We start from the raw sequence: 144,179 nt of genomic DNA on the forward strand, positions 1-144,179 counted from the left end.
ATGGGGATTATGACTGTGAGCCCCACGTGGGACAACCAGATTACCTTGTATCTACCCCAGGGCTTAGAACAGTACTTGGCACATAGTAAGCACTTAACAAATACCATCATTATTATTATTATTATTCCCCATCTTACGCATCTCCCAAAGTAACCTTCTCCCTACACCTCATCCTTGCTTCTTCCGCCTCTCGACCCCTTACTCGTGCTGGTCCCCCATCCCCTCCCACTAAGTCCACAGCTCACAATGCTCCCCATATTAAAAACCTAGCCCCTTTGCAAAACCTACCCCAAATAATCCACAGCAACTGTTCTTCCTGTTCTTCCCACACCAGACTCTTCCTTCCCGCCCCACCCCGCACCCCATCCCCAACCATCCCAGCCCCTACTACAGGGCTCTTTGCATATGGCTGACAAAAATTACTGATTAAAATGAGAAATTGTACAAGAAGGGAACATGTAAATGTCTGTATTCCTAGATGTGAGGAAAATGTGTGGAGGGATATGTGAAATGCATTCAGTTAAAATCTGCAATAATTTTAAGATGCATTGAATTTATAAAGGAAAGTTTTATTTTCATCTGTTATAAGGTGATTACAAACTCCTCTAAAAAAAGCAAAGATGACTTAAAAATATCGATATACATATTATTTATCTAAAAAGCGAAACAGAAAAGAAACTGCAAAGTACAAACATAAGATCATATCATAAAACATTTATACACAAAGCTTGTTTACTGTAAATCTGAATTACACTCCAAGAATCTGAATCTTGTTCAAATACAAATGCTCCTTCTCTGAACAACCTTCCATTTAAAAAAAAGCACACACATGTAAAATGTCTTAAAAATATTTCTAAAGTTTTAAAAAAGTTCCAATTACCTAGACAATTTCTGAAAGGAGGAAATATGAACATCCCCACTTTTCTATGTGCTAATTACATAGTCACAGTTGCAATGAATTAAATTTTAAAAATAAAAGCCCACAATTTTTTTAAGCCAAATAGCTAAACAAGATGTCACGGCAGACACTGTGAAGCTCTGGAACCACCTGTGGCAACATTCACAATATAACAATGAAAATTAGCTTTCTATTGCAAGTTTGAGCTTTAGGAGCAGTACTGAGGCCTCCTGTGCTAAGAGAGAACTTCCCCAGCATTTTAGAGCATCTTGGATCTGTGTTTCTCTCTTTCCCCGTCAGTCTTTGCTTTGATACCTCTGTTTGGCCCCAACACTCTTCCCAAGCTGTGGCTATTCTTTTTCAGGCATGAAATTATTTACATCACCATTACAGAAACAGAAATTGCAGATTCTAAACACCAGGTTACATGCTTAAAAATACAGCTCTCACGTCAGTTAAGCTTCTATTTCTGGTTTCCCTCGCCCCAGTCTGGGGATCCCATCCCACACCTGATCCTTGAGGAATGAAAAGTTTTGCGGGATCAAGATGTGTGTTCCCCCAATCCTGCCCATGGAGTGTGCTTCACTTCCTCAACTCTAGAGTTTAAACCAAACCCAAAGAAGTTTGGGTTTATCCTAACAAGCTCTGCCTTTTCAGCTCATGTTTGTCTTTTCTGATTCTTCCAAGAGCAAATTATCTCCCATAGGTGCTTTGGGGATGTTTGAATGATGAATGCTTTTGGAAGTGGGAGGTGGAATGTCAGAAGCAGGGGAGTTCCACCTCCTCCCAAGCCACTTTAGGTACTGCCCCAAGTAGCTCAGAAGTGAAAACTAGAGTCTTGTGACCAGGACAGTAAAAGCTAATAAGAACACTTTTCTGTTAGGATTTTGGGCCCCTAGAAGGCCGGGGAGAGGTGTGGCGAACAGCCATCTCTGTAAGGGAAGGAAGCTGATGTTGGGACCCCTTTGAGGTGGAAGAGACAGCAGAGACTAGGAAGTCCCTGGAATGGGCCAAAAAAAAAATGTGCTAGAGGGAAGGGGCAGGAGATTGGAGAGGCAGGATTGGGTCTTGCGAAATATGGCATGGTTGCTAAAGCTTTCTATTGAAATTAAACTGGTTCTCTAGGTGAATCTGCACAATGAAGAGGCGTCTCCAGCACAATAAGCAGCTCGTATTAAGATAGATTTGTGTGAAAGAGTTGAGGGAAGCATATCGCCCGAGCTCTTCTTCTCTGGCAGTTATACTACCCTGCCTTGCAGAATTCAGGGCTCTACCTTCCAATGGTCAGCTCCTGTCTTCCCAATGGCTAACTGAGAATAGGGCCCAAACATCTGGGACCTTCATGGATGAGCAGGTCTGCTTAATGTCTTCTTAACGCTAGGGCTCTCTTAAACTTCTCCGATCTTTCTCCAACTGATCATTTTAAACACTGTGCTGTCTGACTACTAAACATGTCCTTTTCTGCTCACTTGCAGACATATTTATGGCAGGTTTTCACTTCAATCAAGGGTTTGTTGTCAATTACTATCTGGGCAAAGTGGGGGTACTCAATATTTCATGGGAACGTGTCTTTCTCCATTTCTTCCAAGATCAACTAAATGCAATCATTTTACTTGACAAAGGTTAACTCTACTCAACATGCAGCCCATTACCCCCTATTTACAGCTAGGTCAAAGACCTGGAGTCAAATAAGACCAAATAAGACAGTGGGGGAGAGACTAATGATTCAATTTCAAATTCTTATGGTAGAAAAACTGTCCAAATGTTTCTTTCAATATGATGGTGATCTGACCAACATACTTTTCTAACTACCATTGGTGGCAAAGAAGAATAAAGCTCGGATTTGCAAAATACAACCGAAACAGAAAAAGCATATTCATCCGAAGAGAACCAAGTCCAGGTTTCTGATCAACCACAAATTACACAATCACACACTGACAGAAATTGTTTGTTTTCCCCAGGTTGTTAAGACATTAAGAAGGCTGGAGGTTCCATTTTATCACATGCACCAGTTTGGTTTAGACCCATAGATTCTCCCCCCTCCCTGCAACCCTCCCAATCCCGACTCCCATTTCCTACCTCCCCTTCAAAGTCTGGTCTTCTGCTCCAGTTGGGCTGTCCATAGGTTGCCCTTTAGGGCAACCACAAAGCTTGCCGTTAGCTCTTGCTCCATTAGAACTGCTTTTCAAATCTAGGTCTAGCTCCTCAACCTTTAGAGAGGAAAATTCTCAGCTCTTTAAAAACAGTGGGACCAGACTCATCAAATACTAATAAAAATTTTGATTTAAATATAAAAAGTCAATAATCATACACATTATATTCATGGAACTGTGTTCTATAAATACAGGATAGTCATCCGATTATAACAAAAGTGATCATGATGGGTGATGGGTGAAACACAAGGGTTTTGAGGATTTACCAGGACTAAGTCCACCCTTGGGAGTGACAGATAGGATCTCTTTGGCCTGGGAATGGGGCTGAGAGTCTTGAACAAATAGATTGTTCTCGGGGTCTTGTCAGAGAGTTCAAATGGGTAGTGGGAGCCCAACACTGTCATCTCTCATCTGCTATTTCTATTTTCTTGGTTTTCATGAATTTTTGAAAACTGAAGGTGGGTAAAATTACCATTGATCCTACCCATAGGTGCAGATCAGGGACAAGCATTGAGCTTGGTCCTCCCTCTTATGGTTTCAGCCATCCCTAATCATGACTTATGATTAGTTCACTAAGTTACATAAGACATATCCAACAGGTCACATTTCTACAAAGTAAATTAGAAAAATTAGACACTTTTGCACTCATAAATACATAGAAAAATATAAACATGGTAGAAGTGTTTACAGTTTGGAATCTGAATTACATTTGGCAGAGTAAATTGTTGGGATTCATGACTTTCCAACGGTTAAAATTTAGAAAGACAAAAACATCGGAAAAATCTTCCCTCACCTCCACCACATAAACAGGGGCTTGATGGACCATTTAGAACCCCTGGGAGAATGGGCAGAGTATTTTTGAGATTGCTTTGCAGAAACAGCGCTTTGAAAATCTGGCCCCTCTTACTAGTCAGGTTGAATTCCACCTCAGGACTAGGGTACCTTTAGCCAGAAAAACCTCCTGTGAGGTCATTGCATATGTGTGTGACGCTCTTTAAAAATATTTTTTTTTACTCTGAACATGGAAGCGACTGATTTGAATGGCACAGTTCAAGTTAGAATGGGGCTGGGTTCTCATTAATGGTGATTTTAAAGGTGTGGTACCATCCCCTTGAGTTTCCCATCTGAACTCCATGACCACCAGCAAGCATTGCCGAAGTATCATCTTGGGCATACAGGTGCCTTTCAAGTTCTCAATCCATAACCTTTTATTTATCTTTCCAGTGTCTCTTGCTACGTAGTGTATGCTTAGCATGAACACACCCAGCACATCCAGCATTTTATATTAGAGTCTTAGTACTATAGCTTAAATCTATGACAGTCAAAAAGTCCAGTAGGTGACTGAGAAGGGGACTGTCAATCGTACAATCAAGCCTAAGTTCTGCAGAGATTTTTTTGTTTCTACAGAAGATCCAGCAGAATGGTCAAGGAGAGTGGCAACCAGAAAGGAGTTGCTTAAACGTCTGTTATGTGAAGGCGAAATTCCCATTTTCTTTGCCACAGTTTGTATCGTTAGGTCTGGGATGTAATCGACTACTTCAACCACTTGAGGGCATTCAGTTGCTCAACAGCCCTTCTCTCAGCTCATAGATGGGATATTTATGAACACAAATGGTGAGAGGAGCCATTTCCCCTTCTTTTAATAAAAAAAATTGGAGGCAAGGGTGAGGTAAGGGGGAGAGAATTGATAAAACCCCATTTTGTGGGCTTAATGTGATGCTAGAGCTACACAGCCCTGCTGGGAAATAAAGGGTGGGTCAAAACCATTTTTGATGCATTTTCTTTGGTCCATTTGCAACTCTGATTCCCTCTTCCTCACCCCTGTTTCAGCAGGACTTACTGGCTGGCATGTTTCTGCTTCAGAAGGCTAGTCCCTAGTTCCGTGCTGCTCTTTACTTTGTGCATGCTCAAGAAACATTTGTTGGCAATTCTGCTCTGTGATGATGAGTGAAGATACCTGTTTTTGTTTGTTTTGTTTTGTTTTGTTTTAGGAATGTCAAGAACCAGATAGGTTTCTGATCAGAATGCAAAACTCTTCTTTGTTTGGCTAAAGCTTCATTGTCAAAGCCAATAATATGGAAACAATCCTGAACCCTGTAGCTGAGTCAAGCCCCATTTCATTTACAGCTCAGTCCAACAGTAGCCACCAAAAAATCCTTTGGGAGCCCTGTTCCTCAATAAATGAGCCTATCCATCCTGATTATTCCCTATCCTGCCTTGGAATGCACAGGGTGGCTGCCATCCTGGCCCCAGTTCTTCTGCTCTGGGAGGAAGGAGAAACAGTCCCTAGTCAACTATCACACCCAACTCATTTTCTTCAGGTCTCCTCTTAGCTCAAGGGAGGGCATGCTTTTATTCTGGTAAGGCTTCGCAACTCTGGAGAAATATCTGAAATGTTTTCTTCTGAAATGAAAAAATCTCTCTACTAAGTTCAATTCAGTTTCTTGACTTCAAAGAGACAAGCTGCTTCTCATATTCTTTCCTAGTTTGTGATACGATTGATCTTTTCTCCTTCATTCCTTAATTAATTCATGAAAAATTAGCCCAAACAAAGGGTACATTCAACAGCTCAGGTAGGGAGTTCTAATCCTAAAGTAATGGCTAAGAAACGGTCGTCAGAGCATCCTATTTCTGCTGCTATCAAGACAGATGATATTTCTACCTTTCCCTCCAAAGCCCACAGAGCCGAAGGAGAAACAGTTCATAAGGTCAAACTGTCAGCAACCAGGTGTCATCTGGTGTTCTCCCAACTCATAAAATCCAAGGAGTGAAAATTCTCCCCCAAACTGCTTGCTCCACTTCTCCCCCAGATGCTTCAACTCTTTTGGACCTGGACCTAGACAATGTTCAGGGCCAACTATACCCCCACAAGTCTGTCATTTTGTTTCCCTCAAATCAAGAATGGAAGGTACTACACCTTTGAAATGAAACCTCTCAGAGCAGTGTCGATTTTCACACTCCCGGCAGAACTTGCCCTCGAGTTCTCAGTTGACCCTGTTCCCAACCACACCAGCACCTAAAAATTGCTTTTGAAACTGAATATATTGCTGGCAAGAAAATCAATTCAAGTGGTAAGGTGTATAATAGTAACTAGGTATAAAAAATAATAAAGTCCTGTAATACATGTAATTTAATATGAAAGCCCTGCCTCTCTAGAGACTTCTGCCTGTGGTTACCTTACAAAATATATATAAAAAAATACACAGAACACATACACACGTACATACACACATACACACATGAAAAATAACTTTCTCTGTGAGAAATTAAAAAAAAAACAAAAAACAAAACCCTAGTGCAAAATATAAAGCTCTGTAAACCTGGTCCTATGAGAATCTATGGTTAGTAAACGGCAGTTAAAGCAGATTTCTCCTCTCACAGAGAGAGCTCACATCATTGTCTCCACGATGATATGTGTTGGTTTTATAAGTCCGCCATTAGGCGTTCCATTAGAGCAGAATGGGGTGGCTCCTTCACTCTCCTTGGACCATCGATTGAGTTCCTTGGGGGCTGCCACGGATTTTATCCTCTGTAATAAGAGCCAATAAGAGCATGTTAGAAAAAAGGCCGAGCAGTCCTGCAGGACTACTTGAAAAGTCAAGGAGGCTTTCAATTAACTTCATCCTCAAAGCGAAGCGGAATCTACAGTTGTCAACGGTAGCCATGACAACCATGGGACCAGGAAGGAATCAGCGAATGGGGTTTCCCGAAGCAGGAGTTATCATGCTCCCATTCAGACCATTTCAATGTTGGCCTAGTGATGTGCCTTCTTGGCCAAAACTTGGCAGGCAAATGATGTTGCTTTCTAATTATAAAGGCATGATTGTTTATTTGTAAAGCCTCCAGGGATGACACTGAAGTCTTTGCAAATAATCTACTGCACCTGTGCAAAAAGCCCTCCCTCCATTCTCTGGTTCACTTGCAAAAAAAGAAACTTTGTTCACCAGGGTGGAAACACCTAGAAATTGCATCTGGGCCCAGCAAGGCAGAAAGGCTGTCATTCTTCCTTTACAACTTCAGAAGTTCAGAAGTTCCAGAAATGGCCTGGCCTGGGCTCTGGACCCAATGTGGCCTGGGGTTGCCCTCAGCTCAGAATATCCGGGTTGGTGGTGGGGGGGGGGGGGGGCTCTGGAGGAGGCCAGAGGAGGACCCTGACTGGCTTCCAAGGGTGACTTACTCTAGGTCTTCCACCTACCTGTAACTTATGATAGTGTCTATCTCTCCAGCAAGGTTGCAGGTTCCTTGAGGGCAGAGACCCCTTGGACTAATTCTATTACACTCTCCCAAGCACTTACTACAGTGCTCTGTATACAGTAAGCATTCAATAAAAACCACTGATTGATTGACTGATTGATAGAAAAATGAAAAACATCAGAGGGAGAGGAACCTCTGCCTAGCCATGATTTCATCAGTTAGCATCCTATTGCTATTAAAACAGATAAGGATTTAGGTGAAGAAGCTATTATTATACAGGCTTGCTCAACAAAGGCTTTGCTCTGAATGGTCCTTTAAAAAAATACAGAAAGCCCCCAAAACTTTCCATGTGAAATGCACTTTCAATTGGCAAAGGATTGACAGGGTCCAGAAGTCACTACCAAAGTCAAAGGAGGCCTAGACAGCACCAGAGGTAGCTCAAAAGCTACCCAAATGGTCTCTGAGAACTTAAGTGAAGGTGTCAGGTTTCTGGAATCTTATCTAGATGAAAGTGAGGAAGAGATACCCAGGCAGACACAGAGAAAGAATAGTGGCAGGCACACAAACAGAGGAGGATGCAGAGACAGAGATCGATCCAGAAACACGTCAGAGTAGCTGGAAAGGTCTACAGTGTATGGACTGCTGAATGTGAGGAGGAAAGGGTGACTGATGAGCAAAGCAACCACAGGAACTTGCAGTAATGATTTCTTAGAAGCTAGAGTAACATTTGGGGTTGCTTAAATAATAATGGGAGGTTCTAACTGCAGGAAAGGATGTAGCAAAGTGGTAATATACAGTTCCAGTGGATTCCTTCTAACTTTACTGAGAAACAGAATGGCCTAGGGGGTAGAACACGGGACTGGGAGTCAAAAGGGCCTGGGTTCTAATCCCGGCTCTGCCACTTGTCTGCTGTACGACCTTGGGCAAGTCACTTAGCTTCTCTGTGCCTCAGTTATCTCTTCTGTAAAGTGGGGATTAAGATTGTGAGCCCCATGAGGGACATGGACTGTATCCAACCTGATTAGCCTATATCTGCCCCAGCCTTAGTACAGTGCCTGACACATGGGAAGTGCTTAACAAATGCCATGCTTCTAGTTTTATTTCTAACTTCTTCAGTTGCTTTTGGGACCTCTGCCTCAGTATCTCCAGCTGAAAAACAGGGTTAAGCATGCATTTCCCCTCCCTATCACAAGGGTTTCTGGGGATTATGTTACAGCATAATGGGCTCCCCGGTTATCGCTGCAAATGGGCTCCTCAGTTAAAGGTTCTCTGTTAGAACAAAGCAATTTATAATTCTGTGAGGAAGCTCAGGAAATCCATAAATAGGTCAGGCTAAATGTAATGCTAGGCTTGCATGGCCCCATCGGGCTACTACTCAAATCTCCCATCTTGTTTCACTCCCCACTTCCCTTCCCCCCTCCTCCTTCCTCCCTCTTCTGAAAACAATTCTGCCTTTAGACAAGAGTGATTGGCTGACAAATGACCAACTTTTCTCCAGGACTCAGCAGACCACGATGGAACTAGAACATAACACACTATCTAATGCTCCCTCACCCCTTCCTCTCCACAACCCTGTAAACTGCCACACCAGCGAGTTTCAAGCCTCTAATTAGATAGAGGCTTCCTATAGGCAGGAAAATGAGTGCTGAAGGAAATGTCTTGGCTAAGACTGTAAAAAAAACAACTATAAAAGCTTGGAAGTTGACCAAATCAAAGTGTTTAATGAGGTTCTGGGAAATTACTTGTTATGTTTTCTCCAGAAGTGTCCCACTTTCTCCGTGATTGGAGACGGGACTATTGTTGAAACCTCTCAGGAAAAAAACATCAAAAAGAAGACAGCAAGAAATGCTGAACTGAATGCTGGCAGTGAGAGAGGCCATGTCTTTTACTCCAGGGACCACCAGCAGGAATTTGGAGAGGAAGAGCAGAAGAAAGAAAAGTCACTGCAGGTGTGACAACTGTTGGTGGATGATTACTAGGCTTCCCATTTAACATCTAAGTGAGCTTTTCCCTCATGGGTCTTCGGTTATCCCTTGGATCCTGATTCAGGCCTCCTGGGAATATGCCAGCTTGGGAGGGCTGAGGCTGTAGGGACAATTCATTTCCGGGCCAGATTGGCCTGTCTCCATTTTTAGGGTATTAAGAAGTAATCAAGAAGACGGTTTGCCCGGCAGGAAGGTCTTATTTGTCATTAGAAATGAACATATAAATATAGGGAGACTCTACTTCATGACTGGCAGGCAGAAGTCAGGAAACTGGAGCGGGATGTGCCATATTTCATCTGTGATCTTTTATCTTTGTTTGTTTTTGGCAAATTTGATAGCCTTCTGTGCTTCATTTACTCAAACTGTGAAATCTCAACTTTGCCCCCAGGCAAGGACCTGACTCATTTCCCAGAAGGTCATACTTCTAATGTCTGTAAAATGAGAGAAGACCGTGACTGGACTACTCTCTAATTGGGAGGGTTGGCCCATGAGCACAGAAGGTCTTAGCAAGTGGTGTTCCAGGAGTAGTCCTTCAACTAGCTCAAGACAGAGCCTCACACTCGAGTAATCTGCAGAGTATGTCTTCTATCCCCAAGACGAAGACAGCGGCAGGTCACAGCCAACAGCATAAAGTGGCCCAGGAGAGCCAAAGTCTGGCCAGGAATCAGGAACTGAGAATTCAAGTCCAGGCTCCATCAGAAAACCAGCAGTTAGGCCTGCTGTTCCTTACAGAAGAACTGGCTTCTGTAATTGGCCACACAAAGCCCTGTTTAAATGCTGTCATTATTCTTCCTCTGATGGCACGAAGACCCAACACTCATGTTGGGACTCCTGTTCCCGGGAGATTTTTCTACAGCCAAACTTCCAAAGACCCAGGGTTGGCCTTGAAGTTCAAAGACTTAGGTCCTGCCCAGTGTCCCTTAACCCTCTTTCCCACCCCTCAAACTCTCCAGGTTTCAGCTCCCTGAGCAAGAACACCAAGATCAGAGCCTGGTACCTTTCAGGGGTGCCAACATTTCATTTTAAGGGCAAGGCAAAAAAGAGGGGGAGCAAGTAAGATGAAGCTTGGGAGTGGCAGGCAGGCTTCAAATTGCAATCGGGGCAGAAAGATCCAATTTGGGGATATCTTCAGCCCTGCTCAGAAGCTTTTGGGTCTCACTGGAGACCTAGGATAAGCAAGCCAGGTGGGTATCCAGCCCAAAAGGCTGACATGGCATGGTGGGGAGGGGCACAGCAAAAAAAAAGGTTTTGCACCAAGATCTGGGGTCCCCATTGCCCCATGGAGCTGACACCTATGCCTCCTTACCTTCCTCCCTGGAAAGAAGGGAGAGATGAAGTCACATCTATCAAGTGCTTTGTGCTTTCTGAGGAAAAGTGTTCTGTAAATACAACACAAGTCTCCTTCCTGTTGAGATAATCCCCGTGGATCTTACCTCAATGAAGGATCCGTCTGACCGTACAACGCGGACGACCATCACCATGGGGATGCAGATCATGGAGGAGAGAGCAAGGACCCATCCCAGGCCAATTGCCCATTCAGGGTAGGTATAGACCTTGTTGTAGGTCAGCGGCGTATATTTGACCAAAGAAAAGATAAAGCACCCCTGAGGACGACAAAGTACGAATGTTAAAGAGCCGTGCCAGAATCACTGGACTTCGTTGCTTTCCCCGAGGAGTTGAAATAGGGTTCTCCACAGCAGATAAGCCTGCTTATCCTGCGGGCTCTACTGCTTCTCTTTAAAAGAAAGAGCAGCTACTTAGTTCTGCCAGAGACCAACTAGAGCATAGGCTGCTGCTAAACCCACAGCCTCGCTCCCTGGCTGCATTTTCCAAATAAGCATATTATTTGTTCTCCTCACAGTGCAGCTGATGGTCTCAAATAAGAGGTTGGCTTCTTTCAGAAACAAATGTTTGTTTCGATCATTGCTGTGAAACCAGCACTGGTTGAAAGAGGATAATGGGGTTTCCTCTGGTCCAGGGCCTCTTGGCCGGGGGGGGGGGGGGGGGGGGAGGGGGAGGACGGGCATATTATCTGTCTCAACTGTCCCTTCAAGACCTAACATCAGTGCTCATAAAACATGACAATGAGCCGATCTGCTCAGCTGATTCCATTATTTCATCTTTCTTGGATGGTCCAGAAAGGAATCTCTCCTCTTTCCAGGGTTCTTTATTTTTGGGGTAGGAAAGTCACTTCATACAAACAAGAGAAGAACGTGTTGGCTAAAACCAATCTCCTCCTGATGTTGATAAGCAGTTTCCTCAGCTTGGTCTGGCAAATTGGTCAGTCTTCCAATCACAGCCATTTACACAACTGCCTTGTGTAAACATCACTTCTTATGGGGTTTCATTTGGGGGGTTGGGGAGAGGGGGATTAAACCCTGGAGACCTTACAACCTTTAGCAATAGCCCTTCTACTACTAGAGGCATGAATATCCGAAGCAGAAGTGGGAGAACAGCTTAGGTATTAGAAAATAGTAAACTCACTACGCAAAGAACTGGTGTGATTACGGTCCAGCTCCATTTCATCCAGGGACCAGGTCTGTATCCAATCATATCCTCAATAGCATCATAAAAATTATCAGCGCCTGAAAAATATGAAGCAGCAGCCATGTATCGCAGCAAAGGACATCAGGGTATATTTCAGCTCAGGGAAATTTCTGCTATGAAAGTCTAAGTCCACATCATGCCCCAAATCCCGACAAATGTCCCTTCCATCTGACCCTGAGGTGTGAGGCAGCCTCTGCAAAAAGAACTCCCAGGTCCTGAAACCTGAGGCCCGGTAGCAGCAATGCCCTAATAAGAAGGAGTATCAAGAGAGAGACTACCTCTGAAGAAGGGTTAGGATCCACTGTTTCTATTGCTAAGTGCTTGGAAAATGAAAAGGGGGATTGAATAGGCAAGGAGTGTTTTACCTCCTTTCAGTTGTGCCAAAATGAAAGCTACCACCAGTGAGAGGGCTAGTGTTTATTGAGCACTTACTGTGTGCAGAGCACTGTACTAAGCGCTTGGGAGAGTTGGTAGAAATGTTCCTGCCCACAGTGAGGCAGGTCTAGACTTGATGATGATGGTGTTTGTTAAGCATTTACTAGGTGCCAAGCGCTGTACTAAGTGCTGGGGTAGGCACAAACTAATCAGGTCAGATGCTGTCCCTGTGCCACATGGGACTCACAATCTGAGGGACCTGGATGGAAAGGAGAATACAGTGGGGGAAGGGCATGGGATCTGTTGCCAAATTGTACATTCCAAGTGCTTAGTACAGTGCTCTGCACACAGTAAGTGCTCAATAAATACGATTGAATGAATGAATGAATGAATGAGGTGTCTCAAACTGCCAAGAGGATTCTTATCCTTCCTACAAAGGCCAGGTTCAAGTTCAGTGGTAAAGGAAGAGCAGAAAGAAGGCAATGAGCAGAACAACTGCCTTGGATAAGATGGAACAAGTCCAGGTTAATGGTCATGGCTCTTTAATTTGTAGTTTCCCTTAGCAGTGGAGTGGAGACTCTGAGATCATATTCTGTCATTAGTGGAAATCATTCATGCATTTCAATGGATGCAAAGCCCTCTTAATTTGTATTTTCAGACTCTGGAAATGATTTCTCCCTATTTTCTACCCCTTTATTGTCTCCCCCTTCTAAAAGAACACCATGACTCAGGGGCATCTCCCTTTCCTTCTTGGTCACGCCTTTCCCTCAGCCTCCTAAACACTCCTACAACCTCATCCAAATACTTATTTGTCATTGATTGTTCATTCACCCGTGTTTACCATTCATATCTAATTGATTATTTCGACTCTTTCGACTATTGTGTTTTGCACCAATTTCGGTCTCTTTGATTTTCCCCATTTGATTTGTAAGCTGCTCACAGACAGGAATAGTGTCTTATACTTCTTTAATATGTCTCCCAAACTCCTACTACACAGCTCTGCACAGAGTGGATACTCCATGATAATGACAGTGATGATGATGCAAAAATTCCATGGATTTACACGGTGGGTGTGGGAAGAAGAGAGGGAAAGGATGAATCAAGTCCTCCCTGCTCCCTGGACAGGGAAGCTTACTAGCATTTCTGCTCAGGTCCTGCATTCACTCACCCCTGGTAGTGGCCAGTGCCATTTGAGGGCTGGGGTGGGTGCGGAGTAGCTTGCCTCCAGTTTAGTAGCTACTCAAATATAGCTTTGTGCATGGCTTAGTGGAAAGAGCCCAGGCTTTGGAGTCAGAGGTCATGGGTTCGAATCCCGGCTCTGCCACTTGTCAGCTGTGTGACTGTGGGCAAGTCATTTAACTTCTTGGTGCCTCAGTTACCTCATCTGTAAAATGGGGATTAACTGTGAGCCTCATGTGGGACAACCTGATGATCCTGTATCTACCCCAGTGCTTAGAACAGTGCTCTGCACATAGTAAATCACCAACAATGCAGGTTTTCTAGTTTGCCCAGAGTCCCTACGCCTTGAGACTCTGAGATTCAGGTCAGCCGTACCGGGTATTTGTTTCATTCTGGCCCAGACTGGACTCTAGTTTTAGGCTTCCTTGTGGTGGTACTGGGATTTTTTTTTTTTAAAGAATCAGAGAATATGGGTGGGGACACGTGGAATGAAGACATGTGTCTTCTGTGACTCCAGAGTGCATGTTATTGCACCCCAGAAAGCACCCCTACCAAGACAAGAAAATGACAGACTGCAACTTAGCTCAGGCAATAATTTCTGAAAATTCTGATTTTAATGCAGTGAAGCTCTATGAAAATAATTTTAAAGAAAACTAATCCCGGCTGTATTGCTATGCTTGCAAAGGGTCTAATCATATCATGAAATAAAGTGTGGCCCAAGTAGGAAAAAGTGGAGTAATATTTGGATAGGATATGGCAAAGTGTGTACTTACCATAAACCCAGGCAACAGCAATACATTCAAAGAATGCAACCCACAAAAGGCATACACCACTAGCTGCATAGTAGTCAAAGAGTTGAAACACATACATGCCACCCTGTGGAAATAAAAAGTTATAAGAAACAGTGAGTTGGTCATGGGTCAGAGCATGTTAACATAAACACAAGAGGAAATCTAATGGACAAGGAGCAGGTCAGCATCTTGGTAAAGTAGGACCCAATATTTTGTTATGCAAAATATTTCCAATTTATATATGTAGTTGTCCTTTGTATTCCAAAAAACTTTCTCAGCTATTAAACAGTTATTCTCAACTGGAAGATTTTCTTCCTCAGAATGTAAATTTGTCCAGCACAGAAACATTGACCTGTAGCAAAATTAAATTGCCCAGCTGACTAATGGGTCATTTTTGTGCTTTTGAAAAATATAGCCTCTCTAGACTCTAAAGTCATTGTGTGCAGGTAACGTCTGCCAATTTTGTTGCAGTGTACTCTCCCAAGCACTTAGTATGGTGCTCCACACTCAGTAAGGGATCAATAAATATGATCGATTGATAGATTTTGCAAACATTTCTTGGAGAAGAACCCATTCCTGACTATTGTTTGTTTGGGTGGGTGGTGGCAGGGGGAAGCTGCTAAACAAAATTGCTTTAAGGGGCTCAGGAGAAGGCTAGGTTTAGCAGGCAGAGGAACCACTCAATCAATCTAGGCAAGAAGGATTTCTCAGCATGAATAATATTTTCATTCTTCTTGTCTTGGACAACTATTTAGCTTTTACTGGCCACACTGACACTACACAGGATGAAACATGTTCTCTGTCAGGAAAGAAAAAAATTGCCTCATTCAGTTGGGTCCTTTTATCATTCATTTTGTAGGGAAGGGCTGTTGGTGCACACAGTTTTAGAAAGAGATATTTCCCACTATTTTAAGAAATGTCAGAATGTGATTCTTATTCCTTAAATGTAGAGTGAGGCAAGTTCAGAGTAACAGAATCTATCTTCATCTAGTTTGGACAATTTCTGCTTGGTTTGAAGTTATTATTGTAGCTCACCTTCACAACAGGCATTGAATCAGCCTGCAAAGAGGAGCTCCAGAATTCCCTTGCTCACTGACATGCACCCATCTTTGGTGGGCAAGGTCAGATTAACTCATGAGGCTGCTCTCCCTGGACCCAGTGATCCTCAGAGAAAAGCATTTAAAATAGACCTTCCCAATATGGCCACAGAGCATGGACAATGCCAGAAGGCGTGGGGCTGAAGTCATTACTGCCCAGAGATACCTCTCTGCTAATAACTGTGCTGTGGGGTGGGTGAGGATGGGAGGGGAGTGAGGGGTCTGGGAAGCAACACCTTATTGTTTAGAGACAGCTGCCACTGCCTGAGTTTGCCCCACTCCCTCCTCGACTCCAAGTGAGGCACCCTGGTGATTTGCACAGTGTCTGACTGCAAACACACAGAAATCTGAGACTTCCCTCAGTTCCCACAACCATTCTGGCCAGAGGGGCACATTTTATGAGATGGGCTTCCCAAGAAGGGACCCTTGCTTCAGTTGAACCAGCCCTGCTCGCAGGACACATTTTTTACTAGAAATAATCCTTCATATGTTAGGACAGGACAAAAAGTACAGTTAGTCAAGGGAGCTACAGAGTCATGTCATCCTATGGCTACAAGTTTCTCTAGATCTCTCCCCACCCCCACCCCCACCTCCCATTCCAGGATATCAAACAGCTTTTAAATTGTAGAAATTCAGGAAAATTCACATATACTGAAAATAACACCATCCATGACCACGGCTACTTACTTCGGTCACCATAGTAAGCCCCAGAAGATAGCTAAGGAAACACACTATAGCGATGAAGATTTCCCGGCGGTAACCCTTCCTTAGGAAGGATGGGTGCAGATCAACCAAGGATGTGATCTGTCCTTCAACTTCAACAAACTAAAGAAAAAACAACAGAAAGACACTATTTGCATTTCATTCTATTATGTCCCAATTTCCTTAAGAAGGAATAATAATAATGATGGTATTTGTTAAGCACTTACTAAGTGCCAGGCAATGTGCTAAGTCCCGGGGTGTGTGTGTGTTGGGTGTGGGGGTGGGGGGAGATACAAGCAAATCGGGTTAAACACAGTCCCTGTCCCATATGGGGGTCACAGTCTCAATCCCCATTTTACAGATGAGATAACTGAGGCCAAGAGAAGTGAAATGACTTGCCCAAGATCACACAGCAGACAAGTGCTGGAGCTGGGATTAGAGCCCCTGACCTTCCGACTCCCAAGCCCAGGCTCTCTCCACTACTCCATGCTATAGAAGAGTAGAATAGTCTACTAATGCCACCTGTGAGGTCAGTTATCAGTCTGATCAACTAATCGCAAGCCAGTTCCTATTAAAAGTCAGTCACAGCTCAAGAGTGAGCATCATTTAATTTGGCACCTACTTCTGTGATCTGTATCTATGCTGGCAGTGCATAAAGGATGATGGACCATCCTTTGACAGTGTACAGTAAAACATTAGGGATCAAAGAAATAGATACAAGAGGGGAAAAATTCTTGGGTGACTTTCATGCCCAGAAAGCTTCAGGCAAATGAGAACACTTGTGAGAAACACTGGAAAACGATGATTCCAAAGCTACTTCAAAGGAAAGCATAGCTATGGCATCTCTCATTTTTCATGTATTGAAGCTTGACAATAAATAGCATGTAAAGTAACAGTAAAGCTGGAGTTGGCATTTTTCAATCCAGTACTTCAAAGAATCTTTGGAAGAATGTTGTTCCAATTTGGGAGAAGGGGACTGGGTTTGAGGTTTAAATGATTTGCCTGAGTGGCAGGAGGGGAGTAAACAAAATGCCAAGGAGACTTAACCTGGGGAACTACACTTCTACTGCAGTCCAGCAGGCTTCTTATGCCTCTACAGAGTAGAATGTATGATAACCCTGGCAGTCAGAGGAGCTGGGTTCTAATCCCAGCTCTGCCACTTGCCTGCTGTGTGATCTTGGACAAATCATTTAACTTCTCTTTGCTTCAGTTTCTTCATCTGAGAAATGGAGATTCCATACCCGTTCTCCCTTCTTAGATTGTGAGCTCCTCATGGGCCAGGAAACTGTATTGACCTGATTAACTTGTACCAACCCCAGAACTTAGAACAGTGCTTTGACACTTGGTAAGTGCTAACAAATTCTATTACTATTATTGTTTAGGAGATCGCAATGCTTTCTGATCCTTCAAGTTATGTAATGAAGGTTATGCAGATTTGTCAGAAAGGGTACATTTCTTATGAAATGTTACCTGGGGTGTTAATTCTAGTTGCATCAGCATGCAAAAATCCCTTAACAAGAGGACTGTAACGATACTGAAATTTTCTACAGTATGAAACTGCTTTATACTGGCTGAAGCCAGCAGACCTAGTTAGAAGGAAAACAAATTGAGCTTGAGAACTGGAGGTTCTAGGGAGAGAAAAACTTGTCAGAATGAGCATTTATGGTTATTATGACAGTTATCTTCAAAATGAAAGGTCAATAATAAGGGAAGAATCTAATCACAACTAGGAAGTCACCTCTGTTTTGGAAAAGGCTTAGCCTGTGCTATTCTATTAGGAGTTGGTTAGACAGCACTGGTTGAAGGATTACAAATTCTCTACGTGTTGTCTGGGCACAAGAATAATCGATACTTTCTCTGATGCTACTTTTGTTATCCCCCATGAGACAGGCAGCATAATGTGTCTTGTTCTGAACTGATAATTTACTTAGTATATTTGGTGTCTTAGATAACTCCTGGGGTACATCTTCTCTCTCAACATATTTTAACCTTCAGGTAGGTGTGATGGATTTTGTTCTGCTTCAGTGCTCCCAAATCCCGCTTGACAAACCGCCCCCCACTCCCCTCAAAAAAAAAAAGACTCCACTTACTTGTAATCACCTCTACTCCTACCCCCATCATCATTCTCCCCCCTCCAGGAGCAATTTAAGATTCCTACAGGGTTTCCCATTTGCATAAACAATTGATTGTAGAGCCTTGGTGCTGGGTATTTAAATTTCAATTGGGAAGTGATTTGAAAGTCACTTGCAGGCTGTACAAGATTAAGTACGTAGGAAGCAATTCAGAACAAATGGAAAAAGACTCCATAAATGTCAGAGATCAAGTGGCACACCACTGTGAAAAATCTACTTATAGATTTACCCTCAAATTGCAGTGTTTGGCTTCTCAGCACTATTCCACATCTCTCAAAGGACTTGACTTGGAAGCAGCTTTAATATTCATTGCTGTAGTGGGGTATGAAAAGAGGCTTCCATCTAGACTCCTAGGCAATATATGATATTGTGTTGATTTCTGCTTATTAGTCATTTGTCAAACACTTGTTTTTGACTATTGCCTTAAAGTATTTGAGGAAAATATTGGAAGCTATTTGATTTGCCAAAAGATTGTTAAAAATCACTGAAAATGATTAGCTAAAAGATTTGTCCAATTGACTAATAGATTCCGGTGGCTTGTTCATACTCCTTTACTCTAAAAGCAAGCACGGAAATACAAAAATTCTTAGGTGTATGTGGTTGGTTCTTTGTTTGCTTCTAATTAATCCATTGTAAACAAATGGCACTGGGACTGCATTCTCTTTGCATCTCACGATACAACCCAGTTCTCGCTTTTCTTCCACTGTATGCTCTGATTCATTCATTTATTCAATCGTATTTATTGAGCGCTTACTATGTGCAGAGCACTGTATTAAGCGCTTGGAATGTACAATGCCACACTTTGCCTCAATCTTGCTTTGTACGGATTAGTTGTCCCCTAAATGAAGTCTCGAAGGTGTCCAACTACCCAAAGGTGAGAGAGTGGGAGGTTGGAGCTGGAAACTAGAAGTAAATTAGGCCATCGCTTGGCCTCTGTAAACATCTGATATCAAAATCTCCCTTGACGAAAGGTGGTTTGTGACTCTAAAGCACTTTATGAGAGTATTTAAGGCCTAGCTACTTCAAACCCAGGAGTTCTAATGTGGTAATTGTGGGATTTGTTAAGCCCTTACAATGTGCCAAGCGCTGTACTAAGATAATCAGGTTGGACACAATCCCGATCTCACATGGAGTTCACAGTCTAAGGTCTGGGTTTTACTCATGGCTCCTCCAAAGACCCTCTGAGAACCCTCATCCCTCTGCCTCTCAGTTTTCCTGTTTGAGCAAAGAGGTCATTATGCTTGTGCTCTGGGAGATGGTGGGGAAGAATTAGACTTTGCATGTCACCTACTCTGAGCTCCTTGGATAAACCCACAAACACAATGTAAAGCTAACAGTACACATATTTTTAATAACTCATTTCCCCTGGTAGAAATTGCAATGACACCCCCTTTCCCACCCCCAAACTGGATCACTAACCTGGCTATCCAGTCCAAGCAACAGAAGCATAATAAAAAAAAGAATGGCCCAAAACGTGGGCAGTGGCATCATGGACACTGCTTTGGGGTAGGCAATGAAGGCCAAGCCAGGACCTAGAGGGATGGAAAGAGAAAATGGGAAGGGGGGAGAGGGGAGAAAGATAGTCAGTAACGATGCATTTGGTAAATTTAAGTTACATTTAAATGTGGGGATGCTTGGGTCTGCAGATATACCCAAGCCCAAAAGGAACCAGAGAAAAGGAACCGGTCTGAACTCTTTCCCTTAGAAAAGACCAGGTTTACTTTCAACAGATCAGCTCAAGCAAATTTGGAATCCTGACCAACTCCCTGCCAGTTTTAACATCTGTCTCAAACATGCCAATGCTAGGACTGTATGTATCATTAGTTGATATGAACTGGAGTATAAACCATTGCCCTGGAATAATAGGGGAATGTAACTTTTGCAGAGGTTGGTCTTAGCTTATGAGGCCCATTTAGCCATGAGTTTCTTTAAAGACACCTATGCACCTATCTTCCAGGTGGAGGGTGGGGAGGGATGGCTACTTGTATTTTCCTGTTAACTGGGCCAATCCTCCACCCAGCTTCGGCAGCTTCGGCATTGGCTTTTACCTCCTCTGAGTAAAGTGAAGGGCTAAAATTTCCCAACATATAGGAGAGCCTCTCACGCCTTCCACACTATAGAGGGTGTTTTAGATGGGATAGCCCTCTTGCTGCTGCTCTCTGGCCTTGTCCTGGGCTCTGCACAGTACAGGCTCAGCTCAAACTCTAGTTTGGTTGACCATTGTTAATAAGCAAGGAGAACTGTGGAGTAGAGAATTGAGATCTCAATCTCAGGAGAAGAGAGAGTGAGAGAGCGAGCAAGAGAGAGAGGGAGAGAGATGGAGAGAGAGATGGTGGGGGAAGAAAGCAAAGTCTCTCCGTAACAATCCAACTGAGGAGGAGAGTGGAAATAATGACACAGGTAATTCAAGGAAAAAATAGATTTCTTACTTAGCCATAGGAAAAATGTTTGAAGGCTGATTATAGATAATCTGAGAGGGACACAAAGCTTGCTTTTTTAAAAAGCTATTATTTTGGGGATTGTTTATTTTCCTTCATTACTGGAAGGATACAGGACAATTAATTTAGTTCCCACTCATTCCTCAAGCACTTTGTGTTTTGGAGAGTTTACCACAACATGAGAACATATATGCGGGTCTATTCGGTATGCATGCAAGCATGGCAATTCGGGAATAAGAGTTGTGGAAGAGTGATGTGGGGATGTAGAAGAACTTTCTGTGTCCCAGTTTCTCTTTTCAACAACAACAAAAAGGTGAAGAAGAAGAAGAAAGGAGGAAAATTAGACAAAGGATAAAGGTGGAAAAGAAAAAAAGGAGAGAAAAATGCAAATTTATGAGCAAAGTCAATTTAAAGAGACATCAAGGCAGAAAAGTTATACTGTAAGCTCCTTGAGAGCCAGGATCAAGCACTCAAGTGCTTAGTGCAGAGCACAAAGTAAGTTCTCAATAAATACCACTGATTGACTGATTAATAGAAAAGCTGATCCTCAAGATCATCCTTACATAGGCAGCCCAAAATGCTAAAAAGTCTGAAAGAAGGAAAACAACTAGAGAAATGGAACAAAATCTAAACAAAAAATCAGGAAGATAAAACAAAGACTGACAAAAAAGGGTGGCAAATGCCACATGTTCCATTTCCAGAGGCAAGTAAAGCCAATTTTATTTTTATCTTCTCCATTAGAATTTGGCCTGAATAAGGACAGGCAGAAAGCTGGGGGCAACAGAATTATGACTACAAAAGCTGGGAAATGGTCACCTTTTCAGGCAAACTAGCCTAATTGATCATTTCTAGGGGTCTTCTAGTCCACGGGGTTTCTGGAGATGACTCGAGCCTAACTAAACAGCAACTTCTGACTTGTACTGTGGGGCCACTGAATTGCACATGTAATCAGTTAAAGCAAATTATGAGACAGATGTAAAACATGTAGGCTTTCTGAAACCCATTCAGGACCTGGGTAAATGATTAATTCAGTTGTTTCTGTATTTCAGTTTTGCAGTAACTAATAATAAACCTCTGCAATCTGAGTGCTTTCTCTAAAAACAAATGTTGAACTATAAAGAGAAGTCCATTTGAAAGAACATAATACATTTCTGGCACCTTTGGAAGACTAATGTGATTAGCATAAATCAGTCCACGCTACATTAAATTTGAACTCCATTCAGCTAAATAATTATCTTGTTCAAATCCACTATTCTCAATATGGTGCTTGTTAAAAGCTTATTAGAGAAATAATCATACTCCATTTGTCGGCCATTCGTGGATCACTGAGGGGAATAAATGATAAAGTCATAGCTTGACGTCTTGGCTAATGAAGGGCAGAAAAAACTTAGGTTGACACTCTTTATATCAAACATATCTATATATACACACACAGAAGATATATGTATATATACACACACAGCAAATCAGCTCCACGATCTAGGAGATGGTACAGTCAGACCTGATTAATCTGAATTAGTTGGTGAACCTTGTTTTCAAGAATCGCCACCTTCATATTACTCAGTCAATGGTACAAACTGTACAAGCTGTAAATCTTGCTGACAGCCAAACCCACAGACAAACCAAGCACAGATTATTCTGGCATCACTGTACTGTCTTTGTTCCTGCCCTGCTTTATTGGGGTGCAAGAAAGGGGGGAGACCAAATGAACTTGAAAATATGTTCTGCATAAGGTAGGGGTTTTAGCTTGAGATTTAAAATGAGGAAGAAAAACAATTTGCATAGAAACCAGCAAGCTTTGCCCCACCAAGCACCCAGTGGTACACATAGACACAGCTCAGGAAAGTCAGCAGTTCACATTTAAAGCTGACTTAGGGATGGGAGATTAGGGTCAAGTGCCTCAAACTCAAGGACAGATTGGAGCCTCAGAGCTGTGCGGTCATTGAGGAGTAAATAGTTTCGCTATGTGTCCACCTGGGCACATGAGTTGGCAAAGAGGCAACAAAAGGCACCTGCTCCATAAAACCTGATGTCACGTATTTATCCTCCCCAAAGTAGAGTATGGAATGCCACAGGGTTCGATCCTATCCTGTTCCCTGAAAACCTGCCTCAGCCTAGCCTCTCAGGGAGCCCAAGCTTTTTTTGCTTGGGACCCTGGCTATGGAGAAAACTTAGTGGAAACTTGGCTTGTGGAGAAGACAATGTTTTCTTAGGACCAGCTTCAAAATGGACTCATCACCGATATTATCCTCCTCTCCTTGGAACTGCTCTAAAACGTACAGTCGCCACACAAATGACTTTCTCCCTGTGATCCTATCGCAGTTACTACACCAAGAGCAAAGTGCAAAATACAGAAACCGAGACTGAGAAAGTTGAAATCCAAGTACAAAATGTGGGGAGTTTTTTTTGGGTTTTTTTTGAGTTCCAAAATAAATTCGCTTTAATGACTGGCAGCCATCTGGGTGGCCTCTTTTTGATCCAATCCTGCCCCTGAATTCCCACCACTGACTTCAGAAAAGAAAAGACAGCAAAACAAAACCAAAAACTCAGGAGCAAAACAAGTGCTAACCAAGGAAATTGAGCAATGCATTATCCATCCATGTCTTAGAGGAAACCAAAAAGCAATATAGCCATTCAGGATTTAGCAGTAACAATCTTATGCTTCTGGGAAGTTTAGGGGTTGCATTTTGGAAACCTTATTTCCCCCCAACCACTTTCTGGCTAATTGCCTGCAGAACTTTGCTTGCACACTAGGTGGCAGTGCCCACCACCACTGCCACCAATACCACCGTACCTGACTCTGCCACATCAGCAATGTCCACCCCTTGCTCTTGTGCCATGAAGCCCAGGACGGAAAAAATTGCGAAGCCAGACACAAAACTGGTACCACTGTTCAGGCATCCCAGCAGCAAACAGTCCCTAAGTCACACATATGTCATGGAGCAAGTTAATTAAAAAAAGACTGAACCCACGGACCCTACTTATTTTACATCATTTAGCTAAGACACTACACCCCCTTGGATGGAAACTTGCCTATAGCAGTTGTATTTGTATTTGTTGTAGCTCCCAAGTGAAGTCATCGCTCCTAAGCAGATTGCATATGAAAAGAAGATTTGTGTCCCTGCGTCTATCCAGACCTAGAAAGAGGGAGGAAGCAAAAGACACAAACGTTATAGGTGAGCTCCTGGTGGAATTTAAACCCAAATCCACCTGCAAATTCCAACCACGTACTCAATCTTTCAGTTCAGTTAGACCCACTGGGTGGGAAAGAGAGAGAGGATTTCATTTTAAAATGACCCTTTGTCCTTCCAAAAAAACCAACCGATAACTGCAAAGGCTGGGTCTCCAGGGCTTTCCAGGATCCCAAACAAAATAACAACCCAAACCCAAATTGATATGTCTGAACATGGTGCCTTTTTCATGCTTTCCCAGATACTTTCTGAGACCATCTCTGCTGGGGGCAAGTCCTTTTCCTAGCACTTTCTCTCCCCAGAGAACCTGCTCAGATGAGTTCTTGAAGTATTTCCCACCATAAGCAGCAGACAGTGAAACAGAGCCTACTCAGGAAAATGTTGCATTTCTCTCCTGCCCTTCCCAAGGCCTCCTCCCACATGCAGAGAAGAATGTACTGTGGAGAGTATTTATGTCTTTTCCATCTATGGAAGTGATGGAATGCCTACTGCGTGCAGAGCCCTGCTCTAAGCGCTTGGGAGGGTGCAATGAATTAGTAGACGTGAACCCTGCCCTCGCAGAGCTTACCATACTGTCCACACTCCTGATTTGCCAAATCACCACTTCTAGCATTAATAGAATATAATCTGCAAAGGCAAGAGCCACCTGTTGGGAGGTCAAAGACCAAGCTGGAGGAAAGGAGAAGTTGCCGGAATGCGGCGAGGACTTTTGGAGACTCCACCTCTTTGATTCCTTCCTATGACATTTTGGCATCATTAGCGTGAGTGAACATCTCACAGATCAGAGTTGAAACCAGGGGATTTGAACTCATTACATCTGGATGATCTTCGAATTAAAAAGAACTCCCGCTGCAAAAGTGTGAGGTGGTTGTGTTTGTGACTGGGACAGTTTTGTTGAGGCTTTTTGGCTTCCCAGGAAAAACAATAATAATAAAAAAGCTGCATGAAATTAGTGGAACCACTACAGCCTGAGCACCCACTGGCAAGCAGTTCACACGAGAGAAAGCAGACAAGTGTTGTTCTAGGAGAGAAGGAACAGGATTTTCCCAAGGACGGTTCATTAAAAAACAAAGAGATAACCCAAAGTGGTTGCCTTCCTGGATCTCTCCCCTGGGCTTTCTGGGGAACTGCTTACAATCCTGTTTTGATTTTAAGGGAGGAAACCTAAATCCTTTTCATTTTGCTTTATGATTTCTTTTTGGATTTTCCCTTACTTAAGCATCTCTTCTGGAAGCCTCGTTTAACCCAGCAGTAGGAAATGGTCAAAACCCACAACTGTCCTCCTTGAAATTCCCTATTGTAGGCTTGGTTTTCAAGCACTCTTTGCTCCTCTTTTCAGTTCTAGTTGGGATGGATGAGGAGGGAAGAGGAAAAGACTAACCTCATAAAAAAATGTTATCTCCCTTACCTTGTCCAGAGCCTAATACAGTATCAACAAGAAAGCTGACAGTCTATAATTGGACAGAGCCTACAGCCTCAGAATCCTTTGACACAAAAAGATATACACACATGGAAAGATACATTAACATTTTTAACAATGACCTTTTCAACAAGACACAGTGGAAAAATTCACCCCAGTGTTACTATTCATTACCCCTAAGAGTAATGGAAAATATATGCAAGCCAGTTGGGGCCATGGCTTCTCCTTCCCCTCCTCCCTCCATCATTGCCCCAACATTTATGATCAGGAGACTTTCTGCCACTTTACCTGAGGATCTTTCAGCCGTGAGATATCAGGATACAGATAAAACTTGATGCCCTCTGCAGCTCCAGGCAGGGTGACTCCACGGATTAAGAGCACAAGGAGCATGATGAATGGGAATGTTGCTGTGAAGTACACAACCTTAAAATAGAAAGCAGCAAAACAGCAATCAAACCATTATGAGCTGGGTTTTTTTTCCTCGAAACAAGTATACTGATTTTTCATATTTCCTTCTCTGTTAATATCACATTTTCGATCACACACGTACAAACATGTGTACACACACTCACACATACATGCAAAGAGATGAATTTTATATATAGCTTACCATCTGCCATGGATTCTAGGTCCATACGCTTCAATCTGTGCAAATATACGTCCTTGAACAAAGCAAGGACAGCAAATGACCAGGAATCTTTAGCCTCCATGGAGCGTCTGTTTTAGTCTAAGGGGGTATAAGGCTATCCTTCTGGCCACAACTTGAGCTCCCCAATAAAATGCTAATAATGACTTCATGATGATACTTTCATGTCCATCCCTCTAAGAATATGAGCCTTTCCCATCCTTCAGGCTCTGGGGAATCACTGCAGACTCTGAACATTTATAAGAACTAAAATTCCTGTTCACACACTGGAAAATTCCTTCTTGCATGCTGCCCTGCCCTGGGCCAATCAACCAGTCAATCAATCAGAGGTATTTATTGAGCATATATTCTATATAGAGCACTGTACTAAATGCTTGAGAGAGTACGGTAGAATAAGTAGACATCATCCCTGCTGTCAAAGAGCTGACAGTCTAATTTTGGAGGGATGGGGGACTGTCTATAAAACAAATTGAAGGTAGGAGAAGCTGAGTATAAAGAGATATACATAAATGCCGTGGGGAGAAGAGGTGGGGTGAGTATCTAAGTGCTTATGGGGTATGGACATAAGTGCCTAGATGACAGAATGGAGAGGGAAATAGGGTGGTGAGATGAGAGATGGGAGATGAGAGATGACTTCATGGAGAAAATATGATTTAAGTAGGGCTTTGAAGATGGATGCTTCATTCTCAGGACACAAGCGGTGTACAGGTACCAGCATTACATTCCTCGGGAGTCGGTTTGGATGATCAACAGGGTCATATTCAAGGCTACAGTAAAATGAGACCAGGAGATTCGTCTTGTGTCCTGATCAATCACTTCTTGTGGTATTGCAGCTCAGTTGAGAGGTCCAAATGTGAGCCATAGCCAAAGTTGTAGGGGTTAACACTAAATTGACAGAAGCCTCGATAGAGCTGAGACCTAGCCTATGGACTCACCATTAACTAGAAGCAGTGACGTCATTTTGAATATGTAGGGGACTCTCATAAATTTGAACTCTTTTAGAATGTATCTTCTAAGGGAAAAGGACATGTTCATAAAGCAAGCAAACGAGCATCATTCAGCATGTCAGAACATGGTGAGATGGGAAAGGAGGGGACAGAGAACTAGAATGCCCAGGTCTGCCACCAACCACGCGGTTGGTTGTGTGGAGAGAAACCCCATATACATAGGCTTTATCACTACTCAGGCTGTAGTAATGAATCCCCTCTCCTTCCCCATTGTGCATATAACACACTCCTGGGGTGGGGTTGGAGGGGTAGGGAGAGGTGGGGGCGGGGGGGGGGGGGGGGGGGGGGGGGGAGGGGAGCTAAGTAAGAAATGCTGGAAAAAAATAAAACCTTTCCCTCCCTTCCTGAGAACAGGCTTCTCCATTTACATCAGTATACATCTCCAGCCTAGGGCCATGTCCCACTGAACCCTGGAGACACAGAGACGCCCCTAAACAATAGCAAACAAAAAAAGAATGAACTCCTCAAACCCTGTGGGCAGTCACTTCAAAGCCTGCAAGGGCTGAAAATGCTCACACTATTGTGCCAGGCCATCTCCGCTTTTTTTTTAGCCAAAGATTTTTTTTTTCTTCCTTTGGGGTGGAGGGTGTGTGTGTATGTGTGTGTGTTTCAGCTGGAGTCAGGCAGACTCCACCTTTCAATTATATCTTGCTGCCTCATTTAAAATATATTTTTGTTTGGCAAAATTTGCTGATCCAAGGGAAAGCTCCTGAAATCCATTCTCTTGCCTTTTAAAAATGTCCTAGGAGAGTTAAACAAGGAGGAACTGATGCCAGAAGTGCATGATAACTCCAATATACAATATTCCAAGTCCTTTCAAATGGAAGGTTGTATTTCCTGTCACTTAATCAATGGCTCGCCAGCATTTCAAGTCCAACTTCAGATTTTATCACAAAGATGAAACACAATTAACTTGGAATCTAGAAAGGGATGGTTTTCCCCATGTTCCTCCTGGATGAGGTTGGAATGCACTTATTTATTTATGTATGCATTTATTGGTTCATTTATTTATTTGCTGGAGAAGAGGAAAGAGTGGAGGCAATGATTTTTGGAAGCTTTCTCCATCTCACAGGTTTAAATGTTCCCTGAAGATTCACAGACACCAATCAAGGTTTCCCTGTCCTGGTTGATTAAAAAGGAAAAGATGATTCTGTATTATTTACAGTGCAACCCAACAAATTCTTTATTAGAAACACCTTCAGGGAATCTAAGGGCAATTTTTGACAAGCATCTCAATAACCTTAAAAGTAAGGGCTTCATTTTCTTCTTTGGGTTATTTGCAGGATTTCACTAGAATGTCATTTCTTAGAGGTTTCAATACTGTAATATTGACAGGTATGTGCAGCTGGAAAGGCAATTGATCCTGTCTTGATTTCCACGTAAATGAATAGTCATTGTAATCAAAAAATGTATTTAGAAAACTATGATTTCCATCTCTCAAGGCTGCAAACATGAATCAACTTTCCCTCTTTCCCTCTCTCTTTCTCTCTCCCTCTTTTTCTTGTTAAGCTGAGGAAGACTCTGCTTATGCTGAGAGGTGTGAGGGTTCCTCTTTGGGAACAAACACTGGCAAATGCCCCCAGAATTAAGAGATTCCAGCATCACTGTAACAAGACTTAGCAATCTGGGTTTTAGCTCTATGGCTGGTTTACTGGAAAGTAAAACGTTTGACTGAAGGCCTTTAAATGAGTTAATAATACCAAATGATTGCAGTGGAGAGTTTGGATGATCTGATTTTGTGGCCACAAGTTCATCTGTATGAATTGGGCATAGACTTTGACTGAACATTCAGTGAAAAGTAGCCTACCCTACTGGAGCCTGGGAGTCAGGGGCCAGGCTTCTATTCCCGGCTCTGTCACTTGTCTGCTGTGTGATCTTGAGCAAGTCACTTCAAATTTCTGTGTCTCACCTACCTCATCTGTAAAATGGGGATTAAGACTGTGAGTCCTGTGTGAGTACAGGGACTGTGTTCAACCTGATTATCTTGTCCCTACCCTGGTGCTTATTACAGTGTCAGTTACAGAGGAAGTTCTTTAAAAATACCATTTAAAAATAGATTAAGTAAAAGAAGTAATCTTAATGGGAATTTTGGAGGTGTTAAGGAGCAATGTGGCCTAGTGGAAAGAGCACAGACCTAGGAGTCAGAGGACCTGGGTTCTAATCCTCGCTCCACCACTTGCCTGTTGTATGACCTTGAGCAAGTCACTTGACTTCTCTTTGCTTCAGCTTCCTTATCTGTAAAATGGAGATTCAATACTGGATCTGTCTCCTACTTAAGACTGTAAGCTTGATGGGAGACAGGGACTGTGTCTGATCTAGTTAATTTGTATCTATCCCAGTGCTTAGACAGTGCTTGACACGCAGTAAGCACGTAACACATACCGTAATTTAAAAAAATAGTAATTACCATGAGCTCCTGACTACAAACATCAGATGTGTGGGGGAGTGAGATGTAAAGAAACACCCTGTCCTTATTTCTGCTAGTGACTTACTGAGATGAATTCCATCTCCTATTGAGGGAATTCCATCTCAATTTCCCTAACCATAAGATGGGGTATTACTACATATTCTCAATTTACTGCAGAAGAAAGTTGATAAGATTAATAAGAAAAGGTTTATAGATGGTTGGTGGCCAGTGGAGACCAATGAGTCTCTTAGTCTCTTACTAAAGACTTGTGTACAAGAATTTCATTGTTGGCCACTGTGGAGGGTTTTGATTCTTTCCTCGATCCAGGCATTAATCTAGCTCAGGTGGAAATAATGGAGGGGCCAGAGAGTGAGTGTTCTCCTACTTATTACATTGGCGAGTGTGTTATTGTACCCGATAGAATGAAAAGAGGAGGTAGACACTGAACATCATGGCTACAATTCCTCTGTTTAACATGAGAGAATCTATACCAACTTCCACTGTGAATTTAGGGAGATGGAGAACAATTTATATCCAGAAGGATGGAAAAGCGCCAATGTATGGCTATCGATTCTGGAGAGAAAATGTATTTTAGAGACCTCTTGGTGAAGCAAGATTCACTGAAACTAGTCTGCAGATCTACTAAGAGCAACAAAGACAGCTTTATTATCATTTAGCATGCCTCCCTCTCATCAATAAATGGGGCTCATATGTCCTTATACAAAGAGCAGAAGGAGAGTAACTTCCTTGTCTCCATTCAGAAATGGACACACATATTACAGGGAATCATTCTGCTCTGTATCCGGTACCAGGAGCTCAATCCCAGAAAGAGGGTATGTACTGGGATAACGCAGAGATTGTGGTGGTTCTCTCATGGTGTTTGCTCTGTTGTTTGAAAGAGTGCTAAAGAGATGGCCTCTGCTGGGGCTGAATAGTAAGGGCACAGCTCCTGTAGCTGGCCAGTGCTGGGCAAACACCAGAGCAAAAGGGAACTTCCCTATTAGGGGACAAATGATCCCAGAGTGAATCTGAGAATCAAATGCATTCATTATTCTCACCAATCAGTATTTATTAAGAACTATTTGAGCACAGGATACTAAACACACAAATACTCTTTGAAGCAGCATAGCATAGTGGATGGAGCACAGGCCTGGGAGTCAGAAGGTCTCCCTCTGTAGGTCTGGCTCTAATCCTGACTCTGCCACTCATCTGCTGTGTAACCTTGGGGGAAAGTCACTTAACTTCTCTGGGCCTCAGTTACCTAATCTGTAAAATGGGGATCGAGACCGTGAGCGCCATGTGGAACACAGATTGTGTCCAACCCAATTTGCTTGTATCCAGCCCAGCGCTTAGTACAGTGCTTGGCACATAGTAAGCCCTTAACAAATACCATAATTAATATTTGAGCATACATAAGCCCTGCCCTGCCTGTTTTCGCCACCCTGCACCTTGCACTACACCTCACTTCATCTTTCCAGAACAACCCTATATTTTGTTAACTCCTATAACTGAACCTGAGTACCAGTCATATTCTAAAATACCTCCTCTACCTGAGGATATGGGCTGTCATCTCTTGTTTCCTCCTCAAAGAAGAAGGTCAGATTGATTTTTTTTTAAAAGAAGATGGATGTATAAGGAGAGGGAAATGTTCCAGGATTGATTCTGGAAAGGGGTATATAAATGTACTAAGGAAAGCAAGTAAGGAATTTACTAGGGAATCACTAGAAATGGGTGATGACCCCAGCGGCATGCATTCAACTATAATGCAGGAGCTTTATTCTTGCAGGACTCCATCTCAAGGAAAACTCCCTATTGTGGTACTCATCCGGAATCTAACACCATGCACGTACACATGACTGTTTCTTCTGACACTTGATTGTGCTGTTTCCAGAGACATTCATGCTGTTGGAAAAACTTTCCTTAATCTAGCTATAGTGTTCTAGGTAAATCACCTACTAAAAAATTGCATCTGCACCTGCGTGTAATGCAAGTTGGCGTTGGTCTTAGCCCATTTTGAATTTTTTTATGGTATTTGTTAAGTGTTTACTCTGTGCCAGGCACTGTGTTAAGTGGTGGGGTGGGTACCAGCTAATCAAGTTGGACACAGGCCATGTCCCACATAGGGCTCACAGCCTTAATCCCCATTTTACACATGAGGTAACTGAGGCACAGAGCAGTGAAGTGACTTGCCCAAGGTCACACAGCAGACAACTGATAGAGCTAGGATGTGGACTAGCTCTTTTTGACTCTCAGCCCCATGCTCTATCTACTAGCTCATGCAGCTCCTCTAGACCACACTGCGAATTCAAATTGCACTCTTCTCTGAACATGCCTACCTATCATCTGAAACCCTATGTGTAGGGAAAAGAAAGGTAAGCCCTGTGACTTTGATTCATTTACACTCACTCAGCTCATCAAAAACTTCTTTTGCAAGAGCCACTCTGCTGTAGAAGACGCTTGGCAAGCCCTTGCTCCGCCTTTTTCTTTGAGCCCAGATTTCAGGTTTGCCAAAGATCAGAGTCTTGAATTGCAGAAGGGCCAGGTTTGATTCCAAAATGGATCAGGACACATTCTTTCAGCTATTCATGAGTCTGCTGGGAGCTGAGACACACTGTGAGGTGATGCTTATAGGCAAGTAGACTTACTAGGGTATCCAGGTGGTTGAGCGACTGCTGAGGAGGTGATGATTTGTGATTCCTGCTCATGCAGGGAAGTTTGCAGCTATGGTTGTATTTGGATTGGCTTCATTCACTCTACGTGAGCAGAAGCTCAGCTATTGTTCTGCTCTATGCACAGGGACCACACCTTACTTCTGAGAATTCAGCCATTTAAAGAACAGCATCTCAGCAATTGACTGAAAATGCATTTATTTATATGAATGCATATAATTATCATTTTGAACCTTAATTCCCATCACACATATTGAAAATGCTGACTCCTTATGTATGAGATGTGATATGCCCCAAAAAAACAGACATGAAAGACTTCTTAAGCAAAGGCTGTGAAAACTGAACTATAAGCCACTTAGAGACTCATGTCGTTTGAGGCACGAAACATTTTTAAACCTGATTTACAGGGGATTATGTGGAGGATTGCTGATATCAAGCCCCAAATTACAGAATTTCAATTTAATAGGAAGTCTGAATGTTTGAGGTTTAAAGTCTTATTCTGGCAAAGAAATCCCTGGCCCTTTTTGGAGTGGGTGAAAATTCAAGGAGAGAAACCAGGGGTCAGTGGAGAGAAATCTGGGAGTTTTCCATTGTATTAGAAGTTAGAGCTTCTTTTTTTCCTGGTAGGAAACTTGTCCTAGTTTTCAGAGGCTCAAAGAAGCAAAGGGATCTAAGAAATTTTACAGAGGCATACCCCCAGTTCCAGACAACGGAAACATATAAAATATGGAGATGCATCATACTCTAATTGCTGATATAGACCAGGACCCAAAAGCCCCACCCAACACTACCTCCAAACACTGCAGGAAACTCCCTTCCCTCCCCCCTTCCCTGTCCCAACAGAGACTTGAAGCCCAGCTTCTCCACTTCCACTGGGGTCTCAGGATGGAAGCAGCACAGTTGGGGCAGGATAGAATGGCCAGAGCTTTTACGTGAATATAGGCAATTCCATTTCTCCCACCTTGATTCTGTGCTGCTTTCTCCTCATTTAGCCGCTCCCTTACCCCTGCTGGAACCCAAACTGGAGGCCAGCTTCTCCACTTCATTCCAAAGTAGCACAGAATTGTGGCAAGGTAGAAGAGGTTTGTGTGTGTCTACCTTAAATCTCTGTCCCTTCCACTTCACCCTGATTCGGTGCTCCTAAGAAAGCTCCAATCCTCGGCAGCACAGGAAGAGATTGTCATGGCTGGCCACTAAAGTTAGAATCTTATCTCCACCACCCAGTCAAATTTTTGGATTAAAAGTTTTGCATCAGTTTTCATGAAAGCAGTTGAACTTTTAAAAATGATCCAAGAATATAAAACCCTCACAGCAGACAAGTTCAAAGGTGTACAGAGATGTTTAAAAGGACTTAACCAGGTTCAAGATGCTTTATGAAGAAAAAAAGATGGCTGGGGGAGAGAAGACTCCATTAGATTGTAAATGCCTCCACTAGATTGTAAACTCTGTAAAGTAAATTGTAGGACAGGGACTGCATCTACCAACTTGTACTTTCCTAAGCAGTTAGTACAGTGCTCTGCATATGGTAAGCCTTCAATAAATACCACTGAATGATTAAATATCATTAATGGGCTGTTGTTCAACCCACAATTTTCACTAAAGTTGAAAAACCACTATCACAGTAAACAGAGTAAATTTCTACTTTTGCAGCCTCATTCAAAGACTCATTATTATATTATAACTCCTTATTTGGTTAATGTTGTGATATTATGCTTTGAATGACTTTAAAAGAGAATAAATAATAGTTCGGTGATGTTTGTAAGCCTGTCAATGGGCAGGGATTGTCTCTATCTATTGCCGAATTCTACATTCCAAGCACCTAGTACAGTGCTCTGCACATAGTAAGCGCTCAATAAATACTTCGAATGTATAGCAATTTAGAATTTTTTTCCAGAGGTTTTTGAACTGATCCCAGTTCATAACAAACACTTAGTACAGTGCTCTGCACACAGTATGTGCTCAATAAATATGAATGAATGAATGAATGAATAGCATGTAAGTATATGATGGCATCTGCCAAGCACTGTACTAAGCGCTGGGATACATAACCAGATAATTAGGTCAGGCACAGACCCTTTCCCACACAGGGCTCATGTCTAAGTAGGAGGGAGACCAGGTATTGAATCCCCATTTTACAGATGAGAAAACTGAAGCAGCTTGGCCTAGTGGATACAACATGGGCATGGGAGTCAGAAGGATCTAGGTTCTAATCCTGGCTCCGCCACTTGTCTGCTGTGTGCCTTTGGACAAGTCACTTAACTTCTCTGTGTCTCAGTTACCACAGCTGTAAAATGGGGAATTAAGATTGTGAGCCCCATGTGGGTCAGGGACTGACTTAGAACAGTGCCTGACACACAGTAAGCATTTGAGAAATGTCACAAAAACTGGGGCACAGAGAAGTTATAAGTGACTTGCTCAAGATAACAAAGCAGGCAAGTCTCAGAGCTGGGATGAGAACCCAGTTCCTCTGACTCCTAGGTCCATACTCCTTTCTTTATGCCATGATCATTCTTTGGTAAAAACATACCTCATGATACAGCCATCCATGAGTCACCCACGTTTTTCGAGGAACCTCTGACAGCTGTATCATAGGGATGCCCATAATATTAAAATCCCCGAGATTTATATAAGTAACTTTCATCCTAGAGACTCAAAATGCATCCAAAGTAGAACTGTGTCATTAGCTCTCAGTTTTAAGAGTTGAATTCAACATCTCTATGTGACACAGCAGGAGCATCAATAGATAGGGATAGGGAGCGTGAAAATGATTTGCCAAGGGCACACAGAAAGTCAACAACAGAATCAAAAACAGGACTCAGGTTTCCGCTCGGTGCAATACGCCAGTTACTGACAAAGCCACCACTTACTGGCCTTCTTGCCACAGTTTACAGTTCCCCATCTTCCTAAACCAAGAAGTCCCAAATAACTGCCTGCAGCATTTAGACTCACTTTGTTCCCATGCACAGGTTCGCAAGAAAATGGAACAAAAAGCCAAATGAGAAAACGGGCAGCGGACGTGATTTCTGTAAGGGCAGCAGCCTGGTTTCCATTACTGGATTTCTTTTAGGACATGGGCACTTGAGCCGATCTTTATTTCAGAAGAAGGATATCAACCTCAGGAACAGGCATATTCATCAAACACCACAATAAATAAAGCCCAGTGTTTAGAGGTAGGAATTTCAAAGGGATAAGGCCACTGAGAGCAGAGACTGTGGGATTGGCTCTCGATGCACTCTCAAAAATGTGTGGTACAGAGCTCTACACACAGGCGCTAAATAAGTACCATTGGTTAACTGAGAGAATAGGAAGGGTAGCACTTTAATTCCACCTCTTCATGCTGGAGTGTGGCTTTGATGGAACAAGAGATCCAGGGAGGCACTTTTCCCACATATTCTTAGCAGGGCTCTTGGTTTTGTTCAGTTGACATCCAGTTAGCTTTCAGTTATTAAGGATTGATGTTGCTTCTGTAATTCTCTTGGGTAAAAAAATCCAAGATGCCCATCCATCGTGAGAATGATTACTGTGAGAGGATGTGATTCCCTCTGTTAAGGAGGCCAGCCTATAATGGCTTTGACCAATTGCCTACTTCACATAATTATTTCATAAAGGAGGGGGGAGGGTGGCATAAGAAACTTACTTTCCCAGTAGACTTGACTCCTTTCCAAATGCAGAAGAAACAAATCACCCAGACAAGAAGAAGACAGAGAGCCAGGTCCCATTTGAGAATGCCAAGATCTTCGATTCCTGAGGACAAGCTCAAGACGTTGCGCCTTAATGAATAAAACAGAAACAAGCAGAGACGGGGAGAAAAAAATAAATGAGTATCTCCAGCCAACACACCAAGCATTCTCTGAAACAAATTTTCCAACATATAAATTGAGGACCAGTATCCGCCAGGCACACCAACTTGCTTCTAGGGTCTGGCAGCATTCTCTGGTACTCTCCTGTGTGGCTTTGGGTCAGAGTCCAGGAAAAGGTCCTTTTCAGGGACTAATCATTCTATAAATAAGATGTATGGGTCGAGGTTGTTTGCAGCAACTGTGCTAGGCATAGGAAGGAGCCAGGTTCCAATGGCAACGTTCTCACTGCTTTTCTAGCCAAGGTACTCAAAGGTAAATTCTCATCATTGTTCTTCCTCAGCTAGCGGCATAATTGGCATGATGGGGAATCACAAATCCTGAGGCCCAGAAGGATTTGCTTCATAGCACAAGACTCAGATCTGCTATGATTTACTCTCGTCTCATTAATCTTCCCACTTGCCTAGGCAGCTGATTAAAAGCGAGGCGAGTCAAAGTTGACACAATTAGGCCCTTGTATGGCTGACCCATTGAGGTTTGATCACCTTTGCTCCATGACTCAGTTTGGGAAATTAAAAATAAAGTCAGCCTTTTAGGGCTAAATGCTTGCTTAACTTCCTTTTTTCATCTGTGTCCATGGAGATATAAAATACACATGCATACGTGTGTATGACTGGAAAAGGAATTCCTCTGTGCTCTGCCTTCTGATGGAAGGAAAGGTTGTTGGGAGCCACAGTAACCACATTCTGAGAACAGTTTTGTGTGTGTGCGTGTGTGCATGTGTGTGTGTGTGTGTATTCTGGTTATTCCAGGGGTTTTTAGGAGACAGAGCTCTTGACCTGATAGTATATTCTTCCCATGCACAAATCAAGAAGCTATGGTACCATTCCAGACACCACCGGCAAACATTCTCTTCCAGTTTATGCCACTTCCTTAGATGGTGGGGACACTGGGGGAAGTCCTGGGGAGAGGGATGGGGAATGCCCAGTTGGCGGAGCTGGTCCTCGGGTAGCTTGCCCATTGCTTCCAGGGACCTTGGATTGTAGCTCTATGCAATACTGCCAATTCAAAAGTCAACTGGAATTGGGACAATGGAAGCTCTGAGGGCCTGAACTGCCATCCCAGACAGGCACTCTCCAACACTCTTCCCTGCCCATGTCATCTCCGTGGAGGGCAGGAGAACAGGCAGAGGAACTAGGAGAAGGAGTAGGACCTTCAGAGATCTGTTGGCACCATTTCCGGTTTACTTTGGGGCATTCTACTGCCACCCCTACCTACCCGGACAGGAGATTGTGCTGGATAGCCCAAGTCAGCTGGACACTCCCCAGGGCTTCCATGGAGCCAAGCACCCAGAAGTAGTGCTGTGGGTACTCCGGGGATTAAACAGTCGACCTGGAGGGTCCCCACTCTTTCAAGTAGCAGGGAGGTCTCCAAGATAGAGCTGCAGAGACATAGCAGGATAAACAGAGCAGGAAAGGAAAATAGAGCTGACTGAATTGAGGGGATGAGATGAACCAGAAATTCAGAGTAGGCGGTTAAGCTAGATAGGTGTAAAAGGGGTAGATTATGGTCAGCAATCGGTCAGTCAATCAATAAGTTGTCTCCTAAGTAAAAAACAAAGACAAAAATAAAAGGTCGTTTCTCTACTTTGGGCCATATGAAGTACATGGTCAAGCACATTAGCTATTTTCTTAGTTGTGCAGGAAGCATGAACCATATCAATGGATCGCTATGCAAACTTGGCAAATCAAGACCTAAATAAGCTATTTTGGACCACAGGAAAATGCTACTGGTTTTGGAACTTAGGATTTCACAGAGTCTATGCCACTCCTGTGAGATGTTAAATTGCAAAGGGAAGCCGTGATGGCACAGAACATCTACATCTAAGTGTGCAGGTACAGTGTCCTGTCTCTAGCCTAAGCAGATGGAATGTTTACCGAACTTTGACACAAGGATACAAAGGTTTAAATTATTCTTTACCTCTGAACCCAGTTTTTTTGTTTTTTAAACTTTTTCCTAGAAATCAGTTGACTTTGTTCTAGGTGGGTCAAGGTTAAAAAAGCACATTTTGCCTAAATTTTGCGTTTCAGCTCAACAAGAGTTCCATCACAAGCAGTTGATGTTTTCATTAAACGTGCTATAAAGCCACAGCTTTAACTCTGGATGCCTAATAATTTGTTAAGCACTCATTATGTGCCAGGCACTATTTTAAACATTAGAGCGGAAAAAAGCAAATCGTGTTGGACATAGTCCCTGTCCCTCATGGAGCTCACAGTCTAACTCCCCATTTGAGAGATGAGGTAACTGACGCACCGAGAAGTGACTTGCCCAAGGTCACACAACAGAAACGTGACAGAGCTAGGATTGGAACCCAGATCCTTTTGATTTCCAAGCCCATGCTTTACCCGCTAGGCCATGCTGCTTCTCATGCTGCTTAAGTGCTTAACAAAATACCATCTAAAACAACGATACTTGGAAGAGGCTAGTAACTTTGTTTCTGCTCTTTTCTGTGTTCTGGGCTTCTCTGCTAAGTCTTCGCCAACTGTATTGAACTGAGCAAAGATTTTAAAACAAAATCAATGCAACATTTAGTCTTGTTGGCTATTCTTTCAATGAAGGCCTAAGTCCTTTCTGAAGTAATGAATGGAGAATTCTTTTTTTTTTATAATGGGAAACAAATGTCGGTTTCAAGTTTCTGAGGCTTCCTTGGAAACCAAAGTGGAGATTGAAATGATTTAAAAGCAACACCTGCCAAAACTTTGAGCCTATTTTGTATATTTATTTGTGTTGTGATTTAATGTTTCATCACTCCTGTTGCATCTGTCTCCGATCTCTTCTCCCCACTTACACTCTTGGATGATGCATTTCTCAAGGGACGGGGGCTGTGTCTTAATTCCCACCTGTGTTTTCTGTCCCAGCATTTAAGGCAGTGCTCGCCATACAGTAAGCACTAATAAATTCTCTATAACTACTAATACTAATGATGTTCTTTCCTCTGAAAAAGAAGTTTAATCTCTGCAATGCTGCCTCACCATAGACCTGTTTGAATGGCCAATCCCAAAGGGGATAGCATCTAGAATGGAACCCAATATATATTCACTGTTGGGAAAATTAAACCTGAGTTTGATATCTCTATCAGATATCAGATACTTGAGATTGCAAGAGAGAACTCTGGAATAGTGGCCTTCTGCAACAAAATTCATTGCCACCAGAGATAAGGGGGTGAGAAGTGAGCTATTTTCTGGCCCAGTGAATAGCAATTCCTTCTGAATACTCTTCTGGCTGAAATGCTCAGCTGCAGTTCAGTAAGCATTCAAAAGAATGTAAATATGATACGAGTGGGTGCCAAGTATCTTTGTTTTTACTGCAAAGCAGCCATTTATTGGAGAAGATGCTCCCCTGGATAACAATAGAGATAACAGGAAAACACAAAACCCAACCTCAAGGCAATAAGTCATGTCTACATAATGTTTTTTCAAAGTTCCTCATAACTGGTGCTGCCTTACCCAAAGAAGTTCAATAGAAGAATGTCTCACAAGAGCTGTTTGTAAGTGTGACTCACTTATTTGATTCTAATGGGGCTAGCCTAATTATGCAAGTATCTCTCTCCCTTGAGGTTTTTAGTTTTTAGAAACCTTGGGGTGGAAGGATCAATAGCTCTATATTAACTTGGAGGCCAATTCTGCTGAGATTCATGCAGAGCTAAAGAGTCATCCTACAAGGATGGATCGAGGCAGACAAGACATAGTTTCTGTTACTGGAGAAATGCTCTTCTTGAAGAATGAGAAGAAATAATGAACTTCTAGCCAAACAGCATGTCGGAGTAGGCCAAGATTTGGATTCCTGGGTCTCACTCACTTAAAGGTGAGACTTCTAACAACACAATACGACCTCTGTTTTAGATAGGAGCTTAATTCAGAAGCCACTGTGAAACTATAACTTTCTAGGCCACACCCCTCTTTGGATCTAGGCAAAAATGTCCACTCACTCTAGATGGTAGGTCATTTAGTAATGTAGTTGAGGATTTAGTAGGCAGACTGGCACCACCATATTCAATTTCAGATTACATGCTTTTAGAGGGCAGGTATCTCATCTATTTAACAGCTACCCAGCACCATGGGAGTGTGATCACGTAATAAACACCAGTCAATGGTGATGATGACGATTAACATGCCCAACTAATCTGAGGTTAGGAATACCACAAAGCTTTTTTCACCCAACACATTTTGCTCCTTGCTAGCAATTATTTTTAGGGCTGACACAATGCATTGGGTCTTACCCCAAAAGGAACTTAGTCTTGCTATCTATTTGGCAAGGCATATCAAAAAAATGCTAGGACGGCAACTGGTCAGCGATCATGTAGCATGCATGATAATGTATTAAGTATCATGTACTGTAATGTAATGATGTAATATGGAAAGAATTAACAACATAAACCATTGTGGTTTGGCTTGATTCGTGTTGACTCAGTTTCCATATTCTCTGGAAGAAAACCCAAGCAGGAAGCAAGCTGGATTCAAGGTTTGGCAGGTATTGGTTCTGCCCTCATCCACAGCTCTGGTAGAGAGTAGCAACGTGAATCCTGTAACAACAGGAGGTGTAACTGGCTCCAGAATGTGAACACAAACAATTTGAAAAGGACTTGTGCAATGCCAAAACAGAGACCCACTTCAAATAATCATGTCGTCAGAAACAGACCCTCCTTGGTGACTGAGACAAAGTTCTATCTTGGCAACTCTGTTGATAAGGAACAGCAGCACAGCCCTGTGTACAAGGCAGAAACAGTCTGAAAGATCTTCTTAAATCTTATATTTGCCTTCAAGGGTAGATAAAACTTTGTCGGATTTTGTTTCGCTTGTCAGAGGATAATGTTTCAATGAACATGTGACAGGCTTTCTTGGATATGGACAAACAAGGCCTGTTGATTGCCCAGACTTAAAAACATTTAGCTCAAAACTTCCATTCAGATCTGTTATTTAAGAAGATTTTCCCCATAATACTGCATCCTTTTTCACTGTGGGATTCATAAGCTTTTAATTCTTTTTTTCAATATAAAATGGTACACAAGCCAAATTGCCCGATCCCCTCTGCTTGCTACTGAACCCCTTGGGCTCTTGAATCAAACTGTGATGCCAATAAAGTGAACAACAGAGTCAGAAGTACATCCAAAAACACTGACTCAGAACACCCTTGCTATATCTTAGAGCTTGAACCAGTTCAGGTTAACAGATAAGGTTGGTTACAGACGGCAACTTGTAGTCTTTGGCCTGCTCAAGAATCCTGAAGAACAATGAACTCATCTCTCATGCAGCAGGGAAATAAAAACTTCACATGCTCAGAAATGAAAACTTAAAAATTTGCAGATCTGAGCATTTTACGTAGCCTGGGAGAGTCTGTGTTATTCGAGGAATGACTCCTATCAGCACTGGGGTGGGGAAATTCTCCTAACCGTGGTAATAACTAACTAATAACTAAAGGGAAAACAGCTTTTGAAGGAATAGGTTGGTGTCATCATCAGTCTGTTGTGTGAACTTGGGAAAGTCACTTAACTTCTCTAGGCCTCAGTTTCCTCATCTATAAAATGGGGATTAAGATCCGTGAGCCCCATGTGGGACAAGGACTGTGTCCAACCCAATTATCTTGTATCCACCCCAGTGCTTAGGACAGTGCTAGTGCTTAACAAGTACCAAAATTATTATTATTAATACTACTGTAACTACTACTAATAATAATGATAATTGAGTGCTTACTGTGCTTGGGAGAGTACAATATAACAGAGTAGTGTCGTGTTTGTTTCATAGACCTCAGAGTATTAAGTAACCTTAAAGGAAGGAGATTAGGGGAAAAATTGAAACTTAAAATCAAAAGCGAGGAACCTTTGGTATAAAAAGAACCGTTCCCCTTATTGTCCTCTAAGTGTCTATCTGGTAAAGGAAGATTTGAATTCTGATTGCACCATTTAATGAGAAAATTGCATATACACACATAATCTATATCATAAAGTTACCAAGGATGTGTCGAGTTGAAAGGTTAGGGAATTACCAGGTAAATATAGAGAGGAACTTTACCATGACTGGGGAAGCATTCATCAGTGATTTTCCATTACAGGAATCCAAGTGTTTCACCATCTTTTCAGTTAGATTTGCCACACACATTGGAGTGGATTTGAGTTTCAACCTTCTCCACTTGCCCTGTCCATGCCTAGGTGGCGATATTGGCGTGAAATGGCCGAAAGGCAGAGAGCAGTAGAAAAAGAAGAGAAGGGTTCAACTGCTCACCAAACTAGATCATCGGTCTCTAAAGAATCACAAGTTGACTTTAGTTTTGTGTTGAGGATCCTCAGACTACAAAGGGAGAGGGTAGGGGAAGTTTATTTTGGGAACTGAATGGAAGTTAAAGGAAAAGTCCCAGAAGTGAGCCCGAAACCTGGAAAAACTCGGTTTCGGTACATGACAAAGTCCCAAAATGGATGTTCCTGGGTGGCGGCTGGGGACGGCACTCCATCCAGGTTGACTCCCACCCCCCAGTCCCCGCTATCTGTATATCTTTGGTCTCCATCAACTGCAGCCCCATCTTTCCCATTTACTCTGCCTCGAGGCCTTGGGCTGTGGGCCCAGAATCTGCTTCAGTGGCTGGCTGGCCACCTTTCCCCGGAGCCCCACCAGAGCCTGCTTGCCACTGGAGTAGCAGAGGTGGAAAAGGTGGCTGATATTCTAGTTAGAAATTTGTTTCTACTTTCAGCACTGTAAATAAACCCTGGAAATGTATCATAATAACTGCTGGGTGTGGCTCCCATCACAGGTTAGAAAACCATTTGCCAAACACTCAGAAAATGTGTTTATAAGAAAGGAAAGGGGTGAGGCAACACAATCCCATTCAAATGAGAAGAATTCATTGTCAGCATTTCTATTATAAATCTCCATTCTCCAGGCACTTGTGAAAAGTTAATGCAAAGTGCAACTCATTTTAGGGTAGGGAAACCCAGCCCAGTGGTGAGATCAATGCTTTTAAATATCCTCTTTTTCTCCACATTAAAAAGCAGAAACTGGCTTTGCACACAGTTCTACTGAGTCCACTGTAGTTTAAAAATGGACCCCCAGGCATGTTCGAGATTCTTTTTGATCTTTTCCCTCTTGCTATTTTTCATAAAGCATAATATTGACAATGAAATGCCAAGAAAAATGATGGGAGAAATTTATACTAACAATTATGGTATTTGTTAAGTGCTTACTAAGTGCCAAGCACTGTTCTAAGCACTCGGGTAGATACAAGGTAATCAGGTTGTCCCATGTGGGGCTCATAATCCCCATTTGACAGATGAGGTAACTGAGGCACAGAGAAGTTACATGACTTGCTCAAGGGCACACAGCAGACGAGTGGCGGAGCCAGGATTAGAACCCACTTCCTCTGACTCCAAGCCCTTGCTCGTTCCTCTAAACCACGCCAAATAATGGCCCAGTGAAGCCAATGCTCAATTCTTCAGGAGACTGAGAAGGAACGTCACTTCCCCTCTACACCCGGGGAATGCGGCATGTTACCTGGCTTGGATGGAGCTCCCTGTCTATGCTTAATCCGCATGTGCTGTTCCTGAGCTTGCTGAGCTGGAGAAGTGACAGACTGTGCCCCTGGAAGTGGCTGCAATTTAGCTTGGGAGGAGGAGCCCCTGACCCTGTAGACAATGCATCAGAGAGCTGGCAGTCTCTCCAAGCCAGGTGACAACTGTATCTCCATTTGATGGCTTCTCTGGTAGAAACTCCTAACTACCCTGGGCTGCTTTGTAAAGTCATGAGATCAGGAACAAATATTTCTGGGGAGCTGCAAAGTGAGGGGATATTTAAGTAAACTCACAAGGTATTCCCAACGTGGACATGTAAGTGAACCAATAAAATATTCCAAACTTGGACATTTAAGTGATTTCCTTCTTAAGCCTAAAGCCACAATGGATAGAATGGGAAAGGGAGCTGCTGGTTTCATTGGCCCACATAATGGCCTAGTCTTTTTGAAACAGGAAGGAACCAAATTTGCACCTCATTGGAAAAAAATGGAAGAAGAAATTAGTGTCACAGACAGACTGTTGGTCCAAATTTCTGAAAGGTAACAAACTCTGCCTTATTCCAACAGGGGCATTTCCATATCTGAGAGAGGCTAGAGCCCCCAGGAGAGGGGCAGAGAGAACTCTAGGCATCCTCTTCACACCCTGGAACACCCACCTACAAAATTAAGTTGATCCAGAGGAGGCCAGTTATCAGCAGTTATCAAGGAGGAAACACTAAAGCTTAAATTGGCAAGACTGCTCTGGGACCTGGCTCCAGGAGAAGTATATATGAAAGGGCATGTATAAGAAATGCAAGTTTATCAGGTGAAAAACACATGTTGTTTCCCCCACCCTCCTCTTTGAGCCAGGAGCCAAAAATGCCCTGGAGAGGGGTCAGAGATGGGTTTGGCTGCCTTATCGCTCAAATAGAAATGAAAAATTCTTACTCCCAAAACTCGGTGACAGGTGACGAGAAGTTACTGGCGTTCAGCGACACCCAGACTGTTTTGTTCTTCCTGAAAGTGTCTTCCACACAGTTGAGTGTGTTCCAGCTCTGGTGGCAGTGGGCCCAGGGCAGTTCACTCTGAAATGACTGGAACAGGTAATACAGCCCCCAAGCCAGAATGACAATGTAGTACACATTCAGGAGGGACACGATCACAATGGAAGCATAACCGATTCCTAAGAGAGAAAAACAACAAAATCAAATGTATCGGGTTACCTCATCCTGGGCACGGACAGCTTTAGCCAAACATTTTGGAAAATTAAACCTGAATTTAAGCTGTATCCCTCCATTGAAGTCTGTTGGTCAGTGGATTGTCATATACAGGGTTTCAAAAATCCAGACCTCAGCTCTAAAGTGAAACATGGGAGTTTTGAAAGCCTATCTCCAGAGTGGAGGAGGCATTCCTCTTATATGGTTATTACTCAGGTCAATGTTTAACTTCTCTATCAATACTTGACAATATGAAAAATGTCTCCTGTTTGTTCTTAAGTACAGGGTCATGAGAGATAACTTAAAATTACAGCAAACACTGATGAGATGGCATTGGAATGTAGCTCTCCACAGAGCTAAATTCAATACAACAAAACTCTGTATTTAAAATTAGAAATGGAAGCAGCCCAAGCCCAAGAACTTGAGAATTCTGCATGCTGGAATGGAGTCGATAAGATCCTCCCCAAAAGACACAGAATTCTGGCTTCCTTCACTTGGGCTTCTATTAGAGCCGTGATGACAATTGTTGGACACTACCACCAATGTAGACCATATAATGCTTTTGTTAGAAACCGGGAAAAGCATTTTGACAGCACTGAAAAAGATCATGAAAACAGGTCTGAATTAGGGAGGTGAGGTGAAGACAGTCTGGTTCTGGACACTATGGTCCCAAATTAGCCCATGACCCACACTCAGGACCCTTACCCATTCATCAACAGGGCCATGAGCTTTTGGAGAACCTTTCTTTGAAAAAACATGTGATTAAACATCTGGGATTCAATGTCATTGAAATCACATAATGACCAGGCCCCCTTGGAGAACCTTTCTTTGAAAAAACATGTGATTAAATATCTGGGATTCAATGTTATTGAAATCACATAATGACCAAGCCCCTATTTACTGGATTACCCAGAATAGGCCTGGGTGAATTAGGGTTTCTCTGCCTTACCCAATAGGATGAAATCTGGAGCAATGATTTTCAGGTAAATTTCTGGTAAAAATGTTACTATTGCTATCCTCATAATTGCCATTTCTTAATTTTTCCCTTGCCATTTGCTCACTCCTCTCTCTCCTAGAAACAAACAACTTTGAAGGGGAGGAAGTGCACACAGAGGAAAAGAGAAGCAAGGAAGGTGCGGGATACCAATAGCCCCTGGCCCCAGCTTGGAAAACACTATCGAGTGATTTTATTGGTATTGTTCAAATAATCACATAAAAGCCATACATTTTCCCCAAAATATTTCAGAACAATTTGTTTCCTTTTTTTTTCTTCTTTTCTCAAAAGGGCTTTAAGGATGGAAAATTCTAGGTGACAGAAATGACTCAAGTCCCTTCAAATTTCCAAAAGATGAAATTTTCTAGGTGGCATTAAATGAATAGTTCATTCTAATTGATTGCCCAACTTTCATTCATTCATTCATTCATTCAATAGTATTTATTGAGCGCTTACTATGTGCAGAGCACTGTACTAAGCGCTTGGGATGAACAAGTCGGCAACAGATAGAGAGAGTCCCTGCTGTTTGACGGGCTTACAGTCTAATCAGGGGAGATGGACAGACAAGAACAATGGCAATAAATAGAGTCAAGGGGAAGAACATCTCGTAAAAACAATGGCAACTAAATAGAATCAAGGCGATGTACAATTCATTAACAAAATAAATAGGGTAATGGAAATATATACAGTTGAGCGGACGAGTACAGTGCTGTGGGGATGGGAAGGGAGAGGTGGAGGAGCAGAGGGAAAAGGGGAAAAAGAGGGTTTAGCTGCAGAGAGGTAAAGGGGGGGTGGCAGAGGGAGTAGAGGGAGAAGAGGAGCTCAGTCTGGGAAGGCCTCTTGGAGGAGGTGAGTTTTAAGTAGGGTTTTGAAGTGGGGAAGAGAATCAGTTTGGCGGAGGTGAGGAGGGAGGGCGTTCCAGGACCGCGGGAGGACGTGACCGAGGGGTCGACGGCGGGATAGGCAAGACCGAGGGACGGTGAGGAGGTGGGCGGCAGAGGAGCGGAGCGTGCGGGGTGGGTGGTAGAAAGAGAGAAGGGAGGAGAAGTAGGAAGGGGCAAGGTGATGGAGAGCCTAGAGTGAAGAGTTTTTGTTTGGAGCGGAGGTTGATAGGCAACCACTGGAGTTGTTTAAGAAGGGGAGTGACATGCCCAGATCGTTTCTGCAGGAAGATGAGCCGGGCAGAGGAGTGAAAAATAGACTGGAGCGGGGCGAGAGAGGAGGAAGGGAGGTCAGAGAGAAGGCTGACACAGTAGTCTAGCCGGGATATAACGAGAGCCTGTAACAGTAAGGTAGCCGTTTGGGTGGAGAGGAAAGGGCGGATCTTGGCGATATTGTAGAGGTGAAACCGGTAGGTCTTGGTAACGGATAGGATGTGTGGGGTGAACGAGAGAGACGAGTCAAGGATGACACCGAGATTGCGGGCCTGAGAGACGGGAAGGATGGTCGTGCCATCGACGGTGATAGAGAAGTCTGGGAGAGGACCGGGTTTGGGAGGGAAGATGAGGAGCTCAGTCTTGCTCATGTTGAGTTTTAGGTGTTTAGGTGGCGGGCCGACATCCAGGTGGAGATGTCCTGGAGGCAGGAGGAGATGCGAGCCTGAAGGGAGGGGGAGAGGACAGGGGCGGAGAGGTAGATCTGCGTGTCATCTGCGTAGAGATGGTAGTCAAAGCCGTGAGAGCGAATGAGTTCACCGAGGGAGTGAGTGTAAATGGAGAACAGAAGAGGGCCAAGAACTGACCCTTGAGGAACTCCAACAGTTAAAGGATGGGAGGGGGAGGAGGCTCCAGCGAAGGAGACCGAGAATGACCGGCCAGAGAGGTAAGAGGAGAACCAGGAGAGGACAGAGTCCGTGAAGCCAAGGTGAGATAAGGTCAGTGTCTCTCTCTAAAACAGTCCAGCTGATGCATGGCAGATCATACTGCTTTGTTTGGAAGCTCAACAGGATTCTGGTGACTGTTTTAAAATTAAACACACACACTTGCTTAAAATTTATAATTGTCAGTTCAACAACAGTAATTGGAAATTTGAAACTAATTCGATGGAGACAATTGGATCCAAGGCACTTTCTGACACTCACAACCCTGGTTTCTTCTTGTTGCTGCTGACCCTACCTCACCATCTTCCCCACCCCCTCCCTGTCAGTGGGTTCTTTGATCACATGATCAACTGGCTGAATCTGGCTTCATGATTATACAGCTAGGGAGCAAGAAGCCAAGTATTCTTATGTATTCTGTAAGATAAGAGTACTCCATTCTACTGAAAGTCAGTTACCAAGTGTGGCCCAGTGGAAAGAACATGGAAATGGGAGTCAGAAGATCTGTGTTCTGGTAATAATAATAATAATATTGGTATTTGTTAAGCGCCTACTATGTGCCAAGCACTGTTCTACGTGCTGGGGCAGATACCGGGTAATCAGGTTGTCTCACGTGGGGCTCACAGTCTTCATCCCCATTTGACAGATGAGGAAACTGAGGCACAGAGAAGTTAAAGTGACTTGCCCAAGGTCACCCAGCTGACAAGCGGCGGAGCTGGGATTCGAACCCATGACCTCTGATGCCCAAGCCTGGGCTCTTTCCACTGAGCCACGCTGCTACTGGTTCTGCCACTTGTCCGCTCTGTGCCCTCAGGCATATCACTTAACTTCTCTGTACCTTAGTTTCCTCATCTGTAAAATGGGAGTGAGATACCTGATCTCCTTCCCTCTTAGACAGTCTTGTGCGGGACAGTGACTCCATCTGATCTGATTATCCTGTATCTGCCCTAGTCCTTGGCACAGAGTAAGCATTTAATAAATGCCATCATTATTATTATTAACAAGATTCTGCTAATAACCACCCAGCTGAACAAAATTTTAGCTTTTTCAATATGAATTCAGGGTCACTATCATTAGCGTTTATTGAGTGCCTACTGGATGCAGAGTATTGTCTTGAATAAGAGGACATAATAATGAGAACATACAGAAATAATAAAACATCCTCCCCATCCCCAAGGAGCTTACAGTACAATGTGGAAGATAAGCTTATAAACTGATGCCTATACCAGAAATAAAAGAATATGAGAATAGATAAATACCTGATCCTGCCATAATGTGTATTTCACTAGGCATTTTGGCTGGAATGTTGTTAAGGAATTAGATAACGCTCGTCTGAAGACATGAGACTGTTTGGACACAGTGCTCCATGTTGCCAAAAGAAATGGCATCTGTGTGCCCGGTGAGTCCTACAGGAGTCTTTTGTTGCCGTTTTGTTGGGGGTTTTTTAATGTGGGGTTTTGCAGGAATGAAACCGTCATGTTATAGGAGAAGTGGGGTTAAATAAAGCATAAAGGTGGACAAATGAATCAATAATAAATAGTTTTCCATTGTTCTGAGCTATTTTGTTTCATTTGCCTATTGGAAGCAAATACTATTCTGACATTTTACCAGTTTTCCCCCAGCAGTTGCTAGTTTAGTTCCCAAATAAAGTGCATACCATTACTTCTTTATTTTTACCCACCATGCCTCATGGGCTGGGGACTGGTATTTGTCAAGTGCTTACTATGTGCCAGGCACTGTTCTGGACACTGGGGTAGATACAAGCTAAACGTCTCTGATTATTCCCCAAGTGCCTCCCAAAAATAAAGTGCTCAAGTTTAAATATATTTTAATGCCTTGAATTTCAATTTCTCTATTCATAAATGAGAACAGTAAGATTTATAGGATTTGGGGATGATTAATTAAGGATCACAAATTCATTTAAATAATGCCAAAGGCAACATGAATTTTAAATAACAGTTTGGGGAGTCCATTACGCTGTTTATTGACAGAGAGCAGCCGAAAAACTGAGAATCCTCTTTCAAGCCCTACCTTCCCAGAATAGCGTTTAGAAGAGTGAGCACATAGTGAGCACTTAATGAGTACCCTAATTATTATCATTAAAGAGAATTATTATTATTATTGAGAAGCAGTGTGGCTCAATGGAAAGAGCACGGGCTTGGGAGTCAGAGGGCATGGGTTCTAATCCTGGCTCTGCCACTTGTCTGCTATGTGACACTGGGCAAGCCACTTAACTTCTCTGTGCCTCAGTTCCCTCAGCTGTAAAATAGGAATTAAGACTGTGAGCTCCACATGGGACAACCTGATTACCTTATATCTACCCCAGCACTTAGAACAGTGCTTGGCACATAGTATGTGCTTAACAAATGCCATAAGTATTATTATTATCAATACAATCAATAACCTCATCAACTGGCAGGTTGAACAGCACCAAAAGGAATCATCCGGTTTCAACATTCCATGAAATGCAGTTTCTAGTTCCAATTCACCTTTAACATGAATATTCAACCCAATGAAATAAATATTCAAACCTAAAGTAGTCAACACTCCAGGCTGACCTAGGGAATTGTAAGAATGGAAGACCAGTCCAGGATCCTCTGGCATTATCACTAGTCTTTCCATCTCTGCCTCATGCACTTCTGTAGAGTGGAATGGGGTTGGGTCACTCCACAATCACTTGAACAACTTCCTCAATTACAGCACTGCATATCAGCTGATTGCATTCATCAGGAATGTAATTGGTCATTTTTACCAGTTCCCTTTCAGATGGACTGCACTCCAATCCTATCCTAGTACCAGACAACAGTTCCTCATCATAGCAAAAACAGACTCTAACAGCCTGTGCTACTGTTAATAAAGAGTATCCACTTAAGGCATGATTTTCATTAAATTTGCTCTTGAAATTATTGTAACCTAAGTAGATTTCAATTAAGGTTTGTCTAATCTAGAATTTTCATATTCTCATATGGGCTTTCTTTCAATCAGTGATATTTACTGAGCATTTACAGAGTGCAGAGCACTGTAGTAAGAGCTTGGAAGAGTACAGTTGAACAGAGTTGGTGGACACGTTCCCTCTCCACAATGAGCTTACAATTTCCTGACAGCTTTGCCTGTTTATTATCTTTCTCCATCATGCTGCTCTCCAACTGAGGAGCAAATTTTACCTTGAGGTTTCCATATTCTTCCTTAGCATTTGGCATCCATTCAGTCCCTCTATATCTGTCCTCCCCCCTCTAGGGGCATGCTTATGTGTGCAAAGGGGCAAAGAGGCTACTTCATCTCCTTAATTTAACCCAAGGCCAAACCTTCACTCAGTGGCTCCTGAGTAACTTCCTGAGTGAAATTTTCGTTTTCTCTCGGCCACCATTACAATAACAATCAACGGCCCCAACCTATTGTAGGATACACCTGAATGGGTCAAAAGCGTGGTACATACTAACCAGTGAATATAGGACAGATCCTTTCCCAGCAAGTAATTCCTCCTTCAGAGGTGTACTGGCCTAGCACCACCTCCAGGAAAAACACAGGGAGACCTCCCCCAAACAGGAAAATGAAGTAAGGTATAAGAAATGCACCTGTAGAGAGAATACAAAAAAAATGGCAAAAAGTAAAACTCTGGGATAAAGTAGAAGTAGAGCAAATATACTAGAATCTTTGACATAAAAAGTACATAATGAGAATGCCCTCTCCTTCAACACCCTCCTTGACCCTTTTCGATCCAGTTTCACTCCACTCCACTGACATCGCTCTCTCCAAGAACACCAATGACCTCCTTCTTGCCAAATCTGATGAACTCTATTCCATTCTAATCCCTCTTTGACCTCTGGACTGCTTCTGGTGCTATGGACAACTCCCTTCTCCTGGAAATGCTATCTAACCTTGCTTTGTCTGTCACAGTCCTTTACTGGTTTGCCTCTTACCTCTCTGGCCAATCCTTCTCAGTTTCTTTCACTGGCACCTCCTCTGCCTCCCATCCTCAACTCTATGTATCTCTGTCCTGAGTTCCCCTTCTCTTCTCAATTTATGCTTGCTCTCTTAGAGAGCTCATCGAACTCTATCACCTCTACACAGGATACTCCAAAATCTACCTTTCCTTCTATTCCCTACTGCCTCCAGGACATTTCAATATGGATGTCCCACTGGTAACTCAAAAATTGAACTCCTTATCTTCCCTCCTAAATCTGCTCCCCGAGTACCTCTCCCATCACAGTTGACAACACCAACATCCTCCCCATAAAATTGATATTAATCTTGACTCCTCTTTCTCTTGCAACCCCCGCATTCAGTCTTTTGCCAAATCCTGTCAGTTCTTCCTCTACAACATTTTAAAAATCTGTCTTTCCTCTTCATAATAATTATAATGGTAATTATTATTATTATTATTATGGTATTTGTTATGCGCTATGTGCCAGGCACTGTACTAAGACCTGGGGTGGATAACAGATAATCATATTGGACACAGTCCATGTCCCACATGGGGCTCACAGTCTTAATCCCCATTTTACAGATGAAGTAAGAGAGGCACAGGGAAGTTAGGTGACTTGCCCAAGACCACACAGCAGACAAGTAGAGGAGTCAGGAATAGAACTCATAACCTTCTGACTTCCAGGCCCATGCTCTATCCACTATGCCATGCTGCTTCCCGAAAGACCACCACACTGGTCGAGGTACTTATCATATTCCAGCTTGACTATGGCATCCACCTCCTCACTGACTTCTTCCAGTCTCCTTTTTTTATGGTATTTGTTAAGCAATTACTTTGTGCCAGGCACTGCTCTAAGCGCTGGGGTAGATACAGGGTAATCAGGTAGGACGCAGTCCATGTCCCACATGATGCTCCCAGTATTAATCCCGATTTTACAGATGAGGTAACTGAGGCACAGAAGTTAAATGACTTGCCCAAGGTCATGCAGCAGGCAAGCAGCAGAGCCCCATGCCCTATCCACAAGGCCATGGTGCTTCTCACAGTCCCTCTCCAGTCCATTCTTCACTGCTGCCTGGATCAATCTGTACATGTCTTCCCACTCCACAAAATCCTCCAGTGGTTACCCATTTCTCTGGACATCAAGCAAAAACTCCCCAATCAATCTATCAATGGCATTTATTGAGCTCTTACAGTACACAATCAGCTCTATCCTTCCTATTTATGCACAGTCTTGTCCCAATACACCCCAGCTAGCACACTTCATTTCTCTCAGGCCACCTATAATCGGTAATTCCATTTTTGTCTCTTCTGCTGTCGACGTATTGCTCATGCCCTCCCACCTGCCTGGAGCTCTCTCCCCCTTTCAACCAAGAGACTGCAGCTCCACCCATCTTCCAAGTCCTTCTGAAATCACATTTTCTCCAGGAGGCCTTCCTTGATTAATTTTTCAACTCCCTGTGCCATTTCCCCTTCTACTGCTAGTCACCTAAGCCCTTAGGCAACCCCCTCGCTCCCTGCAGAAGCACATATCTTTAGGCTCTGCTGCTTCACCTCTCCCCCACTAGATTGTAAGCTCCTTGAGGGCAGGGATCATGCCTACTAATTCTGTTGTACGCTCTCAAGCACTTAGTACAGTGTTCTTCAGACAGTAGGAACTCAATAAATACTTTTGATTGGTTGATTCACTCACAGCTCATTATTAACAGTTAACGATTTCATTGGAAGCAAATCCAAGCAAAAGCAAATTTTCTTGACTCTGGAAAATGAAAACCAGCATTGTTCTGGCCACATTTAAACATTCTAGCTACCTAGACTTACTTTGTTCACTTCCACCCTACCAGAAAGCTTGTTAATTGGAAATATTGGGCTTGAGTTCTCCTTTCTTCCCACAGGGAACAGAGGGAAGAAGAGCCTCTTCTCCACTTTCCTCTGTGGGTCTCCCCTTCAGCTAGAACTCTGTCCCTTTGGAGAGGGGAATTGCACAGTTGTATTACTCCACTAATAGTCACACTTTGGCTGAAGATTTCTAGGAAAGTAGAGCTTGGAATTACCTTATGGATACTCCCTTTTGCCCCACTGCTAGGCAAATCTTCTTTAAGCAATGGTGGTTAAAGGGGGTCTGTGATGGAGCTATTCATTTCTGGTCACTTCTTTAGTGCCAACAAGAGAAAATTTCAAACTGCCTATGGGAAAAGAATCGGGTTCGAGGACTCTTTCATTACCACCTACTCCTGGACTTCTGGCCCTACCACTCCTCCCCCGAACCACTTACGTTCATTGCTTACACTCTCATCTTGACTAGAGGCTTAGGCTCCCATCTTCTGCGTCACATAAAAAGGAAGTTAAAGCCAAACTGCAGTTCTCTAATGTGGGATGAGTGGCAGGGACTCCAGTACTCTGGGCCAGGGATAGGCACTGGGTTGCCATATGCACTACCTCCCCCTGCTCCTCCCCCTGCTCCTCCCACATCAGCAAACCCCAGGAGCGACAAAAGCCATCGGCTGAATGCCTGAAGGGATAAATATCATGCTTAGTAACAGCTATAGCAAGCTAATAAAAAGAATGTTTGCCCCAGTGGAGACCAGGTTTGAAAGCTCCAATTGTCCCTAAAGCATGTGAATTCTTTTCAAGTATCCTATTAAGGTTGGGAAGGGAGGAGTTAGGTTTAAAGTTAGGGTGGAGAGGAGTGAGGAAGAAACGAAGTTTGACTCATGTTTGTGAATTGTTTGTAAAATAAAGACCGATTATTTTTTTGGTAAATTGGTGCTTTTTCAGTTTCAATAAAAAACTTACAAAAACCTAATGTGAAATAATCAGCCTTTGGTGAAGGAATTGCACAGTACTTAAATATCCCCAAGTTTAAAAAAAAGAATGTTAAATGTAAAATATGGCTATCAATTTTTTTGAAACTATTCCAAACCACCCCCTTCTCCTCCTCCCCTTACCCCCCCAACCAGTCAGTCAATCGTCTTTATTGAGTCCTGACTGTGTGCAGAACACTGTACTAAACACTTGGGAGAGTACAATGTAACAATATAACACCAGCTTTCTGATGGAAGGTTGGAGGGCTTTAGCTGATGGAGGGAGAAACCTCAACTTTGAGAGGAGTGGGAAGTGAAGGAAGCATCTTGGCACAGCCATCATGACGACTAGCTGCCCATGGAAATTTCTGACCTGTATTCTTGACCAAAGAGCTCTAAACTGGCAGGCTCCTCCTTGGTTTTTGACATCACCTTGTACCAGGCTGTGCCTCAATTTTCTGTAAAATGGGATCATTTTTCTATATTTTACAAGTTAATGTATTTACAAGTTACCAGAAATATTGAGACTAATTTCTGTCTTCTCAAAGAGCAGGATGTCTGTGTGCCTGTGAAAGTATCAACTGGTGCAGATACTCACCTCCGCCATTTTTATAGCAGAGATACGGAAAACGCCAGACATTGCCTAAGCCAATAAATCCACCAGCCACGGAGAGCAGAAAGTCAATTTTACTCGCCCACTTCTCCCTCTGGGGTGGCTTGCCCTCTGCCTCATCCTCAGGACGAGTCCCTGGACTCTTGCCAGGAGAAGGCTTCAATATGTCCTTATGGAAATCTTTCAAGCACTGCAGTTTCTCCTTGGTTGCCATGAGTGTGATTTCTGCGAAGACAAAAAAAAGAATAACATGGGTTTAAGCCAGCATTTCTCCTAAATATTAATTGGAGTAATCAGAATTATCAAAGAAAAATCACAAATCATATTCCAGGGGATAACTTTCCCCAGGCCATCATGCGGTCATTCAGGAAGGCTAGATATTGGTCCCAGGCTGGATGTGAATTTCCTTAGGGTGCCCCAAAACCTCTGTAACTATCATAATTATGGAGCCCCTCTAGATCGTAGATCCCCTCTAGATGCTTGTTGTGGGCAGGGAATGTGTCTATCAACTCTGTTATATTGTACTCTCCCAAGCACTTAGTACGGTGCTCTGCACAAAGTATGCACTCAATAAATACAATTGATTGATGGGATATGACCCTGAGAGCCCAGAGGTTAAAAACTACTATGCTGAAAATGCCACGTCACTATATTTCATACAGATGCAACTCCATACCAATTCTTGAGAAATTTTTATCTAAACATTTTCTAGCACTTTTTTTAAAAAATGAGAGATTTCCCAAGGTTTTGGATTATTTTAGGAGAAGAAAAAAGAAAAAGAAAAATACGATTAAATGGAAAGAAAAAGATTCCTGCTTTGACTAAGATATCAATGGGAAAATTGATGGCAGAGTCTAGCCTCTGCCCCATACAATAAAGGCTGAGGCCAATTTTCTCCCTCACAGAGGAAACAAGCCAGGCTGCAAAGAACAGTGCTAGATGGCCAGGGGTGTAGGAAAGTTCTTGTGCCAACTGACAATCCTACCTGGACCTAGGAAACATATATTCCTTGGCAGGGTAGGGGAAGCAGTGTGGCTTAGCAGAAAGGGCATGGGTCTGGGAGTCAGAGGACATGGGTTCTGATCCTGGCTCTGGCACTTTTCTGCTGTGTGACTTTGGGCAAGTCACTTAACTTCTCTGTGCCTCAGTTACCTCATCTGTCAAATGGGGATTAAGACTGTGAGCCCCACCTGGGACAACCTGATAACCTCGTATCTCCCCCAGTGCTTAGAACAGTGCTTGGCACATAGTAGGCACTTAACAAATACCATCATTATTATTATGATTATTATTGTATCTACTCCAGCACTTAGTATCATCTATCTACTCCAGCATTTAGTAGAGACTGGCATACAGTAAGCACTTAACAAATACCACAGTTATTATTACCATTATTATTATTAACTAAACTTGGAGGGGGGAGATTTGGCAAACTCTCATTGTCTCTTAGCATGTTTTTCCCACTTTGAAGGGTGACATCCACCGACCTGTACTCCACCCTTAAAACTGCTCCCTTGTTCTGTTATTTAGCTTGTGCTTCTCTCCACTGAACTATGCTTTCAAAGTCTTCTACCCAAATTAATTCTCCACTGAAAGGGCTTTTGCACAGAGTTTATTCTTTTTAATAAGCAAAAGTCTCAACTTATCAATGGAAATGACAGAAAACAAGCCACTGATCTCCCATAGTACAAGATATAAATAAAACTAGGGAACCAGCCAAATCTTAAAAATAAGAGAACACAGAACTCTGTTAAGTAACAATTTAGAGATTGAGTGGATATGCAATCAATCAAGGGTGTTTATTAAGCACTTATTGTGTGCAAAGCACTGTACTACGCACTTGGGAGAGTACAATATACTGTGCTGGTGCTGCATGTCGGTAACCCCTGAAAGATTAAGTGAAAGGGGTTATTGCCCAGGATATATCAGGGGTGGCATGGCACCACTAGAAAAATAACTCTATGCTCCTCCAAGTGAGCGCTGTTCTTCCCCCACCCTACCAATCACATGTTAGATAACCTGAGCATTGTAGTGGGATCAGCTCCCTTTGGGTCAAGCAGGGAGATGAGTGAGGAAGTAGGCATTTAGGGAGGCCCATCTCTCCTCCATTTTGAGGAGAGACCAGAGCAGTCCAGAAGGGAGAACTGGACTCAGACAGTCCTTCACCAAATCAAAAGGGACCTCCCATAAACCAAAGTGGAAAGGGTGCCTTTTCAACCATGTTAGCATTGGAATTTTAAAATAAAAAGTAGTCCTAGTCTTTAATTGCTACTCCAGCCTCTGCTCCCTCTCTACCTCTCTGACTCCTCCTTGGCAAGGGGTCTGGGACAGTGCCATGCTCCCAGTGTGGAAAGGGAGTGGTCACCTCCCTTCCTCCTCCTCTGAAATCCATTTTGAGGCATGAGGACTTGCTCCAGTTTTCAGGCTGCCATTTTACTATGTCACCCACTGTCTCCTAAGGCCTGACATCCGCACCATAACTTTTGGACCTCTCAATTGTGTCCTCAGCTATTCAGAGTACATGAAATCATCATGCATGAACCGGCCCACTGCCAAGCTCAGGAGCATCCAGATTGGTGGGCCTTCAACTGAAATGGGTGAACAACAGGGAATTAAAACCATTTATTTAAGGTAGGGTGGCATGTGGCAGGGGAAGGGAGTGAAGTGACAGATGGGCAGAGCATCTATTTCACTAATCTAAATCTGAAGTAAGAAAGGGGACCCAGGGATAGGCAGGTTCCAGTGGGTGAAGTTTTGCCCAGGGCTGCCTTCTTTTTTACTTTCCTCGCCTCCTCGACTCCCCACACCCCTGCCTACCTCACTCCCCCTGGCATTTTTAAGGGAATCAATTCCTTGCTTCTGTAGATCTGGATTTCTCCAATAAGTTACTCTGAGGGAAAGAGGTCAAAACTGAGCCAGCCACAGGCAGTTTTTGCCCACAAGGAGAAAATTATATTGCGCAGGCTGTGGTTTCCAGGCCCCTGACACCTATAGACTCTCTTCAGCTGTACTGCCTGACTTTCCGTTGGTCAGTCGGTCAGTTTAGCTACTGACCAATCCCAAGAGATACACAAGAGCAGGCATCTGGGCAGAGAGACTGCTGGGCTTGTCAGTGTGAGTAAATGATCGAGTTTGGCTGACAGCATCCCCTTAATATGACAGGACAGAAAGAGCTTCCACCATAAACACTTTGCTGATTTCCATATTGCTGTCAAGATGTACCACTGTCATTCATGAAACCATTTTATTCCTCCTTGAGCCTGGATACAGCCTTGGCTTGATGACCATGTTAAAACCTGCTTATATGAGGGGAAAAGAAAATGCAGAAATGATGTTTGGGAGGCAGAAGGTTCAGGATATTCCAATGTCCTTCCCAGTTTAGAACACCCTTCGGTCTTGATTTCCAAACTCTTATTTCATACAGTTTCCTGGAAACTTTGATTCGCTATCAAGATCCCAACTTGATTCCACCTTGCTTCTCTGACAGGGCAACCAAATGCTTTGATGAAATGATGGGGTGATCACTGCAGTTGCTGGTCGGTAGGGCATGCCAAGAAAAAGCAGAGACCATCCCTGACCTTACTCTTAACCTACCGAGGAGAGGCAAATCTGACTCCACTTTGCCTCTCTGACAGGGCAGTCAAATGCTTTGATGAAACAAGGGGGAAATTATTGCAGTTCCTGGTCAGCAGGCATGCCAAGAAAAAGCAGATAGAGTCCCTGCCCTTACTCTTAACCTATCGGGGAGAGGCGAATCTGACTGCCTTTAGAAACTGACAGAAGGCAGGGTGGCTTAGTGGCAAGAGCCCGGGCTTGGGATTCAGAGTTCGTGGGTTCTAATCCTGGCTCCGCCACTTGTCAGCTGTGTGACTTTGGGCAAGTCACTTAACTTTTCTGTGCCTCAGTTACCTCATCTGTAAAATGGGGATTACGACTGTGAGCCTCACGTGGGACAACCTGATTACCCTGTATCTACCCTAGTGCTTAGAACAGTGCTTGGCTCATAGTAAGCGCTTAACAAGTACCATCATTATCATTATTTATTAAGGCACAAAGTCCCCGAGTTGGGCCACCATGAAGCTTTTGTCATAACAGAAATGGACAGCACATTCTGCAAGGGGAGGCTTGGGGTGTCTCCATTTGGGGTAACTGGGTGGGGAAAGAGAAGAAACCAGAGGTCATTCCATGAAAAACATCTTTATTATTAAGGGGTTAGAGTTCCACATCCTTCAATTATATTCCACTGAGTGAGACCACAATGGCACTTGAGAGATAACAATCAAATGGTCTGATGGAGATGTTAAAACAATGCTTCGTCACCGCCCAGATCAGACCAAAAGAATGATAGGTTATTTTTATAGTATCAATTAGTGAGGGCAGAATCCAAAGTCTAACTCCCTCTCATTCCCCCAAGGAATATGAAAAAAATAAAAGCCCATAGATTCCAAAGTGAAGTGATCCGACACGGAGTCACACGTCTGCCTTCTAGGAGACAAAGGTCTGGCTTCTCAAGGAGCTACCCAGTCACTCCAGGAAACCTTGCCTTGGTCTGTGCAACTACAGATAGCTAAACAATTGGGAATTGCTAATCCTGACACTTATATTGAGCAACCATCCTTAAAGCAGTGGAGGAACCAGAGCCCCAATGGAAGGAAAAAGAGGGGGGCAGGAATATGATTTCTTTTGGGTGTGTTGTTGCTCTCAGTACACTGTCCACATGCTACATGCTCCCTGGGGACAACGCCACTCTCACCTCCCCCACCTGCCTTCAGCCCTTGCTCTGAGATCCACTTATGTCTGCCTGGGAAACTCCTGGAATGCCTCTTTGTAGCACTGCTTCTGGAGCAGTGAACTTGAACCCATTCATTGCTTAAGCTGCTTCTTTACCTCTGGCTCCTACACTGCCCTCCCTCCCCCTTTTCCTTCCCTCTTTCTCCCTTCCCCGCCATCTAACAATGTTTGAGCTTGCTTGAGCCTTTTCAACAAATGAAGTGCAGAGTCTCTGGGAGCCTGTGACTTACCCAGGGTCACCCAGCACACAGTAAAAACAAAAACTGGTAACTGGTACGAAATTGAGATTCAGAAGGCCTGATTCCATACCTGGCTTGGTGTGTTACCTCAGGCAAGTCACATCTGTAGCCTTGGTTTCCCCATCTGTCAGAGGCACCTAGCAATTCATGGTCCCCTGTTGGCATCCAAGACAGAGGGTCCCCAGATAAGAGAAAAGCAGCTTTACTTTCCCCTTTCTGACTGGAAGGGCACGAGTAATCAATCAATCACTTATTCAGCGCTTACTGTGTGCAGAGCACTGTACTAAGCACTTGGGAGAGCAAAATACAACAGAATGCCCTCAAGGAGCTTGTAGTCTAGTGTACAGATGAACAAACTGAGGTCAGAGAGGTTGAGTGGCTTGGGTGTCTATGGGAGAAAATGCTCAACAGTAAGAGCAACATTTTCTCTGACAGCTGGTGGTTGTGCCTCTTGGAAATGGCTTGGTAGCTGTTTCTGCTTGAGTTGGGAATGGTGAGGGGAAAAGGAATGAGTGTGTCTTGCACCTAACAGAAACCCAGCTGGCCATGCCAGCCCCAATTTATGCAAGTCTGATCCTGGCCCAATGTAGGAGAAAAGAATCAGGTTCAAATTGGCAAGGGCACCCCGGCCCATGAGTTCAAAAGAAATTATGCCAGATCTAAAAGGCACCAGGCTAAGAGCAGGTAAGAAGTTTAATACAGATTAGAAATACCACCCCAAAACACTGAGGTTGTAGCCCTAGTAGTCTGTGGTGAATTGGTATGACCAGGCCTGCAGGAATCAGGGAAGGAGGTGGATTTTGAGTAGGGTTTTGAAGGAAGGGGGGCGATTTGACTTGGCAAACCACAGTGTTTTTCAGGTTGGGAGTGCGGGGATGACACAAATGGTGGGTCAGAGGTGGGATAGTGGAATGTAGGACCTGGGAGGAGGTTAGTTAAGGCACAGTAAAGGGTACAAGTTGAGGTGTAGAGCTGAGGAAAGAATGCATTGGGGTGGGATGGGGGCGGGTGGAAGACGTTGGAAAGTCTTGAATTCAATAGTCAAGAGATTAGCAGGGATGGGGGTGGTAAATTAGTTGCTCCTGAAGCCTTCAGAATAGACTGGAGAGGAGAGAGAGGCTGAAAGTAAGGAGTTCAGCAAGGAAATTATTGCAGTAGCTGAGGCAGAGGGTGATGAATGCTTGTATAATGGTGGTGACAATGAGAGGGAAGAGCAATGGGAAGGTTAGTGAAATATTATAGAAGAAAAATGGCAGGATTTGGTGACAGATTGAATATGGAGGAGGTGAATGAAAGAGACGAGACAAAGCTGACTCCAAAACTTCAAGAATGAGAAACAGGGCTGACTGTGGTGATTTCAATTGTAACTAGAAAGTGAGGAAGGGGGAGGGTTGAGGAAAGAGGGGAGGCCTGAGGATGGAAAGTGAGGACTTTGGTTTTAGACAAAAGTTCTGCCACCAAGTCTGCTTTCACTACGTGTTTGGGATATAATACTGTTTAGGAATTAAGGAACATTCTTCTGGCATGGCATGCAACTGTGTTTGGCTAGAACATGACGTGGTGTCAGAAGAAATGACTCTTAGCAGATCCATGACATCAGTCAAGGCACAATGCGATAACATGAGTTTTCCTGAGCACGTGTTTCTCCAGGAATGTAATTCTTCAGGTACAATTTATAGGAGAACGGGCTGCATTTAGCTTCTGATGCTGACAGAACATCCAAGCGTAGAAGCCCAGAAACTGAGGGAAACATGATACTGGAGAAGAGGAGGTTAGGTCAAGGCTGAAATTACAGATTTGGGAGTCATCCATATAGAGGTGGTGTTTGAAACCATGTGAGCAGATGATCCTGACAAAGAAAGAATTAAGCAGAGTACCAGAACCGAATCTTAAGGCACTCTCACAGTGAAAGGGTGAGGAGAGAAAGAGAAGGAGTTGAAAGCAGATGGAATATTCTGTGGTCTGGAGGCACAATATTTATTGTGGGCTCTTAATTTATTCATGATAATTTAAAAAATGATTATAAAATGGCTATTTGTAATAAAATAAGATTTTACCCATATTTATATAACATTTATTATATTATGAACTTATTTTGAAATTTATCAAGAACAACACCTCACCTCCCTCCAGCAAAGGAACTGAAACTTCCATTTTAGGAGATAGATGCCAATAATTTTGTTACAACTTATCTACTGCCTTTTACTTTTCACCATAAGGTCTTTTTATATTGAGCTCCCATCCCACCATAGGTCTTTTTATATTGAGCTCTGCTTAACCCATTTTCTCCTTTCATACAATATATTTTTTTTTAAAAGTTAACTCCCCCCAACTTAAAAAAACAAAACAGTGTTCTCTCTTTCTCTCACAACACTACAACATCCCTGAGGCGAGCGCGCACTTCTGCCTATTCTCCCAAGGGTTTAGTACAGTGCTCTGTGCAAAATAAGAGTTCAAAAAATACCACTGATGGGCTGATTGATTCTGAGCCATCGTGGTCATATGAAGAATGCCGACGCATATTAACTGTGTTGCCAGAGGCACATGTGCTTTTCAGGATGCAAACTGCAATTAGAATTATTTAAAGACACCATGCATCATTAATGTCAAGGTGCTTAGTTTTTTCCTACTCACTATTTTTTTCCCTAACACTTGCCACTCTACCAACCCCCACAAATTTAGCACTTGAGGTCTGAAATTTAATCTGTCCCTGGGAGGAAGACTGTACTTCTTCCAGAACTTGTTGCTCCTTGTTATTATAACTATGTGTGGAGAGAGCTGGGAAATGTTTGCAAGCTGGAAGAAGCGGTTGGGGATTGACAGGTTTTTGGACCCATCTGTAAAACTTCTAAGGTCTGTAAACAATGGAGAAGCTGATTTTCCCCTTAAAGAGAACACATTTGTAGGAACACATTTGTACCCTATGGTGCACACCTCCTGCATGTGGTGATAGAATAAGGAAGGGCATGCATTTATAATAATACTACCTGTGTTGTATATACTTATAGTGTTTTTCCTCACAAACGAAAGGCCCATTGATTCTCACAACTGCCCTTTCGGTTAGGAAGAAGCGGGTATTATTCTCCTATTTCTCTGACACAGAACTAAAGCAAATAACCTAGTCGCTTGCAGAAAGTCACAGATGAGTCAGTTGCAGAGTTGGGGAGGACTCCTAATTCAGTACTCTTTCCATTAGACTGTACTTCTGTTTTTAAAGAAAAGGTTATAAAGAGAAAGTGGAAACTATTTTTTGTTGAAAGCTTCCTGACTACTTTATTCGAAGAAATGACAGTGAGTGGGTGCCAACTACTCTCAATCAGCACATTAACTAACTTGTTTCCTACCATGTTAGGAAATAGATTCCCCAAAAGCCAACTGCAGCCTTCTTTTCTTGAAAGAAACAAGAAGTCACAACTATCTCCCTTCATCCGCCTCCTATTTCCCCCTATTGTTCTATTGGTTGTTACAATTTTCATGGTACCTCATGGTCAAGTAGTGGGAAGAGATTGTCTTGGGGAGAGTGGACCGTGACATATTTTTCACTGGATTCCAGTCTATTTATTAGTCACCCAACAGTATAAATTGACTGCTTATTGAGCACAGAGCACTGTACTAACACCGTGTGGACTACAGAGAAAATGAAAGACACAGTCCTTGCCCTCAAAGAGTTTTCAATGTGCTAGAAGATCAGACAGGTTACAAAAACATAAACATGTGAGAAGACAAACAATAGAAACACATATTCTATAGAGATATATTGTTGAGGATTTCTGGACTGATTGGAGAAAATGAAGTCATGTGATATGTAGGTCTGGTCAAGGTTCATGAAGGAGGTGAGGTTCTAGTAGGATTTGAAGGAGAGGAAAGGCATGGTATGGTCAAGAGTGGGGAGAACATTCCAAGGAAAGGAAATGTGAGCTCGTCTCTAGACTGTATGCCCCTTGTGGGCAGACTGTGTCTGTTTACTGTTATATTGTATTCTCCCAGGCACTTAGTACAGTGCTCTGCACACAATAAGCACTCAATAAATGCAATTGAATAAATGAAATGTGAGTGCATTGACATGGTGGCTGGCATTTTATTCACAGGGAAGGGTATTCATTCATTCATTCATTCAATCAATCAATCGGATTTATTGAGTGCTTACTGTGTGCAGAGCACTGTATTAAGCACTTGGGAAAGTACAATACAGCAATAAAAAGAGACAATCCCTGCCCACAATGAGCTCACAATCTAGATGGGGAGACAGACATCAAGACGAGTAAACAGAGATCAATATAAATAAATACAATTACATAAATATACATAAGTGCTGTGGGGAGGGCAGGGGAGAAGAGCAAAGGGAGCAAATCAGGGTAATGCAGAGGGAATGGGAGATGATGAAAAGTGGGGCTTAGTCTGGGAAAGCCTCTTGGAGGAGATATGCCTTCAGTAAGGCGTTGAAGAGGGGAGAGTAATTGTCTGGCAGATTTGAGGAAGGAGGGCACTCCAGGCCAGAGGTAGGACGTGGGCCAGGGGTCGGCAGCAAGTCAGGTGAGAAAGAGGTACAGTGAGAAGGTTAGCACCAGAGGAGCGAAGTGTGCGGGGTGGGTTATAGAATGAGAGAAGTAGGATGGGGCAAGGTGACGGAGTGCTTTAAAGCCAATGGTGAGGAGTTTTTGTTTGATATGGAGGTGATAGGCAACCACTGGAGATTTTTGAGGAGAGGGGTGACATGCCCTGAACATTTCTAGCCAAAAGATAATCTGGGCAGTGGAGTGAAGTATGGATTTGAGTGGGGAGAGGAAGGAGGTTGGTAGGCCATAAAGGAGGCTGAGGCAGTAATCTAGGCAGGATAGGATGAGAGACTGTACTAATGTGGTAGCTGTTTGGATGGAGAGGAAAGGGTAAACACCTTGGTAAGAGCTGGGTTTGGCAGACTTAGGGACCTACTTGCCATGCTGGAGACAAGGGTAACCTGTTAAGGGGAGTGGGATGGGGGCAGGCAAACAATTAGGTGAAGGATCTTATCTAGGTGAGGTTATCTAGGCAGCATACCATCCAATGATGCATAGATAGCAAAAAGGCAGAAAATCAAATCAAGAAGGCTAGTGTGGTTCTTTGGAGATTGAGAAGATCAAATGTGACATTAACATGACATTAAGGTTCAGCCCAGACTGAAGAACTCTGGAGAAATTAGTATCCAACCTTTCATATGGCTGGAGGATTTTAATTTGCCTCACCTCACCTCACCTTCTTTACCTCTATTATACTTGACATCCTTAAATAGGATGCTCTTGAGATATTAAATGGGATAAATTACTCTGGAATGGTAGACATTTAGAACCACATTCTGAAATCCTGAAAGAAGCTCATGCTTCCTTTAGTATAGTCAAATGCGCCCCCTTGTGCATTAGCTTTTGTGAGAATTTTGAAACAAACGGTAGGGTGATCATTGTTTCCCAGCTGTTTTCCCACTTCAGCCTTAATTATTTTCCTTGGCACAAGACCCCAAATCACTTTGCGGCTCTAAAAGATCTAATTCTTGATTCTTACAGCTTCATCTCTGTTCATTCCAGTCCAGAAGAAATGAAATAGATTATCATATCGGTCCTGACTTTTTGGCTAGTTTTTTGTCTTTCTTAAATTTAAAAAACAAAAATTTAAAAAACCCCAACAAATCATCTCCTTCCATGCCACAAAGTAAAGTTAAAATCTGGAAATTATGTTACATTTAGGAAGTGTAATTAGGATGAAAAATTCAGGAAAAAAAATTGCCTTCCCTAATTTATCTGGGTAATTCCAGGCAAAAGCAGTGGTTTTGGCCATTTTACATGGATAACTGGCTTAATCCCTACCCAAATTCTGTCTAACTGAGAAAGCAAAATATATGCACTTTGCTCACATTATTTTCCCCCAAATCCCCAATCAACTTCCTGGAATGAGTGTGTTTGATGTTTGATAAAAGATTTCCAACTGGGACAAAATAATATTGCCTGCATTGGAATTGTGACAACAAAAATTCATGCCCAAATACTTTAATTGCAGGTGACATCTGGTAGCTGTCCTAACCATCTCATAAATTACAAATGGCACTTGTAAAGGCAGAAGGTAGCATGGTGTAGTGGGAAGCAGCATGGTGTAATGGATAGAGCCTGGGCCTGTGAGTCAGAAGGTCATGGGTTCTAATCCTGCTCTGGCACTTGTTTGCTATATGGCCTTGGGCAAGTCACTTCACTTATCTGTGCCTCAGTTTCCTTATCTGTAAAATGGGGATTAAGACTGTGAGCCACAATGTGGGACAGGGACTGTGTCCAACACAATTGTCTTGTATCGACCCCCGTACCTTAGTATAGTGCCTGGCACAGAGTAAGCACTAACAAATGCCAGCATTATTATTATTATTACTAATAATAGGAAAAGTGATTCGTGTTCAGGAAAATAGAAATGGCAAAAAGCTGTCTTTTTAAAGCATATGTCTTCCAGTTTCTCCTTTAGCTCTTTTTAGCCTTTTTAAAATCTTGTCCTAATCGCCTTTCCCCTATCCATCATTCTTCTCCTTATATCCTCAATTCTTAACATGCATCCACACCTTTCAGGAACATCTCGGGAAAGATCCCTCTAAGAAATATTTCTATGCCATTTTCAGAGTTGTTTTTTTTCTCTCACTTGCAATCCCTTCTGCATCATGTGCATATAAAGATTGCCCTTCTAAACTGTTGCATTTGCTCCCTACAGTGCATTGGCACTTGTCTTCATTTTTCTCTTCGTGTCATAATCTTCTTGAAGCTTCTGCTCTTAGAAGTGTCATCCCATGTCCAGTGGCTGTATGCCAAGCTTATCTACCTTCTGCTGCTGTTCCTACTTAGTTTTTCCACGTCAGTTTATCGGGTACCTATCATTCCTTCTCCTCACATATCTCACTAGGGAAAAATATAACAGCTTTGACGATGATGGATTGACTACATTCCTGAACCTCAATGTTTATGATCCTAACTTGCTATTTGATAAGTATGATACTTTGGTGGCCTTGATGAAACTGATTTCAAAGTTGGATGTAGTGTTGGTGGCAAATTAAAATCCTCCAGCCATATGAAAGGCTGGATACTAATTTCTCCAGAGTGCTTCAGTCTGGGCTGAACCTTAATGTCATGTTAATGTCACATTTGATCTTCTCAATCTCCAAAGAACCACACTAGCCTTCTTGATTTGATTTTCTTCCTTTTTGCTATCTATGCATCATTGGATGGTATGCTGCCTAGATAACAGAATTCAGGGATAGCACCCAGACCTAGATTACTTATATCTTTTGACTGCATTTAGGTTGCTTCAAAGGTTCCTATTGGAGATGCTGCTTGGTGGGGGGTGAGTTGTCAAAAATCCTCTTGCATGCCAAAAGTCACATTCAGCATTTGTTGTAATGTTAATGTAAAGAATTAGGCCTCTCTATCATTTGAAATTTAGATTCCCAGGGACAATGGAGTGGGCCCTAGGATTCTATGATAGGAGTCTGTGGCTTCTGACATTTGAGTGGGGTGTAAAAATCTATATGAAAAGCCTAGCTCATTTTCAGTCTGAAGCAAGATCCAAAAAGAGCACATGTGATTGTTCTTTTTTGTTGTTGTTGTTGTGGGGAGAGGGAAGAAAGCACTGTTTTCTCCATTCACAATTGTCTATTCTTTATTTTGTGGGTGTCCACGTTCTTCACATACCATAAATCGGCATTGGGCTGCTTCAGATGGAATTGTATGAAATCCTGGTTGCCTCGTGGCAAAGCTTTAGGGGGAAAACAGACAAAAAATGCCCAGTAATGGAATGTTCATGAATAGATATCAAGCAATGAAATGGTCAGCACTACAGTCTCAATGAATAGCCCCTTTGATGATGATGACCAGTGATGAAACTTCTCCTGGCTTACCAGAAGCCAAAAGGTGGATGAGCTGTTCTATTTATTTGGGGACCCTAAAAACCCAAGTCCATCCTAGAGTAAGACTGCTGCACCAACCAAAGTAAGTGCTCAGGGGAATGTGACCTAACTGACTCCCTCCTGACTCCTAGTGGATGTGCCAGCTCTACCCTAGGTCCAGGGCAGGGGTGTCAGGGTAAAGACCCGTGAGCATCCAGTGTGCTTCTTTCTAGGTACCTGCACCCTGCACTTGAGCCAAAACCCTAGGACAATTTAGCCCAGCTTGCCCCTTTGATGGCTCTCAAAAAGAAACTCAGTATGTGCATGCAGCTTTGACACCGTAACTATAGCATGAACCTGGAACTTAGACTGAGATTCAAAAGACTTGTGCTTAAGGCCACATTTCAGCTAGCTTGCTGTGTCAGTAAACTGCATGAATTCTCTGGGCCTCAGTTACCTCACTGGTAAAAACTGAGCCAATGAGCATATCAACTCTATTGAAGGCAAACTCGTAGAGTAGATACAGTTGTCCTTCAGATTCCCTATGCCACTGATAGGGAACTTGACCTCTGGGTAGAATGGTGGCTGAAAAGACTAATGAGGACCGACAATTCCACACCACATCATGCACACATGAACACTGTCCCTTGTTGTGCCAACTTGTTGCTGGGTGCCATCCCTAGAACTGTTCCCATTTTTGCCTCTTGGCCTCACGATCCTCTTGAAGGGTTGGGTTGCAAAGAGCCCTTCCTTTCTTGATACCGGTGAGCTAAGTTCATCTATCTCCCATAGTTGGCTCCGAATTTTCAGCTGCAATGCCACATTATCTGATGATGAGCTTTAAAATGTTCCCTCTGTCCCTGTCTCTTTTGGTTTCCCAATTTCAAGCCACCTTACAGCACCTGTTTAGGTGTCCAGCTATTTACCATTCTCCTCATATGTCCTAACAAGGGAAACTGTGTTGCATTGAGCAATAGTAGGCTGACTTTCATTCTAGGATTTTGTTGTACATCATCCCATCTTGCCAATAGAGCTTGTAAGTGATGCTGATGGGACTGCTCAACAAACCAGATACAACTTTTGGGGTCTGTCCAGGTCTCATAACCATAAAGAAGGTTGGACGGCCCTATAGAGCCACAGACCTTCGGTTTAGTCTGAAGGCTAGTGCTATATTGCCGCCACATTCTGAGAGTCGCCCAAAAGATAAATTGGCCGCCTTGATTCTATTTTTACTCGAGGCATCACTGGACAGAAAGGTACCTAAGAAACCAAATTTCATGATGGCATTCAGTTCCACATTGCCAATGAAGATTTTTAGTTGTGCATAGTTTTCCTGATGCCAGATGATACATTACCTTCATTTTCTTCAGACTTATCTCCAGTCCACAAGGCCAGGCTGACTCTGCAAAGCAGTTCAAAATCAAAACCCTTCTGAAATCACATCTTCTCCAGGAGGCCTTCCACAATTTCTTGCTCAGCACCCCACCTCTATCCCCTCCAAATGTTACTTCCCTAACCACTTGAGTTCTCACTCCCTACTCCCCCATTAGCTCCTGTGTATGTATCTTTACTTGTAATTTACTTTAGTGTCTGTGTTCCCTGCTAGATTGTATGCTTCTTGAGGGCAGGGATCATGCCTACTGATCCTATTGTACTCTTCCAAGTGCTGAGTGTTCACAATAAATGCTCAATATATACCACCAATTAATGTGTTCTACTTCTTCCCTCTGTGCTTCTAGGGAGTAATCACTTACATATAGCAACTCCTGAATGACTATTTCTAGGACTATTTCTAGGATTGGAAGCATTTTCTCTTTTTGCATCCTTCAGCATAGCTACAGAGAATGAATTGAATAGGACTGGGCTTACTGCATTATCCTGCTCTACCCCATTGGTAATAGGGGATGGATTAGACATGGCTTTTCCACCTCTGACATGACCTGCCCTGCCATCATGGAGAAACTTCATTACCTTGATGAGCTTCTCTAAGCAGCCATGTTTACTAAATATTGCTTAAACCCAGATCGAATGGTGGTGCAGCCATGTTTACTAAATATTGCTTAAACCCAGATCGAATGGGAGTGCTAAATGTTTATGAAGGTCTACGAAAGCTCTAGTGTCTCCCCACATTTCTCCTGTATTCTGCTAGACTGTCAGCTCTTTGAGGGCAGGGATCAGGTCTACTGACTCTCCTGTATGCTCCCAAGCACTTAGTTCAGTTCTCTGCTCAAAGTAAGTGCACAATAAATACCATCTATTGACTGACTGAAGTGATGTTAAAGATCACGTCCATTGTACCACTTTGTGCTCTGAAGTCACAGTACGGATCTGGGGGTATGCAATAAACGATACTCTTTAGTAGTCAGTCCAGGATTTTTTCTAGGATCTTCTCAGCAAAGGAGAGTACTAGTTTGCCTTGGTTGTTGTCACTGTCTGATCTTTCAACTTTCTTCTTGAAGATGGTGACGATAGCTCCATCTTTGAGATTCTGTGGCATCTCCGCAATGTTCCATATGCTGAGAAAAAGCTTGGGCAAGACCTTAAGCACCGGAATTTATGTCCTTAGCCAGATGAGAGGCTACTTTCATTCCCTCTCAACACACACACACACACACAGGCAAGTCCACTTATTTGCGCGCACACACAGTTCACCCTCAATCATTTTTGCCAGACCTCAAATTTCACAGATGAGGGAATGAGCTACACAATAGGATATAAATCACACCCACTCATCACAAGATGTGCTTTGTCCATTCATGTTGGTGAGCAAGAAGTCTAGTTTTAAGCAATAATACAACCAGTTCACCTATAATGCAGGAGTTGGATTCTTATAAAACAACCACATTTGTTTTATAAGATGCACATTTGCACACAAACTGTCTCTTCTGACGCCCTGGTCTCCTGAATCCAAGCAGGCTCAAATTGTCCACTGAAACATTCCCTAATTCTCTAAAAACATTCTAGCCAAAACATGTAGTATAAACACACGTTATGGCGATTCAGAACTGATCTGGTAAAAGTAATGGAATATTAGCCACTCAATTATTAGTAGGAGTAGCATTTATTGAATATTGGTATGGAGTACAGGACTAGATGCTCAGGCAGTACAGAATAATCAAGTGACACATTCCCTTCCCAGAAGGAACTTACTGTCTAAATAGGAGGACAGGCATGCTCAATAAATATGACTGAATGAATGAATGAATAAAAAGTTTTACAACTAGAGAGATCAAGAAAAAAAATCAATAAAGCAGATATGTACACATGAGGGTGTAAATAAATTCACAGAGGTTAGAGTTAGCTGAAGGGATGATGTGGCTCAGAGTGCCTGGCACATAGTAAGTGCTTAACAAACCCCATAATTATTATTAATTGGAGGAGGTGGGATTTTAGGAGAGCTTTGAATGCTGAACGAGCTGTATTCTACCTAATGTGGGGAGGGAGGAAGTTCCAAGCTGGGGAACAATGGGAGTGAGGGGATGGAGGCCAGAGAGTTGTGAGTGAGATACAACTAGAGCGTTGACTCGAGAAGAATGAAGACAGAGTCAGGCAATAGTGGATGAAGAGAATGGATAGGGAAGTTGAGGCTAGATTTTGGAGAGCCTTGAATGAAGCCTATTGTGAAGAGACTCCACAGCACATGAAATCTCCTCACAGTCAGCTTCACGATTGGAGAGACACAGGAGTTAGTGGAGAGCTTTGAGAAGAGAACTGATGATACGTGCAGCACTCTACAATATAGTTTGGAGGGCAGAGAGGCCAGAGGTTGGGAGACAGACAAGGAGGCTAATGCAATAGTCATCTAATTCTGCCATAATAGGTCTTTTTGCTACCTGCTTCAGAGAGAACACTGGTAGGAAATTAGAGAATATTCTTCCAGTAATGTACCTCAAACTGGGTAGAACACCATACGATTTCAGAAGAAACAGTTATGCATACGTGCATGATGCCAGTTAAGGCACACCTACTGTAATGTGAGTTTTCTTCCAAGTGGAGTTTGTTAGGAACAGAAGCCATGCACTATAGAATAACTATACTTATTTATATTTATGTCAGTCTCCCCCTCTAGACTGCAAGCTTGTTGTGGGCAGGGAACATGTCTACCAACTCTATTACAGTGTACTTTCCCAAGCACTTAGTACATGCTCAATAAATATGATTAATTGATTGATTGATAACTGAGTATAATCAGAGAACTCAGGATAACCCGAGCCCTTCTGTACAGCAATCTAGCATTAGCTCTTTATCTCCACAGAATTTCCAGAAGGTCGAGGAAAAATGGACATTGCCTTTCCAGAAAGTTTACACAAGCAACATGGCCTAATGGAAAGAGCTAGAGCCCGAGAGTCAGAAAACCTGGGTTCTAATCCCAGCTCTGCCACTTGTCTGCTGTGTGACCTTGGAAAAGTCACTTAACTTTACTGTGCATCAGTTTCTTCATCAGTAAAATGGGGATTCATGAATTTATAATACTAATGTAATAAATCTGAATCCCTTTCACCTCTGAAGATGTCTTCTGGAAATTCTACTCCTTCCTATTTAAACTGTGACCTCCATGTGGGACAGGGACTGTGTCTAACCAAATAGTCTTCCATCTACCCCAGTAGAGTACCTAGAACCTAGTAGGGACTTAACAAGAACCATAAAAAAGCCAAGTAAAGTGGGTAGAGTTACACTTCTTTGGTGAAGTGGTGGAGACAGTGGTTGAAACAGGAAAAGTGTTTTTTCTCCCCAGCGTGGCTCAATGGAAAGAGCCCGGGCTTGGGAGTCAGAGTTCATGGGTTTGAATCCCGACTCTGCCACTTGTCAGCTGTGTGACTGTGGGCAAGTCACTTAACTTCTCTGTGCCTCAGTTCCCTCATCTGTAAAATGGGGATTAACTGTGAGTCTCACGTGGGACAATCTGATTACCCTGTATCTACCCCAGCACTTAGAACAGTGCTCTGCACATAGTAAGCACTTAACAAATACCAACATTATTATTATGTTTCACTCCCCTCCTCCCCGACCCCTCTGTAATATCTGAATGGGCTTTCTGAAACAGAAATGGGCAGTTTCTTTGGTGAGAAGACCACTTCAAGGTTTAGCTGATCATCAAGGGCCACACAGATAAATAATGAGCTAGATTCTCCCAGTGCGTAGCCTCCTCCTGGGAATAGCTGAATTAACTAAAGTAACCGCTAATGCCCTGAAAGCAGTAATTTACTAAATTTCAGGTCATTATGGTACCATTACATAATGACTCAAAATAACTCTTGGAGATTCCCCCGGGAGGCCAGATAAAATAATTTGGGGGTGGGGGCAATGGTTGTGGTTTGTCCACCCACAGATCTGGACTCCTCTACCTTGCTGGTGCTGGGTTAAACCCTGACACCGTTGTTCCAAAGCTCGGCAAAAAAAAAATCGCTATTCCTCCTCTTCCCTGACCTTTCCAGTCAGTTCCTTCTAAAAGGATACTTTTTGAAATTCCCTCCTTGTTTTGCACTGCCCTGCCCATGTAGCATTTTGTTAAGTGCTTACTATGAGGCAGGCATTGTACTAAGCACTGGGGTAGGCACAAGATCATCAGGATGGACACAGTGGACTGACCTGGCCCTAGGTCTGTTTTTTATAATCCCTCAACCACTTCACCACAAACAACCCTGCAGCCCTCCTCTAAAGAAAAGAGCCATACATCCTGGAAGAGGCTGGGGTTCTCGGGGGCAGAGGGAAGACAATACTTTGGACTGAGCTCATTTGAGTATTACTATTTAAGGGGATTCAGAAGGAAAAAATAGAGTAGAGTTAAAGTCAATGAAGATTGTGTTTTTAAAATACCTACAAATGACCTTAAACTTAAAATAGGAAGAGTCCTAGTTACAAACCAGGTATGTATTAGTGAGAAAGGCTTTGGCCTACTTTCTTTGTTCTTATTTTATACCTGTACACTTGTAATCTCAACACTTTACTTATTTCTTCCCACCCTCAAATATCCCAGTGTGCTATAAAATGGAACTCACTATGGGGATTTTTTTTTGTTCCTAAATTGCTGAAAACATATGAATTCATAATACTAATGTAATCAATCTGAATCACTTTCATCTCTGAAGATGTCTGCTGGAAATTCATACCTCACAGAAGCAACAGAGACCTCATATTTTCTCAAGAAAAATAATACCCCACCCTCCAAAAAGAGGAAAGGTTAAAAAAAACCATGAATCCTTATGATGATATGCACATTATTCACTGATGGTGCTCTTGGCTATGTGGTTAGTTTATTGGATCTGTGTGTTTTGTGGAAACTTCTTCAGACTTGGGCTGAGCTGTATAAATAGCTGCAAATCATCCATCAATCAATCAATAGTATTTATTGAGTGCTTACTCTGGAGAGTACAATGGAGATAATAGACATGCTCCTTTTCTTCAAGGATTTTACAAACGGAGAAGGCAGACACTAAAATAAATTATAGCTAGGAGAAGGCAATAGCATATAAGGAAATGTACCTATGTACATAAGTACACACACGTGCTACCGGTTGGCATGGTGGGAAGCTCAATACCCAAGTGCTTGGGTGATGCTGAAGTGGCAATGTTGCGGAAAATAGTGGGAAGGCAATCATGCAACGATGAGATGGAGCTCTCTCCTTTTGGGATTAGGCTTTAAATTCAACAGGGTGGCAACCCCCAAATTGAAACTGGCCACTTATTTACACTAAGCAATCAATCAATCAATGGTATGTATTGAGCATTTACCGTGTGCAGAGCGCTGTACCAAGTGCTTCAGAATAGTACATTAGTAAAGGGTTGGTGTAGATGATCCCTGGGCACAAGAAGCTTACAGACTAGATGGAGAGACAGACATTACAATAAACTACAGATGGATATGTACATAAGTTCTGTGGGGCTGGGGAAGGGATGAATATCAAAGTGCTTAAGGGGAACAGACTCAGGTGCCTAGGCAGGGTAGAAGGGAGGGCTAAATCACGGAGGGCCTCTTGGAGGAAATGTGCTTTTAGGAGGCTTTGAAGGTGGGGAGAGTGGTGCTCTGTCAAAGATGCAATGAGAGAGAGTTCTAGGCCCAAGGGAGGACGTGGGCAAGGGGTCGGCAGCAAACAAGATGAGATCGAGGTACAGTGAGAAGGTTGGTATTAGAGAAATGGAGTGTATGGGTTGGGTAGTAGGTAAGGTAGGAGGGGGAGAGTCAATTGAGTGCTTTAATGTCAAAGGTAAGAAGTTTGAGTTTGATGTGGAGGTGGATGGGCAATCACTGGAGCTTCTTGAAGAAAGGGGAGTAATGAACTGAGTGATTTTTTGAAAAATGTTCTGTGAAGGAGAGTGAAGTATGGACTGAGGCAGGGAGGTTGGCAAGGAGGCTGATGCAGGGAATATGTGTAGTGCTTGGATCAGCCTGGTAGCAGTTTGGGTGGGGAGGAGAAGACAGATTCTAGAGATGCTGAGAAGGTACAATGGACAGGATTTGGTAACAGGGTGAATATGAAGGTTGAATGAAAGCGATGAGTTGAGGATAATGCCAAGGTTTTGCCTTATGAGACAGGGAGAGTGGTGGTAAGAGGCTCAGGCCAAAAGCTGCTTCCTTCCTAATCCCACCCTCACCCAGACTTGAGGGCTTTTCTTTTCTCGACAAATTTAATTTAACCCTACTATTCTGTTTTTTTAATGGTATTTCTTAAGCATTTACGAGGTGTCAAGTACTGTTCTAAGCACTGGGGTAGATACAAGGAAATCAGGTTGGATACAGTCCCTGTCCCACATAGGGCTCACAGTCTAAATTGGAGGGAGGAAAGGAGGAGGATTTAATCCCCATTTTACAGATGCGGTAACCGGGGACAGAGAAGTTAAGTGACTTGCCTATGGTCACATAGCAGAAAAGTGGCAGAGCTGGGATTAGAACCCAGCTCCTCTGACTTCCAACCCTGTGTTCTTTCCACTAGGCCATGCTGCTTCTCAAAGGTTTGTTCCATCTTTCAGTAAGGCAACTCAAAGGGGAAATATTTTACAGGTTGCTGATAAATATTAATTTGTTCCTTCAAACACGAAGATGAACTTTCAATAGAGTCTTACACAAAAGGATCTTCTCTAGGATAGCTGGTATTGAGAAATGAAACTCAAGGTAACAGACTTACAAACAAAAATGAATTGGAACTGCTTTGGGGTGTTTACTGTCTCTTCCCTAGTAGTTCAACAGGATAACATTAATAAATCACATTTTGGTTCATGTGTTATAAGTAGTGGCTGTCTGCAAGGCAGAAGATGAAGAGTTCAATCAAAAGCATTTGAATCCTCAATATAATTGCAGCAAATACTTCTGCCTCAATTATCTGGCTATTTTGGGCAAAACGTTTTAAGCTTGAATTACCTGGATAATTGTCTTACTAGCAGAGAAAACTTTCTACTACAGAATTAATCCAAGAGACCCACAATCACTGGATCAGAATTTACTTGAGTTTAAATTTGCAGGAGATGTTCTACATGGAGGCTCAGAGAAAAGATGATGCATTAGCAGCCAGTTGTTAAACAGTGGCACTACTGTAATAAGAATCCCTAAGGTAGGGGAGTGAGATAAGAATCACTGCTCTGACTACTACGGCATATTCATTTTCTACCAAAGAAAAGCTTTTCTCGTAAACAAGAGGCTACTGGTTGACTTTATTTTTAAAACGTTTAAGACTGAAGAACTAGAGAGAAGCCTTAAATATCTGCAGGAAATGAAAACCTAGAGTGGTTACTGATATGCAAACTGAAGAAAGACCAGGAAGTGTCTGAAACATGTGAAAAGCAGAAACTGATAAAGTAGCAGTCTGAAACCCTTGGCTCTCTGTTTTCACCGTTTGTTTTATTTTGAATTGCAAAATCAGAGAAGGGAGGCTGTGGGGGTGGGGGAGGGAAGGGGAAAGAGAAAAAAGAGATTGAGACAGGGAGGGAATGGAAGAAAGGGAGAAGGAGGGGGGAGGGAGGGAGAGGGAGAAAGGGAAAGAGAAAGAGAGAGGGAGAGGGAGGGGAGAAAGGGAAGGGAAAGGGAAAGGGACAGAGAGAGGACACAACCATACCAATCACATGATTTATTCACAAGGCAACTGAGTAGAAGTGAGAAGGTTTTTTTGGTAGTTTGGGAGCATGCAGAGTAACATAGCAGTCACAGCATGGCATACTACTAGAAGAATCCCTTTGGGTGGTATGGGTAAGAGGTGCCACTGTTTGCTATGCCCCTCAGGCAACCTGCAGGGGTGGGCCAGGCTCAGAGGTCTTGACTCAGATCAGAAGCTGCCACAGAAGCACTGCAGCAGAGCTAAGTAAATGCAGCTGTATGCATTGAAGCAAGAGGGTGAGGGTTGATGGCTGCTGTCTTATTTCTTTCGATCAAAAAGAAGGCTAAAGACCCATGACCCTCCTTCTCCAGTTCTTCCTCCTTTCATTCCTCATTACTTCCTCTCCCTTCTGTGTGAATCTATAATTCTCTGCCCAGTCCCCACCTTGTCCTGGTTTTGAATGGAAGTTCCTTGAGAGGAGGTATTGGGATATTCTCTAGGAGTTTTCTGCTTCCAGTACAAATTAAATAAGAAAAAAGATCCTAGACTAAGGCTCCTCAATCTTCTCAGTGCCTCTCTCATGCACCATTGATTTGGCTTCTAGTTGGATTGACCAACACTTTACAGCTTCCTAGGCTAAACAACACCTTAGTCAGGGTGCTTGGGAGGTAAGTCAGAAAACCAAGGACAAGTGGGTGATTCCAGCAAGCTCATGGATTCCAGTCCTGATCATCATTGTTTCACTCAGTGATCCACAGAAAGTCACATTTTTGTGTGTATACACCTTTTTCCCTCTCTGCGAACAGGCCAGGATCTATCCTAGATGATCCTAAAATACCTGGCTAAGTAAAAAGGGTGGGGGGTGGGGGGAAACAATTGTAACATTTTTCAAGCAGAAAAGTCCTGGGTCAATTCTGATGACTCACATATCTTTTCTATCAGTATCCCCTTTCATAAATGCCTATCGAATATGATTGGAAAATTAAATGCAGCAGAAAACAAACATTCCCTCCTGTTCTTTCCCCTCCTGAAAATCAGCAACAAAAATTGGATAGATGCTTTTTATCAATCCTATTGATTCATTCAATCATATTTATTGAGCGCTTACTGTGTGCAGAGCACTGTATTAAGCGCTATTTAGGCATATGCAAATCCTCTTGTATAGCACCATTTCCTGTAGTGCCTCGGGATGATGTATTTCATTTCAAAAGTTAATGTTAAAAGTCAATTCCCCCTCTTGAACCACAATAGTCAGGTGAGGTAGAATGTCTTGCTAGCTCCATTTTACAGATAAGGAAGCAGAGACACCATTAAGTTAAATGACTTACCTTTCTCAAAGCAAGCTCACTTTCACCCACAGCCTCTAAGTTTCTAGTCTGTTGTCTGGTACTATTAGTATTTATTGAGTGTTAACTGTGTGCAGATAATAATTACGGTATTTTTTAAGCACTTACTATGTGCCAGGCACTGTTCTAAGTGCTGGGAGAGAATACTCAGGTGGGCATTAGACACAGTGCTGGTCCCTACCCCTGTCCCTCTGGAGGCTCACTGACCTTTGTAAATTGACCTAATAATAATGATAATAATAATAATGGTATTTGTTAAGTGCTTACTATGTGCAAAGCAATGTCCTAAGTGCTGGGGTAGATACAACGTAATCAGGTTGTCCCACGTGGTGCTCAGTCTTAATCCCCATTTTACAGACAAGGTAACTGCACAGAGAAGTTATGTGACTTGCCCAAAGTCACACAGCTGACAAGTGGCAGAGCACCCACAACCTCTGACTCCCAAGTCCATGCTCTTTCCACTAAGCCACGCTGCTTCTCAATAAATTGAACTGAGAAAGTTAGGCAACTCCATGTTTCCTAGCTCTGCTCTCAAACTCAATAGGGCTGGGCATACTCACTGCACTGAGGTACAGCCCCTTTCCCAGAGCCTTGAGAGGGGCATAATTACAGGAGGGGGAAGGCTCTAGGGATCAGGGGAAGGTCCATGAGGATTGCAAGTATTCTTCCTTCCATGTCCACAAGGATAGAGTGAATTGAGCTGATGAAGCAGAACTTGGAGCGATCTAGATGAGGAGGTTAGATTGGCCACTAAGGAGCCTAAGTTTTAGTTTGTTCTGTGTCTAGGGCTAATAGAATAGAGGTGGGCAAGCCAAGAAATCCCCCCCAAATCCAGTGGAAAGTTAAGTCCCATGTTTTGGGCAGAGTTAGCTCTGACTAGCCTGTCACAGTGTGAAACTGGTAACAGTTGGAGCTGGCCCTATGCAAACCGTGGAGCTCCTGGTTGCCACTGCAGCCATAAGTTCCCCCACCGCAGCTTCCACCTAGCAGTGAGTACCCCTCCTCCTCATCCTCCTGTGCATAAGCACACATCCTGTCCTGGGCTCCAACCTAAGCTCCACCCCACCTTAGAGCCAGCTCTGCCTGGGTCCTTGTCTTTTACACATTCTGAATAGTACCAAAGACCAGGTCTGACCCGAGTCTGCAGGCCATCCCAAATCAATCAGTGGTATTTATTGAGCGCTTACTGTGTGCAGATCACTGTATTAGGCATGTGGAAGAGTACAGTACAGCAGAATTGGTAGATACGTTCCCTGCCCACAAGGAGCTTACAGCTTAGAGGTGGCTTTCAGCTGCTCTTACCTCTTAGAGCGCCACCTTTGGTCTGCTTTTTGCTGGCCATTAACAGAGAAGACCCACTTTTTTATGGTGTCTGTAAAGTGCTTACTAAGTACTTGCTCCCAGGCATGTGCCCAGCTGATGCTGGAATGGGCTTTGCAAAGTCCATAAAGAACCTTGTAAGGCCCTTTACCAAATCTGCCGGAGGGCAAATCTGCCTGATCCTGATAGGATGCCCACAGCCGATGGTGGGCTTCCCTGGCCACACTTCTGGTTTGAGAGATCTTAACAATGATAATAATGTTGGTATTTGTTAAGCGCTTACTCTGTGCAGAGCACTGTTCTAAGTGCTGGGGTAGATACAGGGTAATCAGGTTGTCCCACATGAGGCTCACAGTTAATCTCCATTTTACAGATGGGGGAACTGAGCCACAGAGAAGTTAAGTTACTTGCCCACAGTCACACAGCTGACAAGTGGCAGAGGTGGGATTCGAACTCATGACCTCTGACTGCCAAGCCTGGGCTCTTTCCACTGAGCCAGGCTGCTTCTCTAATCTTCCCCTACCATCCTATGCTTGTGGATTTGTGCCAATCGGATATGCATGCGTCTATGTACTCATGTAAGTGTGAGCAAGTGTGTATGTATAGGGAGCAGGAGTACTTGCTGTTTTTGAGCTCACACCCACACCTCTTCACAGCCAGACCAGGAGTGTACTTAACAATAATAATAATAATAATAATAATTATGGTCTTTGCGAAGCACTCACTATGTGCCAGGCACTGTACTAAGCACTGGGGTAGTCACAAGAACATCAGGTTGGAAACAGCTCCCGTCCCACATGGGGCTCACAGTCTTAATCCGAATTTAACAGGAGAGGAAACTGAGGCACAGAGAAGTTAAGTGCCTTGCTCAAGGTCAAACAGCAGACAAGCGGCAGAGCCAGGATTAGAACCCGGGTCCTCTGATTCCCCAGGCCCATGGTCTTTCCACAAGGCCATGCTGCTTCCTCATTCCTCTGCTCATTCCAGGCTCCCTCATGCCCCTTCCGGTCCCAGAAGTTGGGTGGAGCATCCCTGGGTGGGGATGGCCCAGGCCGGCCCCGTGCCCAGCACAGTACGAGTACTCACCAACCATTTATAATTATTCTACATAAGTAACATCACAGAAAGTGGAACCCCCAGCTAACCAGCAATCTAGAAAAACCACTCCTCTTACAAACCTGGATAGAGTGAGGTCATGTTAGTCCCGTCTTTGACTGCAAAACTGAGCTCGAAAGGCACCCACTCTAGGAGAAGAAAAACTGCTTTAAAGTCAATAACATGAGCCAGAAGCCTCCAGAGGAAAATAAAGGTTTATGTAGAACCATCTTAAATCTAATAGAAGCTGGCAGCTGATTTGGGTGCGGATAGAAATGTGAGGGAGCACTCCTTGCTTTTCTTGCAGTCACAGCACCCCGTCGATTTTTGTTTTTATTTTGTATATTTGCTCATGTGTTTTATGTTGTTTTAGCATTTTTTTGTTTCATCACTCCCGACGTGTCTTTCTCCATTCCCCTCTCCCACTCTTACAGTCTTAGATTGTATGCCCCTTGAAGGACAGGGATCGTGTCTAACTTCCTACCTGTGTATTCTTACCCAGCATTTATCATAGTGTGCTGCACACAGTAAGCACTTAATAAATACTATTACTTACTGCTACTCTCTGAGATCAAGGGCGGTGGCTACTGTGGCCATGGTTTAAAATAGTGAGTTTCAGATGGGGATCTACTTCTGTTTTCCATGGCTGCCTTAAGGAGGAAAAGATGCCACTGTGCTCTCTAAACTCTGATTTAGAATGGAGGGCTATAGGAGGGAAGAGGAAGACATTTTAGTTTTGGAGTTTGCTATTAAAGCTCAAGGAGCCTCTGCTCCTGGTCCCCAGCCTTGAGACCCAGTGGGCTCCCCAAGGGCAGGATAGAGGGATTCTCTGCCCCTTGAGGAAGCAGGGAGTGGAGGGAATGGCAGGGTCTTGCATCAGTGGAAAATCCTTAAATTCTCATGGACACTACTGGACTCTGGACCAAAGGATAGATACTTGGGGAATTCGGGTCGGCTACAACTGCGGGATGGACTCCTGCAGCTTTCCCTTGGTTCCAGGATTCTCCCACATCTCTCCCCTGAATCTGAGTTCAGGAATTCAAGTTGCCTTTCCCTCCAGGCCCTAGTAACCCCAGAATGTATAGGGATGTGCAGCTAAAGCCACTGTAACTGTGGCTCTTTCCCATGCAATGGAAGAGAGGGAAGAGGTGGATGGGTGAAGCGAAGACTAACAGATGGTTTGCAATTCTGCTTCAACTCCCACACTCCTGACCTCCAGACACTTGCTGAGATCAGTTCCAGCTGGCACAGGATGGAGGAGGACACTGTATTTAAAAAATAAATACAATAAACAACCACAAAATTCTGAATGCTCACTATGGGCTCTTTATTTCCACTGAGGGAAAATTTGTCACCACTCCCATAACTGATTGATAAAATGGGATGGAAACAGGATGAATTAAATCGGTTACCATAGTGCAGGAACAATTTATGACCTGGGATGAAATTTAACCAGTTTTGTTACTGGTCACTACGGAAGCTGGTGAGGAAAAAAGATGACCCCCACCATTATATGTGTTTTATCTTTTGGGGGTACCTGGTCCCCAAATCAGAGACATTAGAAGAGGACCCATTCCTACAGCACATGCCTTGACAAACTAAAAAGAATGATCAAGGAAAGAAATGTTTTTAAATACTTTCATTGTGTGCAGAATTTAAAATATACCATAGCTATAGTACAAAAAAACAAAGAACACCAAAAAACCCTCCAAAAACGTAAAGCTTCCCCAAAACTAGGGAACACATGTATGATAATAATTTTTGTCATTATTGCAAATTCTAAACAGCTAGTGAGCCCGAGTTCGGCAGCCTAGTAATTAAGCTAGATGTCCCTCATGTAGACTCCATAAGGAGCTAGATCTCCGCCATCTTGTATTGCTATGGGAAGTGTCACTAAGAAAAATGCTGAAACCATTTCTAGAAAACGAATAACTATGTGTTATGCATATTTTTCAAGTGTGTAGAATCAAGTTACATAAAGTCAGAGAGGAAGAGGATCTGACCTTTTAGCCTATAAAAGTTCAGACACAATCTATGAGGCAACTGATAGGACAGAATGAACTTCATTGCATTTTATAATATGTTTTAGGACCACAATTGGCCAACACCCTGTTCTGTTTATTTGTATTTTATTACTTGCTAGTCCCATAGTTATAACTCAGTTTACTTTTATCTGAAATATCCCTTCCCCACCTCATTTCCTAGATATCCACTGTAAACAGGGTGACTTAAATGCCCCCTCCACCCCCCCAACACACACACACCATAACACCTTAGCACCCCAGGAAAATAAAAGATACAATCTTACTTTAGGGAGAAGGATGAGAGCATTTGGGCCAGAGAAGTGAACAGAACCTACTTCAAAATGGAAGAACATAGCCCCTTATAGGAAGTAGAGTGAGAATCAGAGATCCCACTGAAAGAAAGAGGCATGGGAGTCCTCTTGCCCTCAAAAAAAAAAAAGTCAAAACAAACTTGCTAGAGCCTTTTCCCTTAACGAAAGTAAAATGTGGGCATTCCCCCCATTTTCAGCCCGTCTTAGAGAGAGCCCACACTTCTTTCTACACTCTACTTTCTATTGGGCCATCCCAAGGAATAAAGTCAAAAGCTCTCTCTAGGTTCCTAAAGACCATCATGGACTGGACATGAGGTAGATGCCAACGGTTCAGCAGCAAGGAAAATGTGCAGCTGGTCCTTCAAGCCGCCACACTGAACACTAAGTTGTTAACTGGCTTAAAAGTGTTATCGTGCAAGCTCCCGAGAGCACTTCCCCCTTGTGGTTGTTACCGTTCCCTACAGCGGGGCAAGAGGAGCCAATCAGCTGCAACCTTCCTTATACGGCATTGTGTGGGGAGGTGTGACTTCTCGTACACACAGCTTGACTCAGGAAAGAGAAAGGGGGGTGGAGGGGGAGAAGAAGAGGGAAGCCAAAGCTAGAAGCCTGCATTCACACATACAGGATTGAGTAACCTTTTGGCTCTTGGGGCATCACTGGAGCCAAGAAGAGGAGAGGGAAGTTCCAAAGACGTGTCATGGCCAAAACTGTGAAATGATTTTGGTTTAAACACTGCCCTTATTAACAAGTGGGAGGACCAGTGATGCTGTTGCCAAACTCTTTCCAGCGATTTCACTACAATTTATGTGCATAAAGAAGTCTCAGTTTGAATTTCCTCTGAATGGAATTTTCCTAAGTGTTCTCTCCTTATGTCTCAACACCATGGTTCTTTTTTTTTTAGTTTGTTAAGCAGGAATGTCTCAGGTTGAAAAAAACATCTCTCTGAGAAGCCCAGTGGTTCCTCCACCCCAAGGGAGACAATTATTTTGTCTCAGTGATGTTCCCCAACACTCTACTGCTGAAATAATACAAAGGGAAGCACCAGTTAACCACCCTGATATCTTCAGTCCAAAACCCCACTGGCTTTCCTTCGCTCTACTCCCATCTGAATCCCTCTTTCATAGGCTGAAGGCATCCCTTGCTCCATCCAACCTCACCCCTCCACCCTCTCTCAACAAGGTGCCAGGACTGAACCCCACAGTAGCACCAACCCTGGTTTAAACTCTGTCCCTTTAACAAGCTAAGATCTTGACCTTTCTTCTACCACCATTCCTCTTTTCATTCCTCTTAATCCCCAGCCCCTTATTTCCAAAACTATAATCTTGATTTATTGACATGTTTGTGTATTCTTAGTTGACCTCTCTATCCTTGGAATGCATTCATAAAGGTAGTGAAGCACACCAAAGCACACCAAAGTCCAAGCTGATTCCAAGAGATTTCTTAATCAGAAGTACGTCTCAGCTTGGCACCACTGCCGTCCTCACTGCACTCAAGGAATGAATAAATTATTTACCAATAACCTTTCTTCTGTCAACTCAGAGGCCTTAGATCTAGTTCTTTCTGTGGGCCTTATTTGGGGCTGAGAAGCCCAGGGACATACAGTAGCTTGCTGGTTTTTACTAGTGAGTCTGTGGGGATTTAGTGTTATTGCGGGATTGCAAAACCACCATTATAACATTATTCTGGGGTTTTTTTCCAGAGTTTCACAGACCTTAAAAAATATAGTTTCTGAAAAATCGTGAGGTGGGTTTAGCAGATTTGTTAGGTCTGACTACAGTATCAATTCCTAAAATCAGTCAAGGTGTCTGACCCAAGTCCTGGCAAGTTAATTCTGGGCAGCTGCTAAGGCATAGGTGCCAGAGGTCAGTTCCAGAGGAAAGCAGGCTTTATGCATCGGGTTGCTAGTCTCAAACAGTTGTCTCAGGTTAATGCTGTTTGGCTGAGGGGGAAACTGAGATACCAAATTGAAGTGATTTACCCAATGCCAGGTCAGCTAATTGGCGAGAGTAACAAAATCTGTATTAGACCTTCAAAAGTTGCCTCCTAAGGGACTCAGTCAGCTGGTACAAACATTAGGCTGTAATTTGCAGAGGAAGTTGTATTTTGTGATGTTGCTTTGCAGTAGTTGCATTAAATAGCTAGATACCCACAAAGCAATAGAGAGAATAAAAATTCGCTAGAGTTACATATGGCCTTTCAACTTTGATGAGCTCGGAGCACTTTCACATTTATTCTAATGACAGCCCTGTGAATTTGGTAGGAGCAGGTTTTATGTAGCCCTATTCTCCCTCTGGAGAAACAACACACCCCTTGGAGACCTAGAGGGGTGAAGAGTTTCCTGCCTCTGTCTCTCTCCTTGATTCTCCAAGGCAATAAGACCATCAGGTGGAGGTCACCCAAAACCACACTCCTTGTGGTGCTGTTTAGCTGCTTGAGGGAACAGAGAGAGTGGCTAGCAGAGCCTGAAGAAAAAAACCAGGAGATCCTTTGCCAGCCACAACCCCTTCTAAGGCTATCCCTCTGGGGTGGGGTTTAGAGGGCCAGGGATTTCATCTACCAAATCTATTGTATTGTGCTAAGCGTTTAGTATAGTGCTCTCTATAGTAAGTGCTCAATACATACCATTGATTGACTGGGCAGAAGGCTGCAGTGCTTAGACTGTAGAAGAAGGAGAGGAAGAGAGAAACATTCTCTGCCTCCCACACTCTCTCTCCCATTCCCACCTCTGGGAGGGAGAATTGGGATTATAATCCTGATTTTTACAGATGGAAATGCCTCACTCTCACACAGGTTCTGAAGTGAAGCAGGGCGAGACCCCCAGTGTCCTGAAGCAGTCAAACATTCAGTGAGACTATACTGCCATGGAAGATATTTTTGAAAAAGATATCTATATCACAGATTCCCTTTCGAGCCCTTTTAAGTGAGTGTTACAGTGAAAATGGTCCTCCCTGGGTCTGTCTCTGTCTCTGTCTCTGACCTTGTCTACCTCTCTCTCCTGTGACTTTTCTCTGAAATAACAGGTCTCTTCACAGCCCAGAAAATAACAGGATTATTCTTAAGATCATATGTCTTTGCAAGGAGATAGTTGAGGCAAACTGAAAAATCACCTTACTCCTTCGGAACAAAAGAGGCTGTCAGAGAGCTTTCATACTGACATCCAGAATTCTAGATAACCTCCGGAAATATGAAATCCAAACCCCTCCACATAGTAGTATTAGTATTTGTTTGAGTGTCCACTTGGAAAATGGAATATGAAACAAAGAAGTGACAACTTCCTGGCCCACAAGCAGTTTACAATCTAACGGGGATGACATGAGAGCCACGGTGTGCATATAAGCATAATTTAAACTATGATTCTGTTTCGGTTCGGAGGGTGTTCATTTTCTGGCCCTTAAGGGATTTCAGTAAACTTCCCCTTTACAATAAGCAGTTTTGTGTGGGTTTCCAGACACAGAATAATGTGGAGGCTTGGAAAATTTTGTAGAGTTGCAGTTTTCATTTCTGCATTTTCCCCAGTGTTCAAAATAAACAAAAGAGAAAATAAAACCTGACAAGTAACCTGGGATTGCACATATACCAGGATCATGAGGTATAAGAAACTCTGTCCCTTTCCAAAACTCTGTAAAGAGATTTCAGCCTGTCCCAGGTCAGTGACTAGATGAGAGATTTGCTGATCTGATTTAAGTTTTGTTCAGATTACAGGAAGCTTCACAAAGAAATGACTAAGCTAATGCTCATCGTAAGAGCACTGGGAGCAAGTCACCTGAGGCTTGATAGGATCAGGCACCAACTTTTCAGTGCAACCAGAAGTTACGAGAGATGGGTAGCATTCACTCTGTACTTAACATGCCTGAGCAGCTGAAACCATTTCTCAGACTCAGATGCGTATTTCTTTAGAAATCTGTAGTGGCTGTTCATCCCCTTTCAGGCACTTGAACCCTAGAGAGGGCAGTTTTTACAAAGTCTTTCCCTAAATACAGCCACGTGTCTGAATTACCAAGAGCCTTGCAATAGCAACTCTTTGTCCTTATAAAGCACCATTTATCTATGGACCTCAAAGCCATTTAAAGGTCACTGTTAAACTATCATTACTAGGCCTCTCTGCCTTCCCTTCTTGACAGGGATGGGAAGGGTCAAGGAATCTGGACTGGGTCATACTGGAGAGTCCTGATGGTGTGACTGACCTAAGAAGGTCAGAAACCTGCTGCTTAGTAACAGCAGAAGAAATAAAAAAGGTTTCATGCACAATATAGTTTGAGCTTCTCCTGACTTTTATGTAGTTGTAAGTGCAGGGATCATTTGCTTAGCATCTGGCTGTCCCCATGATGAGGGAAGAGAAGTGATCAGAAGACCACCACACAAAAAATCCAGTTCTAACAACACTGTGGAGTAACCTGATGTCCCTAGCCTCTCCTCAACCTGATAAGATAATATTTCTGTCAGTTGGAAATGAGTGCTGCCCCCTGCAATGAAAACCATGGGCCATTGACACTTGGATGCGGAAGCTTCCTGTGGAGGAGAAGTGTCCCAGAAGTCCACCCTGGCACTGGCAGCATTTCCGTCATAGCGTCCATGATGGCCACCCTTGTAGCCAAGGATCTTCTGGAGGCCACCCTGGCAACTTGGGTTGGGGGTGGGGAATCCAGAAAAGGCAAAAGGTCGTCCTGGTGCCACCTCTAGTTGAGTAACCTCAGCCCTTGGCACCAATTGGCACAAATGCATCAAATGAGGTGCTAGCACTTTAACCTCAAGTTAATACGCACCCAACTGGGGGCCCCAAAGGGCTTGGAGGACCCTCGCCATGTGGGCCCCAAATCTCATTTAGGGGAAAGGGGAGCCCCTCGAAGCTCCGGCGTAAGGTGACTGAAGGTCCCATTTTGGGTTGGGATGGTCTCTAAGGTTTTGAGGTTCTTGCCAGCTGTTCAAAAGGCCAGAGGATCCAGACAGAAACCCTCACCTACAGCAGCAATAGAGGTAAGCAGGCGCTCTGGTTGCTGCAGCTGAAAATGAAGAAGTGGAAGAGTCCCCCTTCTCAGGTAGCGGCAGTGGGAGTCTCTACTGTCTGACCCCTAAAGGCCCTCCCTATGGCCTCTACTGCCCAGGTCTGGTGAGGGGGAACAGTGTTGCTGCAGGTGAACTGGTCTTTCCAGCCTGCTGATAGTATTTTCTGGAGCAGCCGTAAGGCTTCAATCAGCTGCACCAGAAATTCTCATCACTGGCCTGAAAGGGCTAATTCTGGTGCAGCCGGGCAACTAACGGCCCAAGTTGCCCACGGCCTCTGGAGATCATTGCCACTGCTGCCCAGAGCATGTTAGGGGGCCTGCGCCTTCAGGGTCTGGGTTGGGGCAGCTGGACTGCCCATCACCAATGCTGCCCCGGCCTTACCACAAGGCTCCCCACCATTGCTGACCCAAGTCCCACTCTGCTGTGGATAGTGGCAGTGATCATCTCCCTGGCAAGTAGGCTATGCATTCCAGATGGATACCAGATTGTCCTGATTCTCAGTCGGCCTTTCCCTTGTCTGGTACCGATACGGAACTGGATGCTTTCCTTTCCCATTTTCATTTTTGGCACCAAGAACCCCTCTGCCACGAATCCTGTTGCCAGTTCCCGTGGCTCAGGCACTGACTTTACGCTGGGCTGGGTAGGGAATGCAAAGGCTCTGGACCAAGTAGGGGATTCAGGGGGCCCTTTGGAGAAGCACTCTTGGCTTGCAGAAAGTCGGTAGTTTTCCAGAAAATAGTGCCTGTGACACCACTGTTACGTAGCGTGTACAGGTTAACAATCCCGGCTCTGCTACTTGTCAGCTGTGTGACTGTGGGCAAGTCCCTTCACTTCTCTGTGCCTCAGTTACCTCATCTGTAAAATGGGGATTAACTGTGAGCCTCACGTGGGACAACCTGATTACCCTGTATCTACCCCAGCACTTAGAACAGTGCTCTGCACATAGTAAGCACTTAACAAATGCCAACATTATTACCTCATGGAATTCCTCATCCAGGACTGGCAAGGAGTATCAGTGGCCAACCCACTGACAGAGAATCCCACTGGCAGGGCCCAGAAAGTAGACGTGCGTAGTTCACTTTCTCTGTTTGCCTGTGGGTTTGTGTACATATCTGTGCTTCTGCCTATCTGTGCGTGTCTGGATGTATGCCCCTTTTTTTGTCCCCTTTCCCCATCCACTTCATTTGTCCTCTTCTCCCTTTTCCTTTTCCTCCCCATTTCCCTCTTTCTCCTTCCTCTCTTTTCTTTTTCCTTTTGTCTTTTTCTTTCTTCTTCAGTGTTTTTGTTCTATTATTTTTCTTTCCTTTCTGCTTTTAGCCCCACTCCAGGGAGGCCCTGAACCCTGTCCCAATTAGAGCTCATAAAAAAAAAAACCTTTCACCTTTACTCCAAGCTGCCTTGAGACACCTTAGTCTTCACTCCCATCATGGATTGTGGAGGGTGAGAGAGTTGAGGGCAGATTTTCTGCCTTTTGCTTTTGGTGGGTGAAAAAAGAAAGGTTTAAGAGCCCCCATAAGCCCTCCAATTAGAGGATTAGGCCTCGCTGGGCCTCCATATATCCGAGGAGCCTGCGGGGGCTCCCTGAACATAAGGGTAGATGCCCTAGGGTTGTCAGAGAAGCTAGAACTGCACTGGGGTTTTCCACAGATCCTTGTCCTTCACCTCAGTGACAAGGGCTGCAACTCGTCACCACATGGCACTAGGATGAACTCTAGGATGAAGACAAAGGGCCAGAATGGCCCTGCAGATCCCTTCCCAGAAACAGGATTTGGGGACCATGCAGCTAGAATCCCTTCTTCCAGCAATGGGGTTCCCCAGCATGGGTGGGCAAGCAGAATTCCCACTCCAGGTGCAGTTCAGAAAGGAGTGTGGAGCTCCAGTTTCCCATTAAATATGCCTGTGATTCTTCTCAAAAAGTAACTGCAATCTGCTCAGCTGAGCATATTCCCAACCACACCGTACTCCCTCCCCAGATGCACTGTGTTTGTGTGCTTAAAAAATATAAAAATCTCCAGTTTTCTTGCAGTCTTCGCAGCCCAACTAAAATGGCTACATGCCTAGGGGCGGGGAAGGGGAGAATAGTAGGTGTCCAATAGATGGTGCGAAAGCATCAGTCCATCCCTGCTGCACCATCTGGTTGAGCACGCTGGAGTGGGCAGTACCCAAAGCTCCAGGTATAGATCTGCCCTAGGCACAAAAATGCCCAGTTATTCTACAGGTCCCACTTGACGACATGAGGATGAGCTCAGAGAACCAACAAGTTTCTAACCCTCCTGATGACCAGGCCCCAGTTAGCAATCCCGGGCAGATACAGAACTGGTTCAGCACTCTCTCAAGAAGGAGTTTCCTCCACTGAAAGCCACACCCTACTAGCAAGGGCAATAATAGATCACACATTAAAATTAATAAAAATACTCTGCTGATTACTATCAACAATAGCTATTAATAATGACCACTGTATGCTAATTATTTGGGCTTCAATAAAAAAGAACCTAAAAGAAAAACTGCCATGTTTTCTATTATTTTTATCATTCTATTTTAATGTTGTTTTCCAAAAGGGAACAATTCTTTCACTATTATGCTGATTAGCCCAGATCAAACGGAAGTCAGTTAGGCAGGTAATGGATAAGGAAATCCAGGCAATCTGGGAATACTTATTATTTGGGAATTAACAATCTAAAATAGAATGGCATACTTGGATGCATCAAGGTATTGCTATATTCCAAGAAACAATTTGAATTCTGGATAACGACAGAGAGGGATGATAGAGGCAGGCCCATCTGTGTGCTTTCTATCACCATGCACAAAATATGGGCTGCAGGCAGCAAGAGGAGATTAATAAATAATATATATGACTAAAGGAGGCAAGCAGTGCAAAGACCAACTCTGGGGGCAACTAGCTGGAGAACGGCGGATCCAAGACAGATCCAGGATTAAGCAAATGAGACAGAAACTCACAAAGTGATACCACTGTAAAGAAGTCTAGCCTATTCTTCTAGGAATGGATAAAGATACCCTTTAGATAAACCAGGAGGTAATAGCTACTGAATAGCCCTAGTGCAACCATACCTCCTGCCTCCATGAAGGAAGGGCATAGGAAAACTAGAGAAAGAATATGAACAAGAGAAAGAATGCAAATAGAAAGCTGGGAGAAGGCAATGGAAAAGGGGAGGGTTAGGGAGTTAAATTAATCTAGTTGAGGAAAGAAGAGCCAAAGGGGCCAGGTTCATAATCTAAAAATGCCTTCAAGGTATCCTCATAGATGAAGGGGAAGAACTAAAAGCAGAAGGATAATAATAATAATAATGTTGGTATTTGTTAAGCACTTACTATGTGCAAAGCACTGTTCTAAGCGCTGGGGTAGACACAAGGGAATCAGGTTGTCTCACGTGGGGTTCACAGTCTTAATCCCCATTTTACAGATGAGGTAACTGAGGCACAGAGAAGTTAAGTGACTTGCCCACAGTCACACAGCTGACAAGTGGCAGAGCCAGGATTCGAACCCATGACCTCTGACTCCAAAGCCCATGCTCTTTCCACTGAGCCACGCTGCTTCTCCAAGGATGAGAAGCCACTACTTGAAGCTATAAAAGTTTGTGTGCATAGCATATGTAGAACTGTAGATATACATCTATACATGTATCTATATATTGAGATATATATATATACACACACGTATATATATATAAAGAAAAAGCTCTTAAAAACGCTGCAGTCAAGCAGAGAAGGAGAACTTAAGGAATGGTCACCAAGGAACTACTACTCTTGACCTCTCAGCAGAGGAGAGATAAAGGGAATTCATAGAAAAATGATTAATACCTGGACCTCAAAAAATGGAGAAGGGTCAATGAGGGCAGCCCAAGTAATCCTTTGAGTCCTCATTATCTCCCACTTTGAACTTCGTAGAGCTAGTCTACTTGGCATGCATTGGAAAGTTGATAGGCCAGCGATGGGTATTTCGGGCATTTCATTTCTAGGTGATGGTTTTCAAAATGGCTCACCTTAGTAATGGTTAAGAATTGGTTTAATTATCTGATGGTTGTTGGGTTTTCTACACAAAGAGGCTCGAAGGTCTAGTTTCTACTATCTAGCGGCCCCCACAAAGGCCACCGGGGCACTCAGAGTCCATCAGCTCGGTTTTGCAGATATGTCAGAATCAGAAAAGGTACAGAAAGGAGGCTATGTCTTCTCCCAAAAGGATGGCCACTCTTGGGAGAAGGTGAAGGCATACTGGGGTAAGCAATTCCTCTAGGAAGCTTCCACCTATGTCATTCCTGCCCTTATAACTGTGAGGACAGAAGATTAACCTGAGCTTCCCAAGTAATCAACGTATGAACAGTGATAATGATGATGATGTTGACGATGATGACGATGGAGGCTCCCATCGAAAACGACGGACGAGCCTCGGTCTGGAGACTTCAGGACCGAGAACCTGCACAGAGGAGGAATCGATTACAGCGATAGTGGTTGGCTCAGCACCACTCATACTCTGTCTTCCTTGCCAGACGGGTTCCCACTGCGACAGGCACATTACAAAGTGCACGCGAAGGCTCTTTTTCTTCCGTGCAGGCTGAAGCGACTGCAGCATAGTGCTGATGCTGTGCCGTAGCATCATGACCCAGCAGGTTGTTGCCTTGAGAGCCGCTGTAGTCTTTGCTGCCCACGCTAGCCAGCTGTTTCTCAGGATTCCTGTTGGCCCCGTCCACCTTCTGGAACCCCCTAGGTAGGCCTGTGGTTAGAAACCTTCACCATTGATGGCAGGGCCCCAACTTACAGAGCCAGGACTAGAACCCGGGTCTCCTTTTTCCCAGAGCCATGTTATTTCCCCTGGACCAACAGCAGGACTAAATGGCACTGAATTGTAAAACAACTAAACGTTCAAAGAATTCTAGCCTTTCCCATGAAAAATGGGTACACAAATGAGATTCATCAAAGCATGTATCTTCATGCCCCCAATCCAACCCCACTCACCAGTCGAGACTTCTGACCCCTCCTCATTGGGGATGGGCAGAGATGGTTCCTCCATAGGGTGTGGCACTGATGGAAAGTAATGAATGGTGGTAGTATCTGTCTCAAAGTGATCATGGTTAAGATGGTCCCTCCAATTACTTCAATACTAAATGCTTGAACATCATCACCTAAGCAATTGCCTTGTAAAGCATCTTCCCACAAAAGGTTGTCTTCTTCAAAGACAGTGTGGGTATCCCTGTTTGAAGATACTATAACTGTAGCAATATTCCCAAAGGTATCATTATTTCTCCATGGATTTTCACATCACAGGGACACCACTGTGAGTTTGACATCTTTGTGCCAAATTTCTTCAACAAACTCATTTTCCGAGGAAATGTATTAACTTGGGGGCAGGGGGGCAGTTCATGGCACTGGAAAAGTCTCATTCTGAGAGTTAGCAGTTAACAGATTCAAATCTATTTCTGAGACATCTGATCAGTTGGAATTCACCCATTTCCTAGATCTCACACAGCTATCCCAAAAGTTCACACTCTTGGGACTTGGCAGTCTCTGAAACTCTTATCCCCTAGAGTTTCTCATGGATGTTTAACAGGAGAGGCAGTGAAATTCTTACCAGATGATGAGTAACTCATGAGTTGTGTCACTTCCCTCAAAAGAGAAGTAAAGAAAAGCCGAGGGGATTAGGCTTGACTTGGGCTGCTGAAATCCTATTGCTGTTGATCGTATGTTTGTTCTAGGGTTGTACCACCTCTCCATTTGGCATTCGACTAGAGGGTCTAGAGGGTCTGGATGTTTCCTTAACCCAAGGAACAAGTTTTATTTGCTTGTGATATTCCAGTGGGTCTCATAGTCTAACCTCACACACTGTAACCCTGTTCCATTTCTTACACTTTGATGATTTACCTTCTCCTCAGATCTGGAAAAATAAACTCTTTTCCTGCTTTTTTTCAAGAGGTTTAATCTAAAATCCTTAAGGACCCCAGAGGAAAACTGATAACAGTATTGGATGGCAACTGTAACTTCTTTCAATCACCATTAAGGGTGCCTTTGGCTCAAATTTTCCCATAAAGTGTTCCATTACTCAACAAACCCTGGGAGTCGCTCTTACTGTCAGTATCCAGGCTCAATAATCATTGCAGCCAGTCGATAGTGTTTACTGAGTATGAGGAAAGGCAGAGCTGGCTCCCACACAGGAATGGATTTGGTTTTTATTTAGTTTTTGACAACTGACTCTCAAAAATTATTCTTCTCTTTTGCAAGGATCTGTGACTCTGGGTTAATGCTGCTACTACTAGGTCTGATGACATTTCCTCTGGGAACGCCTAAGATACGGTCAGAAGAATACTGTATTCATGATTCAACAGCACAAAAGAAATGTTTGAGGGCATTGCCACCAGAAATAGCCACACGTGCATTGTTTTCCCCCTGAACAGTGAATTGAGCTAGGGCTAAGGACCATGTCTAGTAAAACCACACTAAGAAAAAAATCTCTACTATGGAACTTTTATGGGCAACTAAGGGAGCTCGAGCTAGAAAGCTCGTTAGTCTGAGCTAGGAGTTCTGCCTGAGTCTCTGCTGTGTGACCTTAGGCAAGTCACTTCACTTCCCTGTGCCTCAGTTACCTCATCTGTAAAATGGGGATTGATACTGCAAACCCCATGGGGGACTGTGTCCAACCTGATTAAATTGTATCTACCTTAGTGCTTAGTACAGGGCCTGGCACACAGAGCTTAACAAATGACACTGTTATTATTATTTTGACTTGGGATACAAACGAACTATATGAAAAATAGGAACAGTAGCACTACTTCCAGTTTGTTTTTCTTCTATAAAACTACTGGTCTATGAGGTTGGGTTGCGCAAATTGCTTTTATCTAAAAAGCAGAACCAACATTCCAGCTCAACAATAGCAAAGCATTTGCCACACAGCATTTTGCTACATATTAACCAGTAGTTGCTATGCCAATTCAATATAGTACTATAATTTAGAGATGTAAGTTATTTTCTGAAAAACACTGATTTATGAAAATTTGGTCTAACATGAATGCCGGTGGCCTTGCCAAACTCAGTGAAATAATGCATGCTTGGAAGTTATGCAAAATCAGTTCTGAACCACAAACAATGCAGACATTTCATTTTTATAGCTAATGTTACACTAGGGGAATAGTGAATAAAGCCTCTAAAACACTTACTTATTGTGAAGAGATACTGGAGCAGAACTTGATTGTTAGCAAAATGATTAAATCGGAGACCTGCCATTGAAATGATAGGCAGCATACATTTTGAACTATAAGAAGTGGTTGTATTTTCTTTACCTAAAAAGAAACAATTCCGGGCCAACAGCCCCTCCCAAACTCTGAAACATCTACTCTAAAGACAAAGCTGCTTCCTTAAAACATCTGCATCAGAACTGGGTGCTATAGGAGGCTACTTTCATGGGCGCTGGAGTGTTTACATAAAAGGACTGACATATGTATTTGCTACTTACATTTGCATTTGAAGCTATCTTTAAAAAAAAATCCCTCAAGGGTGCTGAGGCCAGTGCTAAACAGCCTATGTCCCCTAAATAATTAAGAAAAGAGTAGGCTTTTAGGCCTGAGTGATCTACACTGCCCAACTCACTAGATTATTAACAGTCCGTCCCTTCAATCTGAGCTATGTAGAGAAGGCGACAGCCGAAAACTGGGTCTTATACAACTGCAGTTGGTTTGTGTAGTTCATTTCTGTGAATAGGTGGCAGGTGCCCAGAACCTTAAGGTAAGTAGCTATAATACTCCTTCTGACATTTTGTAAAAAGAATGTGTGGAATTTAAGGTAAAATGACACTTACATTCAGAAGGGTCTCTTCAGAATCAATTGTTTCCTTCCTGTTGCAAAATAGAGGAAATAAAAAAGGGAAGAAAAAACAGATTCCGTCAGGATAATTCTATGCATGTGACTTGACATCATCATACATGTGACCCCACTACAAAACAACATATGTGAACTAAAAATTATCAGGACACTGAGGATTACTGCACCACAGAAACTGAGCTTTAATTCCCCCATCAGTCATCCCCACGCTTACTGGTTGCAAACTGTCCCGGAAATTCTGCCAAAATTTTGAGAACAAGTAAATTGCTGCAAAATACAGTCTTACTGGGACCGAAATAAAACACCAAGGCAGTCTTATTTGCAATCAGAAAAAGAAAACGACACTTTAATTACTTTCAAATTTCTGAATTGGCAGCCTCCAGCATCCCTCTCACCCAATAAAACCCATGGTGGTGTGCTTACCACAGGAGCCCTGGCCCTGGCCATCTGAAGACAAGTGACTCACAAGTTGGAAGGTTTGCAATTACTCTCCATTCTGGGTAATTTACTCTGTCTTGAATCCTTTCCCTCTCCCAGTGCTCGAGCCACAACCTGACCATGGTGTGAGCAGCCTCGAGTTTAAAAACAAAACAGAACAGAAAAGCCCAAACCCCTGTAATGGCTGAGGCAGGGCAACCAAAAGCAACCAGGTAAACCTGTCCGCTTCTTAGAGAGAACGAACCTTTACTAGATCCATCCCCTTCGATCAGTCTTACCACTGGGTCCCAACTACCATTCTCATTATAGTTCTGTTGCCAATGCCAATGCCAAGGCCAACACTGATAATAGAAATAAATCATCTTTCCTAGAGCCCAATGTATCGAGTTAGCTTTGATTTCAGTCAATTGTATTTATTGGGTGCTTACTGTTGCAGAGCACTGTACTAAGCGCTTGGGAGAGTACAACAGAAAAATGTAACAGACCTATATCCTGCCCACAATGTGCTTACAGTCCAGATTCTTTGATTTCTGGGTCTTTTAGAAGTCTGGGTCAACCCAGGATTCCCACACTGCCGGACAGAATGACATTTTAAGGGTCCTGATATAGTCTGCCTAATGCACATTTTTCAGAACAGTTCCACTTTCCAAATTTCTATCCCTGTTTCTCTATGGAAGAAATGACACTTGCAGGAGACAAGCTGTCTGTGATGACCTGTCTTCTTTGACAGGGGATTTTGGTAGGGATTTTCTCAGATCTAAGTTCCTGATACAATTAAAGCCTAATGCAATTTCAAGGGTATGTTAGTCTTCAAATTACTGCTAAAATTAGGTCTCAGATAAAATACACCATTGCCTTTACGGCTACGCTTCTTGAGTTGTAAATTATTGAGGGACTTGGAGGAACAAGGCTATATCCGGTCTTAATATCCCAACATTATTTCTTGCAGATTTTCTGGAAGTTGTTAATACGAACAGGGGCTCTCCCATGAACAAGAGGCAAAACAGAAAAGTCAGAAGAAGCGAATATCCTTCTCAAGAGAGGCTTTTGTCAGAGACTTTCAAACTTGCAGCACAGTAAACTTTTGCACACACCTTTCCCTGATTTACATCCGATCTGGCTTACTTCAAAAGCTAACCATGTCTCTAAGACTCCCAGATGTGCTATGTAAGTTTCTCAATGGAAAGATTGGTTTTCCAATAGGAATCTTTTCCAGGACAGTGTTCTGATAGCCAAATTAAATAAGAGAGAACCATTAAGCTACAGATCACAAATGTATGCACTTACTTTTTCATTTGCACCATAACTCAGAAAGAGCAATGAGTAAAGAATCCTGTAGAATTCCATAGTAATGAACTATTGAAATAGGTAATGTGGTTTACCTTTAGATTCAAAATAATTACCATTCAACCTTTGATTTCAAAACAAAACAAAAAGAATACTGAACTGCATTTGCTCTGTAATGAAATGATACTTACCAAGCAATTACTGAGACATGTGGTGGTTAACAATTATGCAACAAAAGATGATTTTGCTAAAGTGCAACTATTTATTATGAGCCAAGTACTGGTGTAGTCGAGGTAACATAAAAAGCATCATCCTCATATTTTATGTCAATTACAAATGTAGTTTTTTTTTAAGTTACACTTGAATGTACATTTTTTGCATCACTGTTTTGTTACAATTTATAAAACAGTTTCCCCGTGTATCTTATACACTCAGTAAGACAAGAATTTCTCTCTTTGCCTAGAACAAAACAAATCCTGAAGTTCACAGCTTCAAAGTTTAGACCACATAGAGTCTAGCTTTAAAAGGTACTATCTTTAATGACTCAAAAATCATTAAAATCCTTAATCCCAATATGAGATGCATCATTCAGAAAATACCGCAGCACATGCAGGATGACATGGAGTAAATGCTGAAAATGTTTTCAAAGCATTGGATTTACTTTCAAAAGCATAACCTTGTTCTGTCCCTATAATATAAGCACAGGCCAGCATTGAAAAGATGGCATTATAAAATGCTTTGATCTTAAATTGCAATCTATTTTGTAACTTTGGTAATGTTAAAACCTGACATTTTTAAAGCACAAAGAATTTTGAATTTTAAATTGATGAATCACCTATGGTATAATTTAATCTTCTACTTTTGAGAGATCTATTCTTAGTTGATTTAATAGGGTACTTACTGCTTGTATTTTTCATTCCTTAGGGAGGTTGGCATTAAAAATTTGTATAGCATTAAAGCAAAAATGATCTAATCATTATATGCCATTTGTCTGAAACATAAAACTGCCATTTCTGCTCACTAGCACGCTTGCATGAAATTTTGATTTAGGAAAGGTGGAATGAGAGGAGGTGCTCTGGGTCAAGATTGGGACACCTTGGTCAAGTTGGGTGGAGTGGAAATAATACTGCTTGACAAGATTGATTCGGGCTCAGAACTGGATTCTAGCAAACAGTGGTAACAGAGACAGGATAGAGATTCATCCCTCCAGATGTGCCAGATTAAATGGCTAAAAGAAGACAACGATTGGTCAAATTAAATGACACAAGCAGGCTTGGTCCTCCAACTAATCCCTAACAGAATGCTGGATTTCCATGGAACCCCTCATAACAATTATACAGTTAGGTCTTGGGCCGATTATCTTTTTAAAAAACCCACTGGCAAGTGAAACTATTTATAACCAGAGCTTTAAATCATCTAGGGTTCTCAATAGGTCTTGGATATAGACCCTTTTCATGGGGGTGGAGAGATGATTACATGGTATATTAACAATATTTCTTGCATTTATTAAGTGCTTGCTATGTACTAAATGCTGGGGTAGACACAAGGTAATCAGATCAGTCACAGTCCTTGTCCAATATGGGGTTCATGGTCTAAGAGGGAGGGAGAGCAGGTATTTTATCCCTATTTTACAGATAAGGGAACTGAGGCACAGAGAGATGGTGACTTGCCACAGGTCCCTGGCAGTGGCAGAGCTCGGACTAGGATAGGACACAGGTCTTCTGACTCCCAGACCTGTGCTCTTTCCACTGGGCCACAATGTCAGAAGTTAAATGTGCCTTGAAGGGCAAAAGGGGGAAAGGGGGATGCTGGTATCTTGGTACAGCAAGGATACAAAACAAGAGTTTCTCCGTTCTCAGGGGAAAACATCTCATTGCCCCCCCCAAAAGGAATTCTTTCCCTTAAATATCGGAATGGTGATTTTAAGGAGACCATATGTACGTAGGATGTGTTCCAGCAACTAAAAATGCCTTCTTTTCAAAAGCCATTACTGGGATAGATCACTGAAAAGCAAATATGAATATGAGTCATTGAGAGCAGCATCTCTGATGAAAATACTTTCGTGTCCTGAATCCCTTGTCATTTACTCTGAGTGGCTAGTTCCTTAAACTGGTGACTGATGAATCCAATAGGCTAATAAATCAGTATTTTCTTTTGGAAATGTTTCCATTGTGACATTTGTACTGTTGCTACCGAGTAAGTGGAGAAAGAATCAATGGCAAATGAAGGCTACAAAGATCGGCGATCAAGATTTAATGCTCTAAGGGAATGTATTATGACATTAAAAAGTGATGTGAACATAAAAGATTTTAAACTGTTTGCAGCAATTGTGTTACATGGCATATAACACATGAATCGAGGCTGCTGAGAAAGGCAAGGGAACCTGACCTACTCTAACCCATTTCTCTGGGGAATTCTGTTTCTGCATGGAGCACGATATAGAGCATGAGGCTGTAGAGTCCAAAGTTCTAGGTTCTTAAGTGCTTAGCAAATATCACAATTATTCTTTTCTCAGTTCCTCCACCGACTCAATGTAACCTTAGGACTAGTCACTCTGTCTGCCCTGTCATTTCGTCTTCCCCAGCTGCAAAATGGGGCTATAAATGCAGGGTGCTCGTTCGCTAGAGTCTGCACCAGCAGCACCGAGGAGACAGTATACATTGTCTAAAAATTGAGTTTCCAAAATGAAGCCACGGGTTTTCTGCTAGAATGGACATGACTCCCTTCGAGATTTTCATCACCCACCTCCTATTTACAGTCAAGGGAGTCTTCCTGAGCAACTGTTAAATGGTGTATGCCAATACTAGCCCCTGTGGCCAAGGCAATTTTGCTATTCTCCTATGGAGATACCGTAGCCCATCATCATTGGTATTATTTAATACGTATCCATTTGGCAACCACGCTGTACTAGGCATGATACAAAACACACAAACTGCTAAGTGTTCACACTCAGTCTTAGAGTTTTCCTCATTACCTTGGGAAACTGCACTTGGAACTCTCCCCACAACTGGAAATGGTAGGCGGATGCTTCAGGGAAAAAAAGTTGAATGTGAATATTGGCAGTACAGTTTTGACACCCTGAGCTTTTATGCCCTTGAACAGCATTCCGAAAGAACTTGGAGATTGACCAGTTCTTGAATCCTAGGAGTAATCATACAACACCCTGAAGAGTCTAATACCGGGACCAAACATGAAGTGATTTGGGACCCTCAGGGGTGAACTCGTGGGACCCATTTTTTAAGAGGGCTTTCCTCTTCCTCAAGTTCATGCCACCTATCAAGAAAGGGGAGTGCAAATTGTTGGGGAAACACCTGGGCACTTGTGTTTGCAGTTACCTCTGGTCCCTTGCTCTTGATGGATTTTGGGCCCATCCTAATTGCTCCTGTCACCAAAGCATGATGATTTCAGCCCATGTCAGCTGGTGCACAAGCCCAGCCCACAGAACAAATAAGTCGGGGAAGATCCCCTGAAAACCTGAGTCTTACCAAGCACTTCTGTCATTCTAATAAAGTAATCCCCTTAAGCCCTCAAACCCCTAATGGCTGACCTTTCAGATGTCATTGAGGTGCAATGGTTACGAATCATTTGGTACTTCTTCACTTGAGTGCCTCCTATTCTCATTTCCACCCAAGGGAGACCTCATTTTGGACTAAATCCCTTTTCCTTTGTCTTTCTAAAATGAAATACAAAATCCACCATTATGAAGAATGCTCTTGGCTACCAACTAACCCAATTTCTCCAAGGCACTTCAATACTTGCCCATTAACTCTAACCTCTTGTGTACCTCTCCTGCATCCCACATGTCAATGGGGCTTTTGCATGCAGAGACCCCTGACGCTGGTGATTCCTTAGAACCATTGACTTTTCTTCCCTTTGCAGAAAACTGAGGTGAACAGGAGGTTCGCTCTCACTGGGTAGTGCTCAAACAACAGACATATAACAAAAGCCACTACACCCTCCTCCTACCTTTTCTGCACGCGACCACCTTCGCCTCTGTTCCCTCAACGTACTCGGTCATACTCGGTCAAATTATTGTGCTTCCTTCTATCACACACCATTCTCCCATATTCTTCCCTTGAAGATAAAAAAAAAAGGAGCAGAATACTGCTAGGAGGTAACCAATTTCTCTCGTAAAAATAAACTCCTACTCCCCTGAGTTTCTATAAAAGATCACCTTCCCGTCAACATCCTTCAGGACAATCTTTCCATGGCATTTATTTGAACATGAACATTGCCAAAAAGTCGGTCAGTTTTAGTCAATTCCAAATCTAGAAATAAAAATCCAGTCACCCAGCCTGTAAACCTCTGACTGGAGACACTGTCATTCTCACCTCACCAAATTAGACTGATTTAATTTACTTTATGCCCCCAGAAACCTAAACTGGTAGAAAAGGGTCTTCTTAAAATCTGAACGAGAGAGACCTAACTCACAAGGCGGGTGGATTCAGACCAACAATTTCTTGGTCCCTTGCACATTTTGCTCATAAGGCATGAGGAGACAGAGCTGTGGTTACCAAAATAGCACAATCCACCCCCTTGTCCTCCTGGATACAGGTCATCAGTGTCTTACTCAGGACAGTTGAAAAAAACAACTGGGAAATCCAAGCAAACCCTCGCCCTCTCTTCTGGCACAAACTGACTGAAACACTAAAATCGCTCTCATGTCCGGATGTATTTCTTCTAGTTCCACTTCACATACCGATAAGACCTGCAGTTTGACTTTTATTTTCACCCACCTCCCGCATGTCATTTAAAAAGACTCCTTTGAGGCACACACATGGACTCCATCACTTCACCTTGAAAGAAAGAAAAAAGTCCTGAAGGAGCTAGGGCTTTTCTCTGCTTTCCTCCAATGAGGAAATGATTAAAGGTGAATATAAAGTGAAATGGACCTCTTATCAGGCCAATTTATCTGCCGCATGCATAAAAAAAAACCCAACTCCTTCCTAACACACCGATATGGGACTTTGAACATGTCCTTTCCCAGATGGGGGGTGGGTGTGTGTGTTTTGACTCATTGTGCTCCCATGGTTCTGAATTCACGGGCTTTTTAAAGATGCCCCAACCTCCACCTTCACTCCTCCCTGGTGGAGTTGAACGGAGAAAAAAAATCATGCGAGGACCCCCCACCCCTAATGAGCACCTAGCTCCTCCAAAGAAGCAGCAGTACGAGTTGTACTGGTTCTTTAACTGGTGCTAACTGGAGAGCAGTCCCCCTCAACCCTTCCCACTGCAGTGAAAAAGAAGGGGGTGGGGTGGGGGAACGAAATAAAATAAAAATAGCATTTTTCTAGAGAAGCCAGCCCTCTCCCTCTCCCCTCCTACTCACCCCCCGCCACCGCTCCTTCAACCCCAACCCTAAACCACTCGGCAACTGGAGGCCGGCCAGAGGTGGTTATGTTTTCCTCTACAAACGGTTGTCTGGGAGGGGGAGAAAAGTTAAGGCAGGGCGAAAGGGGACTGCGGAGACGGGGGAGGTCGGGGGAGATAGGGGAAGGGACGGTAGGTAGGTGGAGAAAAGCGAAGATGAATACTGGCAGCCCGTCACCCGCACCACCATGGCTCTCCGCTAGCGATTGCAATAGGTGAAGGGGTGAGGTAGAGAGAAGGAAAAGACAAATTGCAGGATGATCTAATATTGGGGACGGAATGGGGGAGAGCCAGCGAAGTGGGAGGATGGATGGAGGTGAATCCTCTGCTATAATGCATTTTCTAAACAGCCTCGATACAGGCATGTGCCCGCAGAGGCGAAGGCATCTATTGTCTAGATGGGCTAGATAAATGAAAACCACCATGCCGAGCTCGGTGCCAGCGATCTTTCTCTTTCATTCTCTTTCCTCTCTCCCTTCTTTCTCCCTCGTTGGGGTTGGGTTGGTTTGTTTCCCCACCCCCCACCCCCCTCTGCCTTTCCTTTCCTTCTTTCTCCCTGTCCCTTCAGTCCTCTAGCCATGACAATAGAAGAGCTGGTACCTGCCGCGGCTGCTGCTGCCGCCGCCGCCGCTCGCCGCCGCCGCTTTGTCAAGGAACCGGCTTCAGCGCTGTAAGTCCCCGGTGTGTGTCCTGCTCTCTGCCGCAGCCCAACTAGCAGGGTTGCAAGGGAGGAAACGGTAATTTATAAGCGGTTTCTTCCTGACCTCTCGTGTCTGTTGTCTAATGAGGGAGCGTTTAGCATCACCCATCCTGCTGGGTGGAAAAATACCAGCTCGGCCTCTTCTTTGGGGAAGGGGCGGGGAATCTGCTGGGGAAGGAGGAGCCAGGGGTGGGCTCCCCTCCCAGACAACACACACACACACACACACACACACACACACACACACACACACACACACACACACACACGTTCGCGCGCACATGCACAGCAGAGGGAGCTGGGCCGAGGGGTGGGAGGTGAAGGGCTTGGAAACAGCTGCCTAAACCGCGGCGGCTGCTGCTCTCTTTTTCCCCCAGGCTGGGACAGAGTAGCAGCCCCGAGCCCCGACTGCCAGATCGGGAGCCTTCCCCTGGGGCGACAGACGGGCGACTTCTTCAGCTTCTCCGGTTGGGGAGAGCCAAAGCAGGGACTCTGCCCTCCTCGCCCCCTCCCCTCTCCAAAAGGGGAGGGGGACAGAGGAAGAGATTGCCTTCTTTCGCAGAGCTGAGGCAGGGCTGGAGGATTAGCGATTTCAAGACATCAACCATAATATTGATAAAATAGCTAAGATCCGAACCGTTAAACCCCTTTGCCATCTGGGGGCAGAATTGACCACTGCTTGGCATTTTTCCTTGCATACTCGCACCTAAAATAGGTTTCTAAGGCTCTGATCTCCTATTTAAACAAGGGCCTAGCTCCCGCTGAGCTTTGCTTCCCTCCGACCAGGGGACTGGGCAGCCTGGAAAAGGCCAGGGTATCCACACCACTTTCCCTCCCCTTTCATCTGAGGGCTCAGAAACATGGCTCGGGTCCAACAGGAATATATACATTCTCAAGGCTGCTACCTTTTCAACGCTGAGGGAGACTTTAAGAAGGGACTAAGCAGGAGGTCAACGAAGCTTGTCTGGAGCAAAGGCAGCCAATAGCTAGAGAAGCAGCGTGGCTCAGTGGAAAGAGCACGGGCTTTGGAGTCAGGGCTCATGAGTTCAAATCCCAGCTCTGCCACTTGTCAGCTGTGTGACTGTGGGCAAGTCACTTCACTTCTCTGTGCCTCAATTCCCTCATCTGTAAAATGGGGATTAAGACTGTGAGCCCCACGTGGGGCAACCTGATTCCCCTATGTCTACCCCAGCGCTTAGAACAGTGCTCAGCACAAAGTAAGCACTTAACAAATACCAACATTATTATTATTATTATATTTTTGCTCTCCCATCTCCAAGTTAGGTTGCCAACCCCATCACAGGTTGCCACTGGAGAAATGGCATTTACCTTGTTAAAACCAATATATTCCCTGGTAGATGAGAACTCGGAGGCTAGGCCCCCTATTTCAAATGATTTTTTCTGAGTGGTGATGTGGGATCATCCTCTGACAAAACCCAGAGTCTTCCCAGGTTGGAAAGCAGTGGCCTTCTCAATCCTCAGGTTTTAATCCCCAAACTCAGCACCCATTGACTTTCCAGGCTGGGAAGCACCCTGACCCATTATTTTTGCTTCTACTATTAATAATAATAATATCTGTGGTGCTTGCTAAAGTCTTACTCTACATCAAGCATTGTGGTAAGCGCTGGGGTAAAACCCAGATAATCAGCTCAGACATGGTCCCTGTCTTACATGGAGCTCAGTCTAAGGGAAAGAGAGAAGAGGTCTTTACTCACCATTTTCACAGATGAGGAAACTGAGGCTCAGAGAAGTCAAGGGTCTTGTCCAGAGTCACTCAGCAGGCAAGTGGTAGAGCCAGAAAAAGAACCCAGGCCCTCTGACTCCAAGACCTGTGCTCTTTCCACTAGGTCATGGAGTCTGGTCTTTAGTTCACTGGGATTCCATCCCACTGACAATTACTGGCACTCTTCTGCTCACGGTGGACTGCAGCTTCAAGGCTGTGGAGATCTCCATCCCTTATTCTCTCCTCTTGTGACCCATGGGGAGTCACGACACTTCATTCTCAACCCTCCCTTCCTCTTCAGGATAGTCGTATCTCTGAGCAGATCAGCAGTATAGTAACCGAATAAGGGTGTTAGGGAGAAACAAGATCCAAATCCATGCAGTTCAAGTGATAATTTAACAGAGGTTTCCCCAGTCTGTGTGCAAGGTCGAAGTAGGTGCAACCACTGAGAAAAAAGGGAATGAGACTACCTGGCCCCACTTCCTCTACCAGACAAGGAACCATGAACTAAACCCCACCAGACACTTTTGCTTTGCATGTTATAGGGTACTGGGTCAGAATGGTAAGCACAGTCTAATTTCTCACAATCATAGATGAATCAAGTGTAAATTTAAGATACTATGAGAATCCCAGTGCAAGAAATAACACCATCAGTGGCATCATATTCAGATAAGGGAAGAGAATTAGTATAAAATAAGTGTATAGATGGAGGAATATTCAAATTTTTTAATTTTCTTTTAGATTTTTCAAAACTGCACTCTTTGTGCGAGGCTGCAGCCAGCTATTAAAATATTTGAAACAACAGATGGTAAGATTAATAAAATACATAAAAAGTTCTGGAAATGCCTCCAGGATATCTTGATGGCCAAGAGGATTTTGCACCTTTTCTTTTCTCTTTGTCCCCTCCAAAGAAGGATGTAGGGCCTACAACAAGGAGATAGTGTGAGATCAGCCTTTATGATCAATTGAGCAATGGTATTTATTGAGCACTTACTGCATGCAGAGCACTTTACTAAGTGCTTGGGAGAGTACAATAGAACAGAGTTGGCAGACGTGTTCCCTGCCCACAACGAGCTTACTAAACTTAAAGATATGCATGTGTGTCTGATATACAGTCCAGACACTCTCCTTTCTACTGCAGCAATAAACCAGTTGGGCACTCATCTTGAAATACAGAGAAGCCTGGCCTTTCCATGCCCTTCACAGCCTCTACCCAAATATACCTTCAACAATGAAAATTATGAAAATTAAGTGAGAGTATTTGCCAGTCCTCGCCACAGGAAGGAGGTTCATCAGCTTCAAGTCACTCAATCGGATCTCTCCCCACTTCTTATCCTCACTTCTCTCTCATCACACCCCAAGTTGCCTGCTTTTTTTTTCTGTATTTGTTAAGTGCTGATTATGTATCCAACACTGTTCTAAGCCCTGGGGTAGGTACAAGTTGATTAGGTCAGATACAGTCCCTGTCCCGCACAGGGCTCATAGTCTAAACTGGAGGGAGAACAGGCATTAAATTCCCATTATGCTGTTGAGTTAAATGAGGCACAGAGATGTTAAATGGCTTGACCAAGGTTATACAGCAAGCAGTTGACAGAGCTGGGATTAGAATCCATTACCTCTGACTCCCAGGCCCATGCCCTTTCCATTAGGATATGCTACTTTGCTCCTCCCAAAGGCCACTTTGCTCCCCCCAAGCCAACCTACTCACTGTACCTCCCTCTTGTCCTCACCACTGACCTCCTGTCTGGAATTCCCTCCCACTTCACTTCCAGCAGACCTCTACTCTTCCCATCTCCTCAGCCCTTCTGAAATAAGGCCTTCTCCAATTAAACTCTCATTCCCCCACCCTATATCTATCTCCTACCCCAAATACCAATTTGGCCCTTCTGTGTTACTTAAGTACTTGGTACTCACCCCCTTTAGCCTCTTCTAGCATTTATGTACATCTCTTTTGATTCTATTGCTTTCTCCTACCTGCAATTTATTTTGGTGTTTGTCTCTCCTGGTAGATTATAAAGTCCTCGAGGGCAGGTATCTTGTCTATTATCACTCTGCCAAGTGGCAGGTATAGTGCTCTGCATGCAGTAAGCCCTCAATAAATACTGTTGATTGACTGATGGATTGATTAGACCTAAGGCTTCTGATAGCCTAAGGATTAACAGTGTGGCTGTTGGGAGAAGGAGAATGATGGCTCTAATGCAGAGCTGTATCTGTGAGCCAAAGCTAGACCAAAGAATTGCTGCCGTGCAATGTTAGTCAGTCATCAGCATTTTTTGAGCACCTCACCACTATTTTAGGTGCACTGTACTAGGCACCTGGGAACATACATTAAGAGTCAAAAACATGGTCCCTTTCCCCCAACGATTCTACAGTCCAATGGACTTCTGGTCATTCCACCCAGCAGTGTTTTGGCTCATCCTGTTCCTGTCCCACTGGGGCTGGGCAACCCCCTAAGGTAGGGAAAACCATCCTTATCGACCTGATGATCTTGTACCTACCCGAACGACTGGTACAGTGCTTCGCACATAATAAGCACTTAACAAATTCCACAGTTATTATAGGTATATGTAGAGGAGGTCACTCAGTCAGTAAGTAGTATTTCTTGAGCACTTACTGTGTTCAGAGTGTTATATTAAAAGCTTGGGAGAGTACAATATGACAATGTAGTGATAATAATAATTGTGTTATTTGTAAAGTGCTTACTATGTGCCAAGCTCTTTACTAAGCGCTGGAGTGGATACAAGCAAATCGGGTTGGACCCAGTCCCTATCCCATTTGGGGCTCACAGTCTCAATCCCCATTTTACAAATGAGGTAACTGAGGCACAGAGAAGAAAAATGACTTCCCCAAGGTCACCAAGCAGACACATGACAGAACCAAGATCAGAACAGACACATTCCCTGCCCACGATACCTCCCCTTTCCTCCCTACTTGAGGAAGTGATCATCGGACTCAACACCAACGCACCAATATACCACCAGGCAAAATTGTGTTGGGAAAATGGGATGGAGAAGGAACTGTATGGAAAAGAGATAAAGTGGGTCAAGGATCTAGAAGAAATGTCTCAGCCATACTCAGGGCTCTTTGGAGGGTTCTGTGTCTACCGGGCCAGAGGTCTGGCACTTTTGCTATTGTTGCGGATAGGCCTGCAAATCTTTATCTGTACGAATCTCTCCATGCTTAACCCCTGATGTAAAGGGAAGTTTTGGCCAAGGGAAAAAATTCACTTCCACATCGTCCTGTCCTCCTTCCCAGAGTCATTTTATATTTGGAAAAAATGGCCTTTTAGAATTAGCTCAAGCCTCCTCGATAAACTCAGGAGATTACCCTACCTCTCCCTCTTAAGCCACTGAGAGGAGAAGAGGCTCTCCCATCCAGATCCTGCTCCCTGGTGCAGGCTACTAAAGCCAGAGAATCAACAGCAGCTACCTGCCAGCGAGGCAGTAGCTTCCTGCCTATGAAGGGAGTTCACATAGGCAAAGCCCTGGGAGAGAACTCACAGAAACTGGCAAGGGCCCTCCAGGCATCAGATGCTCTCTTAGCCTGCGCCTCACCCTCCTTGAACTGGAGCATCATCCAACTCCACAGAAGCTTGTTTTGCCTTCCCCCACGGGGTAAGCAATTGCTCATCTGTGGGTTGGGGAAGGGTTTCTTCCATGCTTCAAAGGATTCCTCCAGATAGGGGCTGACCAATTAAAATGAAACTTTGATGGCACTTAGCTGCATATTGAATGAGTTCTTTTTTTAAAAAAAACCCAAAAATTATACCCTGCTTTCCATCATAGGGAGGAAAGTGTGAGGGGTATTTTCTCCAGGCTTAAAAACATCTGGTTTATCCCTTTCCCATTTTATTCCTGGACCATGCCCTGATTTTGCTTTACTTTTTACAACTGTGTTATTTCTTTCTTCCCAAACAAAGCAATTCAAAATATTTAGGGCACAAAGACAATAAACAAAGAATGCAAAGACACACTCACAAACTATTTTGTTCCCACTTATGGCTTGATTCAACTGTCCTCCGCCCTGATTGGGCCCTTAAAGGGTGTGCCACTTTGAGAAGAGCTCTTTTGCACCACAATGACCTGAGGTTATGTCTCCAATTCACCAATGTTCTGCTTGTGTAAGGAACAGCCTACCAGTTATGCTCACGCTCACTGTGAGCCCCATGAGGGTCAGGGATTGTGTCTGATCCGATTAACTTGTACCTAATAAGTACTTGGTACATAGTCAGTGCTTAACAAATTCATTCATTCATTCAATCGTATTTATTGAGCACTTACTGTGCGCTAAGCACTTGGAATGTACAATTCAGCAACAGATAGAGACAATCCCTGCCCAACAACAGGCTCACAGTCTAAAAGGGGGAGACAGACAGCAAAACAAAACAAGTAGTCAGACATCAATACCATCAAAATAGATAAATACAATCATAGATATATACACATCATTAATAAAATAGAGTAATAATTAATAAATACAAATATACACAAGTGCCATGGGGAGGGGAAGGGAGTAGAGCAGAGGGAGGAAGTAGGGGCAATGGGGAGGGGAGGAGAGGGAGAGGGAAAGGGAGGGCTCAGTCTGGGAAGGTCTCCTGGAGGAGGTGAGCTCTCAGTAGGGCTTTGAAGAGGAGAAGAGAGTTAGTTTGGCGGATGTGAGGAGGGAGGGCATTCCAGGTTAGTGGTAGGACATGGGCCACGGGTCGATGGTGGGACAGGCGAGAACGAGGAATAGTGAGGAGGTTAGCGGCAGAGGAGCGGAGTGTACAGGGTGGGCTGTAGAAGGAGAGAAGAGAGGGGAGGTAGGAGGGGGCTAGGTGATGGAGAGTTTAGAAGCCTTGAGTGAGGAGTTTTTGCTTCAACAAATACTACCGTTATTAGTATTATTATAGGTAGAGCTGTCTTAGCAAAATTGCTTTGGCCTAGCAAGATGCTTTGGTGAAGTCTGCATGGGAGCCAGTCAGTTTAGTCTTGGCCCAAAAGGCTTGAAAAGGAAGACAGGGTGTGGGTGACATAAGGGTGCTCTAAAACAATGCAAACAGCTATATGCCACTGCTTGTTATTTGAAAAGTAAAACTGTTTCAACTACGGAACATGCCTATCCCTGTGGAAGGGAAGGGAGGGTGAAAGAGAGTAGGTTTGAGATTCCACCCAGCACGGGGATTGAATCAGCAAAGAGTGAGGGTATAAAGAGGGACAAGGGAAGAGGTCAAGACCAGGGGCTATAAAGTCATTTTGACCCAGACTAGTCCAAGTATCCAGGTCTTTGAGCCCATCTGTCTCTCCTGACACTGTTTCTCCACCCACCCCAGCTTCCTCTTCTACCTCCCACCCTTGAAAAGTCTTTCTATTTTTCGATAATCCAGGGTTTTAAGCTGCTGACCTAAATGACTTTCCCTGCCAGGGCATTTCTGCTAATGGATCCCGGCAGAATCGGTTCAGCTCTGAAGATAGCTCCCCCAACATAACATTGTTTTGGTTCCCTGTTGCTTCAGTTTTCTTTGGGCTGGTTTAACAAGGAGGGAAAGGTTGACTTGAGGAAATTACCCCAGTACACTTCCCTGGCTAGACACAGCCAGAGTGCTATTTTCTGAACAGTTAAGAACAGTTATATCATTTGAAAACTCGGGCTCCTAGATTACCTCTGGAATCAGTGTGGCAGCGTGGAAGCAGCATGGCCTAGTGAAAAGAGCACAGGCTTAGGAGTCAGAGGGCCTGGATTCCAATTCCAACTCTGTCACTTACCTGCTGTGTGACCTTGGGCAAGTCATTTCACTCTGAGTCTCAGTTCCCTCATCTGCCAAATGGGGATTCAATACATGTTCCTCTCCCTTACTTAGACTGGGACCTGATTATCTTGTATCTACCCCAGTGTTTAGTTCAGTGCTGGCACATAGTAAGTACTTAACAAATACTACAATTGTTATCATTTATTACCTTAAGAAGTAGAGAATTTATTTCAAGAGCTGGTGCTGGAGCTGCAGGAGCAATCTGATGACCATCAATCAATTAATTGTATTTACTGAGCACTTACTATGCACAGAACACTGTACTAAGTGCTTTGGAGTGTACAATATAACAGAGTTGAGAGGCGCATTCTCTGCCCAAAGTGAGTTTACAGTTCAGAGGGGGAGACAGACATTCATGTAAATAAATAATTTATGAATATATACATAAGTGCTGTGGGGCTTGTTAGGGGGGTGGTAATCAGGGACACAGAAAGGAGTGGGAGAAAAGGAAATGAGGGCTTAATTAGGGAAGGTCTTTTGGAGGAGATGTGCCTTCGATAAGACTTTGATGGTAGGGAGTGATTGTCTGTTGGATAGGAAGAGGGAGGGTATTCCAGGCCAGAAGCAGGATGTGGGTGAGAGGTCAGCGGGAGATAGATTCGATAGAGGTACAGTAAGTAGGTTGACATCAGAAGAGCGAAGTGTGTGGGCTGGGTTGTAGTAGGTGAAGAATGAGGTGAGGTAGGAGGGGGCAAGGTGATTGAATGCTTTAAAACCAAGGGTAAGGAGTCTCCAATATTGGGGTGGATGAGTAACCACTGGAGGTTCTTGAGGAATGGGGAGACATGGACTCAACTTTTTTGTAGAAAAACAGTCCAGGCAGCAGAATAAAGTATGGGCCAGAATGGGGAGAGACAGAGGCAGGGAGGTCAGCAAGGATTACTTATACGGTAATCAAGGAGAGATAGGGTAAATGCTTGGATGAAAAAATGTGGTAACAGTTTGAATGGAGAGGAAAGGGTGGATTTAAAGTGATGTTGTGAAGGTTGAACTGAGAGGATTTGAACTGATAGATTATGTGGGCTGAACAAGAGAGATAAGTCAAGGATAAGGCCAAGATTACAGGCTTGTGACATAAGAAAGATGATGGTGGTGTCTATAGTGTTGGAAAAGTCAGGGGGAGGACAGGGTTTGGGTGGGAAGATAAGGATCCATCCATCCTCTTCACTCCACTGAGACTGCTCTTTCCAAGTTTACCAATGATTTCCCACTTACCAGCCCTAAGGGACTCTACTTCTACTCAAACCTAATTCTCCTCAAACCTCAGCAACCTTTAACACTGTGGACCACTTTCCCCAAAGTCCACAACCTAGCTATCATCCTCGACTCCTCACTGTCTTTAAATTCTCACATTCAATCTACTATCAACTCCTGCCAGTTCTTCTAACACAACATCTCCCGGATCCACTCCTTCCACTCCAAACAGCCACAACTCTGCTTCAATCTCTTGTCGTATCATGTTTAGACTACTGTGTCACTCTTCTCCTTAAGAGTTTCTGCCTCCAGCTTTACCCCCTTTCAGTCCATAGTCCGCACTGATGCCTGGATCATCTTATTTAAATGTTGCTCAGCACACATCTCTCTGGCCCCCCAAAACCTACAACAGCTGCCCGTCTCCTTCCGCAACCAACACCCACCAACTCTCTCCATCTTACATATTGACTCAGCTCTCTCCATCTTAAAGACTGGCTCTTTTTACCCAATATTTCTCAGCTCAAGCTCTTCACTCCTCACAAGCTTATTCCCCCCGCTCCCCTTACCCCCCACCTTTCCCCACTAAACCCACTGGACCATAGATTTCTTCTAAACTCCCCTTAAGTATCACCTGGCTCGGTGGAAAGAACCCGGTCTTGGGAGTCAGAGGTCATGGGTTCGAATCCTGGCTCTGCCATTTGTCAGCTGTGTGACTGTGGGCAAGTCACTTAACTTCTCTGTGCCTCAGTTACCTCATCTGTAAAATGGGGATTAACTGTGAGCCTCACGTGGGACAACCTGATTACCCTCTATCTACCCCAGTGCTTAGAACAGTGCTCTGCACATAGTAAGTGCTTAACAAATACCAACATTATTATTATCACCTCTTCCAGGAAGCCTTCTCTGATTAACTGGGTTTTGATAAAGCACCTGAAGTTTTATCAAAACTCATCAGTCATCCTTAACACATCTCTTTATTCTTATCCTCACACTGTTATATGTGTATTCAATTGTGCATTTATTTTTATTTATTCTGATATTTCATCCTGACATATTCACCTTCCTGCCCTTGTTCTTCCTCCTGCTCCCACTACTGGTAAATCATTTCCTTATATTTGTCTCCCCTCATCAGACTATAAGGTCCTTGTGGGCAAAGACTATGCATTTTGCTTCCATTATACCTTACCAAGTACTTAGTTCAGTGCTTTCCACTCAGAAAAGACCATTGATTGATGAAGAAACACTGTGTATCTTGATTATCTTGCGTCTACCCCATAGTACTTGGCCCATAGTAAGAGCATAACACCCACCTCAGTTGTTACTATCATTAGTATTTTTATTATTATTATGACAAACACACCTCCAATTTTCCTGTGTAAAGAACCCAAGGAAACTGGCCATGACTTGCAGGTTAGACATAAGGAAGAACTTTCTAACCGCACGAGTTGTTGGACATGGAAGGAGGTTGTGCAATTTCCTTCCCCAAAGTTTTTCAAAAATAGGCTGGACATTCACTAGGTCAGGAGGGTGGGGTGCACTTCTGCTAGGGGACAGGGTCTCCTTCCTGTTGAAGATGAACTTTTCTATGAACTGCACAGGTGGTCTGAATCTGATCATGATGCCTTGACACTGACTCTGTGTTTGTTTCTCTGATCTCCGTATCGGCCCAGAAGTAGAAGTGATTGTCTGGTGACACTGAACACCCAAAACAACTTCCCTGGTCTGCATATGCCCTGCCCTGTTGCTCCTGCCATCTCCTGGCTCCATGGAGTCTAGTTATGCAGAAGACAATTGCACACTATTTTGTTGCAGGAGTTGTTGTTGTTTGTTTTGTTTTTATCTTTTTCCCTGTCTTGTTTTTTTTCAAGAAAGTAGAACAGATTCCCTCCAGCCCTAAGTCATTCAGAGTATCATGTGCAGGGATAGCTTACGAAATGGGTGAGGACAGAGGGCTGTCTGCTGCTGCTGCTGAGGTCTTGGAGATATTCTCTTCTGTGACTACAGACTGCAACTTTTCTCCTTAGAGCCATCTTACAGTGTCTGTCACTAGGCACAAGGGGATCGGGTGAGGGAGTGTGGATGGCTCAGTGCAAACCAACACCACTACTGAAAACAAAACAAAGCCAAAAAGCTCAAGCATCACCTGGCGGTGGTGGGTGCTGGTGGTCAACCATATCTTTCCCCTTTTAACCACCAGCATCTGAGTCGCGCTCACCATGAAAGGTCAAAGGCCAGAAAAGATGAACTACCCTATTTTCATGTTTCCAACCCAGTTAGCGTGTATCCACCCCAGTACTTAGTTCAGTGCCTGGCACATAGTAAACACTTAAATACCACAAAAAAAATGTACATAGCATACAAGGGATTCTCAGGTTTACACTCACCCCCATGCATTCAGTCTGACAGTCAGCAATATCATCTGAAGGACAATGCTACACATTAACCCAAAAGACCTAGTGGAAAGAGCATGGAACTGGGAATCAGGAGACCTAGGTTTAATCCCAGTTCTGCCACTGGCCTGCTGTGTAGTCTTAGAGAAGTCACTTGGCTGCTCTGCGCCTCAGGTTTGTCATCTGTAAAATGGAAATGAGACCTACTCTTCTTTCCTCTTAGGCTGTGAACTCCACATTGGATGAGAACTGTGCCTGAGTTGATCATCCTTTACCCCAGTGCTCGGCCCAGAGTAAGTACTTAAAATAAATACTACCACTAACTAAAGATCAAATATTTTCAAGTAAGAGAGTCTAGGGTGCTCATTAAAGTATTTGTTATTTTTCCAGGGGAATGTGCTGATTTGAGTAAAAATATCTGCAGTTCCTATGCAGTTCCATGCCTTTTGTACAAAAGAGCTGCACTGCAGAATAGGGGAGAAAGAGGCTCTGAAGATTAATGGGTGAAAGGGAGCAGGAAGGAAATATAGAAGCTTGCCAAATCTGTGGGATCAAGTCCCAGGCCATCTAATATTAAGAAGGACCCCCCCACGGTAGGGCTCTTCCCTACAGACAAGTAGGGAACAAGACTGTGGTTTATCTAGGTTATCTAGTAGGTTTATCTACAGTCCTCTGAAAAGCTGGACCTGGGTGGGCCACATCTTAAGGAGTCAAGGTTTTAAAACAATTAGGCTGGGAGGAAATTAAAGCTTAGTTGAGGATTTTGGTTAACTACCCTAACTCATTAACAAAAGGAGAAGGTAGCACCTATGTGAAAGAGCCAGCAGATTAGTGACTGAAGAAATCCTGGCAAATGCCAGTTTTTCAGTATGGCTGTCAGGAACTTTCAGGGTGCTTGGGTTCCTTTTCTGCTCTGGGGTGATTATCACACCTCCCTAGTGGGTGCACTGGTAATTTCATTCCAAGACAACTCAGGTGCTTTTATTTCATTCTTTCCTTCCTTTTCAGTCCCTATTTTTAGCTGAACCAAACCAAATCCTGTCATATCCCAGCTTTGAACATTTGTTATGTTGAAAGTTCAATGCCAGTATTAATGTTTGAAATGTTGAGAGCCAGTTGCAAGAGACAAGGAGAAGAAAGGGAATGGCTCTATCAAAAAATTTAAAAATGATAAGCAATGAAGTCTTCCCATTTCGCTCTGACAGAGAATGAACAAGAAGACTTGGAGAAATTGGAGAAATTTGAATTCTTTTTAATCCTCCTCCTCACTGCATTTGGGTTTTGTTTATTTTGTTCTTTAAATCTTCATAAGCAATTTCAAAATCCTTGGATGTCATAGGCTTTCCCCAAGGGACTAAATCACAAGAGTAGTTAATGCCATATTCTTGAGTAAAAGAATCACCCACAAATTCACAAATTCAGTAATAAATCATAACCTATGTGCCGGGATTACTTGCATTTGTTTTGGGGAGCCAGTAACTTTGTAGTTCAAGGGGGAACTTAGTGTTAAAGATAACATATTTACTTAGCACCTTTTTCTAAGAGCTCAAAACACTTTAGATGTATTGTCTCATTAAACATCTGAACCCTTTCCTGCTGCACTCCAGGGGGTATCTAGGTAAACATTTTATACCCAGAGACTACAGATGAAGTCTAAAGCCATAAGGCAGGTCAATAAGAAGGAAGTGCTAGCCAACTAGAATGGATTGTTTGGCCTAAAACCTTTCTTCCCCTTCGGAAAACCTTTCTTCCCCTTCGGATTCCCTGTCTCCAAAGCACTAAAGAGAAAGCAGCCTGAGTGCTGTTGTGAGGTCCAATGGCAGCCAATTGAATCTCTAGTGGGGAAAGTTCCCTATCTACAGGGTAGAATGTATCAGTTTGAAACCGATTACTGATAAACAAACATCTCACTGGGCAGAGCCAAGTCTAACTGCTTATACCATTTGCAAGAATAGTTACTTTTTCACAATCTGTATAGCTTTGAGTCCTATGCCCTGCATCTCAAATTAGCACTCTCTTTCATAACAACTCTCTTCTCCCACTGTACTCCAGCTTAAACACTTCATTTCTTTCAAGCTAAGCTATTCACTATGCCTCAGTCTAGTCTCTCCCACTGCTGACCTCTTACTCATGCCCCAGCCCCAGCCCCAGCCCAGATTCTCTCCTCCTTCATATTCAGCAGACCACTGTTCTCTCCATCTTGGAAGACCTTCTAAAATCATATCTGCTCTAAGAGGTCTTCCCTGAGTATTCTCAAATATGTCTGCCTTGTATCCAACTGCTACCTCAGCCCTTCCACACTAAGCACTTAGATTATCTAAGCTCCCATAATGCTTATATACGCTATCACCCTCCTCTCTGTAATCTTTTTAAGTGTTTGTCTCTCCCGCTAGAGAGGAAGGTTCTCGGGTGCAAATATCGTGTCTTATAACTCTTCCGATATTCTCCCAAGTGCTTAGTACAATGCTCTGCATGCAGATGGCACTCAGTAAATGTTATTGATGATAATGATGGTGATATTACTTCTCAGATCCCGGTGTCATGTTCCTATCTATGACTGAACAGACTGTATCAGGAACCTCCTCCATCCTGACTCCTGGTTCTCTTAGTTTGTGGGTCTCCTTATCTCTTGTGACAATCTGTTCAGGTCTATTGGGGATATCTGGATTTGTTGGGTGGTCATTGGTCATGTTTGTGCCGTCAGTCATCCTGGGAGCGGCCAGCTCACCTAAACTTCTAGTAATCAACTCAATTGCATCTGGGCCAACTGAAGGGCCAATTACTAACCTGTCTCATTCAATCCATACATTCAGTCTGCCACCAAATCCTGTGAGTACTACCTTCACAAAAGCACTAAAATCCATCCTTTCCTCTCCATCCAAACTGCTACTATGTTGATCCAAGCACTTATCTTGTCCTGCCTTGACAATTGCATCTGTCTCCTTGCTGACCGCCCCCGGCCTCCTGTTTCCCCCACTCCAGTCCTTACTTCACTCTGCTGCCCAGATCATCAAAAACATCACCCCACTCCTTAAGAACCAACAGAGGCTGCCCATCCACCTCCGCATCAAACAGAAACTCCTTACCATCAGCTTTTAAACATTCAATCACCTTGCCCCCTCCTATTTTACCTCACTGATTTCCTACTATAACCCAGCCCAAACACTTCTACAGCCCCTGTTGTAAATATACATTATTTTTATTATTGATAAATTGTTTTCCCAAAGAGGATATAGGTGACAGTTTAATTTTTCCATCATTCCAGTTGAGAAATGTGAATTTGCTTTTCTTGTCCAAATTGACACTTCACCTAGTATTATAATGCCGTCAAAACAATGGAAAATTTGCTCCTGGACTACTATTGCCAATGACCCCATACCCAATAAACTCTTTGGCTAGTGTCTATTGTGAATGCAAATTCTTGAATGCTGAGGGCCAAAGTATCAGCCTCAGTTGGGTGAGGAATCTTGTGCTGAAACAGCTTTTTTGAAACAAGACTAGTGATTTGGGACCCTGGGAAAATACCACTGATTTATTCTAACCGACCCCATTCTGAATGTGTCTATATTGTGTCTAGGTTGAGAAATAGGATAGACAACAATCTGGTAGTGCTATAGATGCTGGTCTTTCCAGAAGGAAGTGAATGGCTCCATGAGTCTTTTTACCCATGCGCTTCACTCTGAAGTGATCTTTTTCTCATAACACTCTCTGTGACAGAATTTCTTTTTGGTGGAAGTCTGCATTCTCTTCAAAATCTGTTCAGTTTTTCTCCCCTAGGCCCACAATAAATTGGACTTATCATTAGATTGTAAGTTTCATAAAGGCAGGGGGCCATATGGCTCCTTCCCCACTACTTTCAAGCATGCCCATGTCACCCCCTCCTAAAAAAACCCCTCCCTTGACCCCACGGCTCCCTCCAGGTATCAGCCCATCGCCCTCCTACCATTCCTCTCCAAATGGTTGTCTCAAATTCCTCTCCTCCAATTCTCTCCTTGGCCCCCTCCATTCTGGCTTCCGTACTCTTCGCTCCACAGAAACTGCCCTCTCAAAGGTCACCGATGATCTCCGTCTTGCCAAATCCAGTGGCCTAATCCATCCAACTCCCTCCTCATCCTCCTTGACCTCTCATCTGCCATCTACACCGTGTACTACCTCCTTCTCCTGGAAACATTATCCAACCTTGCTTTCACTGACACTGTCCTCTTCTGGTTCTCCTCTTATCTCTCTGGCCATTCATTCTCAGTTTCCTTTGTGGGCTCCTCCTCTGCATCCCAACCCCTAACTTTTGGGTCCCTCAAGGTTCATTCCTGGGTCCCTTTCTACCCTCCATCTACACCCACTCCCTTGCAGAAGTCATTCGCTCACATGGCTTCAACTACCACCTCTATGCGGGTGGTACCCAAATCTACCAGCCCTGATCTCTCTCCCTCTCTCCAGTCTTGCTTCTCCTCCTGCCTTTAAGACATCTCTACTTGGATGTTCTTCTGTCACCTCAAGCTTAACGTGTCCAAAACAGAACTCCTTATCTTCCCACCAGAATGCCTTATCTACCCACCCAAACCCTGTCCTCCCCCTGACTTTCCCATCACTGTTGTTGGCACCACCATCCTTCCTGTCTCACAAGCTCATGACCTTGACATTATCCTTGACTGCTCTCTCTCATTCTCTCGATCAATCCACATATTCAATCCATCACTAAGTCCTGTCAGTCCCACCTTCACTACATCACTAAAATTCACCCTTTCCTCTCCATCCAAACTGCTACCGTGTTAATACACTCATCCTACCCCACGTGGATTACTGCATGAACCTTCTTGCCGACCTCCCAGCCTCCTGTCTCTCCCCACTCCAGTCCATACTTCACTCTGCTGTCTGGATCAGTTTTCTACAAAAAAGTCCAGGACATGTCTCCCCACTCCTTAAGAAACTCCAGTGGTTGCACCTCCACCTCCACATCAAACAAACTCCTTACCATTGGCTTTAAATCACTCAATCACCTTGCCCCCTCCTTCCTCACCTTGTTACTCTCCTACCCAGCCCTCACACTTTGCTCTTCCAATGCTAACCTCACTGTGCCTTGTTCTCATCTATCTCACTGCTGACCCTTTGCCCACGTCCTCCCACTGGCCTGGAACACACTTCCTCCTCAAATCCGACAGCCAATTACTCACCCCCCCTTGAAAACTTTATTGCAGGCATATCTCCTCCAAGAGGCCTTCCCTGACTAAGCCCCCCTTTCCTCTTCTCCCACTCCCTTCTGCATTGCCCTGACCTGCTCCCTTTGTTCTTCCCCTCTCCCAGCCCCACAGCACTAATGTACATATCTGTAATTTATTTATTTATATTAGTACCTGTCTCCCCCTCTCTAGACTGTAAGCTCATTGTGGGCAGGGAATGTGTCTGTTCATTGTTGTATAGCTTAGTACAGTGCTTAGTACAGTGCTCTGCAAACGGTAAGCACTCAATAAATACTCAGTGAATGAATGAAACCTGATTGAATGAATATGTTCCCAAGTGCCTAGAATGATATTCTGTACATGGAGTATGTTCAATAAATGCTGCTAATAATGATGACCTTTCAGCAGACTTTAATCAATCAGTAATATTTCTGTATCTACCCGATCATCTAGCACAATGCTTTGACCTGAAGTAAGACCTTACTAAACATCATAATTTTGCACTATTAATGTCTCTCAAGTATTTGAAAGGTTGATAATCAGAGAATGGTGACCAGCAGTTACTTATCCCCACCAAGGAAATGAGCTCAAACTTCAGCATGAGGGTACATGGCTATATGCAAGGATACATTTCCAGTGAGGGGAATTAGTTTCACACTAGAAACTGTGACCAAGTAAGATTAAGGAATCTTTGGGGCTCTTTAAAAATTGGAGAGCTTCTCACTCATCTAGACCAGTCTAGATCATCATCAAAGTATGGCCAACAGCAATTTGCATCATCTACTTTGTGCTTCTGTGAGCAGAATACTAGAAACAAGAGAAGTAAAAGATGCTATCCCCAGTCTCAAATCAAATGGACATAAATTGCAGAGTATACAATAATCAGTGTAGGCTAATGACAGATCACAGGACTGGGAGTCAGGAGGCCTGGGTTCTAATCTTGACTCCACCAAGTGCCTTCTTTGTGCCTCAGTTTCCTCATTTGTAAAATGGGAATAAAATACCTCATCTCCCATCACCCTTCTTTTTTATGGTATTTGTTAGGCACTTACTATATGCCAGGCGCTGTATTAAGTGCTAAGGTAGATACAAACTGATCAGATTGGTCACAATCCATATATCTCATATGGGGCTCACAGTCTTAATCCCCATTGTATAGATGGTGCACTGAGGCACAGAGAAGTTAAGTGATTTGCCCAAGATCAAACAGCAGACAAGTGGCAGAGTCTACATTAGCACTCAGATCCTTCTGACTCCCAGGCCGCCTTAGTTTGTGAGTCCCATGGGGACAGGGCCTGTATCTGATCTGATTGCACTGTATCTCTCCCAGTTTAATATAGTGCTTGGCACATAATAGGCACTTAACAAATGCCACAATTATCATTATGATCATCAATAAGCAAAATAATAAGAAACTAGGTTCAAATAATAAGCATAAGTTAGTTATTAAGGAAAGCAATAAGTAAATAAAGAGAATACTCATCAGTGCTAAACTGGTTGATGGGATGGCCGGATTTAGGGAATATTTCCTGGAGGAGGTGACTTTTAAGGAGGCCTTGAAAAGAAGAGTAGGAAGTCATTTGGTGAAGCTGAATGGGATGGCATTCCAAGAAGTGGGAAAGGCAGGAGCAGTTGGTGAATCATGAGTGAGGTACAGTTAGAAAGGTTACCTTGAGAGGAGTCAAGAATGTATACTGAGGTTTAGTTGGAGAAGAAAGCAGAAAATTAAAAAGGAGACAACTGGTAGAAAACTTCTTCTTTTTAAATGATATTTGTTAAGCATGTACTATGTGCCAGGCACTGTACTAAGCACTGGGATAGATACAAGCTACACAGTCCATGTCCCTCATGGGACTCACAGTCTTAATCCCCATTTTACAAATGAGGGAACTGAGGCACAGAGTAGTTAAGTGACTTGCCCAAGATTACACAGCAGACAAATGGTGGAGTCAGGATTAGAACCTAGGACCTTCTGACTCCCGGGCCTGGACTCTATCCACTTGGCTACGCTACTTCTCAGCTGGGCATGTTTGCTTCACATAAGCAGAAATAGGAAGTTATTGGAAGCTTTTTGAGGAGAGTGCTGCATTCTGAATGACATTTTTAAAATTTGATATATGTAGCTGTATGTGAGATAGGCTGGAGAGGGTGAGGTTCAAGGCTGGGAGGCCATTAAGAAGCCTAGTTCAGTGGTTGAGCCAGAAATCTGTGGTAAGGGAGGGGAAGAAGAGGTCATTCATGACATAGAGAAAGAACTAGTAGGACTTTCTTCTACTTCTCCTACTAGTAGGGGTTGGGGGGTAGGGGTGGGGAATGACAAAGTGGCATCAAAGAAGGGTTTGTGGAGCAAAAAGAAAGATGGTGTTACCAATACTGTTAAGAACAGGAGAACATGGGGGAGGGGTACGATGCTCATATTGAATTTCAGGTGTCAGAGGGTCATTCTGATGGAGTTGTCTCACTGTGGTATTTGTTAAGGCTTACTGTGTGCTAATCGCTTGGGGGAGAAAACAGTATGCACAGATCAGACACAATTCCTCCTACACAAGGGATTCACAGTCTAAGGGGGAGGGAGAACAAATATTTTTTCTCCCTTTTACAGCTGAGGAAACTGCGGCACAGAGAAGTTAAGTGAGTTGCCCAGCAGGGAACTGTCAGAGCTAGGAATAGAACCCTCATCTCTTGGCTCCCAGACCCATGCTCTTTCCACTAGGCCACACTGCTTCCTTTATTAGTCGATGGAAGAACACTATAACTCTGTCTCATTAATCTCAGTGCTGACCACTTTCCTGTCTCTGACCTAGAACTGCCTTCCCCTTCCCATCTGACAGATTACCACTCTTCCCACCCTCAAAGCCTTATTAAAATCACATCTCCTACAGGAAGCCTTCCCTGACTAAGCCCTCATTTCCTCTTCCCCTACTCCCTTCTGCCACCCTTGCACTTGGATTTGCAGCCTTTCATTCATTCATTCATTCATTCATTCAATAGTATTTATTGAGCGCTTACTATGTGCAGAGCACTGTACTAAGCGCTTGGGATGAACAAGTCGGCAACAGATAGAGACAGTCCCTGCCGTTTGACGGGCTTACAGTCTAATCGGGGGAGACGGACAGACAAGAACAATGGCACTAAACAGCGTCAAGGGGAAGAACATCTCGTAAAAACAATGGCAACTAAATAGAATCAAGGCGATGTACAATTCATTAACAAAATAAATAGGGTAACGAAAATATATACAGTTGAGTGGACGAGTACAGTGCTGTGGGGATGGGAAGGGAGAGGTGGAGGAGCAGAGGGAAAAGGGGAAAATGAGGCTTTAGCTGCGGAGAGGTAAAGGGGGGATGGCAGAGGGAGTAGAGGGGGAAGAGGAGCTCAGTCTGGGAACGCCTCTTGGAGGAGGTAATTTTTAAGTAAGGTTTTGAAGAGGGAAAGAGAATCAGTTTGGTGGAGGTGAGGAGGGAGGGCGTTCCAGGACCGTGGGAGGACGTGACCCAGGGGTCGACGGCGGGATAGGCGAGACCGAGGGACGGCGAGGAGGAGGGCGGCAGAGGAGCGGAGCGTGCGGGGTGGGCGGTAGAAAGAGAGAAGGGAGGAGAGGTAGGAAGGGGCAAGGTGATGGAGAGCCTTGAAGCCTAGAGTGAGGAGTTTTTGTTTGGAGCGGAGGTCGATAGGCAACCACTGGAGTTGTTTAAGAAGGGGAGTGACATGCCCAGATCGTTTCTGCAGGAAGATGAGCCGGGCAGCGGAGTGAAGAATAGACCGGAGCAGGGCGAGAGAGGAGGAAGGGAGGTCAGAGAGAAGGCTGACACAGTAGTCTAGCCGGGATATAACGAGAGCCCGTAATAGTAAGGTAGCCGTTTGGGTGGAGAGGAAAGCCTTTATTCACCCCACCCTCAGTCCCACAGCACATATGTACATATCCATAATGTATTCATGTATGTTAATGTCTGTCTCTCCCTCTAGCCTGTAAGCTCACTGTGGGGAGGGAATGTGCCTACCAACTCTGTTATTTTGTACTCTCCTGAGGGCTTAGTCCAGTGCTCAGAACACAGTAAGCACTCAATAAATAGGATCGAATGATTAAACCTAGGCTAGAGGGAGTTTCTAGGAAGAGAAGATGGACAACGGTGGACAGAGAAGAACCCATCAGATTTTGTCCAAAGGAGGCCATGGCAAATTTAAAAATCTGAAACAGAGGGCAGAGTCGAGGTATTTAAAGGAGCCACTAATGTAGTTCCTGGGCTGAGTTGGAGGCCTCGTCTCACAGGGTGAAAGAGTGGAAGCAGCAGGAGCAAGGGCCAACTTTCCCTCTATCCCTATTCCTGCCTGGAGCCATGCTGGATTGCTAGGAGTTCCCCCACCCCCCACCAAAAGTGTCTGCTTTGAAACCATTCAAGCTGGAATGGGTGATCCAGCACTCATTTTACCAGTGCCCTGTTCCAAACCATTCGCCCTTATTTCCACCACTTGCTATAGGTGAAGGGGCAAATGCGGAGGGGAATCATAGTGCTCTTGTGCTGATGAAAGGGCCGTTATAGCACAAGGGAGAGTTAATTTACAAAGGCACAGATTGGCATGATTTTTGTGTTCCTGCCAATATCGTTCAGCCACAAGAGTGAAAGATTGGAGAAAGACTAGGTATAATACAGTCTGGGGGTTAGCAAATGAGCGGGTTAGAGAAGTAGCAGAGCCCAGTGTATAAAGCACAGGCCTGAGAGCCAGAGGACCTAGGTTTGAAGCCCAGGCCCACCACTTACCTGCTGTGTGATCTTAGGCAAGTCACTTGACTTCTCTGTGCCTCATTTACCTCATCTTTAAAATGGGGATTAAGAGTGTGAGCCCCATGTGGAACATGGACTGTGTCCAATCCCATTAGCTTGTATCTACCACAGTGCCTGGCATAGAGTAAGGGCTTAACAAATAGCATGAAATGAAATAAAATAAATAAATAAAGATTCAAGGGGATAAGGAAATCGAGAGGGCAAGTCAGAAGGGGCTGATCCTTACTTCTAGGGAGGGAAGGGGATGTGAGGGAAGCCAGGAGAAGCAGACTGACTTGGGACCCAGGTGGAGAGGTTTGAGGACAGTTTCGGACTGGGGGTGGAGGGAGATGAGTGAGGAGGCAGGTTAGGAGATTGTGACCAGAAAGTGGTAGTTCAGAGTTGGAAGAGAAGGCAATGGAATGGGTGGTATGAGAGGTAAAACAGCATCTGGTAATGATGAGGTTCAAGGTGTATCCATGTTGGCATGTGGCCGATGAGGGGTGGAGTTGGAAGTCAACAGTCAAAATAGTGAGTGGAAGCAAGTAGACAGGGGGTCGGTAGATTCATCATTGGGATGTTGAAGACCGCAAGGATCCATGTGGGTGATGTGATAGAAAGAAGGAAAATGAGAAAGGCATAAACCCACCCAGAAATCCAGATCTAGGTTCTCATAAGTGGTAAACTAAACGATCTGGTGGTAGAGTGGTGGAGTAGTATAGGATCTGTAATAGGTGGAAGAGGCAGATTATGTGCACTTTTTTCTTTTTTCTCTGAAAATTATTTTGTGCCTGTCTCCCCTGCTAGATTTTAAGCTCCCTGAGGGCAGAAAGAGTATTTTCTAACTTCACTGTACTCTCCTAAAATATTAGGACAGTTTTTCTGCACATACAGTAGGCTCAAAAAAATATCGATTGAACCTAGGGGATGTGGAAATGGCATGGTGGGGGGAGGTGGCAAGGAATAGTCAGTCGCATTTTTTGAGTGCTTACTGTGTGCAGAGCACCATACTAAGCACTTGGGAGAGTACAATATAACAATAGAACAGACACATTCCCTGCCCACAATGAGCTTACAGTCTAGAAAATAGGCCAACTCCTCCATCTTTTCACAGAGGATGGAGTGAGAGACCTTCTTTGGGAAGAGAGGCAGGGGATGCAGTGTCATGAGTGGAGAGTCAGTTCTTCGTGATAGCAAGGAGGTGAAATGGGCAAGATGAGGAGGAGTTCACTCCCAGTGGAGCGGGGGTCCCAGGGGACATGATGAAGTAGTGTCAAGGGGAGAGTGAGTTGGTGGGGAAGGAGCATGGGCATAGCACTGCAAGAGACCTGCCTGGGGTAGAGGCAAAGACTAGATGATGCCCTATGTTTCCATGATAATAATACGGAACGAAATCCTGCCTTTGGTGACTGAGCATGACTTGGGTGTGAGTAATCGAGAACAGAAAATTTTCCATGCACCTGTTTGGTATAGTTCCCGACCCACTTATAACAGCACTCTATAAATAAATAATAAAAAGTAATACTTTGCACTGTTTATAGTGCTTTCATCTCAAGGATTGTCTAATAAGACATTAATTCTTGTAAAGGCCCTTTTGCATCGATGGAAGTGCCTTTCCTGATTGGATGGTAGCGATTAGGGCTAGAACATAAAGTCCCTGGATCTCATACCCACGTTTTAAGCTTCCTCACTATAAAGGGCGCTGCGTTCCAAGGGTACTTTACTAACCTTGACTAGTCCGCTCAACATGGGAGTCAGGTAAGTGGACACTACTGACCTCCTGTCTCCACCTTTTGGAGTTCAGGGTTGGGCCAGCTAAGCATCCCCTGATCAAGAGGAGGGAAGGCATGCCTTCCCTCCTTTTCCCTCCCCCTCTCCCTCCATCTCCACACCGTCCCTGTAATCTTCCTTACACCTTGGACTACTCCCAGTAACCCCAAGCAATTTCTAATCAGGCTGTGCAGCAGCTTTCTCATGCCACAGATCCATCGAGCAATAGATGCTGATGGACGGCAGGTCTACCTGGTCTACCTGGCCTTCATTTGACTTCAGGTCACAGGCCTTCTTTCCAGGCAGTGCAGCTAGAATCCCTAGAGGGTTCAGCACAGGCACTTTGCAGTCCAGTGAACTGTGGGGAGGGAGAGAAGGGATACTTCCGCCATTGTAAAGCCACTCATTCTCCCAACACACAGAAAGAGAGCCAGGCTGATTTTATTGTCTTTGTACCAACGGGGAAACTGTCAGGTCAATTTATGTCAGCCCTGAGCTCTGCAGTCAAGTACGACACTCCACCCTGCCTTATGTTCTCATAACCCAGACAAATGTGTGTGTCTCCACACATTTTACAAGGAAAGTTTTAGTTTTATTTCTTCATTTTTATGGTACTTGTTAAGCACTTACTGAGCACTCTCCTAAGCACTGGGGAAGATGCAAGATAATGAGGGTGGCCACAGTCCCACATGGGCTCATGGCCTAGGCAGGAGGGAGGGGCATTTAATTCTCATTTTTCAGATGAGGTGACTGAGGCACTGAGAAGTTAGGTGATTTTCCCAAGGTCAGAGAGCAGACAAATGGCCGAGCCAGGATTAGAACCGAGTTCCTCTGACTCCCAGCCCCGTGCTCTTTCTGCTACGCCACGCTGCTCCCCTAGTTTACAAATACCCAGCCCAGGTCTCTCGGGAAAATCTCAGGCTTCCCAGGGAAGTCTGAATAGTCATTTCTGTATAACCAGAATCCAGATATGAGAGTTTATTGAAATCTGAAACAATTGGAGGATTTTATACGCCATCTCTCTGGCCCAGTGGAAGAGAGTAGCTCTTTTCTTTACTGTTTACCCTATCTACAGACCTGATCATTACCTGATGGGAAATACCACTGGAGTGGACCAGAATTGCTTTGCCGTTACTGTTGTTCACCTCTGAATGGAGCTCCACCTTTAGTTTTGTTTTGCATGAATAAAGGTCATAACATTGGCACCATGAAAATATTATCACAGCAGATGCACTTCAGCCTTCCCCTTCTTGCTTACAGAAATGATCACGTGGCATGACAGAGGGCAGCCTGGAATAGGAGAGTAATTTTGGCATTGTGGGACCTCAGTGGCCTCTGCAAGGTTACGCATTTTTCCTGGAAAAAGAGAAGGGAACAGACAAGGCAGGGAGCCTATTCAATCGAAGATTTGAGTGGATCTCTGGCAATCAATGGGGATGAATACCATCATCATCACCATCATCATTATTGTTGTTGTTGTTGCTGTTCATTGAAGAGAAAGCACATTAAAAGAGATGGAAATGATCAGTATTGTGAATTATCATTAGGTGATAATTGCCCACAGGCAGCTGATCATCCCAGAATTTTGACATCTAACCATTAGAAATTTTAGGGCAGCACAGAACACTTCGACGAGTTGCTCCTATTTAAACAGGGAAAACTGCTCCAATTCATTCATTTTTCAATTACCTTCCCAAGTCAGTTAAATAAACAGACAGTGGCTGGGTAGGATTTCACACTTCCTGGAAAAATCGCTAAAATAAGGGGAAGGTCAAGCAGCCCAGCCAGCATAGATCAGCTATTAAGCTGGAGTCACTTTTTCAACTGGACCAAGCTGGATGAATGGATTTAAGCAAAATGTTCAGGATCTCCCTCTCTCTTCATAACCGACAAACCACAGCTGTTGGGGGGTCATCATTTTGTCTGCCAAGCATACTCCCAGTCTCAGAGTGCTTGTGAATGAGGCATAAGCCCAAATGATAGACACATGTATTCTACATCTGGCTGCCCTGCTAGACTTGATAACTTGTATCTACTCCAGTGTTTAGAACAGTGCTTGATACCAAGAAAGCACTTAATGAATAACTTAAAAAAAACCTTGGCATTACCCCCTACATCATTTTCCTTCAACACACATATTCAATCTGTCACCAAATCCTGTCGGTTCTACTTTCATGAAATTGCTAAAATCTGCCCTTTCCTCTCCATACAAACTACTCTTATCGATCCAGGAACTTATCCTATCCCGCCTTGACTACTGCATCAACCTTCTTGCTGACTGCCTGCCTCCTGTTCCTCCCCACTTCAGCCAATACTTGATTCTGCTGCCCAGATAATTTTTTTACAATGTGATTCAGTCCATTACCCCACTCCTCACTGAACTTCCAATGGTTACCCATCCACCTCGACATCAAGCAAAAAATCCTTACAATTGGCTTTAAAGCACTCAATCACCTCACCCCCTCCTATCTTAACCTCACTGATTTCTTACTCTAACCTATTCTGGACACTTTGCTCCTCTAAGCAGCGTGGCTTAGTGAAAAGAGCACGGGCTTGGGTGTCAGAGGTCATGGGTTCTAATTCCAGCTCAGCCACTTATTAGCTGTGTGAGTTTGGGCAAGTCACTTAACTTCTCTATGTCTCAGTTCCCTCTTCTGTAAAATGGGGATTGAGACTGTGAGCCCCACTTGGAACAACCTGATTACCTTGTATCCCCCCACTGCTTAGAAAAGTGCTTGGCACATAGTAAGCACTTAACAAATACCATCATCATCATCTGGCCTAGACCTCCCTCCCTCTTTGTATTCCACAGATCACTCTTCTCACCTTAATAACAATAATTATGATATTTGTTAAGTGCTTACTATGTTGCCAGGCACCGGGGTAATCACAAGGTAATCAGGGTGTCCCATGTGGGGCTCACAGTCTCAATCCCCATTCTACAGATGAGGTAACTGAGGCACAGAGAAGTTAAGTGGCTTGCCCAAGGTCACACAGCAGGCAAGTGGCAGAGCCGGGATTAGAACCCATGTCCTCTGACTCTCAAGCCCTTGTGCTTTCCACTAAGCCATGCTGCTTCTTAGCCTTATTAAAAACACATCTCCTCCAAGAGGTCTTCCCCTACTAAGCCCTCATTTCCTTTTCTCCCCCTCCTTTCTGCATTGTCCTTGCACTTGGATTTGCACCTTTTACTCAACCTGCCCTTAACCCCATAGCACTTATGTACGTAGCCATAATTTCTTTATATTCATTCATTCATTCATTCATATTTATTGAACACTTACTGTGTGCATAGCACTGTACTGAGTGTTTGGAAGGTACAATTCAGCAACAGATAGAGACAATCCCCACCCAACAACGGGCTTACAGTCTAGAAGGGGGGAGACAGACAACAAAACAAAATGAGTAGACAGCATCAGTAGCATCAATATAACTAAATAGATTTATAGATATATACACCATCATTAATAAAATAAATGGAATAATAAATATGTACATTTATACACAAGGGCTGTGGGGTGGGGAAGGAGGGTAGAGCAGAGGAAGGGAGTAGGGGCGATGGGAAGGGGAGGAGAAGCCGAGGGAAAGGGGGGCTCAGCCTGGAAAGGCCTCTTGAAGGAGGTGAACTTTCAGTAGGGCTTTGAAGGGGGGAAGTGAGCTAGTTTGGCAGATGTGAGGAGGGAGGGCATTCCAGGCCAGAGGTAAGATGTGGGCCAGGGGTCAATGGCGGGACAGAAGAGAATGAGGCACAGTGAGGAGGTTAGTGGCAGAGGAGCCGGAGTGTGCTGGCTGGGCTGTAGAAGAAAAGAAGGGAGGTGAGGTAGGAGGGGGCAAGATGATGGAGAGCTTTGAAGCCAATAGTGAGGATTTTTTGCTTCATACAAAGGTTGATAGGCAACCACTGGAGATTGATATTGAGAGCTGTCTCCTGCTCTAAACTGTAAGGTCATTGTGAGCAAGGAACCGTTCTACCAAATCTGCTGTATTGTACTTTCCTAAGCACTTAGTACAGTGTTCTGAACATGGAAGTTCCAATAAATACAGTTAATTGATTGTTTGATTCCCACCCAAACTCTCTCCTCCCACCAACTTTCCCATCACTGTTGACAGCACTACCATCTCCCTGTTTCACAAGACTGCAACCTTGGCATTACCCTTGAATCATCTCTTCCCTTCAATCCACTTATTTAGTTAGTCACCGAGACCTCCCAATTCTATCTTCACAGCATCTCCAGAAATCCACCCCTCCTCATCATGCAAACTACTATCATGCTCATTCAAACACTTGTCATATCCCATCTCAGCTACTCAACTACTCCATTTCAGCCTCTTCATTAACCACCCTGCTTCCAGTCCCTCTCCTCTCTAGGCCATACTTCACTCTGCTGCCTGTATCATTTTTCTAAAAATTAATTCTGTGCACATCTCCCCACTCTTCAAAAACTTCCAATGGTTGCCCATTCATCTCTGCATCAAGCAAAAATTCCTCACCATTGGCTTTAAGGCATTCAATCGGCTCTCTCTCCCCAACTTTTCTTACTCTTCTCCCTCTACAACCCAGCCCTCACACTTCACTCCTCTAACCCCAAGTTCCATTACCTATGCACTCGAGTCCAAACCCCCCGTGCACTTAGGTATTCACCTCTCCCACCCAACACTTATGTTCTTCTCCTTATTCTACTAGGTTGCTCCCTCTACCTGTAATTTACTTTAATGTCTTTCTCCCCTACTAGGCTGCAAGCCCCTACACTTAGTAGAGTTCTCTGCACACATTAAGTGCTCAATAAATATCACTGATTGATTGCCTCCCCCATTACAATTATTACTGCTGGACTCATCTTCTTTTGCCCCCTTTCCCACTTGCCACTTATCTTGTGAATGGAGAAGTTGAATGTCCTAGCCTAAAAAACTTTGAGAAATACCTGTGGATGAATATTCCTAAAAGGTATAATTCCAACATGTGGGCTCTTGGTGGGAATGACCCCGGAAGCTTGGCCTCTCCACATAGCCCTCATCACATAAGTTCTCAATTTATTTAAAATTGCACTGTTTTACATTCTCTTCCTTCATTAACACAGTTGGTTCTTTTCATTGATTCCACCACCACTTAGTCAGGGATCCACCTCCTATGAGACATTGGATTATAGCTAATCAGTGAGACACTTTCCATTTGCCTGTCCCTGAAACAAAAGCACTTACCACCATAAGTGTTTAAGTTCCCACAGTGACAGCATGAGATGAAGAAAAAAAATGTAGGAAGGCTTGCTATGAAGAGCCAGGAAAAAGTCATGAAAAGTGCTGATGTAACTACTGCCACAAAAATATAAATTGTCAACTCTATGGTATTTCCAGTGACAGTGCATGGACCCAAAAGCTGGGCAGTGAAAAAACTGGATCGAAAGAACATCGGTTCTTTTGAAATGTGGTGTTGGAGAAGGCTTTTGCAAATACCATGGACTGCCCAAAAGACAAACAAATGGATTTTAGAGCAAATTAAACCCAAGTGGTCTTTGGAAGGCCAAATGACTTGACTTAGATTAACACATTTTGGACACATTCATTCATTCATTCATTCATTCAGTAGTATTTATTGAGCGCTTACTATGTGCAGAGCACTGTACTAAGTGCTTGGAGTGTACAATTCAGCAACAGATAGAGACAATCCCTGCCCAATAACGGGCTCACAGTCTAAAATGGGGGAGACAGACAGCAAAGCAAAACAGAACAAAACAAAACAAGCAGACTAGCACAGACATCATCAAGATAAAGAGAATTGTAGAGATATACACATCATTAACAAAACAAATAGGGTAATAATATATACAAATATGCATAGTGCTGAGGGGAGGGGAAGAGGGAAGAGTAGAGGGTGGGAGGGGGAGAATGGGGAGGAGGAGCAGAGGGAATGGGGGGCTCAGTCTGGGAAGGCCTCCTGGAGGAGGTGAGCCTAGGTGGAGCGGGAAGGAAGTACCATTTGTTTGCGGAGCCTTTACTCACATGTGGTCTTCCTCAAAGCTCTTGGTCATTTCTCATTTTCACATAAATTCGTTCATCTAGACTGAGCCTGATTAGGTCCAGGGGCTCCTCTACAGTGTTGGTGGTCTGTTGCTGGTCCGCATCGTCTGCATAATCAGGAGTACTAATTCTCTGGAGAAGACACTAATGCTAGGAAACTCCTAGCTAGCTAGCATTAGCAAAAGACGTGGAAGAGGCAGACTGGCAGCTAGATTCATTCATTCATTCAATAGTATTTATTGAGCACTTACTATGTGCAGAGCACTGTACTAAGCGCTTGGAATGTACAAATTGGTAACAGATAGAGACCTGCCCTTCGATGGGCTTACAGTCTAATCGGGGGAGATGGACAGACAAGAACAATAGCAATAAATAGAATCAAGGGGATGAACATCTCATTAAAACAATAGCAAATAAATAGAATCAGGGTGATGTACATCTCATTAACAAAATAAATAGGGTAATGAAAATATATACCGTTGAGCAGACGAGTACAGTGCAGAGGGGATGGGAAGGGAGAGGGAGAGGAGCAGAGGGAAAGGGGGGAAAAGAGGGAAGAGAGGGTTTAGCTGCAGAGAGGTGAAGGGTGGGTAGAGGGAGCAGAGGGAAAAGGGGAGCTCAGTCTGGGAAGGCCTCTTGGAGGAGGTGAGCATTAAGTAGGGTTTTAAGGAGAGGAAGAGAATTAGTTTGGCGGAGGTGAGGAGGGACGGCATTCCAGGACAGCAGGAGGACGTGGCGCAGGGGTCGACGGCGGGATAGGCAAGAATGGGGGACGGTGAGAAGGTGGGAGGCAGAGGAGCAGAGCGTGTGGGGTGGGCAGTGGAAAGAGATGGACAGAAACCATATCAACGATAATGGAAGAACCATTAGAAGGTTGCAGATTATGGTAGAGGACAGGACGTTCTGGAGAAAGTATATCCATGGAGTCGCTATGAATCGGAAACGACTCAACGGCACTTAATAATAACAATAATAATAATGTGACAGACTGCGATGAAGAAAAAAATGTTCCTACAAAGATTTAGACATCCTGAATGCAGGAATACCAACATGGGATCAGTTGACTGTACTGGGTAATTTCAATGTCAATGTTAGAAGTGATGCCCACCATGGAGAAAAGTCATCAGGTCAAATGGGATTGGTAAACTCAATTGCAAGGGCCTACTTTTACTGAATGAATGTGCCAGACACCATCCCATGATCACAAACACCACCTTTCATGGTGTCACCCATCGCTGGGGACAGGTTCTTTCGGAATCGGCGCAGCGAGAGAGAGAGAAAGAGTCCAGGGATGGAAAACCTGAGTTTTGTATAGAATTTATTCTGTGGGGTGAACTGAATTAATTAATTATTTAGACGTGACAAATCGACCTTCCCTTTTGGGAGAAATATGGTGTTAAAGCTTCCCCTTTGGGAGGAATATGGTGTTAGAGCTTCCCTAACGGGAGGAATACACTGGTATGTTACTCGCATGTGGGCGGACACCAGGGCCCACTTATCATTTACTCACAATGTGGTGAGGCGGCTGGCTCCCACCATGTGCTCGCCCCACCCAGGAGGAATCCACATTTGCGTTAAATACACTTATGCGTTAAACACTAATAAGTTACATACACTTATGAGTTACATACACTTATGCGTTAAACCCAGTTATGCGCTACCCACTTATGGTTACTCGCACTTGGTGAGATGGCTAGCTCCCACCATATTCACGTCCCACTGCGGGGGCACCCACTTAGACATCAAATCCACTTATGTGCTACTGGCACTTGGTGAGGTAGCTAGCTCCCACCTTGTTCACGTCCCCCTGGGGAGGCACCCACTTAGGCATCAAATCCTTTTAAACGTTACATACCATGGTGAAGTGCCTGGCTTCCAACCCCACAAGTGCTCAGCAGGACGGGACACTCACCCATCCCACGGCTCCTCACTTGGTGCAGGCAGAGCGGCCTACTCACGCTCTGGACAGAGGTGACCTGCAGCTGGCTGCTGCAAGTCCCGTTCCTCTGCACAGAAGGTTAGAGGCGGCAGGTATTTATCACCTGTGCCCTTAAGGTTATTCCAGCTTCCGACCTCAGTTTATCCAATCTCTGCCCTCCCTCCTCCATTCCTAATTTGATTGGCACGGGAGCGAGGGGCACCTTCTATATTCCCAGCTTGGGTTGTCAATCTGGCAGTTTCGATTGTGGGGGCGGTGTCCCACCCTTACTTCCGAGTTCCGCGTGCTGGATCAGGAGGTCATGAGATAGCATTTGACCTTGAGATGGCCGGTACCCCAGGGTCACCTTGGGACAAATGGACGAAACAAAACTGTCCTAGATGCATCTGTGATGGAAACAGTGGCATCTTATTGACTACAGCACAGTGTAGCAGAGGGACCTCAAAAGATGTCATACTATCCATGCATGATGATGATGGTATTTGGTAAGCACTTACTATGTGCCAAGCAGTGTTCTAAGCAGTGGGTAGATACAAGGTAAACAGGTAGTCCCATGTGGGGTGCACAGTCTTCATCCCCATTTTACAGATGAAGTAACTGAGGCACAGAGGAGTTAAGTGACTTGACCAAGGTCACACAGCTGACAAGTGGCAGAGGCGAGATTAGAACTCATGACCTTTGACTCTAAGTGCTTGATGCTGGGGGCTGGTTGAGGGGTCTGCGATAATGCCATGATGAATCCTTTAGCCCTCTCTAAGAGCCGCCACTCCCTCTAAACTGTCCCCATCTCCAAAGTCTACTCCAGCCCAGGCTGGGGCTGCAGAAGTGGAAAACCCAGCACAGGCCAGAGCGGTCCGGGGAAACAGTGGCAGAACAGGGCCTTCCCCAGCACCAAACTTCAGCAACTCCAAGCTTCATGCTGCTGTCACTCTGCAGACCATTCCAATTCTGCTGGACTTTTAAACCTAGCCATCTACCTCCCACAGCCCTAAGACAGGGCTCGGGCGCTGGCTGAAACAGTCTCCAGAAGGGCACAGACCCAGCGGTAGTGCCGTCTGGAACGTGTGTGAAGTTGGAACGTGTGTACTCTCCCCAAACTCTGTCCTGAGCTGAGTCGACCAGGGCATTTGGGTGGGAGATAGAGTTGGGTGATTGACAAGTTGCTGATTTCATAATAATAATAATAATTAATAACGTTGTTTGTTAACCGCTTACTATGTGCCAAGCACTGTAGTGCTGGGGTAGATACAAAATTCAGCAGAAGCGGCATGGCCTAGTGGATAGAGCACAGGCCTGGGAGTCAGAAGGACCTGGCTTCTAATCCCAGCTCTGCCACTTGTCTGCTGTGTGACCTTGAGCAAGTACTTAACTTCTCTGTGCTTCAGTTACCTCATCTGTAAAATGAGGATTAAAGACTGTGTGTCCAATCTGATTAGCTGGTCTCTACCCCAGCATGAAAATTGCCATCGAATAGGGTTTGGGGGCTGTGAAGTACAGTGCTTGGCAAATGGTAAGCGCTTAACAAATACCATAAAAACAACAAATCAGGCCCCACATGGGGCTCACAGTCTAAGGAGGAGAGAGATTGGATATGTCACTGCTTAAACTATTAGCTACTTGATGGGTTACTGCAATGCCTCTCTAGACTGTGAGCTCCTAATGGGGAGGGATCATGTCTACCAACTCTGTACTCTCCCAAGTGCTTAATTTAGTGCTCTGCACACCGTAAGCACTCAATAAATATGATTGATTGATTGACTGTAACAAATTACTATTTCTTCACAACACCTCCAACCCCCTCCATGCTTAATTGACAATGAGAAATACTGTTTGCGAAACCCACTTTCATTAGACGAATACTGAATACTGCTAGCACTCCTGAGACTCAAGTGGATGCTGTTGAAAACCTAGGGAAGCAGTATGGCCTAATGGAAAGAGCATGGGTCTGGGAATCAGAGGATCTGGATTCTAATCCTGGCTCTACCACTTACCTACTGTGTGACTTTGGGCAAGTCACTTAACTTCTCTGTGCCTCAGTTCCTTCATCTGCAAACTGGGGATTCAATACCTTTTCTCCTTCCTACTTAGAATGTAGGACCTGATGATCTTGTATCTACCCCAGGGTTTAGTACGGTGCTTGGCACATAGTGAGCGCTTAACAAATAACACAATTATTCATCTTGCTATCAGGAATTCCCCCTTGCAGAGTCAACAGTTGTCTTCATTCTCCCACATTATTTCTGGTATCAGGATACTATGTTCAGTTCTTATCAGGGAGAATTCCCTACCTTTAATTTTTGCCCTCTACTCCTTTGGCCTGTTTTTGTGATCCACCTAGAACCGTGGGCTTCTCTGACACAATACAACTACAGGATGATTTTGACTTTTGACCTGATAGTCCTGTTTCTCATACTGAACCAAGGAGGAGGGCTGTGTGAAAATCAATCAACTGGCCCACATTCTAAAAGGTCGCTTTGGAACAGAGCAGAAGTCTCTTCGCAAATTCACATGAGGGAGAAAGTTTCCTGGAGGGCTTTGAGGCAAAAGGGGCTAGAAACGTGATACAAATTCCAGGTTCTTGTTCTCCTGAATTGGGAATTGACTGATTGGATGAGGAGATAAATCTCAATTACATCTTGCTCTCAAGTTGCTGTAATAACAAGTGAGTTCCACTTTTACACAAGAGGACATGCTTAATACAGCAAAGTATTTAGCTTAAATGGGAAAGTATCTGAAAGCAAAATAAATAATGCATAACCATCCAATGGTACTTAGATGATTTAGGTCCAAAAAAGTAATGCACCCAAAGAAGGAAGACCTAGAGACCTGTCTTGGTAGGGTAGCTTTATTCTCAAAAAGAGTTGGCTTTGTTGCTGCAAATCATACCCTCCTTTTAGAATTTGCCCTTCTGGGTGCATTTAAATTGGCAATGAGCAGGGGGACAGCATAGAGCATGGGCCTGGGAATCAGAAGGCCCTGGGTTCTATGTGACCTTAAGCAAGACATTTAACTTCTCTGGGCCTCAGTTACCTCAACTGTAAAATGGGAATTAAGAGTGTGAGCCCCATGTGGAACAGGGACTGTTTACAACCTTTCAATTAGCTTGTATATACCCCAGAACTTAGAACAGTGCTTGGCACATAGTAGGTGTTTCACAAGTGCCATTATTATTATTATTATTATTTGTAAACAGTTTCATCTCTACAGGTTCATTCATTCATTCATTCATTCAATAGTATTTATTGAGCGCTTACTATGTGCAGAGCACTGACCTAAGCACTTGGAATGAACAAGTCGGCAACAGATAGAGACAGTCCCTACCGTTTGACGGGCTTACAGTCTAATCGGGAGAGACGGACAGACAAGAACGATGGCAATAAATAGAGTCAAGGGGCAGAACATCTCGTAAAAACAATGGCACTAAATAGAATCAAGGCAATGTACAATTCATTAAAGGTATGTACAATTCATTACAGGTATAGTTACACTAGTTAATTGCAGTGCTGGGTTAGATATACAGCCTGCTCGGACATCCACTACCTTTTCTGATAATCCACCAAATGCTTTGACAGGAAGGGAAAAATGGAATTGCAGGAGTGGAAAAAACTTATCATCAGATCTACCTCGCCATTCAAAAGTCCCTTTCTACAAATACATTCAGGTCATGTTTCCCCACTCCTCAAGAAACTCCAGTGGTTGCCCATCCACCTCTTCATCAAACAGAAACTCCTCACCATTGGCTTTTAAATACTCAATTACATTGCCCCCTCCTACCTCACATCACTACTCTCCTATTACACCTGCACATTTGACTCCTCTAATGCTGACCTTCTCACTGTACCTCGATCTCGTCTATCTCACCATCAACCTCTCGCCCACGCCCTGCCTCTGTCCTGGAATGCCCTCCCTCCTCACAACTGACAGACACTTATTCTCCCCGCCTTCAAAGCCTTATTGAAGGCACATCTAAGCCAAGAGGCCTTCCCTGACTCAGCCCTCCTTTCCTCTTCTCCCACTCCCTTCTGCATCACCCTGACTTGCTCCCTTTATTCATCCCCCCGCCCCCCCCCGCCCGCCCAGCCCCATTGCACTGTGTACATGTCTGTAATTTATTTATGTGTAATATGTCTGTCTCCCCCACTAGACAGTAAACTCACTGGGGGCAGGGAATGCATCTGTTTATTGTTCTAATGAACTCTCCCAAGTACTTAGTATAGTGCTCTGCACACAGTAAGCACTCAGTGAATATGATTGACTAACTGACAGACTGCCTGAGCTTTTGGGAAGCCCTCTGATATAGAAGGACCCCACCAAGCAACAGCAGCATCTTAGAGGGCCTGATTGGGTATCTCAATTTTCTCCTCCGTAAAATGGGGATAATAGCCCTGCTTCCCCCCACCCCCCCCCGCCCTCGTAGCCTGCGAGCCCCATGTGGGACAGGGATTGTGTCCAATCTGATCATCTTGTATCTAACCTTGCACTTAGCAAAGTTCTTGGCACATTTTCAGTGTTTGATAAATACCATCATTAGCATGGCATAGAATAGCCAAGGATACCCAATCCAGGTATTTCTGGAAACAGTGAATTCTGAGAGCTGTCCAGACCTGACAACCACCTTCATTTTGCTGGAAACTACCCTTTTATTAGACTAAAAAAGTAAATCACTGCAACTATTTTATTCATTTGGCATTTTCTGTGAAATTGTTTATACAAGTTTTAACAGTTCTCTGAGGTGTTAGAACTGTTATTCCCACTATGCAAATAAGGAAACTGAGGCCCAAGAGAGGTTGAACAATTTACCTAGGTCACATAGTGAGTGGGAACAGGTCTGGAATAAAAACTCACAGCCAAGTTTATGCATGACACATTCCTTGATTTGTTTAAGTGTGTGTAATCGTTGGCAAAATAAAGAACTATATTTCTCTAGCTCATGTCACAAACATGCAGTTACATCACGATCAAGAACAAGCTAGATCAGTAGCCAGAGGACTAAGAAAATGTTTACTCCTCTCTTTTCTTTTTTTTGATTTTACTAACAAACTATTTTCTCATGCAGTCATTCACAGAGAATAACATCCCATAATAGTAATAATGTTGGTATTTGCTAAGCACTTACTATATGCAGAGCACTGTTCTAAGTGCTGGGGTAGCTACAGGGTAATCGGGTTGTCCCACGTGAGGCTCACAGTTCATCCCCATTTTACAGATGAGGTAACTGAGACACAGAGAAGTTAAGTGACTTGCCCACAGTCACACAGCTGACAAGTGGCAGAGCTGGGATTCGAACCCATGTCCTCTGACTCCCAAGACCGGGCTCTTTCCACTGAGCCATGCTGCTTCTCTATAATCCTCTTCTGTTCTTCTCTTTCTTGCTTATATCTCTTTCTGCCTCACACCAGTGGGGGTTGACTCAGATGGATCCTTCCACTCCTAGTTGCTGTAGATAACAACTCAACAAAGCTTGAAAACAATTTCCCCAATGATGCCAATACCAACTCCTGCCAGAAATGTACTGATAAAGCTCACTTTTTTTTTTTTGGTTGACAAAAATGGAAACTCAGAGAAGAGCAATAATTTCAGGTTGCAAGCTAAGACAAATTCAAGTGACTATTAATAACATCATTTTGGATTTGAGCTATTTATTTGTATAGTCATGCATTTCAAGGATTTTTGTTTTATTTTATTTTACAATCTCTGTTGTTTCAGCAATGAAGAAAAACAGTGAAACTATTTATGCTTTAAATACATTCCTGCTGGGATAAACAACCCCTCCTTCAATTTTCTGGTTGGCGAGAAGAATGGTGGAAGATAAATTTATTTCTGCAATCAGTGGAAGATAAAGTCAGAATCTGAGATTCCTAGCTCATCATCTGTCCTCCCACAAGGACGTCTCCCTATAAACTGAACTAAATCAAGGAGGGCCTCTTAGTTCCGTGGTTATCAAAGTGTGTTCTAATTACCATTTTTCACCTCACCATACATTACGCATGGCATTAATAAGTGGAATTACACATCAAAATCTGACTGAGGGACCCCAGAACAAGTAGCAGTTTAGTTTGCATCTGCTTTTTCCTGCTTTTGAATTTTCATTTTTGCTAACATGGGTGACTTGTGAGGAAGCTTGAAAGCCCCAAAGGACTGATGGAGATGATAACACTCTTCTCCCGTGCTTGAGAATTGAGGTTACCAACTGTCCTAGGTCAGACAGGATGGGCGAATCTTAAGGGCCTGCCCTGTGCCCCCAGAATGAGCCAGCAGGACTCCTAAAAGTCCCACTTTCAGTCAGAGTGCTGGGGAGGAGCCATGATGGCAGTGATGGAGGGTGAAGCAACAACAGCAGGAGGAAAGACATACCTACTCCTTCTCTTCCTCCATGGCTCTGGCTTCCCTGGCTTCTGTTAACAGTTTTTTGACACTTTGTGGTGCAACTTCTTGGAGGGCTGTACCAGAAATCATCAGGAAGCATCCTGGAGCAGCTGTAGCTATGTCAGAACAACCTGTGGTTCTGGCAGCAGAAGAGGAGGAGGAGAAGGAAAAATAGCAGCAGGAAGAGGAGGAGAAAGAAGGAGAAGAGGAGGAGAAGAATTGTCTGGAGAGAAGAGTCAGTGGCAGCGGTAGAATCAATCAATGTTATTTATTGAGTACCTATTGTGGGCAGAGTAATCACTTAGAAGAGTACAGTGGAGTTCATAAATATCACTGCCGTCACTATCTAGGAGTGGAGACATTCACTAATATAATTTGCAGATAGGAAGAAAATGGAAACGTTTATACAAAGATAAGTGACTTGCCAAAGGTCACGCAGCAGACATGTGGCAGAGCCAGGATTAGAACCCAGGTCCTTCTGACTCCCAGGCCTGAGCTCTTTCCACTAGGCAATACTGCTTTCCCATCTCACAAGCCTGTAACTATGGCATCTTCCTCGACTCATCTCTCTCATTCAACCCACATATTCGATCGGTCACCAAATCCTGTCAGTTCTACCTCCACAGCATCACTAAAATCCATGCTTTCCTCTCCATCCAAACTGCTACCATGTTAATCCAAGCACTTATCATAGCCCACCTTGATTACCGTATCAGCCTCCTTACTGACCTCCCTGCCTCCTGTCTCCTCCTGCTTCAGTCCATACTTAATTCTTCAGTCTGGATCATTTTTCTACAGAACTGTTCAGTCCATGTTTCCCCACTCCTCAAGAACATCCAGTGTTTGCACATCCAACTCTGCATCAGACAGAAAATCCTTACCATCGGCCTTAAAGTACTCGATCACCTCACCCCCTCCTACATCACCTCGCTACTCTCCTGCAACAACCCAGTCCACACACTTCACTCCTCTAATGCCAACCTACTCACTGCACCTCCACCTCATCTGTCTCACCACTGACCCCTCACTTGCGTCCTGCCTCTGGCTTGGAACTCCTTTCCTCTTCAGATCTGACAGGCAATCACTCACCCCACCTTCCAAAACACACATCTCCTCCAAGAGGTCTTTCCCTACTAATTTCTCATTTCCTCTTCTCTCTTTTCCACTCCCTCTGCGTCACGCTTGGATTTGCGTCACGCTTGGATTTGCACACTTTTTTCACCCCACCCTCAGCCCCACAGCAGAATCTATAATTCAGTTTAGTTATTTATCTGTCTCCTTGTGGGCAGGGAATGTGTCTGTTAACTATGTTATACTGTACACTCCCAAGCACTTAGTACAGTACGGTATACGGTCTCCACCTGTCTACTGGGGTGGGAGTGGGTTGGGAGGGAATCATATGTTAATTGTCTGGTAGAGCTGCCCAACTGGGAAGAAAGAATTTCTCAATATCCCTGCTCCCTTAGTTCACCAGCCCCAATTGTCATGTTATCTCAAAGACGGCCCATTAAGAACCTTCTTCTTTCCAGTCTTTGTGCCACCTAAATTGTGAGAGTGCGGCAATTTTTTTTGCCTATAATCTTGAATGGGGAAAAAAAAGGAAACAAAGAACAGCTCTTCTCAGTTGACTTTGTGCCAGTTAGGGGCACATCAGCAAATTACTGTATCTGAATCAGTGATGTAAAATGGAATGAAACATTGACCTCTTCTGAGTATTTCAGTCCACGAGAGCTTTTTTGGCCTGAAAAATACATTGACCTTTGTTACCTTTGTCCAATATGACCTTGGCTGTCTGTCCAGAAACGCATGATGGCATTACACCATTCCATTCTGATGCACGCACATTGTTTTCACCTTTGGTCAAGGGTTTTCATCAGCGGATCTATGCCCAGTGTGCCTTTGGGATCCTGAGTAGCTGTTTAGAATCTCTGAGGAGACATTCTGTGAGGTGTTTTGCCCACCTGTTGCCCTGATAGGCGGTCATGAATTTGGCCCATCCAGATTACCTGTACTGTGTCTGTCACCCCCATGCAGTCCTGTAGTTCTATGACCAGTAAATGAGTTATAAGACTATTTGGCACATTCTCCTTTCAACTGCTCTTTAGGTTCCTTGCAACTTAATTTTCTCTGATTGCTTCATCTTGCTCATTGATTCCAAAGAGTAGTTTTGGCCTCAATGGAGCATACAAGGCAATGAATATGTAGGTGGGCAGGCTGCTGGTGATGAGAACGATAATATTGAGGAAGGAGAAAAAATTGTATTTCCAGTTCTACCTACCAGCTTCCCACTCACTCTGGGCCCATCTCCTCCAGTAACAAACTGTTCTGGGGAGAAGTACCAACAAGTGCCTTATCTGTATTCTATCAAAGCTCTCCTACCCATCTGTGACTCAGAAATTCATTCAATCATTTCAGTTTTGGCATGAGTCAGGCACTCTCAAAGTGCTAGACTATGGACTATGTTCAGAACAAGCAGGAGACAGAATCTCTGCTCTCTAGGAGTTTATATTCCAGGATGACATGACACAAAACTCACACATCCTGTACATATGTCGTTCATACAACTATAGTCCAAAGACACCAAGGGTGGAAACGATCATTAGGCTGCCTGATCAAACATTGCATGCAGATGTCTTCACAGCCAAAGTGAAGGGGATAGGTGATGCTCTGGGGAAGGAAGGTAATGAATTACCTGAATAATTTCCTATGCTCTCCACTTGGTTTTGATTGTGGAATCCTGGCTCAGTGGAAACCAACTTCTTTTTGCAGAATGTATTCTAGGGAAACTATCCTTAATAGAGTTTCTGGTCTACTTTGTGTGTTGCAGAAAGACCACGGTAGGCACCCTCATCCCAAAACAGACGTGCGGCTGAATTGATGTGGAGTGGTAAGAGGCGGCGACCCTGCATTTACATTTGTCACTGATCATTTTCCACTTTTCCAAAATGTCTGGTGGAAACCCAGTGATTCAGATGCTCTTCATTGAACTCAAAACATGGAGTTCAATTATCTGATCACAGAATTGGATTGAGATGTCATTAGAACAAGAGGAGAGGATGTACAAGCTACAGCCCCTCCCCATTCAGTGCATTAGAAACAGTAGCTGAACAAGCAGCTGGAGGGAGCAGCTGAAGCAGCAGGAATTTTAGAGCTAGATTTCCAAACACCTTCTTATGTAAAGATGATACTTGGCCAACAGCTGTCAGAGTTGATGTGACTGGTGTGTTTCCTCCCCCCTGAACATTGTGATGATTAGGAAACCAAGAACAGAGATTGATGGGTTTGCTAGATCCTGTCTCCTTTTGGAGCATTTGTTCATTTTTTTTTAAACTATCTGGTTTTATAGATTCCTTTCTGAAGCTTCTTCACCCAAAAACAATGACTGTCTTCAAAATAATGAACAGACTTGGTATAGGGAGTGGAGGGACCCATCCACCTTCTATGTGTCTTGAATGGTAATGGCTCAAATTGCAGTAAGAGGGATGCAATGTGGACCTAAAAGAAATTTCTGGCTACCAGTGTTATGCTCTGGATTGGATTTCTAGAAGAAGCTATGGTAGCTCCTTTCTTGGAGGAAAGCGCTTCATTGAAGCAGCTTGGCCTAGTGGAAAGAGCTTGCGCTTGGAAGCCAGAAGGATCTGGGTTCTAATTCTGCCTCTGCTACTTCTCTGCTGTGTGATCTTGGGCAAGTCACTTAACTTCTCTGTACCTCAGTTACCTCATCTGGAATTAGAATTAAGACCGTGAGTTCCATGTGGAACACAAACTGTGTCCAACCAGATTACTTTGTATCTACTCCAGTGCTTAGAATAGTACCCGGCAAATAATAAGCACTTAACGAATACTTTTTTAAAAAAGTGTAAGACG

General features: G+C 43.8%; 1 protein-coding gene across 9 annotated transcripts; it reads right to left on the minus strand.

Moving 5' to 3' along the window:
* Positions 1-548: 548 nt before the first annotated feature.
* SLC6A6 (solute carrier family 6 member 6) lies at positions 549-103,305 on the minus strand. 9 transcript variants are annotated; one of them, XM_029050134.2, is made up of 18 exons: positions 103,088-103,305; positions 100,092-100,144; positions 95,370-95,406; positions 92,540-92,605; positions 80,313-80,378; positions 54,513-54,752; positions 50,629-50,763; positions 44,110-44,344; positions 35,469-35,601; positions 25,391-25,525; positions 23,525-23,628; positions 23,286-23,410; positions 19,473-19,585; positions 15,907-16,044; positions 14,105-14,207; positions 11,715-11,815; positions 10,664-10,834; positions 549-6,580 (listed from the first exon to the last, which is right to left on the minus strand). In XM_029050134.2, exons 4-18 carry the CDS (start codon positions 92,592-92,594, stop codon positions 6,440-6,442), a joined length of 1,995 nt encoding a protein of 664 aa, XP_028905967.1. In that variant the 5' UTR covers positions 92,595-92,605; positions 95,370-95,406; positions 100,092-100,144; positions 103,088-103,305; the 3' UTR covers positions 549-6,439. The 9 variants fall into 9 exon arrangements, with proteins under 9 accessions (XP_028905967.1, XP_028905969.1, XP_028905966.1 ...); XM_029050136.2 differs by lacking the exon at positions 103,088-103,305 and adding an exon at positions 101,084-101,203; XM_029050133.2 differs by lacking the exon at positions 100,092-100,144.
* Between the last annotated feature and the right edge of the window lie 40,874 nt (positions 103,306-144,179).

Source organism: Ornithorhynchus anatinus, chromosome X1 (assembly GCF_004115215.2).
Source record: "Ornithorhynchus anatinus isolate Pmale09 chromosome X1, mOrnAna1.pri.v4, whole genome shotgun sequence".
Classification (NCBI taxonomy): domain Eukaryota; kingdom Metazoa; phylum Chordata; class Mammalia; order Monotremata; family Ornithorhynchidae; genus Ornithorhynchus; species Ornithorhynchus anatinus.

Coding starts and splice junctions, on each gene's coding strand:
- SLC6A6 (XM_029050133.2), bottom strand. CDS start 92,594: ATGGAGGAACCATCTCTGCCCATCCCCAATGAGGAGGGGTCAGAAGTC. Junction 50,764..54,512: donor CTGCTATAAAAATGGCGGAG/GTGAGTATCTGC, acceptor TTCTCTCTACAG/GTGCATTTCTTATACCTTAC. Junction 44,345..50,628: donor GATCTGTCCTATATTCACTG/GTTAGTATGTAC, acceptor TTTCTCTCTTAG/GAATCGGTTATGCTTCCATT.